This window comes from Taudactylus pleione, unplaced genomic scaffold, assembly GCF_031769625.1.
Source record: "Taudactylus pleione unplaced genomic scaffold, aTauple2 ptg000473l, whole genome shotgun sequence".
NCBI classification, from domain to species: Eukaryota; Metazoa; Chordata; class Amphibia; order Anura; family Myobatrachidae; genus Taudactylus; species Taudactylus pleione.
This window is the reverse complement of record NW_028284875.1, coordinates 7,279,638-7,423,816: the sequence shown is the minus strand read 5'-3', so window position 1 is coordinate 7,423,816 and position 144,179 is coordinate 7,279,638. Positions and strand designations below refer to the sequence as shown.

The 144,179-nt window shown below is 34.8% G+C and overlaps 33 non-coding genes across 33 annotated transcripts; all 33 read right to left on the bottom strand.

Annotated features, from left to right (window-relative positions):
- Positions 1 to 30,952: 30,952 nt before the first annotated feature.
- On the bottom strand, positions 30,953 to 31,025 carry TRNAR-CCU (transfer RNA arginine (anticodon CCU)). The gene has a single exon. It is a non-coding gene; the product is annotated as a tRNA-Arg (tRNA).
- Positions 31,026 to 31,412: 387 nt separating this feature from the next.
- TRNAI-UAU (transfer RNA isoleucine (anticodon UAU)) lies at positions 31,413 to 31,505 on the bottom strand. The gene is given in 2 exon segments: positions 31,413 to 31,448; positions 31,468 to 31,505. It is a non-coding gene; the product is annotated as a tRNA-Ile (tRNA).
- Positions 31,506 to 34,399: 2,894 nt separating this feature from the next.
- On the bottom strand, positions 34,400 to 34,492 carry TRNAI-UAU (transfer RNA isoleucine (anticodon UAU)). The gene is given in 2 exon segments: positions 34,400 to 34,435; positions 34,455 to 34,492. It is a non-coding gene; the product is annotated as a tRNA-Ile (tRNA).
- A 2,894-nt stretch (positions 34,493 to 37,386) lies between these two features.
- Positions 37,387 to 37,479, bottom strand: TRNAI-UAU (transfer RNA isoleucine (anticodon UAU)). The gene is given in 2 exon segments: positions 37,387 to 37,422; positions 37,442 to 37,479. It is a non-coding gene; the product is annotated as a tRNA-Ile (tRNA).
- Positions 37,480 to 38,887: 1,408 nt separating this feature from the next.
- Positions 38,888 to 38,980, bottom strand: TRNAI-UAU (transfer RNA isoleucine (anticodon UAU)). Its single transcript is given in 2 exon segments — positions 38,888 to 38,923; positions 38,943 to 38,980. It is a non-coding gene; the product is annotated as a tRNA-Ile (tRNA).
- Positions 38,981 to 43,916: 4,936 nt separating this feature from the next.
- Positions 43,917 to 43,989, bottom strand: TRNAR-CCU (transfer RNA arginine (anticodon CCU)). The gene has a single exon. It is a non-coding gene; the product is annotated as a tRNA-Arg (tRNA).
- A 387-nt stretch (positions 43,990 to 44,376) lies between these two features.
- On the bottom strand, positions 44,377 to 44,469 carry TRNAI-UAU (transfer RNA isoleucine (anticodon UAU)). Its single transcript is given in 2 exon segments — positions 44,377 to 44,412; positions 44,432 to 44,469. It is a non-coding gene; the product is annotated as a tRNA-Ile (tRNA).
- Positions 44,470 to 47,363: 2,894 nt separating this feature from the next.
- Positions 47,364 to 47,456, bottom strand: TRNAI-UAU (transfer RNA isoleucine (anticodon UAU)). The gene is given in 2 exon segments: positions 47,364 to 47,399; positions 47,419 to 47,456. It is a non-coding gene; the product is annotated as a tRNA-Ile (tRNA).
- Positions 47,457 to 52,851: 5,395 nt separating this feature from the next.
- Positions 52,852 to 52,944, bottom strand: TRNAI-UAU (transfer RNA isoleucine (anticodon UAU)). The gene is given in 2 exon segments: positions 52,852 to 52,887; positions 52,907 to 52,944. It is a non-coding gene; the product is annotated as a tRNA-Ile (tRNA).
- Positions 52,945 to 54,352: 1,408 nt separating this feature from the next.
- On the bottom strand, positions 54,353 to 54,445 carry TRNAI-UAU (transfer RNA isoleucine (anticodon UAU)). The gene is given in 2 exon segments: positions 54,353 to 54,388; positions 54,408 to 54,445. It is a non-coding gene; the product is annotated as a tRNA-Ile (tRNA).
- Positions 54,446 to 59,382: 4,937 nt separating this feature from the next.
- Positions 59,383 to 59,455, bottom strand: TRNAR-CCU (transfer RNA arginine (anticodon CCU)). The gene has a single exon. It is a non-coding gene; the product is annotated as a tRNA-Arg (tRNA).
- A 387-nt stretch (positions 59,456 to 59,842) lies between these two features.
- TRNAI-UAU (transfer RNA isoleucine (anticodon UAU)) lies at positions 59,843 to 59,935 on the bottom strand. Its single transcript is given in 2 exon segments — positions 59,843 to 59,878; positions 59,898 to 59,935. It is a non-coding gene; the product is annotated as a tRNA-Ile (tRNA).
- Positions 59,936 to 61,337: 1,402 nt separating this feature from the next.
- Positions 61,338 to 61,430, bottom strand: TRNAI-UAU (transfer RNA isoleucine (anticodon UAU)). Its single transcript is given in 2 exon segments — positions 61,338 to 61,373; positions 61,393 to 61,430. It is a non-coding gene; the product is annotated as a tRNA-Ile (tRNA).
- Positions 61,431 to 66,350: 4,920 nt separating this feature from the next.
- On the bottom strand, positions 66,351 to 66,423 carry TRNAR-CCU (transfer RNA arginine (anticodon CCU)). The gene has a single exon. It is a non-coding gene; the product is annotated as a tRNA-Arg (tRNA).
- A 387-nt stretch (positions 66,424 to 66,810) lies between these two features.
- On the bottom strand, positions 66,811 to 66,903 carry TRNAI-UAU (transfer RNA isoleucine (anticodon UAU)). The gene is given in 2 exon segments: positions 66,811 to 66,846; positions 66,866 to 66,903. It is a non-coding gene; the product is annotated as a tRNA-Ile (tRNA).
- A 4,944-nt stretch (positions 66,904 to 71,847) lies between these two features.
- Positions 71,848 to 71,920, bottom strand: TRNAR-CCU (transfer RNA arginine (anticodon CCU)). Its single transcript has one exon. It is a non-coding gene; the product is annotated as a tRNA-Arg (tRNA).
- Positions 71,921 to 72,307: 387 nt separating this feature from the next.
- TRNAI-UAU (transfer RNA isoleucine (anticodon UAU)) lies at positions 72,308 to 72,400 on the bottom strand. The gene is given in 2 exon segments: positions 72,308 to 72,343; positions 72,363 to 72,400. It is a non-coding gene; the product is annotated as a tRNA-Ile (tRNA).
- Positions 72,401 to 75,277: 2,877 nt separating this feature from the next.
- On the bottom strand, positions 75,278 to 75,370 carry TRNAI-UAU (transfer RNA isoleucine (anticodon UAU)). The gene is given in 2 exon segments: positions 75,278 to 75,313; positions 75,333 to 75,370. It is a non-coding gene; the product is annotated as a tRNA-Ile (tRNA).
- An 8,905-nt stretch (positions 75,371 to 84,275) lies between these two features.
- TRNAR-CCU (transfer RNA arginine (anticodon CCU)) lies at positions 84,276 to 84,348 on the bottom strand. The gene has a single exon. It is a non-coding gene; the product is annotated as a tRNA-Arg (tRNA).
- Positions 84,349 to 84,735: 387 nt separating this feature from the next.
- Positions 84,736 to 84,828, bottom strand: TRNAI-UAU (transfer RNA isoleucine (anticodon UAU)). Its single transcript is given in 2 exon segments — positions 84,736 to 84,771; positions 84,791 to 84,828. It is a non-coding gene; the product is annotated as a tRNA-Ile (tRNA).
- A 4,944-nt stretch (positions 84,829 to 89,772) lies between these two features.
- On the bottom strand, positions 89,773 to 89,845 carry TRNAR-CCU (transfer RNA arginine (anticodon CCU)). Its single transcript has one exon. It is a non-coding gene; the product is annotated as a tRNA-Arg (tRNA).
- A 387-nt stretch (positions 89,846 to 90,232) lies between these two features.
- TRNAI-UAU (transfer RNA isoleucine (anticodon UAU)) lies at positions 90,233 to 90,325 on the bottom strand. Its single transcript is given in 2 exon segments — positions 90,233 to 90,268; positions 90,288 to 90,325. It is a non-coding gene; the product is annotated as a tRNA-Ile (tRNA).
- A 2,435-nt stretch (positions 90,326 to 92,760) lies between these two features.
- TRNAR-CCU (transfer RNA arginine (anticodon CCU)) lies at positions 92,761 to 92,833 on the bottom strand. Its single transcript has one exon. It is a non-coding gene; the product is annotated as a tRNA-Arg (tRNA).
- A 387-nt stretch (positions 92,834 to 93,220) lies between these two features.
- Positions 93,221 to 93,313, bottom strand: TRNAI-UAU (transfer RNA isoleucine (anticodon UAU)). The gene is given in 2 exon segments: positions 93,221 to 93,256; positions 93,276 to 93,313. It is a non-coding gene; the product is annotated as a tRNA-Ile (tRNA).
- A 2,877-nt stretch (positions 93,314 to 96,190) lies between these two features.
- On the bottom strand, positions 96,191 to 96,283 carry TRNAI-UAU (transfer RNA isoleucine (anticodon UAU)). The gene is given in 2 exon segments: positions 96,191 to 96,226; positions 96,246 to 96,283. It is a non-coding gene; the product is annotated as a tRNA-Ile (tRNA).
- A 1,409-nt stretch (positions 96,284 to 97,692) lies between these two features.
- On the bottom strand, positions 97,693 to 97,785 carry TRNAI-UAU (transfer RNA isoleucine (anticodon UAU)). Its single transcript is given in 2 exon segments — positions 97,693 to 97,728; positions 97,748 to 97,785. It is a non-coding gene; the product is annotated as a tRNA-Ile (tRNA).
- A 6,863-nt stretch (positions 97,786 to 104,648) lies between these two features.
- On the bottom strand, positions 104,649 to 104,741 carry TRNAI-UAU (transfer RNA isoleucine (anticodon UAU)). Its single transcript is given in 2 exon segments — positions 104,649 to 104,684; positions 104,704 to 104,741. It is a non-coding gene; the product is annotated as a tRNA-Ile (tRNA).
- Positions 104,742 to 115,132: 10,391 nt separating this feature from the next.
- Positions 115,133 to 115,205, bottom strand: TRNAR-CCU (transfer RNA arginine (anticodon CCU)). The gene has a single exon. It is a non-coding gene; the product is annotated as a tRNA-Arg (tRNA).
- A 1,889-nt stretch (positions 115,206 to 117,094) lies between these two features.
- Positions 117,095 to 117,187, bottom strand: TRNAI-UAU (transfer RNA isoleucine (anticodon UAU)). Its single transcript is given in 2 exon segments — positions 117,095 to 117,130; positions 117,150 to 117,187. It is a non-coding gene; the product is annotated as a tRNA-Ile (tRNA).
- Positions 117,188 to 119,594: 2,407 nt separating this feature from the next.
- On the bottom strand, positions 119,595 to 119,687 carry TRNAI-UAU (transfer RNA isoleucine (anticodon UAU)). The gene is given in 2 exon segments: positions 119,595 to 119,630; positions 119,650 to 119,687. It is a non-coding gene; the product is annotated as a tRNA-Ile (tRNA).
- An 8,384-nt stretch (positions 119,688 to 128,071) lies between these two features.
- On the bottom strand, positions 128,072 to 128,164 carry TRNAI-UAU (transfer RNA isoleucine (anticodon UAU)). Its single transcript is given in 2 exon segments — positions 128,072 to 128,107; positions 128,127 to 128,164. It is a non-coding gene; the product is annotated as a tRNA-Ile (tRNA).
- Positions 128,165 to 129,573: 1,409 nt separating this feature from the next.
- TRNAI-UAU (transfer RNA isoleucine (anticodon UAU)) lies at positions 129,574 to 129,666 on the bottom strand. The gene is given in 2 exon segments: positions 129,574 to 129,609; positions 129,629 to 129,666. It is a non-coding gene; the product is annotated as a tRNA-Ile (tRNA).
- An 11,885-nt stretch (positions 129,667 to 141,551) lies between these two features.
- TRNAI-UAU (transfer RNA isoleucine (anticodon UAU)) lies at positions 141,552 to 141,644 on the bottom strand. The gene is given in 2 exon segments: positions 141,552 to 141,587; positions 141,607 to 141,644. It is a non-coding gene; the product is annotated as a tRNA-Ile (tRNA).
- Between the last annotated feature and the right edge of the window lie 2,535 nt (positions 141,645 to 144,179).

Here is a 144,179-nt window from a genome sequence, read left to right as displayed (position 1 = left end):
CTTTTAATGCTATTGGGTGTATTATGCATTACTAAAGTTAATAGATGGAAATCAATATGCAAAAAATATACCAGTCAAAGGAATTTAACCCATGGCTACCACACTCTTGAATTGTAGATCCTTTACACCAGCCAATTTAACCACCTGCTCTACTTTGAAAAATATTGAAAATTGTCATAATTTTAAACCAATATGCTGCAATATTCAATGAATGAAAAAGGAAATAATCTATGAGTTTTCAGTATTAAGTTAATTAAATCACATGACTATTAATGTTGTAAGGTGTATTATGCATTACAAAAGTAAATGGATGGAAAGCAATATGCAAATAAAATGTTAGTCAAAGGACTTGAACCAATGACTACCACAGTCTTGAACTGTTGATTTTTAGCACCAGCCAATTGAGCCACGTGCTCTACCTATAGAAATTAGGAAAATGATTATAGTTTTGAACCACTATACTGCAATATGAGGTTTTAGTATTAAGTTCATTCAGTCACGTTACTATTAATGTTGTAAGGTGTATTATGCATTACAAAAGTAAATAGATGGAAAGCAATATGCAAAAAATATACCAATAAAAGGAATTGAAACCGTGACTAGCACACTCAGGAGCTGTAGATATAAAACCAGCCAATTGAGCCACCTGCTCTACCTAGGAGAAGAAGGCAAATTGTCTTAGTTTTGAACCATTATGATGCAATATTCAATTAACTGAAAATTAAACAATCTATTAGGTTTTAGTATCAAGTCCATTGAAACACTTGACTACTATGGTTGTAAGGTGTTCTATGCATTACATAAGTGAAAATACACAATACGAAAAACAAATCAGTTATAGAAATTGAACCCATGACTACCACACTCTGGAGCTGTAGAACATGTACACTAGCCCTTTGAGCCACCTGGTGTACTTAGATGTAAAAGGTATTTTGTTATAGTTTTGAATTATTATGCAGCATTATTTAATGAACTAAATAGGAAATAATCTGTGAGGTTTCAGTATTAAGTTCATTGAATCACAAGACTATTATTGTTGTAAGGTGTATTATGCATTACAAAGTAAATAGATGGAAAGCAATATTCAAAAAACATATCAGTCAAAGGACTTCAACATGTGACCGCCACTCTCTTGAGCTGTAGATTCTGTGCACCAGCCAATTGAGCCACATCCTCTACGTAGAAAAAACAACAATTGTCCTAGTGTTGAACCATTATGCTGCAATATTCAATTAACTAAAAAGGATACAATCTATGAGGTTTCAGTATCAAGTCTATTGAAACACATGACTAAGGCTGTTGTATGGTGTTCTATGCATTACAAAGTTGAAAATACAAAAAGCAATATGCACAAATCAGTGATAGGATAGAATCCGTGACTGCCTCACTCTTGAGATATAGAACCTGTGCAATAGCCCATTTACCACCTGCTCTACATAGATATATGAAACATTGGCCTTGATTCAGACCCACTTGCGAGCGGCTGTCGATGGTCTGCACTGTGCATGCGCATGACGGAGGGAGCTCCGTCGTGCGCATGCGCGAGACGCGATGAGCGAAGGACTTTCCTTCGCTCATAGTGTCTGATCAAAGTGGGTGTGCTGTCGATGTTGATTGACAGCATGCCCCCTTTGGTGGGCGTGCCGGGGGCGTGCCTGCCAGACGGAGGTGTTCCCAAGGGAACGTCTACCATCAGAAGCCGGCCCCACTGACATCACTAGTGATGTCAGTGGGAGTGATTTTTGCTCTGATAGAGCCAAAATCACTCCTGGCCTTGCGGTTGAGAAACTCAACCGCAGGCTTCTGCTCACAGTGGCGATGGTCACGATGGTCAAGACCATCGCGACCATCATCCTGCACGCTCGTATATGCTGTGGGTGGTGACCCACAGCTATACGAGCGTCCAGGAGGATGCTCCATATTTATGGAGGTGGGCCCTGATTCAGAGTGAGCGCTCTGGTCAGAGCGTCTGGCTCTGAATCAGGGCCATTGTGCCATAGTTTTGAACCATTATGCTGCAATATTCAATGAGCTAAAATGGAAACAATCTATGAGGTATTAGTATCAAGTCCATTGAAACACTTGACTACTACTGTTGTAAGATGTTCTATGCATTACATAAGTGAAAATACACACAGCTATATGCAAAAAACAAAACAGTTATTTGAATTGAACCAATGACTGTCTTATTCTGGAGATATAAATACTGTGCACTAGCCTGTTGAGCCACATGCTCTTCTTTGAATTATGTGGCATTTTGTCATAGTTTTGAATCATTATGCTGCATTATTCAATGAACTAAAAACAAAAAATTCTATGAGGGTTCAGTATTAAGTTTAATTAATCATCATGACTATTAATTTTGTAAGCGGTAGTATGCATTACAAAAGTAAATAGATGGAAAGTAAAATGTAAAAAACATACCAGACAAAAGAATTGAACCTATGACTACCACACTCTGAAGCTGTAGTTCCTGTGCACTAGCCCATTCAGCCACCTGCTCTACTTTAAAAAAATAAAATTGTCATAGTTTTGAACCAATATTCTGCAATACTCATTGAACAAAAAAATAAATAATCTATGAGGTTTCAGTATTAAGTTCATTGAATCACATTACTATTAATGCTGTAAGATATATTATGCATTACAAAGTAAATAGATGTAAAGCAACATGTAGAAAACATACCAGTAAAAGGAATTGAACCCTTGACTAGCATACTTCGGAGGTGTAAATCCCATGCACCAGCCAATTGAGCCACCTTCTCTACCTAAAAAGAGAGGGCAAATTGTCATAGTTTTGAACCATTATGCCACAATATTCATTGATCTAAAAAGCAAACAATGTAAGATTTTTTAGTATCAAGTCCATTGAAACACTTGACTAACCAGCCCCGGACTTGCCAGCCAGTCCTGGTTCCTAAAATTACAGGGAACAAAATGTGTAGGAATCAACAGTAATTTAAGTAATTTAAGAACCAGCACCAGGCAGCAGGGCGTATCCCTTTATTGGGGGGGTCCCCAACTCCCCAGGGATCCCTGGCCTCAGTTGACTAGCGGTCAGGGCTGATGCTGCGGCTGGGGGTCCTGGTGAAAGGGCACCCCTGGCTGTGGCATCAGTCCCCTGCTAGAAAGGGTCCAGAGCTGGTTTTAAATATAAGGGGAACCTCACGCAAATTTTTTCTCCCTATATTTAAAACCAGGTCTGGCTCAGCTGCCTGGTGCTGGTTCTTAAATTACTGTGGAACCCTACACATTTTGTTCCCTGTAATTTTAAGAACCTGGACTGGCTGGCAAGTCCGGGGCTGGTTAGGCTTTAGGGGTGGGGCCCTATGTCATTTTTTTCACAAAATTTTAACCCGTTTTTAGAACACAAGCAGATTACACATATCTCACTGATATGTGCAGGCTGCTTGCTCGGGAGAGTTTTGCAGAGAGAAGACACTGCAATCTTGGGTGAGTAATCTCCTGCAAAACCTGCTACTCAGGGAAGAAATCTCATTCTGCTTTACCATTGGCTATCTCACTCTCAGCTAAACTCACTTCTTGATAAATTTGAGAGTCTCAGAAGCCTCAAATCACATGAGTGAAGTTAGAGTTGAAAAAAAAGGAAACTCTCCCATACTTGACTCTTAGTAAATTTACCCCCTAGTGTTGTAAGGTGTTTTATGCATTACAATAGTGAAAATACACAAAGCAATAAACAAATCAGTCATATGAATTGAAACCTTGACAGCCACATTCTGGAGAAATAGAACATGTGCACTAGACCATTGAGCCACCTGTTCTACTTAGGGATTTGCAGCATTTTATCATAATTTTGAGCCACTATGCTGCAATGTTCAATGAAATAAAAACAAAATAATATATGAGGTTTCAGTAAAATGTTCATTGAATCATGTGACTAATAATGTTGTAAACAGTATTATGTATTACAAAAGTGAACAGATGGAAAGCAATATGCAAAAAACATACCAGTAAAAGGTATGGAGCCTGCGACTTCAACACTCTGGAGTTGAAAATACTGTGTATTTGCACAGTGAGCCACCTGTATTACTTAAAAGAAGGAGGAAAGCTTTAAAAGGCGACACTATATAACTACCATCAGAGATGCTCATACTCAGGTACTGCTTACTAAAACCACTGACATTACTAAAAAATTTCAGGAATATTTAACAAGACTATACACGGCAAATGACTTTGATCCTGCCCTGTTGAATAAAATACTAGATGAAGCAGCACTACCGTGCTTAACACCCCTACAACGTGAAGAATTAGAAAGTGACATTACAGAAATGGAAATATCCACTGCAATCTCGACAATACATTTAAATAAATCTCCGGGACCTGACGGTTACTCAGCAGAATATTATAAATTCTACAACACAAGATTGTTCCATCGCTATGTGCTCTTTTTGGCAAAATTAGGGAAAATAACTCTTACTACCCCAGTTTTAACCAAGCATACACAACTTTAATACCAAAACCTAATAAAGACTTGACTTTAATGTCATCATATCGCCCAATTACATTATTGAATATTGATTTTAAATTACTAGCCAAAATATTGGAGGATCGCCTCCAAAAATTTTTTGCCACTTTTCTCACATAACATCAACTAGGTTTTACAAAAGGAAGACATTCTGTAAAAGGTATACGTACTGCAATAGCAGCGGTAATGATGGCCAATCTACAACCTGAAACCTCATCTATGCTCCTGAGTCTTGATGTCACCAAGGCCTTTGATATGGTTTCATAGCCCTACTTATATGTAATCCTTGACAGACGAGGTTTTGGACCAACATTCCAATCACTCATTTTCTACACACAACCAACTACTTCATTGTTAATTAATGGAACCAGGGGAGAAGTAATTACCATGACCAGGGGCACTAGACAGGGTTGCCCTCTATCACCCATGCTTTTTAATTTGGCATTAGATCCTATGTTGAGAATTTTGCAAAACTGGACACAATTTAAGGGACTCACTGTTGGCACAGAGACTGTAAAAATGTCGGCATTTGCAGATGATGTCCTCGGAGAATACTTAACCAATTGATAGGGTGAATAGTGGAAATTGGATCAGTGTCGGGTTTCGAGGTAAATTTTGAAAAATCAAAGGCACTTTATTTAAAGAAGGGATGTGCAAGGTCGGCTTGGTTTAGAGAAATTCCTATTGAATGGACAACTAAATCTATCACATATCTAGGGATTCAATTACCTAAATATCTGAATAATTTATACACCATAAACATGAAACATATTCTGCATAGTATCAGGAATGACATAGACAGATGGAAACATCTTAACATCTCTTATTTGGGTCGAGCTAATTTAGTAAAGATGATCCTATTTCCAAGGCTCCTTTACCCCCTTCAATCTCTTCCCATCCTATTAACTAAAAAAGATACATCTGAAATAGAAAAAATGATGCGCACGTTTATATGGAAAGTGGAAGGGCAAGGATTGGTATGGTGAGACTTCAACAACACAAATGAAATGGCGGCAACAATATGCCGAATGTCAATGCTTATAGTCATGCTGCACACCTTCGTTACTTAAGGGATTGGATTCACAATAAAAGCCAATATGCCAACACAACTTTAGAAGCAACATTCCTGGGGAACATTAATATCATATGTTTTTTACACCTACATGATGAGGATATTCCAGAAACAATTCAAGTTAATCCTTTGTTGATGACTAGCAGAAAACTATGGCATATTCTACGTCACAAATACATATTAAATCCATATTTCTCTTTTACATCTTCTACTCATACATAACCCAGATTTTCATCATGGGAACGCTGGACATCCCTTCACTTTATGGCATAGACAAGGTTTCACCTCAATCCGACAGTTTATGGATAGTGTCTCAAGAAAACCTTTAACACTGGCCCAAGCAGGAAACAAATATCCTATAGTTAATACATCACCCTTACCCTACCTCCAAGCCCAACATTATATAGTTAAGCTTTCTAAAACAAATGACTATAACAATGATTTAGATGATTTGCTTATGGCAGAAAATCCTCAAAGGAAAGCAATTTCGCAACACTACTCATTTTTACATACTCCATTAAACGATGACACTCTGTGCAATGGAAAGAATATTTTCCTTCTTTGTCCATAGACCACTTTTTATGCTCATTCGAGCAATCGACCAAGTTAGTGCCAGCAACATCTTACACGGAACTCTTTTTAAATGTGTTACACAGAACCTACCTCACCCCTCATCGTAGATATGCAATGGGATTGCTAGAAACCTCTAATTGTCTTTTTTGTGGAACACCAGATGCAGAATTAATGCACTGTCTATGGAGTTGTCCAATAGTATGAGGTTTTTGGGTGGTGGTGGGGAACTATGTCAATAGACATTTGGTGAATTGCCTACCATTAACCCTTGAATGGGCAAATATTTGGTATCACACCTAAAGAAACCAAAGTACCAAAAGGTGTAAAAAAATTGTTAATTATTATATCAGCAGTAGAAAACAAATGCATTTTGCAAATATGGCTACAGGCTACAGCACCTACCTTAACTATGTTCAAGGGAAAACTTTTTCATATTTTCCGAATGGAGTGGTTGGAAGCCTCATTGCAAAAAGAAAGGTTTACGGAAAACTTGTTTGCTACTTGGCATTAAAAGAACAAATAGGGAAATGTTTTAAAAACACACTTTGGTATGAAACATCAGGTCAATTAATAAGGAGTTATGAGACGATTCCAAGGACCCGGGCTCACACAACGTATTTATATTGCTTTGTATATAATTTTGCAGTAATATGCTGATGACAACTTTTGTGGATCAAATATGTCAAATTTATGTTATTGTTTCTGTACAAACTATGTATGCCTGTGCACTATTTGTATTGTTATAGTTATGTTTATAACTTTTATACTTCAATAAAGAAATTTAAAAAAAAAAAAAAAAGGAGGAAACTTTTAATAGTTTTGAACAATTATGATGCAATATTCAATGAATTAAATAGGAAACAATCTATAAGGTTTTACTATAAAGTCCATTGAATCACTTGACTACTACTGTTGTAAGTTGTTCTATGCATTATATAAGTAAAAATACACAAACAACAAATCAGTCATTGGAATCAAACCTGTGACTGCCTCAGTCGGGAAATATAGAGCCTGTGCACTAGTGCATTGAGGCACTTGCTCTACTTAGACTTGCAAGCCATTTCGTCATAGTTTTGAACCATTATGCTTCATTTTTCAATTATCTAAAAAGGAAATAATCTATTAAGTTTCAGTATTAAGTTCATTGAATCACATGACTATTAATGTAGTAAGGTGTGTTATGCTTTACAAAAGTAAAGAGATGGAAAGCAGTATGCAAAACACATAACAGTCTAAGGATTTTAACCAATGACTACCAAACTCATGAGCTGTAGGTCCTGTGCACCAGCCAATTGAGCCATATGCTCTACCTAGGAAAGAAGTCAAATTGTCCTACTTTTGAACCATTATGCTGCAATATTCAATGAACTAAAAATTAAAAAAATCTATGAGGTTTTAATATCAAGTCCATTCAAACACTTGACAACTACTGTTGTAAGGTATTATATGCATTACATAAGTGACAATACACAAAGCAATATGCCAAAATCAAATCAGCCATAGGTGTCCACATTCTAAAGCTATAGAATAGGTGTTCTAGCCCATTGAGCCACCTGCTCTAGTTAGCAAAAGAAGAAAAAATTTCTTAGTTTTAAACAAATATGCTGCATTATTCAATGAACTAAAAAGGAAATATTCTAAGAGGTTTCAGTATTAAGTTCATTGAATCATCGTGAATATTAATGTTGTAAGGTGTACAATAGTGAATAGATGGACTGCAGTATGCAAAAAACATACCGTCCAATAGAATTGAGCCCGTAACTCGCACACTCCAGAGCTTTAAACTGGTGCACTAGCTCATTAAGCCACCTGCTATACCTAGAAAAAGAAGAAAAATTGTCATAGTTTTGAACCATTATGCTTCAATATTCAATTAACTAAATATAAATATTCTATGAGGTTTTAGTATTAAGTTCATTGTATCACATGACTATTAATGTTATAAGGTGTATTATGCATTAGAAAAGTAAATAGATAGAAAGCAATATGCAAAAAACATATTAGCCATAGGACTTAAAAAGGTGACTACCACACTCTTGAGCTGTAGTTCCTGTGCATCAGCCAATTGAGCCATATGCTCTACCTAGGAAAGAAGGCAAATTGTCTTACTTTTGAACCATTATACTCCAATATTCAATAATTCCAGTCAAAGGAATTGAACCTATAACTACCACACTTTGGAGCTGTAAAACTGGTGTACTAACCCATTAAGCCACCTGCTCTACCTAGAAAGTAAGGAAAATTGCCATAGTTTTGAAACATTATGCTGCAATATTCAATGAACTAAAAACAAAACAATCTATGAGGTTTCAATATCAAGTCCATTGAAAGACCTGACTAGTACTTTTTATGGTGTTTTATGCATTACATAAGTAAAACTACACAAACTATATGCAAAAAAAACAAAACAGTTATAGGATTTGAACCTGTGACTGCCTCATTCTAGAGATATAGATCATGTGCACTGGATTGTTAAGTCACCTGCTCTACTTGGGCAAGTGGGACATTTTGTCATAGTATTGAACCATTATGCTGCAAGATTCAATAAACTAAAAAGGATAAAATCTATGAGGTTTTAGTATCAAGTACATTGAAACACTTGACTACTACTGTTGTAAGATGTTCTATGCATTACTTAAGGGAAAATACACAAAGAAATATGCAAAAAAACAAATCACTCATAGGAATTGATCCTTTGACTTTGACCTTTTTGAGATATAGAATATGTGAACTAGCCCTTTGAGCCACCTGGTTTACCGGAGCCACTGAGACATTTTGTCATAGTTTAGGACCATTATGCTGCAATATTTAATGAATTAGAAACAAAATAATTTGTTAGGTTTCAGTATTAAGTTCTTTGAATCTCATTACTATTAATGTTGCAAGGTGTATTATGCTTTACAAAAGTAAAGAGATGGAAAGCAGTATGCAAAACACATAACAGTCTAAGGATTTTAACCAATGACTACCACACTCTGGAGCTGTAGATCTTGTGCACCAGCCAATTGAGCCATCGGCTCTACCAAAAAAAAGAAGGAAAATTGTCAAGGTTTTGAACCATTATGCTGCAATATTCAATGATGTAAAAAGGAAACAATCTATGAGGTTTTAATATCAAGTACATTTAAACACTTGACTACTACTGTTTCAAAGTGTTCTATGCATTACAGAAGTGAAAATACAGATTTCTATTCTATTTTTTTGCTCATAGTGCTGTATTCTGGCCTCCCTGGCATGGCAAGTCATTAAGCTTTATAGCATATACTGCACGTTATGTCGTGGCATGGCGTACTGTCTGCCCTGACAGACTACATGCCATGCAGTACACAGTTTAACCTCTACGTGGTGAATGCTCCACGGATGAAGACTACAGTACTGAATACAATGCTGTTGCAGTGCAAGGTGATCTGTGAGAGGCTGACCAATCACATTCAGCCAGTGTAAACAGTCAATCGTGCTTAAAATGTTCACTTTAGTCAAGTCTTCAGTGAACTGCTATAGACAATATATTGTAGTCACTACATGGTGTAAAGAAGCTTGGTCATAAAGACAAACCATTGCTCCACACTTTCCTCACCCCTTCATCTCCATATTATGACATCCAGCTTCATTAGACTATAAACCACTATTGACATTGTAATTATTCCCTGGTGTAAAGGCACACACATCACATCAAATACATGACAGGTGCATATCTCAATATGGCTGGTGGTTGTGGCTGAGTGATTTAGGTGAGCTCCTGGCAGAGTGGGTATGCCAGATTCAAGACTGGGAAGGGGGCAATGGCATTTTGGACATCAATATTATTTTTCTTTCTTTTTGTTTTCCATAAATCTTTACTGCAGGATGAAAAATAAATCACTTGGTGTGTGAGTTCTGTCATTTATAAAAATACATACAGGTTTGTATCTGTGTTGGTCAGATGATGCAAACCCAGCATTATATACAAAGACGGAGAAATTATTCTATATTCTTAAGGAACTATACTGAACTCAATACATTGCTCTTAACTTCCCCCCACCGGGCATTTCTGCTATACAGTAGACATTGTATTGTACACATTACAGGACCATCCATATGATGCTTGGGAAGTTTTTTCCCCTCAACTCCCCTATGGCATACTCACAGTATGGGATGGGGGGTGCTCTAGTGTGCACACCCTAATAGTAATGAAAGGTGCTATCATGCTGAGATTTTAAAGTAATATCTAGGGCTACCATCAGAAATTGTGGGGCCCAGGACTGACAAAATGGTCAGGGCCCCCCCTCAATATCCCTCAACCCCCCTTCTCCCACCCCCCCATCCACAAGCCCCCTACCACCACCAACCCCACACCCCCCTCATAGTGTCATCAGTCATTAGTATAATATATTTTGAGTGCTGGTATCTTCTTCTGAAATATATATATATATATATATATATATATATATAATGTAAGATATAACATTATATGGATGGCACTTGGGATAAATATAGCCCAGGTGACATCTATACTATTAAGCAATACATAGCAGGGAATGGTTGGCGGTAATCATGGCATATATAAAATACAACCTATCTAGTTCATTTTAGTCTTTATAGAGTTTTGTCAGGAAGTGAAATGTTGAACTAGATAGGTTGTTTTTTATATGTGCCATGAGTGCCACCCCAAATATTCCCTGCCGTGAGTGTGTATAAATATATATATATAGACATATACATACACACACATACATATAGTATACACATTATATACATATATAAACATATAAGCATATATATATATATATGTATATACATACATACATACATACATACATACATACATACATAAACACACACACATATATATATATATGTACATATATACATACATAGGTACATATATACATACATAAACACATTCAAAGTAATAGACCCTGGTGCCTTTAATTTAATACATTTTGATTGATAACAAAACTAAGTGCACCACTGTGTGTCTTACTTACCATACCTTATTCATCTGTTAAGATTATCCCTTTTGAACACAGAAGAGCTGCACTGCACAGCACGTTTCTCCTCTGCAGATCATCCTCTGTGTGCCTCTTCTTCCCTGCAGCCTTTGCGCTGGCCGGCCAATCACTGAAAGCCTCAGGCTGCTACATTGCTTTCTATTGGACGGCTGCCAGCATCCCTGCAGTGCACTGCGGCGCCGTGATGACGGCAGTCAGGTCTGTGTGGTACTGTAAGTTAGCTGGTGCGCTGGCTGGCGGGGCCCTCTCAGAGGGGGGGGCGCGGAGGTACTTGCCCCCAGAGTTTCCCCTGTATTCAGCCATGCGGCTGAGTAATAAGTGACTTACTGGTCACTTTTTATTGTGCGGCGGGGGGATAGCACTGGACACGGGCAGCCGAGTGATAGGCAGACGGGTGGGCCCCCCAAGTGTCCGGGCCCAGGACTAAAAGCCCGGCAGTCCCCCCCTGATGGCGTCCCTGGTAATATCACAAGAAAATAAATTGCAGATGCACTATTCGATCATTACAGTTTAAATTTAAATGTATTTTGTAATCAAACATAATTTCAGAGGTAGTTAGCATATCAGTGGCCAATGAAACGGGCCTGCTCACCAGCGTCCAGGTCACCTCATTGAGCAGGTCCCTAATGCTCTGGGGTTCACATCTGGGGGCAGGGCACCCCAAAAGAGGCCCCTGCCAAAGACCTCCCCAGGGCATCACTCGAAAATAAGGATGACAGTGAAGTGTTATAAAGTATCAGGTGTGTGAAGGTAGCTAATAAGTGTTGGAAATAATAATAAAGGTCAAAAATATATGTGAAAAATGAAATGAATAATAAACAAACATAAAGAGTGATAAAAAGTGAGTATGTGTATTAAGTGGTGATGCCCTGAAGAGGCCCAGCTAGAACAGCTCAGGGGGCCCCACTCCCAAACGCTCACCCCTAATAAACTAACACTATATAAATAGGAATTACTTTGATTTATGCCTGTTACCTGGTGCAGTAAACTGTATTACTCTTCTTTTCTTTTTAAGAATGCCTATATCTCTCCTTTACTCTACTGTATCTCTTGTACCCTATTAACATTATTGATGGTCTATAGTAGTGCACCCCTAACAGTGCATGTTTTCCAGATTTCCTACTTGGTGCGCAGGTGTATTTATTACTGGCTGATACATGTTCAAAGATCCACAGGTGGCATTACATATTTCCTTTATGATAGTGAGAAGAACATGCAGCACTAGTAACATTCTATTATATTACTATTTCTATTGGGGTGAGGGCCGTGTAGGTGTTTTTTTAGACAACCGGAACCAAACCTTCCCCCTTTGTTTGCTTATGACAGTATATATGTACTGGGATTTATGGTTTGTGGAAATACTTGTACTGTACAGGACTGTACTACAGGAGGGTTTTTTTAATCCCAATTTTTTGTGTTTATTTTTTTACACAGGACACAACCCCAAACATGCTAGCTCCATAGCAGGCATTGCAACTGTACTTTTCTTTGTTTTGTACTTCTATAACTCCAAATGATGTAATAATGTAACATACTATGGCCTGTATTCAATTTGAGCCGAGCCATGATAATTTAATGTGGCCCGGACTTAACGCTGCCTTTGCCTGATTTGCAGGCATTAAAGTATCGCGTGCGTGCCTGCGTATCTCAGTATGCAATTTGAAAGTAGGCGAAAATGAGACCCGGCTATACTTGGATCGGCTGGAATTTTCAGTAAATAATCCTAGGAACCCGGGTTTTTAAATAGCCGCAGCAGGTGTTTTTTTCCCGACTTTGAAGAAGTGATGCAGAAGAGCACTTAGCTTATTTTTTTCGTTTTTAAAAATGGTCCCATCAAATTTGGGGTACATGAAAATGGGTACTAGCATATTTTTAAGTCCCAAAATATATTTTTTTTAAATTCTGCAAAAATGCACCTGCCACGGCTATTTGAAAGCCTGACTTCCTTCAGGAGTTAAAAATGGGGATACCCATAGTGATCCCCCATGTCTACACATGTTTAGGGGGTTCCCTGGAATATTTGCTGAAAATTCCCATTGTGTTGTACCTGTAAAAAAAAAAGTAAACATTTTTTTTTAAAAATGACATAGCCCCCCCCCAAAAGCCAAACCAGCCCCAGGCTTGCCAGCCAGTGGTGGTTTCTAAAAATATGGGGAACAAAATGTGTAGGGTTCCACCATATTTTAGAAACCAACCCAAGGCTGCAGGGACCAGTTCTAGTTTTAAATATAGGGGTAAAAAAACATGGGGATCCCCCTATATTTAAGACCAGCACCAGACCCAACCGACTGGGGTGTAATGTCACAGCCCGGAGACCCAATCACCGGGGCTCCAGGTCCAAAGCATTAGCACCCCAAATTGTTCAGTGCAAGCCGGTGATCTCAGGGGAGTTGGGGACCCCCAAAGAAGGCCCCCCCTCCTGAGCACCACAGGCTTATGCTGAAGCCCTGGGCTCTTCCCCATGCCCCTCATTTGGTGGGTATGGAGGTAATGGGGGGCCAAATAATGTAAATCTATTGTGCTTTACAGTGGAACTACAAGTCCCAGCATGCCTGCCATTTTGCACTTATGGAACAACAAGTGCCAGCAGACAGGCGGCACCTGTAACTTCACTGTAAAATAAATAGTTAAAAAAAGACAAAACACACACTGTGACAGTATAACTTTATTACACACACCAACCCATTCACACATACTTACCTATACCAGATGTGTCTGTCCCCTTGTTCAGTAGAATATCCTAAATGAATGGCTCTGCAAAGAAAAATTCATACTCACCTATATCCTGGCACTGGTCTCCACAGTAATCCAGAAACTTGGCAAAACAAAAAAATGAGTTTACATGACCCACGCAACAGCTATCAGTATGTGTGTTGGTTGCCACACATACTGATAGCTCCCAAATGCCAGCTGACGGAACATGCATGGAGCTGGCACGTCCCGAGAGCCAATCAGTGGCTGTGCTGACTGTAGAGCAGCTGCTGATTGGCTCCAGTCAGGGGCGCCGAGATGGGGGGAGTGGGTACAGATTACTGGGGCCCGGGCTTCCTGAGGGGCCTGGCGGGGGCCCGGGTCCGGCACCACTCCCCCTCCCTCACAGCAGCCCAGCACACAGCGTGTGCTGAGCTGCAGTGGAGACTGCTCGTGGCTGCTGAGCAGCAGCCACAACAGTCTCCTATGCCTGTGGGGGGGAGCGATCACACTGATTGTGCCCCCCCTGGCTTTGAGCAGGGCTGAGGAGTCACAGAGCGCCCCCTTCCCCAGCGCCCCCCTCCCCATAATTTTCTGTTTTTCCGGGAAGGGGGAGTGGCCATGCCTCCCTGCGATTAGGCCACGCCCCCTATTACCGCGGCTGTCAGCGGGCCTGGCTCCGGCTACTGACAGTTCCCACATGGCGTGACTGTATCATGTATAGTATTATCGATCCAAAAATTATCTTCTACTGTATTTTCAGTACCGTCACAAAATACTTAGTGGTAGGGCTATTGTGTGGCATTTTTTTACCCTGATGGTTGAAATGTGTGTGTGTATTTAATGGGGGGTGGGTATTATGTGGTTATTGTTCCCTGTCATTGTCTTTTACTGTAGGATTTGTTTTCAAACCTTTTTGTAGACAAACTTATGTATATTTCACCACAGTGCAGTGATGGGACCACCTTCAGGTGGCTGAGGAAAGACTACCAGCCCCTGGCAGCCAGTAAGTACAGTACTGTACTCATGTTACATGTTACTCATATTATATACAAATATGACACGACTTACAGTACACATTTCTGTCCCAGTCAAAGGGGACCTATATTCACAATGTTTTGCCCATAACTATTGATGCTCTGCTTATCCAAAAATAACTTTATGTGCCAGTGATTATGAAATTATGATTATTATTAAAATTTTCAGCAAAAAAATAAATGTACTGTATGAGGAATTTAGCTGTTTTTGCATCCACTACAACAACTTGCATACTGTATACTGTATGTGCAATGTCTACACACAACTGAAATTGATACACGATAATATACAGTTTTTCAAGTATCACACAATATACAGTTACTGTACTACAATCTTTTAGCTGCATAAATATGCAAAAATATTACCGTGTATCATGGAATGAACCATTAGTTATTTTTTGTTTTCACAGACTGAGATCTGCTCCCTGAGGAGGCGATGTCATTAAATGGTAATAATTAGTACTGGTATGGACAAACTAGTGTACTGACTGTAATTTTCTTAATTTTACAATATTTTTTGTTTTCTTTTACACACAGAAGAAGACCCATTGGACACTGAGGAGCAGCAGAAGTAGTGGCATTTTGGTAAATATAGTAATATAAACAATAATAGAAAATAATATATTTTACTGTACATCACTGTGTTGTAATGTTATTGCAATGTAAATTGTTTTTCCCAAAACAGATAGACTACGGGGCTTCTGTAAAATCATGCAAAGCGCAGGCTGTGGGTGAATTGCAGTATGATAAGTACTGTACAGTATGCTCATATTTTACTATGTCAATGATTAACAAGGCTAAACCAGGTTGGTTTGGCCATGTACTGTACTGTAAATGATTTCTGCTTTAGAAACTAACAACCTACAGTACCCACTGGTATTGCTATACAGCCTCCATCTAATAGGCTGTTAAATAAGATCCTACATCTCCAATGAACCGAGTATGTCCAGTGGTCATGAGGCCAACAGGGGCCAAGATCTGACATCCAGCGAGGTACAGTAAATCTTATTAATATACTATAGTATTCTGTACTTACAGTATTTACCTTACAGATTATTGTATACTTTACTTTACAGATTATTGCTACTGTAACATCTCATATATCTTCACACACTCCTACATAACCTCACCTCCCACAATTTCATTACCTAAAGTACTCTATTGATGGTTCACCTACTTTATATCCTCTCACTCCCAAGTACACTGTCCTCCATTTACAGTATCCTTGAGTCCTCCCGCTCCTTCAAACCACACATTCAGTACTGTAGTGTGTCATGGCTGCTGACACTTGAGACACCTGGGAGGAGGCAGGCCTACTAGGCACAATAAACTGGGGTAGCTTTAGGAATGACCTTTTCATAAAATCTCGATAGCACAGAATAAAAGTAAATAGAATTTTTTCACAGGAGAAATATAATAGCAATGTCTCACATAAAGTCTCAACAACACTGAGGTTCACATAAGCAATAACGAGTATAGGAGAAAACCCCCCATATAGTCTTTAACCCAGAAAAGTTAATATGGTAGGGAACCCTGAGTCCAGTATGAGGCTAACACCTCAGGATGGCATAGAGGAGCTTCACCTGGGTGGAACCCTGTAGTGATGGAGATCCGGAGCAGAGTGAGCCCTGTGATGCAGTGACAGATGGAGCAGGGTTGAGCCCTGTGATGTGGTGAAAGACGGAGCAGGGTTGAGCTCTGTGATGTGATGAGGTCAGAGCAGGGTTGAGCCCTGTGATGCGATGAGGTCGGAGCAGGGTTGAGCCCTGTGATGCAGTGATGTCGGAGCAGGGTTGAGTCCTGTGATGCGGAGGTTGAAGCAGGGTTGAGCCCTGTGAAGCGGTGTGGTTCTGGAACAGGGTTGAGACCTGCGGTGTACCTAGTATCCAGAGCAGGGTTGAGCCCTGCAATGCAATGAAGGTTGAAGCAGGGTTGAGCCCTGTGAAGTGGTGTGGTTCTGGAACAGGGTTGAGCCCTGCGGTGTGACTAGAATCCAGAATGGGGTTGAGCCCCGCGATGCAGTGATAACTGTAACGGTGCAGTTGACAACTGTAATGAAGATGGGTTCAATGTCCACAGGAGTGAGAGGCAACAGGCAAAGTAAATCGTGCAGCAAAAGGTGAAACCACAGCAATGGAGCAAAATCAATACTTAGGCAATGGCTATGCTGAGCTCTGCAGTGCGGCTGGTAACTGGCATCAGAAGTTTAGCTGGAACATGAGTGGAGATATAGCAAAGTCCATAGCAAAGTCCATAGCAACCCACAGGCACAGCAGGGATCTGGCAGGAGTCCAAGAAAGACCTGAAAGTAATGTTGCACAGACACTGAGACACAGTTAGTAACAGGCTTTATACTAGAGGTCTGTGATCCATAGGAAGTTCAGAACATGTGACCCAAATGGAATCAGGTTTGAAATAATGAGCAATCTAGGAATCCCACAACCTGACAACACCTTGGAAACAGATGATCACTTTAACTCTCTATTCCCTGTATGTGAAGAATGTCAGCAAGCAGGATAGGTCCTCCATTGACCACAAAGGAACTTTGGAAAAAGTTATCTATCTTTATGTACTGAAATAGTTGCAGTCCTGACAGTACCCCCCCTTTTTGGGTGGTCTCCGAACACCCACCAGCTTTTAAAGGGAATTTAGCATGAAAATTACGTATCTACTTAGGAGCATGGACATCAGAGTCTTTAATCCAAAATCTCTACTCCAGGCCATAACCCTTCCAGTCTACAAGGTATTGTAATTGATTTTGATGCTTACATGAATCCAGGATCTTATCGATCTCAAACTCCACAGTTGTTATGGGAGGTACTTTAGGCAAGCTGTCTTGAAATTGATTAAGAATCAATGGTCTAAACAAGGAGACACGAAAGGAGTTAGGTACACGCATAGTTGGAGGTGACTGTAACTTACATGCCACCGGGTTGATAATTTTTATAATATGAAAAGGGTATTTAGGAACAGCCGAACATTTTATATCAGCAAAGACCTTATAATTATGAGAGGCTTTCCTAAGACACTTATGTACCTGTCTCCAAATTCCAGAAAAATGTTGGAGGGTAGCTTTGGCTGCTGGAACGTCCACTGTAGGAATTGATGGAAGCTCAGGAACTCGAGGATGCCAACCAGAATTGGTGAAAAAAGGACTTACACCTGTAGCAGACGAATAATGAAAGTTATGAACAAACTCAGCCCAAGGCAAGAAATCCATCCAATCATCTTGAGAAGAAGAAATATACTGTGAGGGTCTGGGTTTGTTGTGGACCCGGGGTGGTGACAGGAGCAGATACAGAAGCAGATTTAAATAAAAAGGTGGAGTTCTTAAGTGATTTAGCAGATATGGGAATGGCAAAAGAAAAAGTCCAGGTTTAGCACTAAAGTGCACTTGATAACTGTGGTGAAGCAAATGGGAGAATGTCCAGTTAGTGACAGGCAGGAAATGTCCAGTATGCAGGTTTGGTGAGCTGTAACGAAGTGCAGGCAGAGGTAATGAAGTCCAGGTGGGAGTTAGAGTGTGAGGCAAGGTGCAGGGAAACAGCAGGTTCGGGTACTCAGGAAGGGGAAAGGTAAATGGAGGGTGCAGGGTGAGTCCAGCAGGTTTGGAGCAGGCAAGGTAACAGGCTAGTAGCACTTCCAGGCAGACAGGTAAGGCACAGTTACCCTCTCTCAGCCACAGCTGAGAAACACATTGCACTGGCAAAGAATGAAGGCTCTGGACCTTCCTAAATACCAGGTGTCGTGTTGTGACTGGCTGGAAAGAGCACATGACCCACCAGGATTGAACAGCTTAAATCACATGACCTGAGGCAAGATGGCGGCACCCATGCCAAACGGAACGGAAACACCACCATGCCTCACCGACAATGTGCCCACACAGAACCATGTGCAGCCAATGCCCCTCACCAAACACCAGCACCGCTGCTAGAGACCCCTTGCCACAATGACCTCACAGGTAATACCTGTTGACCACCATGCCGAGAAACCCTGGCCGTGACATATACATTCTCAAGAAGGTCTCCAAATCCTGGTTCACTCTTTCAGTTTGTCCATTTGACCGAGGGTGATATGCAGAAGAAAACTGTAATTTAATTTGCAATGATGAACGTAAAGACCTCAAAAACAGAGCAACAAACTGGACACCCCGATCAGACACTATCTCAGAAGGAAGTCCATGAAGATGAAATATCTCTTTGATAAATATTTGTGCTAATTTAGGGGCTGATGGAATTCGAGCCAAAGGACAAAAATGAGCCATCTTGGTAAAACGATCCACCACTTCCCAAATAACTGTACACCCCCTAGACTCAGGAAGATCTGTAATAAAATCCATGGAAAGATGGGTCCATGGTTGGGTGGGAATGGGTAGTGGATGGAGAGGATCAACTGGAGACTGCCGGGAGTACTTATGTTGTACAGACTCAGAACAAAAACGTATAAACTCTTGAACATCTTTTTTCATGGAAGACCACCAATAGGAACGTTGGAAAAATGAATACATTTTATGAACCCCTGGATGTCCAGAGAAACGAGAATTATGAGCCCAGGAAAGAAGTTTACCTCGTAACTCTGGTGCCAGAAATATCTTCCCAGAAGGAAGATCAGAAGAGATGGAAATTGAAGAAAAAGCCAGAGGGTTTATTATAGGGTACTTGTGATCCTCATTTTGTTCTTTCTCTTCCAATATTGAGCGTGAAAGTGCATCTGCCTTTTTATTCAATGAACCTGGACGATACCTGAGGACAAAATCAAAATGAGAAAAAAAGAGTGCCCAACGAGCTTGTTGTGGGTTCAGACAATGGGCAGTTTTCAAATACAACAAATTTTTATGGTCTGTAAAAATAGTAATAGGGTGCTTTGCGCCTTCTAATAAATATCTCCATTCCTCCAAAGCTAACTCAATAGCTAACAACTCTTGGTCCCCGATGGAGTAATTACTATTAGCACTAGAAAATTTTTGTGAAAAGAATCCACAAGATACTGTTCTCCCATCTGCAGCCACTTGAGACAAAATAGCCCCAACTCCATAAGTGGAGGCATCCACTTCTAGCATAAATGGCTTCTCAACATCAGGTTGAACTAGAATGGGGCTGCGGAAAATGCATCTTTGAGAGTCTGAAAAGCATCCAATGTCTCTGGGAACCACACTTTGGGATTAGCCCCTTTTTTTGTCATAGCAGTAATTGGAGCTACAATCTTTGAAAACACTTTGATAAACTTTCTGTAATGATTGGCAAAGCCTATAAATCTCTGAATAGACGTTAATGATGTGGGCAAAACCCAATCTTGAATAGCCTTTAACTTCTCAGGGTCCATCTGAAGTTCAGAACCGGAAATGATATACCCCAAAAAGGGTATCACTGTGACTTCAAAAACACACTTGGAGATCTTACCATAAAGTTTATTAGCTCGAAGACGACTTAATACCTCTTTAACATGGGTACGATGATCAGAAAGATACCTGGAAAAAATCTAAATATCATCAAGATAAACAATAACAAACTGATAAAGTATGTCTCAGAAAATTTCATTCACAAACTCCTGGTACACCGTAGGAGCATTACATAAACCAAAAGGCATGACAAGTTTTCCACTCATCACCCTCTTTAACTCTGATAAGTTGTAAGCTCCTTTTAGATCAAGTTTACTAAACAGTCGAGACCCCTTAACTCTGTCAAACAATTCTGTAATGAGAGGCAAAGGATATTTATTTTTTACCGTGATTTCATTTAGACCTCTAAAGTCAATAAATGGACGTATACCACCACCTTTTTTCTTTACAAAAATGAAGAAGGCCTGATAAACCCCTTTCTTAGGTTATCTTGCACATATTTCGACATGGATTGAGTCTCAGGAACAGAGAGAGGGTATACTCGACCTTTGGGTGGCATCTTACCAGGAATAAGTTCAATAGGACAAACCCAGGGACGATGCGGTGGAAGTTCGTCTGCCACCTGCTCAGAAAAGACATCAGCAAATGCATGATAAGGCTATGGGAGAGAAGGTGGAACATCTACTTTCACTTCAGCCAATTGTACCACAGGAATCAAACAATTTAATTTGCATTTAGAACTCCAAGAAAGAATTTGAGAACAAGTCCAATCAATATGAGGATTATGAAGAGTTAACCATGGTAAACCAAGAACTATATCATACATAGAAATAGGTAATACAAAAAACTCTAAACTTTCATCATGCAAAGCTCCTACCCTCAACTTCATAGACTTTGTTTGATGCGCAACATATCCATTAGAAATTCTAGTCCCATTAACTGCAGAAAGGGAAAAAGAACGGGTTAATTTGACAACAGGAATTTTTAATTTCTGAACCAAAGACAATGAAATAAAATTGCCAGCTGCTCCAGAATCTAGCAATGCAGAAAACTCTTGACACGAAGAACCAAAATCAGGAATGCTCACAGAAATGAAACAATCCTTTTTGGGGGAAACTTTAGAAAGTACCCCTAGTTTGACTTCCCCTCCATCAACTAGGGACAATCGTTTTCCCGTCCTTATTGGACATTTAGCCAAGAAATGTTCTGAGGATGCACAATACAGGCACAAATTAGAACGCCTCCTACGTTGCTTCTCAGCTTCAGACAATTTAGCTTTATTAATTTGCATAGGCTCATCAGATGTACTATGAAAAGAGCAATACTGGGGTAGAGAACTTTTAGAACACTCAGAGTGACTCCTCTGAACCCCTCATTCTTGCATATGCAGATCAATTTTAATAGTCAATGAGATTAACTCACAAACTGTGTCACACAGTGACGCTAAGGATTAAAAGTACTTTCCAAATTCTTTAACACAATGATGTCCTGTAGTCCATTCCTACTGGACTTCAGTCTCTCAGATGATATAGGAAGTATAGCTGAAATTTCTTCCATATACTTGGTATCTCAAAAAAGAGGAGGATAAAGAGACTAATAGTGCAATATTGTCAAAAATTTATCACACATTTATTAATACACAACACACTCACATTTAAATATAAAAAAAGCTGCATATATCACCAAATGGTGAGTTCTTTAATGGTCCACAGGATAAAGGTGTCGCCGGGATCCCCCTTAGGTGTTAGTCATTTTGGGTCTTCCACGACATGTCCCGGAAACCTTAAGGTATCTGACGGACGTCTTTCATCGGGAAGCTTATGTTATGAGGTTTCAACAAGTAAGAGATTGACGTTAGCAATGTCCATAACAATTCTCGGCACAGTGTCCTTGCACATGAAACAGTGCTTCTGCAGAATAATACAGTAGAAACTCTGATATTAAATTGCAATTAAAACTTAATAGGTATGTTTTGGTATATATGGATTTCATGCAATACCATTAAGACAGTCACCTGCATTGAAAAAAGCATAACTTATACAATGAGAATGAGCAACAAAGGATCATGCATCCTAAATGGGACTTGAAGCCACTGTCCCAGGTGATAGTAAAATTATCCAGAAACTAATCCACAATTTCACTAGGATAAATGTCTGCTTTTAGATACTGGGCCATAATTTTGCAAGCTGAACGGTACCGGATTGTTAAGCAGATAAAAGTTTCTGGTGGAGCCATTTGTGCAGTCTCAAGAAAGAATAAAAGGAACATCTCCAATAATTATATGGATGAAATAAAGACTATCACCCCATATGGGACTTGAACCAGGAATCCACAGCTTATGAGGCCAGTGCCTTATCCATTAGGCCACTGGGGCTTAGTAATATCATTGTGTGAAACTGATTTTTTCATTAGTATAATCATTAATTGTTGCGATATAGGAAAGCCGATTATTTGTGTTCTTTGCTTTACAAATCCCAGCATGAAATGTGATTGTACTATCCAGCCCTAATAGTGTGGACCCTCATGTTACATTGCAGCAAAACAGATTGATGCAACTCTTTTACCAATAAAGAGGTAGTCTTTTGCATTCCATTTTGTTGACTAACTAAAGTAATGTTTACAGTGCATATGAACCAAAGCAGCTGTGTGTACTGGCACCTTAAAAACAGTCATGTTTGTGGGGTTTTTTCTGCCTTCATATCAGGATGTTCAGGTAGCAGATGATAATCATTAACTGATGACATTAGAAAAAAAATTACATTTGCTCCAGGTGAGGCTTGAACTCACAACCTCGGCATTGCTCAACAGATACTGTCTTATAAGTACCGCGCGCAGACCGATTGCCCCACAGGAGCACATGGTCAAAGCGCATTATTTTTAGTTGAGTGATTTTAGCATCGAGTTGACTAAGTAAATTAACTTGGTTTATTAATTTTAAATTAGTTACTTTTTAAATCCACTAAACTACTGCACCCAATACTAAAGCACCTAATAAAAGTAATATTCTAATCATAAGGTAATCAATTATATTGTGCATTTGTGTTATTGCCCAGTTTTATGTATCCATAGGTGTATATTGCAATGAATTTTTGCCATTGTTGTACAGTTCAATATTATCAAAATTGTAAAATAATTCCTGTTTATTTATCTTAAATATTATTTGCTATAGATATTTGTAAATTTAATGTTGCATAGGGAAAATATACACTATAATACCAAAAAGTGCAGTATCTTTAATTAAAAATAAGTTAAATCTCACTTGTGCTCTATATTTAAAGGTAAACATTGATTTTTTGGTCTGTAGCACCTATATTGTCAGTAAAGTGAGTGTCCAAAGAAATATAAAAAGCAGAAAATTACCCTTTTGATGACAAGGATGAATTGACTTCAAGAAACCCATCAGCAATTGCAATAGACATTGTTATTTTGAAGCCACTCTGATATTAAATTGCAATTAAAACTTAATAGGTATGTTTTGGTATATATGGAATTTCTGCAATACCATTAAGACAGTCACCTGCATTGAAAAAAAGCATAACTTCTAGAATGAGAATGAGCAACAAAGGAACATGCATCCTAGATGGGACTTTAAGCCACTGTCCCAGGTGATAGTAAACTTTTCAGGAATCTAATCCACAATGTCATTATGATAAATGTCTGCTTTTAGATACTGGGCCATAATTTTGCAAGCTGAACAGTACCGGATTGTTAAGCAGATAAAAGTTTCTGGTGGAGCCATTTGTGCAGAATGAAGCAAGAATAAAAGGAACATCTTCAAAATTATTTTAATTAAATAAATCCTATCACTCCAGATGGGACTTGAACCCACAATCCCTGGCTTATCCATTAGGCCACTGGGGCTTAGTAACATCTTTGTGTGAAACTGATTTTTTCATTAGTATAATCATTAATTGTTGCGATATAGGAAAGCCATTTATTTGTGTTCTTTGCTTTACAAATCCCAGCATGAAATGTGATTGTACTAACCAGACCTAATAGTGTGGACCCTCATGTTACATTGCAGCAAAACAGATTGATGCAACTCTTTTACCAATAAATAGGTAGTCTTTTGCATTCCATTTTGTTGACTAACTAAAGTAATGTTTACAGTGCATATGAACCAAAGCAGCTGTGTGTACTGGTACCTTAAAAACAGTCATGTTTGTGTTTTTTTTCTGCCTTCATATCAGGATGTTCAGGTAGCAGATGATAATCAATAACTGATGACATTAGTAAAAAAATTACATTTGCTCCAGGAGAGGCTTGAACTCACAACCTCGGCATTGCTCAACAGACACTGCCTTATAAGTACCGCGCGCTGACCGATAGCGCCACAGGAGCGCATGGTCAAAGTGCATTATTTTTAGTTGAGTGATTTTAGCATCGAGTTGACTAAGTAAATTAACTTGGTTTATTAATTTTAAATTAGTTACTTTTTAAATCCACTAAACTACTGCACCCAATACTAAAGTACCTAATAAAAGTAATATTCTAATCATAAGGTAATCAATTATATTGTGCATTTGTGTTATTGAACAGTTTTATGTATCCATAGGTGTATATTGCAATGAATTCATGCCATTGTTGTACAGTACAATATTATCAAAATTGTAAAATAATTCCTGTTTATTTATCTTAAATAATATTTGGTATAGATATATGTAACTTTAATGTTGCATAGGGAAAATATACACTATAATACCAAAAAGTGCAGTATCTTTAATTAAAAATAAGTTAAATCTCAGTTGTGCTCTATATTTAAAGGTAAACATTGTTTTTTTGGTCTGTAGCACCTAAATTGTCAGTAAAGTCAGTGTCCAAAGAAATATAAAAGGCAGAAAATTACCCTTTTGATGACATGGATGAAAGGACTTCAAGAAACCCATCAGCAATTGCAATAGAAATTGTTATTTTGTAGCCACTCTGATATTAAATTACAATTAAAACTTAATAGGTATGTTTTGGTATATATGGATTTTCTGCAATACCATTAAGACAGTCACCTGCATTGAAAAAAAGCATAACTTCTAGAATGAGAATGAGCAACAAAGGAACATGCATCCTAGATGGGACTTTAAGCCACTGTCCCAGGTGATAGTAAACTTTTCAGGAAACTAATCCACAATGTCATTAGGATGAATGTCTGCTTTTAGATACTGGGCCATAATTTTGCAAGCTGAACAGTACCTGATTGTTAAGCAGATAAAAGTTTCTGGTGGAGCCATTTGAGCAGTATGAAGCAAGAATAAAAGGAACATCTTCAAAATCATTTTAATGAAATAAACCCTATCACCCAAGATCCCACAATCCCTGGCTTAGGAGGCCAGTGCCTTATCCATTAGGCCACTGGGGCTTAGTATCGTCTTTGTGTGAAACTGAGTTTTTCATTAGTATAATCATTAATTGTTGCGATATAGGAAAGCCATTTATTTGTGTTCTTTGCTTTACAAATCCCAGCATGAAATGTGATTGTACTAACCAGACCAAATAGTGACTTCAGTCTCTCAGATGATATAGGAAGTATAGCTGAAATTTCTTCCATATACTTGGTATCTCAAAAAAGAGGAGGATAAAGAGACTAATAGTGCAATATTGTCAAAAATTTATCACACATTTATTAATACACAACACACTCACATTTAAATATAAAAAAAGCTGCATATATCACCAAATGGTGAGTTCTTTAATGGTCCACAGGATAAAGGTGTCGCCGGGATCCCCCTTAGGTGTTAGTCATTTTGGGTCTTCCACGACATGTCCCGGAAACCTTAAGGTATCTGACGGACGTCTTTCATCGGGAAGCTTATGTTATGAGGTTTCAACAAGTAAGAGATTGACGTTAGCAATGTCCATAACAATTCTCGGCACAGTGTCCTTGCACATGAAACAGTGCTTCTGCAGAATAATACAGTAGAAACTCTGATATTAAATTGCAATTAAAACTTAATAGGTATGTTTTGGTATATATGGATTTCATGCAATACCATTAAGACAGTCACCTGCATTGAAAAAAGCATAACTTATACAATGAGAATGAGCAACAAAGGATCATGCATCCTAAATGGGACTTGAAGCCACTGTCCCAGGTGATAGTAAAATTATCCGGAAACTAATCCACAATTTCACTAGGATAAATGTCTGCTTTTAGATACTGGGCCATAATTTTGCAAGCTGAACAGTACCGGATTGTTAAGCAGATAAAAGTTTCTGGTGGAGCCATTTGTGCAGTCTCAAGAAAGAATAAAAGGAACATCTCCAATAATTATATGGATGAAATAAAGACTATCACCCCATATGGGACTTTGACCAGGAATCCACAGCTTATGAGGCCAGTGCCTTATCCATTAGGCCACTGGGGCTTAGTAATATCATTGTGTGAAACTGATTTTTTCATTAGTATAATCATTAATTGTTGCGATATAGGAAAGCCGATTATTTGTGTTCTTTGCTTTACAAATCCCAGCATGAAATGTGATTGTACTATCCAGCCCTAATAGTGTGGACCCTCATGTTACATTGCAGCAAAACAGATTGATGCAACTCTTTTACCAATAAAGAGGTAGTCTTTTGCATTCCATTTTGTTGACTAACTAAAGTAATGTTTACAGTGCATATGAACCAAAGCAGCTGTCTGTACTGGTACCTTAAAAACAGTCATGTTTGTGGGTTTTTTTCTGCCTTCATATCAGGATGTTCAGGTAGCAGATGATAATCATTAACTGATGACATTAGAAAAAAAATTACATTTGCTCCAGGTGAGGCTTGCACTCACAACCTCGGCATTGCTCAACAGATACTGTCTTATAAGTACCGCGCGCAGACCGATTGCCCCACAGGAGCACATGGTCAAAGAGCATTATTTTTAGTTGAGTGATTTTAGCATCGAGTTGACTAAGTAAATTAACTTGGTTTATTAATTTTAAATTAGTTACTTTTTAAATCCACTAAACTACTGCACCCAATACTAAAGCACCTAATAAAAGTAATATTCTAATCATAAGGTAATCAATTATATTGTGCATTTGTGTTATTGCCCAGTTTTATGTATCCATAGGTGTATATTGCAATGAATTTTTGCCATTGTTGTACAGTTCAATATTATCAAAATTGTAAAATAATTCCTGTTTATTTATCTTAAATATTATTTGCTATAGATATTTGTAAATTTAATGTTGCATAGGGAAAATATACACTATAATACCAAAAAGTGCAGTATCTTTAATTAAAAATAAGTTAAATCTCACTTGTGCTCTATATTTAAAGGTAAACATTGATTTTTTGGTCTGTAGCACCTATATTGTCAGTAAAGTGAGTGTCCAAAGAAATATAAAAAGCAGAAAATTACCCTTTTGATGACAAGGATGAATTGACTTCAAGAAACCCATCAGCAATTGCAATAGACATTGTTATTTTGAAGCCACTCTGATATTAAATTGCAATTAAAACTTAATAGGTATGTTTTGGTATATATGGAATTTCTGCAATACCATTAAGACAGTCACCTGCATTGAAAAAAAGCATAACTTCTAGAATGAGAATGAGCAACAAAGGAACATGCATCCTAGATGGGACTTTAAGCCACTGTCCCAGGTGATAGTAAACTTTTCAGGAATCTAATCCACAATGTCATTATGATAAATGTCTGCTTTTAGATACTGGGCCATAATTTTGCAAGCTGAACAGTACCGGATTGTTAAGCAGATAAAAGTTTCTGGTGGAGCCATTTGTGCAGAATGAAGCAAGAATAAAAGGAACATCTTCAAAATTATTTTAATTAAATAAATCCTATCACTCCAGATGGGACTTGAACCCACAAACCCTGGCTTATCCATTAGGCCACTGGGGCTTAGTAACATCTTTGTGTGAAACTGATTTTTTCATTAGTATAATCATTAATTGTTGCGATATAGGAAAGCCATTTATTTGTGTTCTTTGCTTTACAAATCCCAGCATGAAATGTGATTGTACTAACCAGACCTAATAGTGTGGACCCTCATGTTACATTGCAGCAAAACAGATTGATGCAACTCTTTTACCAATAAATAGGTAGTCTTTTGCATTCCATTTTGTTGACTAACTAAAGTAATGTTTACAGTGCATATGAACCAAAGCAGCTGTGTGTACTGGTACCTTAAAAACAGTCATGTTTGTGTTTTTTTTCTGCCTTCATATCAGGATGTTCAGGTAGCAGATGATAATCAATAACTGATGACATTAGTAAAAAAATTACATTTGCTCCAGGAGAGGCTTGAACTCACAACCTCGGCATTGCTCAACAGACACTGCCTTATAAGTACCGCGCGCTGACCGATAGCGCCACAGGAGCGCATGGTCAAAGTGCATTATTTTTAGTTGAGTGATTTTAGCATCGAGTTGACTAAGTAAATTAACTTGGTTTATTAATTTTAAATTAGTTACTTTTTAAATCCACTAAACTACTGCACCCAATACTAAAGTACCTAATAAAAGTAATATTCTAATCATAAGGTAATCAATTATATTGTGCATTTGTGTTATTGAACAGTTTTATGTATCCATAGGTGTATATTGCAATGAATTCATGCCATTGTTGTACAGTACAATATTATCAAAATTGTAAAATAATTCCTGTTTATTTATCTTAAATAATATTTGGTATAGATATATGTAACTTTAATGTTGCATAGGGAAAATATACACTATAATACCAAAAAGTGCAGTATCTTTAATTAAAAATAAGTTAAATCTCACTTGTGCTCTATATTTAAAGGTAAACATTGATTTTTTGGTCTGTAGCACCTATATTGTCAGTAAAGTGAGTGTCCAAAGAAATATAAAAAGCAGAAAATTACCCTTTTGATGACAAGGATGAATTGACTTCAAGAAACCCATCAGCAATTGCAATAGACATTGTTATTTTGAAGCCACTCTGATATTAAATTGCAATTAAAACTTAATAGGTATGTTTTGGTATATATGGAATTTCTGCAATACCATTAAGACAGTCACCTGCATTGAAAAAAAGCATAACTTCTAGAATGAGAATGAGCAACAAAGGAACATGCATCCTAGATGGGACTTTAAGCCACTGTCCCAGGTGATAGTAAACTTTTCAGGAATCTAATCCACAATGTCATTATGATAAATGTCTGCTTTTAGATACTGGGCCATAATTTTGCAAGCTGAACAGTACCGGATTGTTAAGCAGATAAAAGTTTCTGGTGGAGCCATTTGTGCAGAATGAAGCAAGAATAAAAGGAACATCTTCAAAATTATTTTAATTAAATAAATCCTATCACTCCAGATGGGACTTGAACCCACAAACCCTGGCTTATCCATTAGGCCACTGGGGCTTAGTAACATCTTTGTGTGAAACTGATTTTTTCATTAGTATAATCATTAATTGTTGCGATATAGGAAAGCCATTTATTTGTGTTCTTTGCTTTACAAATCCCAGCATGAAATGTGATTGTACTAACCAGACCTAATAGTGTGGACCCTCATGTTACATTGCAGCAAAACAGATTGATGCAACTCTTTTACCAATAAATAGGTAGTCTTTTGCATTCCATTTTGTTGACTAACTAAAGTAATGTTTACAGTGCATATGAACCAAAGCAGCTGTGTGTACTGGTACCTTAAAAACAGTCATGTTTGTGTTTTTTTTCTGCCTTCATATCAGGATGTTCAGGTAGCAGATGATAATCAATAACTGATGACATTAGTAAAAAAATTACATTTGCTCCAGGAGAGGCTTGAACTCACAACCTCGGCATTGCTCAACAGACACTGCCTTATAAGTACCGCGCGCTGACCGATAGCGCCACAGGAGCGCATGGTCAAAGTGCATTATTTTTAGTTGAGTGATTTTAGCATCGAGTTGACTAAGTAAATTAACTTGGTTTATTAATTTTAAATTAGTTACTTTTTAAATCCACTAAACTACTGCACCCAATACTAAAGTACCTAATAAAAGTAATATTCTAATCATAAGGTAATCAATTATATTGTGCATTTGTGTTATTGAACAGTTTTATGTATCCATAGGTGTATATTGCAATGAATTCATGCCATTGTTGTACAGTACAATATTATCAAAATTGTAAAATAATTCCTGTTTATTTATCTTAAATAATATTTGGTATAGATATATGTAACTTTAATGTTGCATAGGGAAAATATACACTATAATACCAAAAAGTGCAGTATCTTTAATTAAAAATAAGTTAAATCTCAGTTGTGCTCTATATTTAAAGGTAAACATTGTTTTTTTGGTCTGTAGCACCTAAATTGTCAGTAAAGTCAGTGTCCAAAGAAATATAAAAGGCAGAAAATTACCCTTTTGATGACATGGATGAAAGGACTTCAAGAAACCCATCAGCAATTGCAATAGAAATTGTTATTTTGTAGCCACTCTGATATTAAATTGTAATTAAAACTTAATAGGTATGTTTTGGTATATATGGATTTTCTGCAATACCATTAAGACAGTCACCTGCATTGAAAAAAAGCATAACTTCTAGAATGAGAATGAGCAACAAAGGAACATGCATCCTAGATGGGACTTTAAGCCACTGTCCCAGGTGATAGTAAACTTTTCAGGAAACTAATCCACAATGTCATTAGGATGAATGTCTGCTTTTAGATACTGGGCCATAATTTTGCAAGCTGAACAGTACCTGATTGTTAAGCAGATAAAAGTTTCTGGTGGAGCCATTTGAGCAGTATGAAGCAAGAATAAAAGGAACATCTTCAAAATCATTTTAATGAAATAAATCCTATCACCCAAGATGGGACTTGAACCCACAATCCCTGGCTTAGGAGGCCAGTGCCTTATCCATTAGGCCACTGGGGCTTAGTATCGTCTTTGTGTGAAACTGAGTTTTTCATTAGTATAATAATTAATTGTTGCGATATAGGAAAGCCATTTATTTGTGTTCTTTGCTTTACAAATCCCAGCATGAAATGTGATTGTACTAACCAGACCAAATAGTGTGGACCCTCATGTTACATTGCAGCAAAACAGATTGATGCAACTCTTTTACCAATAAATAGGTAGTCTTTTGCATTCCATTTTGTTGACTAACTAAAGTAATGTTTACAGTGCATATGAACCAAAGCAGCTGTGTGTACTGGTACCTTAAAAACAGTCATGTTTGTGTTTTTTTTCTGCCTTCATATCAGGATGTTCAGGTAGCAGATGATAATCAATAACTGATGACATTAGTAAAAAAATTACATTTGCTCCAGGTGAGGCTTGAACTCACAACCTCGGCATTGCTCAACAGACACTGCCTTATAAGTACCGCGCGCTGACCGATAGCGCCACAGGAGCGCATGGTCAAATTGCATTATTTTTAGTTGAGTGATTTTAGCATCGAGTTGACTAAGTAAATTAACTTGGTTTATTAATTTTAAATTAGTTACTTTTTAAATCCACTAAACTACTGCACCCAATACTAAAGTACCTAATAAAAGTTATATTCTAATCATAAGGTAATCAATTATATTGTGCATTTGTGTTATTGCCCAGTTTTATGTATCCATAGGTGTATATTGCAATGAATTTTTGCCATTGTTGTTCAGTTCAATATTATCAAAATTGTAAAATAATTCCTGTTTATTTATCTTAAATATTATTTGCTATAGATATTTGTAAATTTAATGTTGCATAGGGAAAATATACACTATAATACCAAAAAGTGCAGTATCTTTAATTAAAAATAAGTTAAATCTCACTTGTGCTCTATATTTAAAGGTAAACATTGATTTTTTGGTCTGTAGCACCTATATTGTCAGTAAAGTGAGTGTCCAAAGAAATATAAAAAGCAGAAAATTACCCTTTTGATGACAAGGATGAATTGACTTCAAGAAACCCATCAGCAATTGCAATAGACATTGTTATTTTGAAGCCACTCTGATATTAAATTGCAATTAAAACTTAATAGGTATGTTTTGGTATATATGGAATTTCTGCAATACCATTAAGACAGTCACCTGCATTGAAAAAAAGCATAACTTCTAGAATGAGAATGAGCAACAAAGGAACATGCATCCTAGATGGGACTTTAAGCCACTGTCCCAGGTGATAGTAAACTTTTCAGGAATCTAATCCACAATGTCATTATGATAAATGTCTGCTTTTAGATACTGGGCCATAATTTTGCAAGCTGAACAGTACCGGATTATTAAGCAGATAAAAGTTTCTGGTGGAGCCATTTGTGCAGAATGAAGCAAGAATAAAAGGAACATCTTCAAAATTATTTTAATTAAATAAATCCTATCACTCCAGATGGGACTTGAACCCACAAACCCTGGCTTATCCATTAGGCCACTGGGGCTTAGTAACATCTTTGTGTGAAACTGATTTTTTCATTAGTATAATCATTAATTGTTGCGATATAGGAAAGCCATTTATTTGTGTTCTTTGCTTTACAAATCCCAGCATGAAATGTGATTGTACTAACCAGACCAAATAGTGTGGACCCTCATGTTACATTGCAGCAAAACAGGTTGATGAAACTCTTTTACCAATAAATAGGTAGTCTTTTGCATTCCATTTTGTTGACTAACTAAAGTAATGTTTACAGTGCATATGAACCAAAGCAGCTGTGTGTACTGGTACCTTAAAAACAGTCATGTTTGTGTTTTTTTTCTGCCTTCATATCAGGATGTTCAGGTAGCAGATGATAATCAATAACTGATGACATTAGTAAAAAAATTACATTTGCTCCAGGTGAGGCTTGAACTCACAACCTCGGCATTGCTCAACAGACACTGCCTTATAAGCACCGCGCGCTGACCGATAGCGCCACAGGAGCGCATGGTCAAAGTGCATTATTTTTAGTTGAGTGATTTTAGCATCGAGTTGACTAAGTAAATTAACTTGGTTTATTAATTTTAAATTAGTTACTTTTTAAATCCACTAAACTACTGCACCCAATACTAAAGTACCTAATAAAAGTAATATTCTAATCATAAGGTAATCAATTATATTGTGCATTTGTGTTATTGCCCAGTTTTATGTATCCATAGGTGTATATTGCAATGAATTCATGCCATTGTTGTACAGTTCAATATTATCAAAATTGTAAAATAATTCCTGTTTATTTATCTTAAATAATATTTGGTATAGATATATGTAACTTTAATGTTGCATAGGGAAAATATACACTATAATACCAAAAAATGCAGTATCTTTAAATAAAAATAAGTTAAATCTCACTTGTGCTCTATATTTAAAGGTAAACATTGTTTTTTTGTCTGTAGCACCTAAATTGTCAATAAAGTCAGTGTCCAAAGAAATATAAAAGGCAGAAAATTACCCTTTTGATGACATGGATGAAAGGACTTCAAGAAACCCATCAGCAATTGCAATAGAAATTGTTATTTTGTAGCCACTCTGATATTAAATTGCAATTAAAACTTAATAGGTATGTTTTGGTATATATGAATTTTCTGCAATACCATTAAGACAGTCACCTGCATTGAAAAAAAGCATAACTTCTAGAATGAGAATGAGCAACAAAGGAACATGCATCCTAGATGGGACTTTAAGCCACTGTCCCAGGTGATAGTAAACTTTTCAGGAAACTAATCCACAATGTCATTAGGATGAATGTCTGCTTTTAGATACTGGGCCATAATTTTGCAAGCTGAACAGTACCTGATTGTTAAGCAGATAAAAGTTTCTGGTGGAGCCATTTGAGCAGTATGAAGCAAGAATAAAAGGAACATCTTCAAAATCATTTTAATGAAATAAATCCTATCACCCAAGATGGGACTTGAAGCCACAATCCCTGGCTTAGGAGGCCAGTGCCTTATCCATTAGGCCACTGGGGCTTAGTATCGTCTTTGTGTGAAACTGAGTTTTTCATTAGTATAATCATTAATTGTTGCGATATAGGAAAGCCATTTATTTGTGTTCTTTGCTTTACAAATCCCAGCATGAAATGTGATTGTACTAACCAGACCAAATAGTGTGGACCCTCATGTTACATTGCAGCAAAACAGATTGATGCAACTCTTTTACCAATAAATAGGTAGTCTTTTGCATTCCATTTTGTTGACTAACTAAAGTAATGTTTACAGTGCATATGAACCAAAGCAGCTGTGTGTACTGGTACCTTAAAAACAGTCATGTTTGTGTTTTTTTTCTGCCTTCATATCAGGATGTTCAGGTAGCAGATGATAATCAATAACTGATGACATTAGTAAAAAAATTACATTTGCTCCAGGTGAGGCTTGAACTCACAACCTCGGCATTGCTCAACAGACACTGCCTTATAAGTACCGCGCGCTGACCGATAGCGCCACAGGAGCGCATGGTCAAATTGCATTATTTTTAGTTGAGTGATTTTAGCATCGAGTTGACTAAGTAAATTAACTTGGTTTATTAATTTTAAATTAGTTACTTTTTAAATCCACTAAACTACTGCACCCAATACTAAAGTACCTAATAAAAGTTATATTCTAATCATAAGGTAATCAATTATATTGTGCATTTGTGTTATTGCCCAGTTTTATGTATCCATAGGTGTATATTGCAATGAATTTTTGCCATTGTTGTTCAGTTCAATATTATCAAAATTGTAAAATAATTCCTGTTTATTTATCTTAAATATTATTTGCTATAGATATTTGTAAATTTAATGTTGCATAGGGAAAATATACACTATAATACCAAAAAGTGCAGTATCTTTAATTAAAAATAAGTTAAATCTCACTTGTGCTCTATATTTAAAGGTAAACATTGATTTTTTGGTCTGTAGCACCTATATTGTCAGTAAAGTGAGTGTCCAAAGAAATATAAAAAGCAGAAAATTACCCTTTTGATGACAAGGATGAATTGACTTCAAGAAACCCATCAGCAATTGCAATAGACATTGTTATTTTGAAGCCACTCTGATATTAAATTGCAATTAAAACTTAATAGGTATGTTTTGGTATATATGGAATTTCTGCAATACCATTAAGACAGTCACCTGCATTGAAAAAAAGCATAACTTCTAGAATGAGAATGAGCAACAAAGGAACATGCATCCTAGATGGGACTTTAAGCCACTGTCCCAGGTGATAGTAAACTTTTCAGGAATCTAATCCACAATGTCATTATGATAAATGTCTGCTTTTAGATACTGGGCCATAATTTTGCAAGCTGAACAGTACCGGATTATTAAGCAGATAAAAGTTTCTGGTGGAGCCATTTGTGCAGAATGAAGCAAGAATAAAAGGAACATCTTCAAAATTATTTTAATTAAATAAATCCTATCACTCCAGATGGGACTTGAACCCACAAACCCTGGCTTATCCATTAGGCCACTGGGGCTTAGTAACATCTTTGTGTGAAACTGATTTTTTCATTAGTATAATCATTAATTGTTGCGATATAGGAAAGCCATTTATTTGTGTTCTTTGCTTTACAAATCCCAGCATGAAATGTGATTGTACTAACCAGACCAAATAGTGTGGACCCTCATGTTACATTGCAGCAAAACAGGTTGATGAAACTCTTTTACCAATAAATAGGTAGTCTTTTGCATTCCATTTTGTTGACTAACTAAAGTAATGTTTACAGTGCATATGAACCAAAGCAGCTGTGTGTACTGGTACCTTAAAAACAGTCATGTTTGTGTTTTTTTTCTGCCTTCATATCAGGATGTTCAGGTAGCAGATGATAATCAATAACTGATGACATTAGTAAAAAAATTACATTTGCTCCAGGTGAGGCTTGAACTCACAACCTCGGCATTGCTCAACAGACACTGCCTTATAAGCACCGCGCGCTGACCGATAGCGCCACAGGAGCGCATGGTCAAAGTGCATTATTTTTAGTTGAGTGATTTTAGCATCGAGTTGACTAAGTAAATTAACTTGGTTTATTAATTTTAAATTAGTTACTTTTTAAATCCACTAAACTACTGCACCCAATACTAAAGTACCTAATAAAAGTAATATTCTAATCATAAGGTAATCAATTATATTGTGCATTTGTGTTATTGCCCAGTTTTATGTATCCATAGGTGTATATTGCAATGAATTCATGCCATTGTTGTACAGTTCAATATTATCAAAATTGTAAAATAATTCCTGTTTATTTATCTTAAATAATATTTGGTATAGATATATGTAACTTTAATGTTGCATAGGGAAAATATACACTATAATACCAAAAAATGCAGTATCTTTAAATAAAAATAAGTTAAATCTCACTTGTGCTCTATATTTAAAGGTAAACATTGTTTTTTTGTCTGTAGCACCTAAATTGTCAATAAAGTCAGTGTCCAAAGAAATATAAAAGGCAGAAAATTACCCTTTTGATGACATGGATGAAAGGACTTCAAGAAACCCATCAGCAATTGCAATAGAAATTGTTATTTTGTAGCCACTCTGATATTAAATTGCAATTAAAACTTAATAGGTATGTTTTGGTATATATGAATTTTCTGCAATACCATTAAGACAGTCACCTGCATTGAAAAAAAGCATAACTTCTAGAATGAGAATGAGCAACAAAGGAACATGCATCCTAGATGGGACTTTAAGCCACTGTCCCAGGTGATAGTAAACTTTTCAGGAAACTAATCCACAATGTCATTAGGATGAATGTCTGCTTTTAGATACTGGGCCATAATTTTGCAAGCTGAACAGTACCTGATTGTTAAGCAGATAAAAGTTTCTGGTGGAGCCATTTGAGCAGTATGAAGCAAGAATAAAAGGAACATCTTCAAAATCATTTTAATGAAATAAATCCTATCACCCAAGATGGGACTTGAAGCCACAATCCCTGGCTTAGGAGGCCAGTGCCTTATCCATTAGGCCACTGGGGCTTAGTATCGTCTTTGTGTGAAACTGAGTTTTTCATTAGTATAATCATTAATTGTTGCGATATAGGAAAGCCATTTATTTGTGTTCTTTGCTTTACAAATCCCAGCATGAAATGTGATTGTACTAACCAGACCAAATAGTGTGGACCCTCATGTTACATTGCAGCAAAACAGATTGATGCAACTCTTTTACCAATAAATAGGTAGTCTTTTGCATTCCATTTTGTTGACTAACTAAAGTAATGTTTACAGTGCATATGAACCAAAGCAGCTGTGTGTACTGGTACCTTAAAAACAGTCATGTTTGTGTTTTTTTTCTGCCTTCATATCAGGATGTTCAGGTAGCAGATGATAATCAATAACTGATGACATTAGTAAAAAAATTACATTTGCTCCAGGTGAGGCTTGAACTCACAACCTCGGCATTGCTCAACAGACACTGCCTTATAAGTACCGCGCGCTGACCGATAGCGCCACAGGAGCGCATGGTCAAAGTGCATTATTTTTAGTTGAGTTATTTTAGCATCGAGTTGACTAAGTAAATTAACTTGGTTTATTAATTTTAAATTAGTTACTTTTTAAATCCACTAAACTACTGCACCCAATACTAAAGTACCTAATAAAAGTAATATTCTAATCATAAGGTAATCAATTATATTGTGCATTTGTGTTATTGCCCAGTTTTATGTATCCATAGGTGTATATTGCAATGAATTCATGCCATTGTTGTACAGTTCAATATTATCAAAATTGTAAAATAATTCCTGTTTATTTATCTTAAATAATATTTGGTATAGATATATGTAACTTTAATGTTGCATAGGGAAAATATACACTATATTACCAAAAAATGCAGTATCTTTAAATAAAAATAAGTTAAATCTCACTTGTGCTCTATATTTAAAGGTAAACATTGTTTTTTTGTCTGTAGCACCTAAATTGTCAATAAAGTCAGTGTCCAAAGAAATATAAAAGGCAGAAAATTACCCTTTTGATGACATGGATGAAAGGACTTCAAGAAACCCATCAGCAATTGCAATAGAAATTGTTATTTTGTAGCCACTCTGATATTAAATTGCAATTAAAACTTAATAGGTATGTTTTGGTATATATGAATTTTCTGCAATACCATTAAGACAGTCACCTGCATTGAAAAAAAGCATAACTTCTAGAATGAGAATGAGCAACAAAGGAACATGCATCCTAGATGGGACTTTAAGCCACTGTCCCAGGTGATAGTAAACTTTTCAGGAAACTAATCCACAATGTCATTAGGATGAATGTCTGCTTTTAGATACTGGGCCATAATTTTGCAAGCTGAACAGTACCTGATTGTTAAGCAGATAAAAGTTTCTGGTGGAGCCATTTGAGCAGTATGAAGCAAGAATAAAAGGAACATCTTCAAAATCATTTTAATGAAATAAATCCTATCACCCAAGATGGGACTTGAAGCCACAATCCCTGGCTTAGGAGGCCAGTGCCTTAACCATTAGGCCACTGGGGCTTAGTATCGTCTTTGTGTGAAACTGAGTTTTTCATTAGTATAATCATTAATTGTTGCGATATAGGAAAGCCATTTATTTGTGTTCTTTGCTTTACAAATCCCAGCATGAAATGTGATTGTACTAACCAGACCAAATAGTGTGGACCCTCATGTTACATTGCAGCAAAACAGATTGATGCAACTCTTTTACCAATAAATAGGTAGTCTTTTGCATTCCATTTTGTTGACTAACTAAAGTAATGTTTACAGTGCATATGAACCAAAGCAGCTGTGTGTACTGGTACCTTAAAAACAGTCATGTTTGTGTTTTTTTTCTGCCTTCATATCAGGATGTTCAGGTAGCAGATGATAATCAATAACTGATGACATTAGTAAAAAAATTACATTTGCTCCAGGTGAGGCTTGAACTCACAACCTCGGCATTGCTCAACAGACACTGCCTTATAAGTACCGCGCGCTGACCGATAGCGCCACAGGAGCGCATGGTCAAAGTGCATTATTTTTAGTTGAGTGATTTTAGCATCGAGTTGACTAAGTAAATTAACTTGGTTTATTAATTTTAAATTAGTTACTTTTTAAATCCACTAAACTACTGCACCCAATACTAAAGTACCTAATAAAAGTAATATTCTAATCATAAGGTAATCAATTATATTGTGCATTTGTGTTATTGCCCAGTTTTATGTATCCATAGGTGTATATTGCAATGAATTCATGCCATTGTTGTACAGTTCAATATTATCAAAATTGTAAAATAATTCCTGTTTATTTATCTTAAATAATATTTGGTATAGATATATGTAACTTTAATGTTGCATAGGGAAAATATACACTATATTACCAAAAAATGCAGTATCTTTAAATAAAAATAAGTTAAATCTCACTTGTGCTCTATATTTAAAGGTAAACATTGTTTTTTTGTCTGTAGCACCTAAATTGTCAATAAAGTCAGTGTCCAAAGAAATATAAAAGGCAGAAAATTACCCTTTTGAAGACAAGGATGAAAGAACTTCAAGAAACCCATCAGCAATTGCAATAGACATTGTTATTTTGTAGCCACTCTGATATAAAATTGCAATTAAAACTTAATAGGTATGTTTTGGTATATATGGATTTTCTGCAATACCATTAAGACAGTCACCTGCATTGAAAAAAATCATAACTTCTAGCATGAGAATGAGCAACAAAGGAACATGCATCCTAGATGGGACTTGAAGCCACTGTCCCAGGTGATAGTAAACTCTTCAGGAAACTAATCCACAATGTCATTAGGATGAATGTCTGCTTTTAGATACTGGGCCATAATTTTGCAAGCTGAAAAGTACCGGATTGTTAAGCAGATAAAAGTTTCTGGTTGAGCCATTTGTGCAGTATGAAGCAAGAATAAAAGGAACATCTCCAAAATTATTTTAATGAAATAAAGTCCCAAATGGGACTTGAACCCACAATCCCTGTCTTCGGAGGCCAGTGCCTTATCTATTAGGCCAGTGGGGCTTAGTAACATCTTTCTATGAAACTGATTTTTCCATTAGTATAATCATTAATTGTTGCGATATAGGAAAGCCATTTATTTGTGTTCTTTGCTTTACAAATCCCAGCATGAAATGTGATTGTACTAACCAGACCAAATAGTGACTTCAGTCTCTCAGATGATATAGGAAGTATAGCTGAAATTTCTTCCATATACTTGGTATCTCAAAAAAGAGGAGGATAAAGAGACTAATAGTGCAATATTGTCAAAAATTTATCACACATTTATTAATACACAACACACTCACATTTAAATATAAAAAAAGCTGCATATATCACCAAATGGTGAGTTCTTTAATGGTCCACAGGATAAAGGTGTCGCCGGGATCCCCCTTAGGTGTTAGTCATTTTGGGTCTTCCACGACATGTCCCGGAAACCTTAAGGTATCTGACGGACGTCTTTCATCGGGAAGCTTATGTTATGAGGTTTCAACAAGTAAGAGATTGACGTTAGCAATGTCCATAACAATTCTCGGCACAGTGTCCTTGCACATGAAACAGTGCTTCTGCAGAATAATACAGTAGAAACTCTGATATTAAATTGCAATTAAAACTTAATAGGTATGTTTTGGTATATATGGATTTCATGCAATACCATTAAGACAGTCACCTGCATTGAAAAAAGCATAACTTATACAATGAGAATGAGCAACAAAGGATCATGCATCCTAAATGGGACTTGAAGCCACTGTCCCAGGTGATAGTAAAATTATCCGGAAACTAATCCACAATTTCACTAGGATAAATGTCTGCTTTTAGATACTGGGCCATAATTTTGCAAGCTGAACAGTACCGGATTGTTAAGCAGATAAAAGTTTCTGGTGGAGCCATTTGTGCAGTCTCAAGAAAGAATAAAAGGAACATCTCCAATAATTATATGGATGAAATAAAGACTATCACCCCATATGGGACTTTGACCAGGAATCCACAGCTTATGAGGCCAGTGCCTTATCCATTAGGCCACTGGGGCTTAGTATTGTCTTTGTGTGAAACTGATTTTTTCATTAGTATAATCATTAATTGTTGCGATATAGGAAAGCCGATTATTTGTGTTCTTTGCTTTACAAATCCCAGCATGAAATGTGATTGTACTATCCAGCCCTAATAGTGTGGACCCTCATGTTACATTGCAGCAAAACAGATTGATGCAACTCTTTTACCAATAAAGAGGTAGTCTTTTGCATTCCATTTTGTTGACTAACTAAAGTAATGTTTACAGTGCATATGAACCAAAGCAGCTGTCTGTACTGGTACCTTAAAAACAGTCATGTTTGTGGGTTTTTTTCTGCCTTCATATCAGGATGTTCAGGTAGCAGATGATAATCATTAACTGATGACATTAGAAAAAAAATTACATTTGCTCCAGGTGAGGCTTGAACTCACAACCTCGGCATTGCTCAACAGATACTGTCTTATAAGTACCGCGCGCAGACCGATTGCCCCACAGGAGCACATGGTCAAAGAGCATTATTTTTAGTTGAGTGATTTTAGCATCGAGTTGACTAAGTAAATTAACTTGGTTTATTAATTTTAAATTAGTTACTTTTTAAATCCACTAAACTACTGCACCCAATACTAAAGCACCTAATAAAAGTAATATTCTAATCATAAGGTAATCAATTATATTGTGCATTTGTGTTATTGCCCAGTTTTATGTATCCATAGGTGTATATTGCAATGAATTTTTGCCATTGTTGTACAGTTCAATATTATCAAAATTGTAAAATAATTCCTGTTTATTTATCTTAAATATTATTTGCTATAGATATTTGTAAATTTAATGTTGCATAGGGAAAATATACACTATAATACCAAAAAGTGCAGTATCTTTAATTAAAAATAAGTTAAATCTCACTTGTGCTCTATATTTAAAGGTAAACATTGATTTTTTGGTCTGTAGCACCTATATTGTCAGTAAAGTGAGTGTCCAAAGAAATATAAAAAGCAGAAAATTACCCTTTTGATGACAAGGATGAATTGACTTCAAGAAACCCATCAGCAATTGCAATAGACATTGTTATTTTGAAGCCACTCTGATATTAAATTGCAATTAAAACTTAATAGGTATGTTTTGGTATATATGGAATTTCTGCAATACCATTAAGACAGTCACCTGCATTGAAAAAAAGCATAACTTCTAGAATGAGAATGAGCAACAAAGGAACATGCATCCTAGATGGGACTTTAAGCCACTGTCCCAGGTGATAGTAAACTTTTCAGGAATCTAATCCACAATGTCATTATGATAAATGTCTGCTTTTAGATACTGGGCCATAATTTTGCAAGCTGAACAGTACCGGATTGTTAAGCAGATAAAAGTTTCTGGTGGAGCCATTTGTGCAGAATGAAGCAAGAATAAAAGGAACATCTTCAAAATTATTTTAATTAAATAAATCCTATCACTCCAGATGGGACTTGAACCCACAAACCCTGGCTTATCCATTAGGCCACTGGGGCTTAGTAACATCTTTGTGTGAAACTGATTTTTTCATTAGTATAATCATTAATTGTTGCGATATAGGAAAGCCATTTATTTGTGTTCTTTGCTTTACAAATCCCAGCATGAAATGTGATTGTACTAACCAGACCTAATAGTGTGGACCCTCATGTTACATTGCAGCAAAACAGATTGATGCAACTCTTTTACCAATAAATAGGTAGTCTTTTGCATTCCATTTTGTTGACTAACTAAAGTAATGTTTACAGTGCATATGAACCAAAGCAGCTGTGTGTACTGGTACCTTAAAAACAGTCATGTTTGTGTTTTTTTTCTGCCTTCATATCAGGATGTTCAGGTAGCAGATGATAATCAATAACTGATGACATTAGTAAAAAAATTACATTTGCTCCAGGAGAGGCTTGAACTCACAACCTCGGCATTGCTCAACAGACACTGCCTTATAAGTACCGCGCGCTGACCGATAGCGCCACAGGAGCGCATGGTCAAAGTGCATTATTTTTAGTTGAGTGATTTTAGCATCGAGTTGACTAAGTAAATTAACTTGGTTTATTAATTTTAAATTAGTTACTTTTTAAATCCACTAAACTACTGCACCCAATACTAAAGTACCTAATAAAAGTAATATTCTAATCATAAGGTAATCAATTATATTGTGCATTTGTGTTATTGAACAGTTTTATGTATCCATAGGTGTATATTGCAATGAATTCATGCCATTGTTGTACAGTACAATATTATCAAAATTGTAAAATAATTCCTGTTTATTTATCTTAAATAATATTTGGTATAGATATATGTAACTTTAATGTTGCATAGGGAAAATATACACTATAATACCAAAAAGTGCAGTATCTTTAATTAAAAATAAGTTAAATCTCAGTTGTGCTCTATATTTAAAGGTAAACATTGTTTTTTTGGTCTGTAGCACCTAAATTGTCAGTAAAGTCAGTGTCCAAAGAAATATAAAAGGCAGAAAATTACCCTTTTGATGACATGGATGAAAGGACTTCAAGAAACCCATCAGCAATTGCAATAGAAATTGTTATTTTGTAGCCACTCTGATATTAAATTGTAATTAAAACTTAATAGGTATGTTTTGGTATATATGGATTTTCTGCAATACCATTAAGACAGTCACCTGCATTGAAAAAAAGCATAACTTCTAGAATGAGAATGAGCAACAAAGGAACATGCATCCTAGATGGGACTTTAAGCCACTGTCCCAGGTGATAGTAAACTTTTCAGGAAACTAATCCACAATGTCATTAGGATGAATGTCTGCTTTTAGATACTGGGCCATAATTTTGCAAGCTGAACAGTACCTGATTGTTAAGCAGATAAAAGTTTCTGGTGGAGCCATTTGAGCAGTATGAAGCAAGAATAAAAGGAATATCTTCAAAATCATTTTAATGAAATAAATCCTATCACCCAAGATGGGACTTGAACCCACAATCCCTGGCTTAGGAGGCCAGTGCCTTATCCATTAGGCCACTGGGGCTTAGTATCGTCTTTGTGTGAAACTGAGTTTTTCATTAGTATAATCATTAATTGTTGCGATATAGGAAAGCCATTTATTTGTGTTCTTTGCTTTACAAATCCCAGCATGAAATGTGATTGTACTAACCAGACCAAATAGTGTGGACCCTCATGTTACATTGCAGCAAAACAGATTGATGCAACTCTTTTACCAATAAATAGGTAGTCTTTTGCATTCCATTTTGTTGACTAACTAAAGTAATGTTTACAGTGCATATGAACCAAAGCAGCTGTGTGTACTGGTACCTTAAAAACAGTCATGTTTGTGTTTTTTTTCTGCCTTCATATCAGGATGTTCAGGTAGCAGATGATAATCAATAACTGATGACATTAGTAAAAAAATTACATTTGCTCCAGGTGAGGCTTGAACTCACAACCTCGGCATTGCTCAACAGACACTGCCTTATAAGTACCGCGCGCTGACCGATAGCGCCACAGGAGCGCATGGTCAAATTGCATTATTTTTAGTTGAGTGATTTTAGCATCGAGTTGACTAAGTAAATTAACTTGGTTTATTAATTTTAAATTAGTTACTTTTTAAATCCACTAAACTACTGCACCCAATACTAAAGCACCTAATAAAAGTAATATTCTAATCATAAGGTAATCAATTATATTGTGCATTTGTGTTATTGCCCAGTTTTATGTATCCATAGGTGTATATTGCAATGAATTTTTGCCATTGTTGTTCAGTTCAATATTATCAAAATTGTAAAATAATTCCTGTTTATTTATCTTAAATATTTTTTGCTATAGATATTTGTAAATTTAATGTTGCATAGGGAAAATATACACTATAATACCAAAAAGTGCAGTATCTTTAATTAAAAATAAGTTAAATCTCACTTGTGCTCTATATTTAAAGGTAAACATTGATTTTTTGGTCTGTAGCACCTATATTGTCAGTAAAGTGAGTGTCCAAAGAAATATAAAAAGCAGAAAATTACCCTTTTGATGACAAGGATGAATTGACTTCAAGAAACCCATCAGCAATTGCAATAGACATTGTTATTTTGAAGCCACTCTGATATTAAATTGCAATTAAAACTTAATAGGTATGTTTTGGTATATATGGAATTTCTGCAATACCATTAAGACAGTCACCTGCATTGAAAAAAAGCATAACTTCTAGAATGAGAATGAGCAACAAAGGAACATGCATCCTAGATGGGACTTTAAGCCACTGTCCCAGGTGATAGTAAACTTTTCAGGAATCTAATCCACAATGTCATTATGATAAATGTCTGCTTTTAGATACTGGGCCATAATTTTGCAAGCTGAACAGTACCGGATTATTAAGCAGATAAAAGTTTCTGGTGGAGCCATTTGTGCAGAATGAAGCAAGAATAAAAGGAACATCTTCAAAATTATTTTAATTAAATAAATCCTATCACTCCAGATGGGACTTGAACCCACAAACCCTGGCTTATCCATTAGGCCACTGGGGCTTAGTAACATCTTTGTGTGAAACTGATTTTTTCATTAGTATAATCATTAATTGTTGCGATATAGGAAAGCCATTTATTTGTGTTCTTTGCTTTACAAATCCCAGCATGAAATGTGATTGTACTAACCAGACCAAATAGTGTGGACCCTCATGTTACATTGCAGCAAAACAGGTTGATGAAACTCTTTTACCAATAAATAGGTAGTCTTTTGCATTCCATTTTGTTGACTAACTAAAGTAATGTTTACAGTGCATATGAACCAAAGCAGCTGTGTGTACTGGTACCTTAAAAACAGTCATGTTTGTGTTTTTTTTCTGCCTTCATATCAGGATGTTCAGGTAGCAGATGATAATCAATAACTGATGACATTAGTAAAAAAATTACATTTGCTCCAGGTGAGGCTTGAACTCACAACCTCGGCATTGCTCAACAGACACTGCCTTATAAGCACCGCGCGCTGACCGATAGCGCCACAGGAGCGCATGGTCAAAGTGCATTATTTTTAGTTGAGTGATTTTAGCATCGAGTTGACTAAGTAAATTAACTTGGTTTATTAATTTTAAATTAGTTACTTTTTAAATCCACTAAACTACTGCACCCAATACTAAAGTACCTAATAAAAGTAATATTCTAATCATAAGGTAATCAATTATATTGTGCATTTGTGTTATTGCCCAGTTTTATGTATCCATAGGTGTATATTGCAATGAATTCATGCCATTGTTGTACAGTTCAATATTATCAAAATTGTAAAATAATTCCTGTTTATTTATCTTAAATAATATTTGGTATAGATATATGTAACTTTAATGTTGCATAGGGAAAATATACACTATAATACCAAAAAATGCAGTATCTTTAAATAAAAATAAGTTAAATCTCACTTGTGCTCTATATTTAAAGGTAAACATTGTTTTTTTGTCTGTAGCACCTAAATTGTCAATCAAGTCAGTGTCCAAAGAAATATAAAAGGCAGAAAATTACCCTTTTGATGACATGGATGAAAGGACTTCAAGAAACCCATCAGCAATTGCAATAGAAATTGTTATTTTGTAGCCACTCTGATATTAAATTGCAATTAAAACTTAATAGGTATGTTTTGGTATATATGAATTTTCTGCAATACCATTAAGACAGTCACCTGCATTGAAAAAAAGCATAACTTCTAGAATGAGAATGAGCAACAAAGGAACATGCATCCTAGATGGGACTTTAAGCCACTGTCCCAGGTGATAGTAAACTTTTCAGGAAACTAATCCACAATGTCATTAGGATGAATGTCTGCTTTTAGATACTGGGCCATAATTTTGCAAGCTGAACAGTACCTGATTGTTAAGCAGATAAAAGTTTCTGGTGGAGCCATTTGAGCAGTATGAAGCAAGAATAAAAGGAACATCTTCAAAATCATTTTAATGAAATAAATCCTATCACCCAAGATGGGACTTGAAGCCACAATCCCTGGCTTAGGAGGCCAGTGCCTTATCCATTAGGCCACTGGGGCTTAGTATCGTCTTTGTGTGAAACTGAGTTTTTCATTAGTATAATCATTAATTGTTGCGATATAGGAAAGCCATTTATTTGTGTTCTTTGCTTTACAAATCCCAGCATGAAATGTGATTGTACTAACCAGACCAAATAGTGTGGACCCTCATGTTACATTGCAGCAAAACAGATTGATGCAACTCTTTTACCAATAAATAGGTAGTCTTTTGCATTCCATTTTGTTGACTAACTAAAGTAATGTTTACAGTGCATATGAACCAAAGCAGCTGTGTGTACTGGTACCTTAAAAACAGTCATGTTTGTGTTTTTTTTCTGCCTTCATATCAGGATGTTCAGGTAGCAGATGATAATCAATAACTGATGACATTAGTAAAAAAATTACATTTGCTCCAGGTGAGGCTTGAACTCACAACCTCGGCATTGCTCAACAGACACTGCCTTATAAGTACCGCGCGCTGACCGATAGCGCCACAGGAGCGCATGGTCAAAGTGCATTATTTTTAGTTGAGTTATTTTAGCATCGAGTTGACTAAGTAAATTAACTTGGTTTATTAATTTTAAATTAGTTACTTTTTAAATCCACTAAACTACTGCACCCAATACTAAAGTACCTAATAAAAGTAATATTCTAATCATAAGGTAATCAATTATATTGTGCATTTGTGTTATTGCCCAGTTTTATGTATCCATAGGTGTATATTGCAATGAATTCATGCCATTGTTGTACAGTTCAATATTATCAAAATTGTTAAATAATTCCTGTTTATTTATCTTAAATAATATTTGGTATAGATATATGTAACTTTAATGTTGCATAGGGAAAATATACACTATATTACCAAAAAATGCAGTATCTTTAAATAAAAATAAGTTAAATCTCACTTGTGCTCTATATTTAAAGGTAAACATTGTTTTTTTGTCTGTAGCACCTAAATTGTCAATAAAGTCAGTGTCCAAAGAAATATAAAAGGCAGAAAATTACCCTTTTGATGACATGGATGAAAGGACTTCAAGAAACCCATCAGCAATTGCAATAGAAATTGTTATTTTGTAGCCACTCTGATATTAAATTGCAATTAAAACTTAATAGGTATGTTTTGGTATATATGAATTTTCTGCAATACCATTAAGACAGTCACCTGCATTGAAAAAAAGCATAACTTCTAGAATGAGAATGAGCAACAAAGGAACATGCATCCTAGATGGGACTTTAAGCCACTGTCCCAGGTGATAGTAAACTTTTCAGGAAACTAATCCACAATGTCATTAGGATGAATGTCTGCTTTTAGATACTGGGCCATAATTTTGCAAGCTGAACAGTACCTGATTGTTAAGCAGATAAAAGTTTCTGGTGGAGCCATTTGAGCAGTATGAAGCAAGAATAAAAGGAACATCTTCAAAATCATTTTAATGAAATAAATCCTATCACCCAAGATGGGACTTGAAGCCACAATCCCTGGCTTAGGAGGCCAGTGCCTTAACCATTAGGCCACTGGGGCTTAGTATCGTCTTTGTGTGAAACTGAGTTTTTCATTAGTATAATCATTAATTGTTGCGATATAGGAAAGCCATTTATTTGTGTTCTTTGCTTTACAAATCCCAGCATGAAATGTGATTGTACTAACCAGACCAAATAGTGTGGACCCTCATGTTACATTGCAGCAAAACAGATTGATGCAACTCTTTTACCAATAAATAGGTAGTCTTTTGCATTCCATTTTGTTGACTAACTAAAGTAATGTTTACAGTGCATATGAACCAAAGCAGCTGTGTGTACTGGTACCTTAAAAACAGTCATGTTTGTGTTTTTTTTCTGCCTTCATATCAGGATGTTCAGGTAGCAGATGATAATCAATAACTGATGACATTAGTAAAAAAATTACATTTGCACCAGGTGAGGCTTGAACTCACAACCTCGGCATTGCTCAACAGACACTGCCTTATAAGCACCGCGCGCTGACCGATAGCGCCACAGGAGCGCATGGTCAAAGTGCATTATTTTTAGTTGAGTGATTTTAGCATCGAGTTGACTAAGTAAATTAACTTGGTTTATTAATTTTAAATTAGTTACTTTTTAAATCCACTAAACTACTGCACCCAATACTAAAGTACCTAATAAAAGTAATATTCTAATCATAAGGTAATCAATTATATTGTGCATTTGTGTTATTGCCCAGTTTTATGTATCCATAGGTGTATATTGCAATGAATTCATGCCATTGTTGTACAGTTCAATATTATCAAAATTGTAAAATAATTCCTGTTTATTTATCTTAAATAATATTTGGTATAGATATATGTAACTTTAATGTTGCATAGGGAAAATATACACTATATTACCAAAAAATGCAGTATCTTTAAATAAAAATAAGTTAAATCTCACTTGTGCTCTATATTTAAAGGTAAACATTGTTTTTTTGTCTGTAGCACCTAAATTGTCAATAAAGTCAGTGTCCAAAGAAATATAAAAGGCAGAAAATTACCCTTTTGAAGACAAGGATGAAAGAACTTCAAGAAACCCATCAGCAATTGCAATAGACATTGTTATTTTGTAGCCACTCTGATATAAAATTGCAATTAAAACTTAATAGGTATGTTTTGGTATATATGGATTTTCTGCAATACCATTAAGACAGTCACCTGCATTGAAAAAAATCATAACTTCTAGCATGAGAATGAGCAACAAAGGAACATGCATCCTAGATGGGACTTGAAGCCACTGTCCCAGGTGATAGTAAACTCTTCAGGAAACTAATCCACAATGTCATTAGGATGAATGTCTGCTTTTAGATACTGGGCCATAATTTTGCAAGCTGAAAAGTACCGGATTGTTAAGCAGATAAAAGTTTCTGGTTGAGCCATTTGTGCAGTATGAAGCAAGAATAAAAGGAACATCTCCAAAATTATTTTAATGAAATAAAGTCCCAAATGGGACTTGAACCCACAATCCCTGTCTTCGGAGGCCAGTGCCTTATCTATTAGGCCAGTGGGGCTTAGTAACATCTTTCTATGAAACTGATTTTTCCATTAGTATAATCATTAATTGTTGCGATATAGGAAAGCCATTTATTTGTGTTCTTTGCTTTACAAATCCCAGCATGAAATGTGATTGTACTAACCAGACCAAATAGTGACTTCAGTCTCTCAGATGATATAGGAAGTATAGCTGAAATTTCTTCCATATACTTGGTATCTCAAAAAAGAGGAGGATAAAGAGACTAATAGTGCAATATTGTCAAAAATTTATCACACATTTATTAATACACAACACACTCACATTTAAATATAAAAAAAGCTGCATATATCACCAAATGGTGAGTTCTTTAATGGTCCACAGGATAAAGGTGTCGCCGGGATCCCCCTTAGGTGTTAGTCATTTTGGGTCTTCCACGACATGTCCCGGAAACCTTAAGGTATCTGACGGACGTCTTTCATCGGGAAGCTTATGTTATGAGGTTTCAACAAGTAAGAGATTGACGTTAGCAATGTCCATAACAATTCTCGGCACAGTGTCCTTGCACATGAAACAGTGCTTCTGCAGAATAATACAGTAGAAACTCTGATATTAAATTGCAATTAAAACTTAATAGGTATGTTTTGGTATATATGGATTTCATGCAATACCATTAAGACAGTCACCTGCATTGAAAAAAGCATAACTTATACAATGAGAATGAGCAACAAAGGATCATGCATCCTAAATGGGACTTGAAGCCACTGTCCCAGGTGATAGTAAAATTATCCGGAAACTAATCCACAATTTCACTAGGATAAATGTCTGCTTTTAGATACTGGGCCATAATTTTGCAAACTGAACAGTACCGGATTGTTAAGCAGATAAAAGTTTCTGGTGGAGCCATTTGTGCAGTCTCAAGAAAGAATAAAAGGAACATCTCCAATAATTATATGGATGAAATAAAGACTATCACCCCATATGGGACTTTGACCAGGAATCCACAGCTTATGAGGCCAGTGCCTTATCCATTAGGCCACTGGGGCTTAGTATCGTCTTTGTGTGAAACTGATTTTTTCATTAGTATAATCATTAATTGTTGCGATATAGGAAAGCCGATTATTTGTGTTCTTTGCTTTACAAATCCCAGCATGAAATGTGATTGTACTATCCAGCCCTAATAGTGTGGACCCTCATGTTACATTGCAGCAAAACAGATTGATGCAACTCTTTTACCAATAAAGAGGTAGTCTTTTGCATTCCATTTTGTTGACTAACTAAAGTAATGTTTACAGTGCATATGAACCAAAGCAGCTGTCTGTACTGGTACCTTAAAAACAGTCATGTTTGTGGGTTTTTTTCTGCCTTCATATCAGGATGTTCAGGTAGCAGATGATAATCATTAACTGATGACATTAGAAAAAAAATTACATTTGCTCCAGGTGAGGCTTGAACTCACAACCTCGGCATTGCTCAACAGATACTGTCTTATAAGTACCGCGCGCAGACCGATTGCCCCACAGGAGCACATGGTCAAAGAGCATTATTTTTAGTTGAGTGATTTTAGCATCGAGTTGACTAAGTAAATTAACTTGGTTTATTAATTTTAAATTAGTTACTTTTTAAATCCACTAAACTACTGCACCCAATACTAAAGCACCTAATAAAAGTAATATTCTAATCATAAGGTAATCAATTATATTGTGCATTTGTGTTATTGCCCAGTTTTATGTATCCATAGGTGTATATTGCAATGAATTTTTGCCATTGTTGTACAGTTCAATATTATCAAAATTGTAAAATAATTCCTGTTTATTTATCTTAAATATTATTTGCTATAGATATTTGTAAATTTAATGTTGCATAGGGAAAATATACACTATAATACCAAAAAGTGCAGTATCTTTAATTAAAAATAAGTTAAATCTCACTTGTGCTCTATATTTAAAGGTAAACATTGATTTTTTGGTCTGTAGCACCTATATTGTCAGTAAAGTGAGTGTCCAAAGAAATATAAAAAGCAGAAAATTACCCTTTTGATGACAAGGATGAATTGACTTCAAGAAACCCATCAGCAATTGCAATAGACATTGTTATTTTGAAGCCACTCTGATATTAAATTGCAATTAAAACTTAATAGGTATGTTTTGGTATATATGGAATTTCTGCAATACCATTAAGACAGTCACCTGCATTGAAAAAAAGCATAACTTCTAGAATGAGAATGAGCAACAAAGGAACATGCATCCTAGATGGGACTTTAAGCCACTGTCCCAGGTGATAGTAAACTTTTCAGGAATCTAATCCACAATGTCATTATGATAAATGTCTGCTTTTAGATACTGGGCCATAATTTTGCAAGCTGAACAGTACCGGATTGTTAAGCAGATAAAAGTTTCTGGTGGAGCCATTTGTGCAGAATGAAGCAAGAATAAAAGGAACATCTTCAAAATTATTTTAATTAAATAAATCCTATCACTCCAGATGGGACTTGAACCCACAAACCCTGGCTTATCCATTAGGCCACTGGGGCTTAGTAACATCTTTGTGTGAAACTGATTTTTTCATTAGTATAATCATTAATTGTTGCGATATAGGAAAGCCATTTATTTGTGTTCTTTGCTTTACAAATCCCAGCATGAAATGTGATTGTACTAACCAGACCAAATAGTGTGGACCCTCATGTTACATTGCAGCAAAACAGATTGATGCAACTCTTTTACCAATAAATAGGTAGTCTTTTGCATTCCATTTTGTTGACTAACTAAAGTAATGTTTACAGTGCATATGAACCAAAGCAGCTGTGTGTACTGGTACCTTAAAAACAGTCATGTTTGTGTTTTTTTTCTGCCTTCATATCAGGATGTTCAGGTAGCAGATGATAATCAATAACTGATGACATTAGTAAAAAAATTACATTTGCTCCAGGTGAGGCTTGAACTCACAACCTCGGCATTGCTCAACAGACACTGCCTTATAAGTACCGCGCGCTGACCGATAGCGCCACAGGAGCGCATGGTCAAAGTGCATTATTTTTAGTTGAGTGATTTTAGCATCGAGTTGACTAAGTAAATTAACTTGGTTTATTAATTTTAAATTAGTTACTTTTTAAATCCACTAAACTACTGCACCCAATACTAAAGTACCTAATAAAAGTAATATTCTAATCATAAGGTAATCAATTATATTGTGCATTTGTGTTATTGCCCAGTTTTATGTATTCATAGGTGTATATTGCAATGAATTCATGCCATTGTTGTACAGTTCAATATTATCAAAATTGTAAAATAATTCCTGTTTATTTATCTTAAATAATATTTGGTATAGATATATGTAACTTTAATGTTGCATAGGGAAAATATACACTATATTACCAAAAAATGCAGTATCTTTAAATAAAAATAAGTTAAATCTCACTTGTGCTCTATATTTAAAGGTAAACATTGTTTTTTTGTCTGTAGCACCTAAATTGTCAATAAAGTCAGTGTCCAAAGAAATATAAAAGGCAGAAAATTACCCTTTTGATGACATGGATGAAAGGACTTCAAGAAACCCATCAGCAATTGCAATAGAAATTGTTATTTTGTAGCCACTCTGATATTAAATTGCAATTAAAACTTAATAGGTATGTTTTGGTATATATGAATTTTCTGCAATACCATTAAGACAGTCACCTGCATTGAAAAAAAGCATAACTTCTAGAATGAGAATGAGCAACAAAGGAACATGCATCCTAGATGGGACTTTAAGCCACTGTCCCAGGTGATAGTAAACTTTTCAGGAAACTAATCCACAATGTCATTAGGATGAATGTCTGCTTTTAGATACTGGGCCATAATTTTGCAAGCTGAACAGTACCTGATTGTTAAGCAGATAAAAGTTTCTGGTGGAGCCATTTGAGCAGTATGAAGCAAGAATAAAAGGAACATCTTCAAAATCATTTTAATGAAATAAATCCTATCACCCAAGATGGGACTTGAAGCCACAATCCCTGGCTTAGGAGGCCAGTGCCTTAACCATTAGGCCACTGGGGCTTAGTATCGTCTTTGTGTGAAACTGAGTTTTTCATTAGTATAATCATTAATTGTTGCGATATAGGAAAGCCATTTATTTGTGTTCTTTGCTTTACAAATCCCAGCATGAAATGTGATTGTACTAACCAGACCAAATAGTGTGGACCCTCATGTTACATTGCAGCAAAACAGATTGATGCAACTCTTTTACCAATAAATAGGTAGTCTTTTGCATTCCATTTTGTTGACTAACTAAAGTAATGTTTACAGTGCATATGAACCAAAGCAGCTGTGTGTACTGGTACCTTAAAAACAGTCATGTTTGTGTTTTTTTTCTGCCTTCATATCAGGATGTTCAGGTAGCAGATGATAATCAATAACTGATGACATTAGTAAAAAAATTACATTTGCTCCAGGTGAGGCTTGAACTCACAACCTCGGCATTGCTCAACAGACACTGCCTTATAAGTACCGCGCGCTGACCGATAGCGCCACAGGAGCGCATGGTCAAAGTGCATTATTTTTAGTTGAGTGATTTTAGCATCGAGTTGACTAAGTAAATTAACTTGGTTTATTAATTTTAAATTAGTTACTTTTTAAATCCACTAAACTACTGCACCCAATACTAAAGTACCTAATAAAAGTAATATTCTAATCATAAGGTAATCAATTATATTGTGCATTTGTGTTATTGCCCAGTTTTATGTATCCATAGGTGTATATTGCAATGAATTCATGCCATTGTTGTACAGTTCAATATTATCAAAATTGTAAAATAATTCCTGTTTATTTATCTTAAATAATATTTGGTATAGATATATGTAACTGTAATGTTGCATAGGGAAAATATACACTATATTACCAAAAAATGCAGTATCTTTAAATAAAAATAAGTTAAATCTCACTTGTGCTCTATATTTAAAGGTAAACATTGTTTTTTTGTCTGTAGCACCTAAATTGTCAATAAAGTCAGTGTCCAAAGAAATATAAAAGGCAGAAAATTACCCTTTTGAAGACAAGGATGAAAGAACTTCAAGAAACCCATCAGCAATTGCAATAGACATTGTTATTTTGTAGCCACTCTGATATAAAATTGCAATTAAAACTTAATAGGTATGTTTTGGTATATATGGATTTTCTGCAATACCATTAAGACAGTCACCTGCATTGAAAAAAATCATAACTTCTAGCATGAGAATGAGCAACAAAGGAACATGCATCCTAGATGGGACTTGAAGCCACTGTCCCAGGTGATAGTAAACTCTTCAGGAAACTAATCCACAATGTCATTAGGATGAATGTCTGCTTTTAGATACTGGGCCATAATTTTGCAAGCTGAAAAGTACCGGATTGTTAAGCAGATAAAAGTTTCTGGTTGAGCCATTTGTGCAGTATGAAGCAAGAATAAAAGGAACATCTCCAAAATTATTTTAATGAAATAAAGTCCCAAATGGGACTTGAACCCACAATCCCTGTCTTCGGAGGCCAGTGCCTTATCTATTAGGCCAGTGGGGCTTAGTAACATCTTTCTATGAAACTGATTTTTCCATTAGTATAATCATTAATTGTTGCGATATAGGAAAGCCATTTATTTGTGTTCTTTGCTTTACAAATCCCAGCATGAAATGTGATTGTACTAACCAGACCAAATAGTGACTTCAGTCTCTCAGATGATATAGGAAGTATAGCTGAAATTTCTTCCATATACTTGGTATCTCAAAAAAGAGGAGGATAAAGAGACTAATAGTGCAATATTGTCAAAAATTTATCACACATTTATTAATACACAACACACTCACATTTAAATATAAAAAAAGCTGCATATATCACCAAATGGTGAGTTCTTTAATGGTCCACAGGATAAAGGTGTCGCCGGGATCCCCCTTAGGTGTTAGTCATTTTGGGTCTTCCACGACATGTCCCGGAAACCTTAAGGTATCTGACGGACGTCTTTCATCGGGAAGCTTATGTTATGAGGTTTCAACAAGTAAGAGATTGACGTTAGCAATGTCCATAACAATTCTCGGCACAGTGTCCTTGCACATGAAACAGTGCTTCTGCAGAATAATACAGTAGAAACTCTGATATTAAATTGCAATTAAAACTTAATAGGTATGTTTTGGTATATATGGATTTCATGCAATACCATTAAGACAGTCACCTGCATTGAAAAAAGCATAACTTATACAATGAGAATGAGCAACAAAGGATCATGCATCCTAAATGGGACTTGAAGCCACTGTCCCAGGTGATAGTAAAATTATCCGGAAACTAATCCACAATTTCACTAGGATAAATGTCTGCTTTTAGATACTGGGCCATAATTTTGCAAGCTGAACAGGACCGGATTGTTAAGCAGATAAAAGTTTCTGGTGGAGCCATTTGTGCAGTCTCAAGCAAGAATAAAAGGAACATCTCCAATAATTATATGGATGAAATAAAGACTATCACCCCATATGGGACTTGAACCAGGAATCCACAGCTTATGAGGCCAGTGCCTTATCCATTAGGCCACTGGGGCTTAGTAATATCATTGTGTGAAACTGATTTTTTCATTAGTATAATCATTAATTGTTGCGATATAGGAAAGCCGATTATTTGTGTTCTTTGCTTTACAAATCCCAGCATGAAATGTGATTGTACTATCCAGACCTAATAGTGTGGACCCTCATGTTACATTGCAGCAAAACAGATTGATGCAACTCTTTTACCAATAAAGAGGTAGTCTTTTGCATTCCATTTTGTTGACTAACTAAAGTAATGTTTACAGTGCATATGAACCAAAGCAGCTGTGTGTACTGGTACCTTAAAAACAGTCATGTTTGTGGGTTTTTTTCTGCCTTCATATCAGGATGTTCAGGTAGCAGATGATAATCATTAACTGATGACATTAGAAAAAAAATTACATTTGCTCCAGGTGAGGCTTGAACTCACAACCTCGGCATTGCTCAACAGATACTGTCTTATAAGTACCGCGCGCAGACCGATTGCCCCACAGGAGCACATGGTCAAAGCGCATTATTTTTAGTTGAGTGATTTTAGCATCGAGTTGACTAAGTAAATTAACTTGGTTTATTAATTTTAAATTAGTTACTTTTTAAATCCACTAAACTACTGCACCCAATACTAAAGCACCTAATAAAAGTAATATTCTAATCATAAGGTAATCAATTATATTGTGCATTTGTGTTATTGCCCAGTTTTATGTATCCATAGGTGTATATTGCAATGAATTTTTGCCATTGTTGTACAGTTCAATATTATCAAAATTGTAAAATAATTCCTGTTTATTTATCTTAAATATTATTTGCTATAGATATTTGTAAATTTAATGTTGCATAGGGAAAATATACACTATAATACCAAAAAGTGCAGTATCTTTAATTAAAAATAAGTTAAATCTCACTTGTGCTCTATATTTAAAGGTAAACATTGATTTTTTGGTCTGTAGCACCTATATTGTCAGTAAAGTGAGTGTCCAAAGAAATATAAAAAGCAGAAAATTACCCTTTTGATGACAAGGATGAATTGACTTCAAGAAACCCATCAGCAATTGCAATAGACATTGTTATTTTGAAGCCACTCTGATATTAAATTGCAATTAAAACTTAATAGGTATGTTTTGGTATATATGGAATTTCTGCAATACCATTAAGACAGTCACCTGCATTGAAAAAAAGCATAACTTCTAGAATGAGAATGAGCAACAAAGGAACATGCATCCTAGATGGGACTTTAAGCCACTGTCCCAGGTGATAGTAAACTTTTCAGGAATCTAATCCACAATGTCATTATGATAAATGTCTGCTTTTAGATACTGGGCCATAATTTTGCAAGCTGAACAGTACCGGATTGTTAAGCAGATAAAAGTTTCTGGTGGAGCCATTTGTGCAGAATGAAGCAAGAATAAAAGGAACATCTTCAAAATTATTTTAATTAAATAAATCCTATCACTCCAGATGGGACTTGAACCCACAAACCCTGGCTTATCCATTAGGCCACTGGGGCTTAGTAACATCTTTGTGTGAAACTGATTTTTTCATTAGTATAATCATTAATTGTTGTGATATAGGAAAGCCATTTATTTGTGTTCTTTGCTTTACAAATCCCAGCATGAAATGTGATTGTACTAACCAGACCTAATAGTGTGGACCCTCATGTTACATTGCAGCAAAACAGATTGATGCAACTCTTTTACCAATAAATAGGTAGTCTTTTGCATTCCATTTTGTTGACTAACTAAAGTAATGTTTACAGTGCATATGAACCAAAGCAGCTGTGTGTACTGGTACCTTAAAAACAGTCATGTTTGTGTTTTTTTTCTGCCTTCATATCAGGATGTTCAGGTAGCAGATGATAATCAATAACTGATGACATTAGTAAAAAAATTACATTTGCTCCAGGAGAGGCTTGAACTCACAACCTCGGCATTGCTCAACAGACACTGCCTTATAAGTACCGCGCGCTGACCGATAGCGCCACAGGAGCGCATAGTCAAAGTGCATTATTTTTAGTTGAGTGATTTTAGCATCGAGTTGACTAAGTAAATTAACTTGGTTTATTAATTTTAAATTAGTTACTTTTTAAATCCACTAAACTACTGCACCCAATACTAAAGTACCTAATAAAAGTAATATTCTAATCATAAGGTAATCAATTATATTGTGCATTTGTGTTATTGAACAGTTTTATGTATCCATAGGTGTATATTGCAATGAATTCATGCCATTGTTGTACAGTACAATATTATCAAAATTGTAAAATAATTCCTGTTTATTTATCTTAAATAATATTTGGTATAGATATATGTAACTTTAATGTTGCATAGGGAAAATATACACTATAATACCAAAAAGTGCAGTATCTTTAATTAAAAATAAGTTAAATCTCAGTTGTGCTCTATATTTAAAGGTAAACATTGTTTTTTTTGGTCTGTAGCACCTAAATTGTCAGTAAAGTCAGTGTCCAAAGAAATATAAAAGGCAGAAAATTACCCTTTTGATGACATGGATGAAAGGACTTCAAGAAACCCATCAGCAATTGCAATAGAAATTGTTATTTTGTAGCCACTCTGATATTAAATTGCAATTAAAACTTAATAGGTATGTTTTGGTATATATGGATTTTCTGCAATACCATTAAGACAGTCACCTGCATTGAAAAAAAGCATAACTTCTAGAATGAGAATGAGCAACAAAGGAACATGCATCCTAGATGGGACTTTAAGCCACTGTCCCAGGTGATAGTAAACTTTTCAGGAAACTAATCCACAATGTCATTAGGATGAATGTCTGCTTTTAGATACTGGGCCATAATTTTGCAAGCTGAACAGTACCTGATTGTTAAGCAGATAAAAGTTTCTGGTGGAGCCATTTGAGCAGTATGAAGCAAGAATAAAAGGAACATCTTCAAAATCATTTTAATGAAATAAATCCTATCACCCAAGATGGGACTTGAACCCACAATCCCTGGCTTAGGAGGCCAGTGCCTTATCCATTAGGCCACTGGGGCTTAGTATCGTCTTTGTGTGAAACTGAGTTTTTCATTAGTATAATCATTAATTGTTGCGATATAGGAAAGCCATTTATTTGTGTTCTTTGCTTTACAAATCCCAGCATGAAATGTGATTGTACTAACCAGACCAAATAGTGTGGACCCTCATGTTACATTGCAGCAAAACAGATTGATGCAACTCTTTTACCAATAAATAGGTAGTCTTTTGCATTCCATTTTGTTGACTAACTAAAGTAATGTTTACAGTGCATATGAACCAAAGCAGCTGTGTGTACTGGTACCTTAAAAACAGTCATGTTTGTGTTTTTTTTCTGCCTTCATATCAGGATGTTCAGGTAGCAGATGATAATCAATAACTGATGACATTAGTAAAAAAATTACATTTGCTCCAGGTGAGGCTTGAACTCACAACCTCGGCATTGCTCAACAGACACTGCCTCATAAGTACCGCGCGCTGACCGATAGCGCCACAGGAGCGCATGGTCAAAGTGCATTATTTTTAGTTGAGTGATTTTAGCATCGAGTTGACTAAGTAAATTAACTTGGTTTATTAATTTTAAATTAGTTACTTTTTAAATCAACTAAACTACTGCACCCAATACTAAAGTACCTAATAAAAGTAATATTCTAATCATAAGGTAATCAATTATATTGTGCATTTGTGTTATTGCCCAGTTTTATGTATCCATAGGTGTATATTGCAATGAATTCATGCCGTTGTTGTATAGTTCAATATTATCAAAATTGTAAAATAATTCCTGTTTATTTATCTTAAATAATATTTGCTATAGATATTTGTAACTTTAATGTTGCATAGGGAAAATATACACTATAATACCAAAAAGTGCAGAATCTTTAATTAAAAATAAGTTAAATCTCACTTGTGCTCTATATTTAAAGGTAAACATTGTTTTTTTGGTCTGTAGCACCTAAATTGTCAGTAAAGTCAGTGTCCAAAGAAATATAAAAGGCAGAAAATTACCCTTTTGATAACATGGATGAAAGGACTTCAAGAAACCCATCAGCAATTGCAATAGAAATTGTTATTTTGTAGCCACTCTGATATTAAATTGCAATTAAAACTTAATAGGTATGTTTTGGTATATATGGATTTTCTGCAATACCATTAAGACAGTCACCTGCATTGAAAAAAAGCATAACTTCTAGGATGAGAATGAGCAACAAAGGAACATGCATCCTAGATGGGACTTTAAGCCACTGTCCCAGGTGATAGTAAACTTTTCAGGAAACTAATCCACAATGTCATTAGGATGAATGTCTGCTTTTAGATACTGGGCCATAATTTTGCAAGCTGAACAGTACCTGATTGTTAAGCAGATAAAAGTTTCTGGTGGAGCCATTTGAGCAGTATGAAGCAAGAATAAAAGGAACATCTTCAAAATCATTTTAATGAAATAAATCCTATCACCCAAGATGGGACTTGAAGCCACAATCCCTGGCTTAGGAGGCCAGTGCCTTATCCATTAGGCCACTGGGGCTTAGTATCGTCTTTGTGTGAAACTGAGTTTTTCATTAGTATAATCATTAATTGTTGCGATATAGGAAAGCCATTTATTTGTGTTCTTTGCTTTACAAATCCCAGCATGAAATGTGATTGTACTAACCAGACCAAATAGTGTGGACCCTCATGTTACATTGCAGCAAAACAGATTGATGCAACTCTTTTACCAATAAATAGGTAGTCTTTTGCATTCCATTTTGTTGACTAACTAAAGTAATGTTTACAGTGCATATGAACCAAAGCAGCTGTGTGTACTGGTACCTTAAAAACAGTCATGTTTGTGTTTTTTTTCTGCCTTCATATCAGGATGTTCAGGTAGCAGATGATAATCAATAACATTAGTAAAAAAATTACATTTGCTCCAGGTGAGGCTTGAACTCACAACCTCGGCATTGCTCAACAGACACTGCCTTATAAGTACCGCGCGCTGACCGATAGCGCCACAGGAGCTCATGGTCAAAGTGCATTATTTTTAGTTGAGTGATTTTAGCATCGAGTTGACTAAGTAAATTAACTTGGTTTATTAATTTTAAATTAGTTACTTTTTAAATCCACTAAACTACTGCACCCAATACTAAAGTACCTAATAAAAGTAATATTCTAATCATAAGGTAATCAATTATATTGTGCATTTGTGTTATTGCCCAGTTTTATGTATCCATAGGTGTATATTGCAATGAATTCATGCCATTGTTGTAAAATAATTCCTGTTTATTTATCTTAAATAATATTTGCTATAGATATTTGTAACTTTAATGTTGCATAGGGAAAATATACACTATAATACCAAAAAGTGCAGAATCTTTAATTAAAAATAAGTTAAATCTCACTTGTGCTCTATATTTAAAGGTAAACATTGTTTTTTTGGTCTGTAGCACCTAAATTGTCAGTAAAGTCAGTGTCCAAAGAAATATAAAAGGCAGAAAATTACCCTTTTGATAACATGGATGATAGGACTTCAAGAAACCCATCAGCAATTGCAATAGAAATTGTTATTTTGTAGCCACTCTGATATAAAATTGCAATTAAAACTTAATAGGTATGTTTTGGTATATATGGATTTTCTGCAATACCATTAAGACAGTCACCTGCATTGAAAAAAAGCATAACTTCTAGAATGAGAATGAGCAACAAAGGAACATGCATCCTAGATGGGACTTTAAGCCACTGTCCCAGGTGATAGTAAACTTTTCAGGAAACTAATCCACAATGTCATTAGGATGAATGTCTGCTTTTAGATACTGGGCCATAATTTTGCAAGCTGAACAGTACCTGATTGTTAAGCAGATAAAAGTTTCTGGTGGAGCCATTTGAGCAGTATGAAGCAAGAATAAAAGGAACATCTTCAAAATCATTTTAATGAAATAAATCCTATCACCCAAGATGGGACTTGAAGCCACAATCCCTGGCTTAGGAGGCCAGTGCCTTATCCATTAGGCCACTGGGGCTTAGTATCGTCTTTGTGTGAAACTGAGTTTTTCATTAGTATAATCATTAATTGTTGCGATATAGGAAAGCCATTTATTTGTGTTCTTTGCTTTACAAATCCCAGCATGAAATGTGATTGTACTAACCAGACCAAATAGTGACTTCAGTCTCTCAGATGATATAGGAAGTATAGCTGAAATTTCTTCCATATACTTGGTATCTCAAAAAAGAGGAGGATAAAGAGACTAATAGTGCAATATTGTCAAAAATTTATCACACATTTATTAATACACAACACACTCACATTTAAATATAAAAAAAGCTGCATATATCACCAAATGGTGAGTTCTTTAATGGTCCACAGGATAAAGGTGTCGCCGGGATCCCCCTTAGGTGTTAGTCATTTTGGGTCTTCCACGACATGTCCCGGAAACCTTAAGGTATCTGACGGACGTCTTTCATCGGGAAGCTTATGTTATGAGGTTTCAACAAGTAAGAGATTGACGTTAGCAATGTCCATAACAATTCTCGGCACAGTGTCCTTGCACATGAAACAGTGCTTCTGCAGAATAATACAGTAGAAACTCTGATATTAAATTGCAATTAAAACTTAATAGGTATGTTTTGGTATATATGGATTTCATGCAATACCATTAAGACAGTCACCTGCATTGAAAAAAGCATAACTTATACAATGAGAATGAGCAACAAAGGATCATGCATCCTAAATGGGACTTGAAGCCACTGTCCCAGGTGATAGTAAAATTATCCGGAAACTAATCCACAATTTCACTAGGATAAATGTCTGCTTTTAGATACTGGGCCATAATTTTGCAAGCTGAACAGGACCGGATTGTTAAGCAGATAAAAGTTTCTGGTGGAGCCATTTGTGCAGTCTCAAGCAAGAATAAAAGGAACATCTCCAATAATTATATGGATGAAATAAAGACTATCACCCCATATGGGACTTGAACCAGGAATCCACAGCTTATGAGGCCAGTGCCTTATCCATTATTCCACTGGGGCTTAGTAATATCATTGTGTGAAACTGATTTTTTCATTAGTATAATCATTAATTGTTGCGATATAGGAAAGCCGATTATTTGTGTTCTTTGCTTTACAAATCCCAGCATGAAATGTGATTGTACTATCCAGACCTAATAGTGTGGACCCTCATGTTACATTGCAGCAAAACAGATTGATGCAACTCTTTTACCAATAAAGAGGTAGTCTTTTGCATTCCATTTTGTTGACTAACTAAAGTAATGTTTACAGTGCATATGAACCAAAGCAGCTGTGTGTACTGGTACCTTAAAAACAGTCATGTTTGTGGGTTTTTTTCTGCCTTCATATCAGGATGTTCAGGTAGCAGATGATAATCATTAACTGATGACATTAGAAAAAAAATTACATTTGCTCCAGGTGAGGCTTGAACTCACAACCTCGGCATTGCTCAACAGATACTGTCTTATAAGTACCGCGCGCAGACCGATTGCCCCACAGAAGCACATGGTCAAAGCGCATTATTTTTAGTTGAGTGATTTTAGCATCGAGTTGACTAAGTAAATTAACTTGGTTTATTAATTTTAAATTAGTTACTTTTTAAATCCACTAAACTACTGCACCCAATACTAAAGCACCTAATAAAAGTAATATTCTAATCATAAGGTAATCAATTATATTGTGCATTTGTGTTATTGCCCAGTTTTATGTATCCATAGGTGTATATTGCAATGAATTTTTGCCATTGTTGTACAGTTCAATATTATCAAAATTGTAAAATAATTCCTGTTTATTTATCTTAAATATTATTTGCTATAGATATTTGTAAATTTAATGTTGCATAGGGAAAATATACACTATAATACCAAAAAGTGCAGTATCTTTAATTAAAAATAAGTTAAATCTCACTTGTGCTCTATATTTAAAGGTAAACATTGATTTTTTGGTCTGTAGCACCTATATTGTCAGTAAAGTGAGTGTCCAAAGAAATATAAAAAGCAGAAAATTACCCTTTTGATGACAAGGATGAATTGACTTCAAGAAACCCATCAGCAATTGCAATAGACATTGTTATTTTGAAGCCACTCTGATATTAAATTGCAATTAAAACTTAATAGGTATGTTTTGGTATATATGGATTTTCTGCAATACCATTAAGACAGTCACCTGCATTGAAAAAAAGCATAACTTCTAGAATGAGAATGAGCAACAAAGGAACATGCATCCTAGATGGGACTTTAAGCCACTGTCCCAGGTGATAGTAAACTTTTCAGGAATCTAATCCACAATGTCATTATGATAAATGTCTGCTTTTAGATACTGGGCCATAATTTTGCAAGCTGAACAGTACCGTATTGTTAAGCAGATAAAAGTTTCTGGTGGAGCCATTTGTGCAGAATGAAGCAAGAATAAAAGGAACATCTTCAAAATTATTTTAATTAAATAAATCCTATCACTCCAGATGGGACTTGAACCCACAAACCCTGGCTTATCCATTAGGCCACTGGGGCTTAGTAACATCTTTGTGTGAAACTGATTTTTTCATTAGTATAATCATTAATTGTTGCGATATAGGAAAGCCATTTATTTGTGTTCTTTGCTTTACAAATCCCAGCATGAAATGTGATTGTACTAACCAGACCTAATAGTGTGGACCCTCATGTTACATTGCAGCAAAACAGATTGATGCAACTCTTTTACCAATAAATAGGTAGTCTTTTGCATTCCATTTTGTTGACTAACTAAAGTAATGTTTACAGTGCATATGAACCAAAGCAGCTGTGTGTACTGGTACCTTAAAAACAGTCATGTTTGTGTTTTTTTTCTGCCTTCATATCAGGATGTTCAGGTAGCAGATGATAATCAATAACTGATGACATTAGTAAAAAAATTACATTTGCTCCAGGAGAGGCTTGAACTCACAACCTCGGCATTGCTCAACAGACACTGCCTTATAAGTACCGCGCGCTGACCGATAGCGCCACAGGAGCGCATGGTCAAAGTGCATTATTTTTAGTTGAGTGATTTTAGCATCGAGTTGACTAAGTAAATTAACTTGGTTTATTAATTTTAAATTAGTTACTTTTTAAATCCACTAAACTACTGCACCCAATACTAAAGTACCTAATAAAAGTAATATTCTAATCATAAGGTAATCAATTATATTGTGCATTTGTGTTATTGAACAGTTTTATGTATCCATAGGTGTATATTGCAATGAATTCATGCCATTGTTGTACAGTACAATATTATCAAAATTGTAAAATAATTCCTGTTTATTTATCTTAAATAATATTTGGTATAGATATATGTAACTTTAATGTTGCATAGGGAAAATATACACTATAATACCAAAAAGTGCAGTATCTTTAATTAAAAATAAGTTAAATCTCAGTTGTGCTCTATATTTAAAGGTAAACATTGTTTTTTTGGTCTGTAGCACCTAAATTGTCAGTAAAGTCAGTGTCCAAAGAAATATAAAAGGCAGAAAATTACCCTTTTGATGACATGGATGAAAGGACTTCAAGAAACCCATCAGCAATTGCAATAGAAATTGTTATTTTGTAGCCACTCTGATATTAAATTGCAATTAAAACTTAATAGGTATGTTTTGGTATATATGGATTTTCTGCAATACCATTAAGACAGTCACCTGCATTGAAAAAAAGCATAACTTCTAGAATGAGAATGAGCAACAAAGGAACATGCATCCTAGATGGGACTTTAAGCCACTGTCCCAGGTGATAGTAAACTTTTCAGGAAACTAATCCACAATGTCATTAGGATGAATGTCTGCTTTTAGATACTGGGCCATAATTTTGCAAGCTGAACAGTACCTGATTGTTAAGCAGATAAAAGTTTCTGGTGGAGCCATTTGAGCAGTATGAAGCAAGAATAAAAGGAACATCTTCAAAATCATTTTAATGAAATAAATCCTATCACCCAAGATGGGACTTGAACCCACAATCCCTGGCTTAGGAGGCCAGTGCCTTATCCATTAGGCCACTGGGGCTTAGTATCGTCTTTGTGTGAAACTGAGTTTTTCATTAGTATAATCATTAATTGTTGCGATATAGGAAAGCCATTTATTTGTGTTCTTTGCTTTACAAATCCCAGCATGAAATGTGATTGTACTAACCAGACCAAAAAGTGTGGACCCTCATGTTACATTGCAGCAAAACAGATTGATGCAACTCTTTTACCAATAAATAGGTAGTCTTTTGCATTCCATTTTGTTGACTAACTAAAGTAATGTTTACAGTGCATATGAACCAAAGCAGCTGTGTGTACTGGTACCTTAAAAACAGTCATGTTTGTGTTTTTTTTCTGCCTTCATATCAGGTTGTTCAGGTAGCAGATGATAATCAATAACTGATGACATTAGTAAAAAAATTACATTTGCTCCAGGTGAGGCTTGAACTCACAACCTCGGCATTGCTCAACAGACACTGCCTCATAAGTACCGCGCGCTGACCGATAGCGCCACAGGAGCGCATGGTCAAAGTGCATTATTTTTAGTTGAGTGATTTTAGCATCGAGTTGACTAAGTAAATTAACTTGGTTTATTAATTTTAAATTAGTTACTTTTTAAATCAACTAAACTACTGCACCCAATACTAAAGTACCTAATAAAAGTAATATTCTAATCATAAGGTAATCAATTATATTGTGCATTTGTGTTATTGCCCAGTTTTATGTATCCATAGGTGTATATTGCAATGAATTCATGCCATTGTTGTATAGTTCAATATTATCAAAATTGTAAAATAATTCCTGTTTATTTATCTTAAATAATATTTGCTATAGATATTTGTAACTTTAATGTTGCATAGGGAAAATATACACTATAATACCAAAAAGTGCAGAATCTTTAATTAAAAATAAGTTAAATCTCACTTGTGCTCTATATTTAAAGGTAAACATTGTTTTTTTGGTCTGTAGCACCTAAATTGTCAGTAAAGTCAGTGTCCAAAGAAATATAAAAGGCAGAAAATTACCCTTTTGATAACATGGATGAAAGGACTTCAAGAAACCCATCAGCAATTGCAATAGAAATTGTTATTTTGTAGCCACTCTGATATAAAATTGCAATTAAAACTTAATAGGTATGTTTTGGTATATATGGATTTTCTGCAATACCATTAAGACAGTCACCTGCATTGAAAAAAAGCATAACTTCTAGAATGAGAATGAGCAACAAAGGAACATGCATCCTAGATGGGACTTTAAGCCACTGTCCCAGGTGATAGTAAACTTTTCAGGAAACTAATCCACAATGTCATTAGGATGAATGTCTGCTTTTAGATACTGGGCCATAATTTTGCAAGCTGAACAGTACCTGATTGTTAAGCAGATAAAAGTTTCTGGTGGAGCCATTTGAGCAGTATGAAGCAAGAATAAAAGGAACATCTTCAAAATCATTTTAATGAAATAAATCCTATCACCCAAGATGGGACTTGAAGCCACAATCCCTGGCTTAGGAGGCCAGTGCCTTATCCATTAGGCCACTGGGGCTTAGTATCGTCTTTGTGTGAAACTGAGTTTTTCATTAGTATAATCATTAATTGTTGCGATATAGGAAAGCCATTTATTTGTGTTCTTTGCTTTACAAATCCCAGCATGAAATGTGATTGTACTAACCAGACCAAATAGTGACTTCAGTCTCTCAGATGATATAGGAAGTATAGCTGAAATTTCTTCCATATACTTGGTATCTCAAAAAAGAGGAGGATAAAGAGACTAATAGTGCAATATTGTCAAAAATTTATCACACATTTATTAATACACAACACACTCACATTTAAATATAAAAAAAGCTGCATATATCACCAAATGGTGAGTTCTTTAATGGTCCACAGGATAAAGGTGTCGCCGGGATCCCCCTTAGGTGTTAGTCATTTTGGGTCTTCCACGACATGTCCCGGAAACCTTAAGGTATCTGACGGACGTCTTTCATCGGGAAGCTTATGTTATGAGGTTTCAACAAGTAAGAGATTGACGTTAGCAATGTCCATAACAATTCTCGGCACAGTGTCCTTGCACATGAAACAGTGCTTCTGCAGAATAATACAGTAGAAACTCTGATATTAAATTGCAATTAAAACTTAATAGGTATGTTTTGGTATATATGGATTTCATGCAATACCATTAAGACAGTCACCTGCATTGAAAAAAGCATAACTTATACAATGAGAATGAGCAACAAAGGATCATGCATCCTAAATGGGACTTGAAGCCACTGTCCCAGGTGATAGTAAAATTATCCGGAAACTAATCCACAATTTCACTAGGATAAATGTCTGCTTTTAGATACTGGGCCATAATTTTGCAAGCTGAACAGGACCGGAATGTTAAGCAGATAAAAGTTTCTGGTGGAGCCATTTGTGCAGTCTCAAGCAAGAATAAAAGGAACATCTCCAATAATTATATGGATGAAATAAAGACTATCACCCCATATGGGACTTGAACCAGGAATCCACAGCTTATGAGGCCAGTGCCTTATCCATTAGGCCACTGGGGCTTAGTAATATCATTGTGTGAAACTGATTTTTTCATTAGTATAATCATTAATTGTTGCGATATAGGAAAGCCGATTATTTGTGTTCTTTGCTTTACAAATCCCAGCATGAAATGTGATTGTACTATCCAGACCTAATAGTGTGGACCCTCATGTTACATTGCAGCAAAACAGATTGATGCAACTCTTTTACCAATAAAGAGGTAGTCTTTTGCATTCCATTTTGTTGACTAACTAAAGTAATGTTTACAGTGCATATGAACCAAAGCAGCTGTGTGTACTGGTACCTTAAAAACAGTCATGTTTGTGGGTTTTTTTCTGCCTTCATATCAGGATGTTCAGGTAGCAGATGATAATCATTAACTGATGACATTAGAAAAAAAATTACATTTGCTCCAGGTGAGGCTTGAACTCACAACCTCGGCATTGCTCAACAGATACTGTCTTATAAGTACCGCGCGCAGACCGATTGCCCCACAGAAGCACATGGTCAAAGCGCATTATTTTTAGTTGAGTGATTTTAGCATCGAGTTGACTAAGTAAATTAACTTGGTTTATTAATTTTAAATTAGTTACTTTTTAAATCCACTAAACTACTGCACCCAATACTAAAGCACCTAATAAAAGTAATATTCTAATCATAAGGTAATCAATTATATTGTGCATTTGTGTTATTGCCCAGTTTTATGTATCCATAGGTGTATATTGCAATGAATTTTTGCCATTGTTGTACAGTTCAATATTATCAAAATTGTAAAATAATTCCTGTTTATTTATCTTAAATATTATTTGCTATAGATATTTGTAAATTTAATGTTGCATAGGGAAAATATACACTATAATACCAAAAAGTGCAGTATCTTTAATTAAAAATAAGTTAAATCTCACTTGTGCTCTATATTTAAAGGTAAACATTGATTTTTTGGTCTGTAGCACCTATATTGTCAGTAAAGTGAGTGTCCAAAGAAATATAAAAAGCAGAAAATTACCCTTTTGATGACAAGGATGAATTGACTTCAAGAAACCCATCAGCAATTGCAATAGACATTGTTATTTTGAAGCCACTCTGATATTAAATTGCAATTAAAACTTAATAGGTATGTTTTGGTATATATGGAATTTCTGCAATACCATTAAGACAGTCACCTGCATTGAAAAAAAGCATAACTTCTAGAATGAGAATGAGCAACAAAGGAACATGCATCCTAGATGGGACTTTAAGCCACTGTCCCAGGTGATAGTAAACTTTTCAGGAATCTAATCCACAATGTCATTATGATAAATGTCTGCTTTTAGATACTGGGCCATAATTTTGCAAGCTGAACAGTACCGTATTGTTAAGCAGATAAAAGTTTCTGGTGGAGCCATTTGTGCAGAATGAAGCAAGAATAAAAGGAACATCTTCAAAATTATTTTAATTAAATAAATCCTATCACTCCAGATGGGACTTGAACCCACAAACCCTGGCTTATCCATTAGGCCACTGGGGCTTAGTAACATCTTTGTGTGAAACTGATTTTTTCATTAGTATAATCATTAATTGTTGCGATATAGGAAAGCCATTTATTTGTGTTCTTTGCTTTACAAATCCCAGCATGAAATGTGATTGTACTAACCAGACCTAATAGTGTGGACCCTCATGTTACATTGCAGCAAAACAGATTGATGCAACTCTTTTACCAATAAATAGGTAGTCTTTTGCATTCCATTTTGTTGACTAACTAAAGTAATGTTTACAGTGCATATGAACCAAAGCAGCTGTGTGTACTGGTACCTTAAAAACAGTCATGTTTGTGTTTTTTTTCTGCCTTCATATCAGGATGTTCAGGTAGCAGATGATAATCAATAACTGATGACATTAGTAAAAAAATTACATTTGCTCCAGGAGAGGCTTGAACTCACAACCTCGGCATTGCTCAACAGACACTGCCTTATAAGTACCGCGCGCTGACCGATAGCGCCACAGGAGCGCATGGTCAAAGTGCATTATTTTTAGTTGAGTGATTTTAGCATCGAGTTGACTAAGTAAATTAACTTGGTTTATTAATTTTAAATTAGTTACTTTTTAAATCCACTAAACTACTGCACCCAATACTAAAGTACCTAATAAAAGTAATATTCTAATCATAAGGTAATCAATTATATTGTGCATTTGTGTTATTGAACAGTTTTATGTACCCATAGGTGTATATTGCAATGAATTCATGCCATTGTTGTACAGTACAATATTATCAAAATTGTAAAATAATTCCTGTTTATTTATCTTAAATAATATTTGGTATAGATATATGTAACTTTAATGTTGCATAGGGAAAATATACACTATAATACCAAAAAGTGCAGTATCTTTAATTAAAAATAAGTTAAATCTCAGTTGTGCTCTATATTTAAAGGTAAACATTGTTTTTTTGGTCTGTAGCACCTAAATTGTCAGTAAAGTCAGTGTCCAAAGAAATATAAAAGGCAGAAAATTACCCTTTTGATGACATGGATGAAAGGACTTCAAGAAACCCATCAGCAATTGCAATAGAAATTGTTATTTTGTAGCCACTCTGATATTAAATTGCAATTAAAACTTAATAGGTATGTTTTGGTATATATGGATTTTCTGCAATACCATTAAGACAGTCACCTGCATTGAAAAAAAGCATAACTTCTAGAATGAGAATGAGCAACAAAGGAACATGCATCCTAGATGGGACTTTAAGCCACTGTCCCAGGTGATAGTAAACTTTTCAGGAAACTAATCCACAATGTCATTAGGATGAATGTCTGCTTTTAGATACTGGGCCATAATTTTGCAAGCTGAACAGTACCTGATTGTTAAGCAGATAAAAGTTTCTGGTGGAGCCATTTGAGCAGTATGAAGCAAGAATAAAAGGAACATCTTCAAAATCATTTTAATGAAATAAATCCTATCACCCAAGATGGGACTTGAACCCACAATCCCTGGCTTAGGAGGCCAGTGCCTTATCCATTAGGCCACTGGGGCTTAGTATCGTCTTTGTGTGAAACTGAGTTTTTCATTAGTATAATCATTAATTGTTGCGATATAGGAAAGCCATTTATTTGTGTTCTTTGCTTTACAAATCCCAGCATGAAATGTGATTGTACTAACCAGACCAAATAGTGTGGACCCTCATGTTACATTGCAGCAAAACAGATTGATGCAACTCTTTTACCAATAAATAGGTAGTCTTTTGCATTCCATTTTGTTGACTAACTAAAGTAATGTTTACAGTGCATATGAACCAAAGCAGCTGTGTGTACTGGTACCTTAAAAACAGTCATGTTTGTGTTTTTTTTCTGCCTTCATATCAGGATGTTCAGGTAGCAGATGATAATCAATAACTGATGACATTAGTAAAAAAATTACATTTGCTCCAGGTGAGGCTTGAACTCACAACCTCGGCATTGCTCAACAGACACTGCCTCATAAGTACCGCGCGCTGACCGATAGCGCCACAGGAGCGCATGGTCAAAGTGCATTATTTTTAGTTGAGTGATTTTAGCATCGAGTTGACTAAGTAAATTAACTTGGTTTATTAATTTTAAATTAGTTACTTTTTAAATCCACTAAACTACTGCACCCAATACTAAAGCACCTAATAAAAGTAATATTCTAATCATAAGGTAATCAATTATATTGTGCATTTGTGTTATTGCCCAGTTTTATGTATCCATAGGTGTATATTGCAATGAATTTTTGCCATTGTTGTACAGTTCAATATTATCAAAATTGTAAAATAATTCCTGTTTATTTATCTTAAATATTATTTGCTATAGATATTTGTAAATTTAATGTTGCATAGGGAAAATATACACTATAATACCAAAAAGTGCAGTATCTTTAATTAAAAATAAGTTAAATCTCACTTGTGCTCTATATTTAAAGGTAAACATTGATTTTTTGGTCTGTAGCACCTATATTGTCAGTAAAGTGAGTGTCCAAAGAAATATAAAAAGCAGAAAATTACCCTTTTGATGACAAGGATGAATTGACTTCAAGAAACCCATCAGCAATTGCAATAGACATTGTTATTTTGAAGCCACTCTGATATTAAATTGCAATTAAAACTTAATAGGTATGTTTTGGTATATATGGAATTTCTGCAATACCATTAAGACAGTCACCTGCATTGAAAAAAAGCATAACTTCTAGAATGAGAATGAGCAACAAAGGAACATGCATCCTAGATGGGACTTTAAGCCACTGTCCCAGGTGATAGTAAACTTTTCAGGAATCTAATCCACAATGTCATTATGATAAATGTCTGCTTTTAGATACTGGGCCATAATTTTGCAAGCTGAACAGTACCGTATTGTTAAGCAGATAAAAGTTTCTGGTGGAGCCATTTGTGCAGAATGAAGCAAGAATAAAAGGAACATCTTCAAAATTATTTTAATTAAATAAATCCTATCACTCCAGATGGGACTTGAACCCACAAACCCTGGCTTATCCATTAGGCCACTGGGGCTTAGTAACATCTTTGTGTGAAACTGATTTTTTCATTAGTATAATCATTAATTGTTGCGATATAGGAAAGCCATTTATTTGTGTTCTTTGCTTTACAAATCCCAGCATGAAATGTGATTGTACTAACCAGACCTAATAGTGTGGACCCTCATGTTACATTGCAGCAAAACAGATTGATGCAACTCTTTTACCAATAAATAGGTAGTCTTTTGCATTCCATTTTGTTGACTAACTAAAGTAATGTTTACAGTGCATATGAACCAAAGCAGCTGTGTGTACTGGTACCTTAAAAACAGTCATGTTTGTGTTTTTTTTCTGCCTTCATATCAGGATGTTCAGGTAGCAGATGATAATCAATAACTGATGACATTAGTAAAAAAATTACATTTGCTCCAGGAGAGGCTTGAACTCACAACCTCGGCATTGCTCAACAGACACTGCCTTATAAGTACCGCGCGCTGACCGATAGCGCCACAGGAGCGCATGGTCAAAGTGCATTATTTTTAGTTGAGTGATTTTAGCATCGAGTTGACTAAGTAAATTAACTTGGTTTATTAATTTTAAATTAGTTACTTTTTAAATCCACTAAACTACTGCACCCAATACTAAAGTACCTAATAAAAGTAATATTCTAATCATAAGGTAATCAATTATATTGTGCATTTGTGTTATTGAACAGTTTTATGTATCCATAGGTGTATATTGCAATGAATTCATGCCATTGTTGTACAGTACAATATTATCAAAATTGTAAAATAATTCCTGTTTATTTATCTTAAATAATATTTGGTATAGATATATGTAACTTTAATGTTGCATAGGGAAAATATACACTATAATACCAAAAAGTGCAGTATCTTTAATTAAAAATAAGTTAAATCTCAGTTGTGCTCTATATTTAAAGGTAAACATTGTTTTTTTGGTCTGTAGCACCTAAATTGTCAGTAAAGTCAGTGTCCAAAGAAATATAAAAGGCAGAAAATTACCCTTTTGATGACATGGATGAAAGGACTTCAAGAAACCCATCAGCAATTGCAATAGAAATTGTTATTTTGTAGCCACTCTGATATTAAATTGCAATTAAAACTTAATAGGTATGTTTTGGTATATATGGATTTTCTGCAATACCATTAAGACAGTCACCTGCATTGAAAAAAAGCATAACTTCTAGAATGAGAATGAGCAACAAAGGAACATGCATCCTAGATGGGACTTTAAGCCACTGTCCCAGGTGATAGTAAACTTTTCAGGAAACTAATCCACAATGTCATTAGGATGAATGTCTGCTTTTAGATACTGGGCCATAATTTTGCAAGCTGAACAGTACCTGATTGTTAAGCAGATAAAAGTTTCTGGTGGAGCCATTTGAGCAGTATGAAGCAAGAATAAAAGGAACATCTTCAAAATCATTTTAATGAAATAAATCCTATCACCCAAGATGGGACTTGAACCCACAATCCCTGGCTTAGGAGGCCAGTGCCTTATCCATTAGGCCACTGGTGTGAAACTGAGTTTTTCATTAGTATAATCATTAATTGTTGCGATATAGGAAAGCCATTTATTTGTGTTCTTTGCTTTACAAATCCCAGCATGAAATGTGATTGTACTAACCAGACCAAATAGTGTGGACCCTCATGTTACATTGCAGCAAAACAGATTGATGCAACTCTTTTACCAATAAATAGGTAGTCTTTTGCATTCCATTTTGTTGACTAACTAAAGTAATGTTTACAGTGCATATGAACCAAAGCAGCTGTGTGTACTGGTACCTTAAAAACAGTCATGTTTGTGTTTTTTTTCTGCCTTCATATCAGGATGTTCAGGTAGCAGATGATAATCAATAACTGATGACATTAGTAAAAAAATTACATTTGCTCCAGGTGAGGCTTGAACTCACAACCTCGGCATTGCTCAACAGACACTGCCTCATAAGTACCGCGCGCTGACCGATAGCGCCACAGGAGCGCATGGTCAAAGTGCATTATTTTTAGTTGAGTGATTTTAGCATCGAGTTGACTAAGTAAATTAACTTGGTTTATTAATTTTAAATTAGTTACTTTTTAAATCAACTAAACTACTGCACCCAATACTAAAGTACCTAATAAAAGTAATATTCTAATCATAAGGTAATCAATTATATTGTGCATTTGTGTTATTGCCCAGTTTTATGTATCCATAGGTGTATATTGCAATGAATTCATGCCATTGTTGTATAGTTCAATATTATCAAAATTGTAAAATAATTCCTGTTTATTTATCTTAAATAATATTTGCTATAGATATTTGTAACTTTAATGTTGCATAGGGAAAATATACACTATAATACCAAAAAGTGCAGAATCTTTAATTAAAAATAAGTTAAATCTCACTTGTGCTCTATATTTAAAGGTAAACATTGTTTTTTTGGTCTGTAGCACCTAAATTGTCAGTAAAGTCAGTGTCCAAAGAAATATAAAAGGCATAAAATTACCCTTTTGATAACATGGATGAAAGGACTTCAAGAAACCCATCAGCAATTGCAATAGAAATTGTTATTTTGTAGCCACTCTGATATTAAATTGCAATTAAAACTTAATAGGTATGTTTTGGTATATATGGATTTTCTGCAATACCATTAAGACAGTCACCTGCATTGAAAAAAAGCATAACTTCTAGGATGAGAATGAGCAACAAAGGAACATGCATCCTAGATGGGACTTTAAGCCACTGTCCCAGGTGATAGTAAACTTTTCAGGAAACTAATCCACAATGTCATTAGGATGAATGTCTGCTTTTAGATACTGGGCCATAATTTTGCAAGCTGAACAGTACCTGATTGTTAAGCAGATAAAAGTTTCTGGTGGAGCCATTTGAGCAGTATGAAGCAAGAATAAAAGGAACATCTTCAAAATCATTTTAATGAAATAAATCCTATCACCCAAGATGGGACTTGAAGCCACAATCCCTGGCTTAGGAGGCCAGTGCCTTATCCATTAGGCCACTGGGGCTTAGTATCGTCTTTGTGTGAAACTGAGTTTTTCATTAGTATAATCATTAATTGTTGCGATATAGGAAAGCCATTTATTTGTGTTCTTTGCTTTACAAATCCCAGCATGAAATGTGATTGTACTAACCAGACCAAATAGTGTGGACCCTCATGTTACATTGCAGCAAAACAGATTGATGCAACTCTTTTACCAATAAATAGGTAGTCTTTTGCATTCCATTTTGTTGACTAACTAAAGTAATGTTTACAGTGCATATGAACCAAAGCAGCTGTGTGTACTGGTACCTTAAAAACAGTCATGTTTGTGTTTTTTTTCTGCCTTCATATCAGGATGTTCAGGTAGCAGATGATAATCAATAACTGATGACATTAGTAAAAAAATTACATTTGCTCCAGGTGAGGCTTGAACTCACAACCTCGGCATTGCTCAACAGACACTGCCTTATAAGTACCGCGCGCTGACCGATAGTGCCACAGGAGCGCATGGTCAAAGTGCATTATTTTTAGTTGAGTGATTTTAGCATCGAGTTGACTAAGTAAATTAACTTGGTTTATTAATTTTAAATTAGTTACTTTTTAAATCCACTAAACTACTGCACCCAATACTAAAGTACCTAATAAAAGTAATATTCTAATCATAAGGTAATCAATTATATTGTGCATTTGTGTTATTGCCCAGTTTTATGTATCCATAGGTGTATATTGCAATGAATTCATGCCATTGTTGTACAGTTCAATATTATCAAAATTGTAAAATAATTCCTGTTTATTTATCTTAAATAATATTTGGTATAGATATATGTAACTTTAATGTTGCATAGGGAAAATATACACTATATTACCAAAAAATGCAGTATCTTTAAATAAAAATAAGTTAAATCTCACTTGTGCTCTATATTTAAAGGTAAACATTGTTTTTTTGTCTGTAGCACCTAAATTGTCAATAAAGTCAGTGTCCAAAGAAATATAAAAGGCAGAAAATTACCCTTTTGAAGACAAGGATGAAAGAACTTCAAGAAACCCATCAGCAATTGCAATAGACATTGTTATTTTGTAGCCACTCTGATATAAAATTGCAATTAAAACTTAATAGGTATGTTTTGGTATATATGGATTTTCTGCAATACCATTAAGACAGTCACCTGCATTGAAAAAAATCATAACTTCTAGCATGAGAATGAGCAACAAAGGAACATGCATCCTAGATGGGACTTGAAGCCACTGTCCCAGGTGATAGTAAACTCTTCAGGAAACTAATCCACAATGTCATTAGGATGAATGTCTGCTTTTAGATACTGGGCCATAATTTTGCAAGCTGAAAAGTACCAGATTGTTAAGCAGATAAAAGTTTCTGGTTGAGCCATTTGTGCAGTATGAAGCAAGAATAAAAGGAACATCTCCAAAATTATTTTAATGAAATAAAGTCCCAAATGGGACTTGAACCCACAATCCCTGTCTTTGGAGGCCAGTGCCTTATCTATTAGGCCAGTGGGGCTTAGTAACATCTTTCTATGAAACTGATTTTTCCATTAGTATAATCATTAATTGTTGCGATATAGGAAAGCCATTTATTTGTGTTCTTTGCTTTACAAATCCCAGCATGAAATGTGATTGTACTAACCAGACCAAATAGTGACTTCAGTCTCTCAGATGATATAGGAAGTATAGCTGAAATTTCTTCCATATACTTGGTATCTCAAAAAAGAGGAGGATAAAGAGACTAATAGTGCAATATTGTCAAAAATTTATCACACATTTATTAATACACAACACACTCAAATTTAAATATAAAAAAAGCTGCATATATCACCAAATGGTGAGTTCTTTAATGGTCCACAGGATAAAGGTGTCGCCGGGATCCCCCTTAGGTGTTAGTCATTTTGGGTCTTCCACGACATGTCCCGGAAACCTTAAGGTATCTGACGGACGTCTTTCATCGGGAAGCTTATGTTATGAGGTTTCAACAAGTAAGAGATTGACGTTAGCAATGTCCATAACAATTCTCGGCACAGTGTCCTTGCACATGAAACAGTGCTTCTGCAGAATAATACAGTAGAAACTCTGATATTAAATTGCAATTAAAACTTAATAGGTATGTTTTGGTATATATGGATTTCATGCAATACCATTAAGACAGTCACCTGCATTGAAAAAAGCATAACTTATACAATGAGAATGAGCAACAAAGGATCATGCATCCTAAATGGGACTTGAAGCCACTGTCCCAGGTGATAGTAAAATTATCCGGAAACTAATCCACAATTTCACTAGGATAAATGTCTGCTTTTAGATACTGGGCCATAATTTTGCAAGCTGAACAGTACCGGATTGTTAAGCAGATAAAAGTTTCTGGTGGAGCCATTTGTGCAGAATGAAGCAAGAATAAAAGGAACATCTTCAAAATTATTTTAATTAAATAAATCCTATCACTCCAGATGGGACTTGAACCCACAAACCCTGGCTTATCCATTAGGCCACTGGGGCTTAGTAACATCTTTGTGTGAAACTGATTTTTTCATTAGTATAATCATTAATTGTTGCGATATAGGAAAGCCATTTATTTGTGTTCTTTGCTTTACAAATCCCAGCATGAAATGTGATTGTACTAACCAGACCTAATAGTGTGGACCCTCATGTTACATTGCAGCAAAACAGATTGATGCAACTCTTTTACCAATAAATAGGTAGTCTTTTGCATTCCATTTTGTTGACTAACTAAAGTAATGTTTACAGTGCATATGAACCAAAGCAGCTGTGTGTACTGGTACCTTAAAAACAGTCATGTTTGTGGGTTTTTTTCTGCCTTCATATCAGGATGTTCAGGTAGCAGATGATAATCATTAACTGATGACATTAGAAAAAAAATTACATTTGCTCCAGGTGAGGCTTGAACTCACAACCTCGGCATTGCTCAACAGATACTGTCTTATAAGTACCGCGCGCAGACCGATTGCCCCACAGGAGCACATGGTCAAAGCGCATTATTTTTAGTTGAGTGATTTTAGCATCGAGTTGACTAAGTAAATTAACTTGGTTTATTAATTTTAAATTAGTTACTTTTTAAATCCACTAAACTACTGCACCCAATACTAAAGCACCTAATAAAAGTAATATTCTAATCATAAGGTAATCAATTATATTGTGCATTTGTGTTATTGCCCAGTTTTATGTATCCATAGGTGTATATTGCAATGAATTTTTGCCATTGTTGTACAGTTCAATATTATCAAAATTGTAAAATAATTCCTGTTTATTTATCTTAAATATTATTTGCTATAGATATTTGTAAATTTAATGTTGCATAGGGAAAATATACACTATAATACCAAAAAGTGCAGTATCTTTAATTAAAAATAAGTTAAATCTCACTTGTGCTCTATATTTAAAGGTAAACATTGATTTTTTGGTCTGTAGCACCTATATTGTCAGTAAAGTGAGTGTCCAAAGAAATATAAAAAGCAGAAAATTACCCTTTTGATGACAAGGATGAATTGACTTCAAGAAACCCATCAGCAATTGCAATAGACATTGTTATTTTGAAGCCACTCTGATATTAAATTGCAATTAAAACTTAATAGGTATGTTTTGGTATATATGGAATTTCTGCAATACCATTAAGACAGTCACCTGCATTGAAAAAAAGCATAACTTCTAGAATGAGAATGAGCAACAAAGGAACATGCATCCTAGATGGGACTTTAAGCCACTGTCCCAGGTGATAGTAAACTTTTCAGGAATCTAATCCACAATGTCATTATGATAAATGTCTGCTTTTAGATACTGGGCCATAATTTTGCAAGCTGAACAGTACCGGATTGTTAAGCAGATAAAAGTTTCTGGTGGAGCCATTTGTGCAGAATGAAGCAAGAATAAAAGGAACATCTTCAAAATTATTTTAATTAAATAAATCCTATCACTCCAGATGGGACTTGAACCCACAAACCCTGGCTTATCCATTAGGCCACTGGGGCTTAGTAACATCTTTGTGTGAAACTGATTTTTTCATTAGTATAATCATTAATTGTTGCGATATAGGAAAGCCATTTATTTGTGTTCTTTGCTTTACAAATCCCAGCATGAAATGTGATTGTACTAACCAGACCTAATAGTGTGGACCCTCATGTTACATTGCAGCAAAACAGATTGATGCAACTCTTTTACCAATAAATAGGTAGTCTTTTGCATTCCATTTTGTTGACTAACTAAAGTAATGTTTACAGTGCATATGAACCAAAGCAGCTGTGTGTACTGGTACCTTAAAAACAGTCATGTTTGTGTTTTTTTTCTGCCTTCATATCAGGATGTTCAGGTAGCAGATGATAATCAATAACTGATGACATTAGTAAAAAAATTACATTTGCTCCAGGAGAGGCTTGAACTCACAACCTCGGCATTGCTCAACAGACACTGCCTTATAAGTACCGCGCGCTGACCGATAGCGCCACAGGAGCGCATGGTCAAAGTGCATTATTTTTAGTTGAGTGATTTTAGCATCGAGTTGACTAAGTAAATTAACTTGGTTTATTAATTTTAAATTAGTTACTTTTTAAATCCACTAAACTACTGCACCCAATACTAAAGTACCTAATAAAAGTAATATTCTAATCATAAGGTAATCAATTATATTGTGCATTTGTGTTATTGAACAGTTTTATGTATCCATAGGTGTATATTGCAATGAATTCATGCCATTGTTGTACAGTACAATATTATCAAAATTGTAAAATAATTCCTGTTTATTTATCTTAAATAATATTTGGTATAGATATATGTAACTTTAATGTTGCATAGGGAAAATATACACTATAATACCAAAAAGTGCAGTATCTTTAAATAAAAATAAGTTAAATCTCACTTGTGCTCTATATTTAAAGGTAAACATTGTTTTTTTGTCTGTAGCACCTAAATTGTCAATAAAGTCAGTGTCCAAAGAAATATAAAAGGCAGAAAATTACCCTTTTGAAGACAAGGATGAAAGAACTTCAAGAAACCCATCAGCAATTGCAATAGACATTGTTATTTTGTAGCCACTCTGATATAAAATTGCAATTAAAACTTAATAGGTATGTTTTGGTATATATGGATTTTCTGCAATACCATTAAGACAGTCACCTGCATTGAAAAAAATCATAACTTCTAGCATGAGAATGAGCAACAAAGGAACATGCATCCTAGATGGGACTTGAAGCCACTGTCCCAGGTGATAGTAAACTCTTCAGGAAACTAATCCACAATGTCATTAGGATGAATGTCTGCTTTTAGATACTGGGCCATAATTTTGCAAGCTGAAAAGTACCAGATTGTTAAGCAGATAAAAGTTTCTGGTTGAGCCATTTGTGCAGTATGAAGCAAGAATAAAAGGAACATCTCCAAAATTATTTTAATGAAATAAAGTCCCAAATGGGACTTGAACCCACAATCCCTGTCTTTGGAGGCCAGTGCCTTATCTATTAGGCCAGTGGGGCTTAGTAACATCTTTCTATGAAACTGATTTTTCCATTAGTATAATCATTAATTGTTGCGATATAGGAAAGCCATTTATTTGTGTTCTTTGCTTTACAAATCCCAGCATGAAATGTGATTGTACTAACCAGACCAAATAGTGACTTCAGTCTCTCAGATGATATAGGAAGTATAGCTGAAATTTCTTCCATATACTTGGTATCTCAAAAAAGAGGAGGATAAAGAGACTAATAGTGCAATATTGTCAAAAATTTATCACACATTTATTAATACACAACACACTCAAATTTAAATATAAAAAAAGCTGCATATATCACCAAATGGTGAGTTCTTTAATGGTCCACAGGATAAAGGTGTCGCCGGGATCCCCCTTAGGTGTTAGTCATTTTGGGTCTTCCACGACATGTCCCGGAAACCTTAAGGTATCTGACGGACGTCTTTCATCGGGAAGCTTATGTTATGAGGTTTCAACAAGTAAGAGATTGACGTTAGCAATGTCCATAACAATTCTCGGCACAGTGTCCTTGCACATGAAACAGTGCTTCTGCAGAATAATACAGTAGAAACTCTGATATTAAATTGCAATTAAAACTTAATAGGTATGTTTTGGTATATATGGATTTCATGCAATACCATTAAGACAGTCACCTGCATTGAAAAAAGCATAACTTATACAATGAGAATGAGCAACAAAGGATCATGCATCCTAAATGGGACTTGAAGCCACTGTCCCAGGTGATAGTAAAATTATCCGGAAACTAATCCACAATTTCACTAGGATAAATGTCTGCTTTTAGATACTGGGCCATAATTTTGCAAGCTGAACAGTACCGGATTGTTAAGCAGATAAAAGTTTCTGGTGGAGCCATTTGTGCAGAATGAAGCAAGAATAAAAGGAACATCTTCAAAATTATTTTAATTAAATAAATCCTATCACTCCAGATGGGACTTGAACCCACAAACCCTGGCTTATCCATTAGGCCACTGGGGCTTAGTAACATCTTTGTGTGAAACTGATTTTTTCATTAGTATAATCATTAATTGTTGCGATATAGGAAAGCCATTTATTTGTGTTCTTTGCTTTACAAATCCCAGCATGAAATGTGATTGTACTAACCAGACCTAATAGTGTGGACCCTCATGTTACATTGCAGCAAAACAGATTGATGCAACTCTTTTACCAATAAATAGGTAGTCTTTTGCATTCCATTTTGTTGACTAACTAAAGTAATGTTTACAGTGCATATGAACCAAAGCAGCTGTGTGTACTGGTACCTTAAAAACAGTCATGTTTGTGGGTTTTTTTCTGCCTTCATATCAGGATGTTCAGGTAGCAGATGATAATCATTAACTGATGACATTAGAAAAAAAATTACATTTGCTCCAGGTGAGGCTTGAACTCACAACCTCGGCATTGCTCAACAGATACTGTCTTATAAGTACCGCGCGCAGACCGATTGCCCCACAGGAGCACATGGTCAAAGCGCATTATTTTTAGTTGAGTGATTTTAGCATCGAGTTGACTAAGTAAATTAACTTGGTTTATTAATTTTAAATTAGTTACTTTTTAAATCCACTAAACTACTGCACCCAATACTAAAGCACCTAATAAAAGTAATATTCTAATCATAAGGTAATCAATTATATTGTGCATTTGTGTTATTGCCCAGTTTTATGTATCCATAGGTGTATATTGCAATGAATTTTTGCCATTGTTGTACAGTTCAATATTATCAAAATTGTAAAATAATTCCTGTTTATTTATCTTAAATATTATTTGCTATAGATATTTGTAAATTTAATGTTGCATAGGGAAAATATACACTATAATACCAAAAAGTGCAGTATCTTTAATTAAAAATAAGTTAAATCTCAGTTGTGCTCTATATTTAAAGGTAAACATTGTTTTTTTGGTCTGTAGCACCTAAATTGTCAGTAAAGTCAGTGTCCAAAGAAATATAAAAGGCAGAAAATTACCCTTTTGATGACATGGATGAAAGGACTTCAAGAAACCCATCAGCAATTGCAATAGAAATTGTTATTTTGTAGCCACTCTGATATTAAATTGCAATTAAAACTTAATAGGTATGTTTTGGTATATATGGATTTTCTGCAATACCATTAAGACAGTCACCTGCATTGAAAAAAAGCATAACTTCTAGAATGAGAATGAGCAACAAAGGAACATGCATCCTAGATGGGACTTTAAGCCACTGTCCCAGGTGATAGTAAACTTTTCAGGAAACTAATCCACAATGTCATTAGGATGAATGTCTGCTTTTAGATACTGGGCCATAATTTTGCAAGCTGAACAGTACCTGATTGTTAAGCAGATAAAAGTTTCTGGTGGAGCCATTTGAGCAGTATGAAGCAAGAATAAAAGGAACATCTTCAAAATCATTTTAATGAAATAAATCCTATCACCCAAGATGGGACTTGAACCCACAATCCCTGGCTTAGGAGGCCAGTGCCTTATCCATTAGGCCACTGGGGCTTAGTATCGTCTTTGTGTGAAACTGAGTTTTTCATTAGTATAATCATTAATTGTTGCGATATAGGAAAGCCATTTATTTGTGTTCTTTGCTTTACAAATCCCAGCATGAAATGTGATTGTACTAACCAGACCAAAAAGTGTGGACCCTCATGTTACATTGCAGCAAAACAGATTGATGCAACTCTTTTACCAATAAATAGGTAGTCTTTTGCATTCCATTTTGTTGACTAACTAAAGTAATGTTTACAGTGCATATGAACCAAAGCAGCTGTGTGTACTGGTACCTTAAAAACAGTCATGTTTGTGTTTTTTTTCTGCCTTCATATCAGGTTGTTCAGGTAGCAGATGATAATCAATAACTGATGACATTAGTAAAAAAATTACATTTGCTCCAGGTGAGGCTTGAACTCACAACCTCGGCATTGCTCAACAGACACTGCCTCATAAGTACCGCGCGCTGACCGATAGCGCCACAGGAGCGCATGGTCAAAGTGCATTATTTTTAGTTGAGTGATTTTAGCATCGAGTTGACTAAGTAAATTAACTTGGTTTATTAATTTTAAATTAGTTACTTTTTAAATCAACTAAACTACTGCACCCAATACTAAAGTACCTAATAAAAGTAATATTCTAATCATAAGGTAATCAATTATATTGTGCATTTGTGTTATTGCCCAGTTTTATGTATCCATAGGTGTATATTGCAATGAATTCATGCCATTGTTGTATAGTTCAATATTATCAAAATTGTAAAATAATTCCTGTTTATTTATCTTAAATAATATTTGCTATAGATATTTGTAACTTTAATGTTGCATAGGGAAAATATACACTATAATACCAAAAAGTGCAGAATCTTTAATTAAAAATAAGTTAAATCTCACTTGTGCTCTATATTTAAAGGTAAACATTGTTTTTTTGGTCTGTAGCACCTAAATTGTCAGTAAAGTCAGTGTCCAAAGAAATATAAAAGGCAGAAAATTACCCTTTTGATAACATGGATGAAAGGACTTCAAGAAACCCATCAGCAATTGCAATAGAAATTGTTATTTTGTAGCCACTCTGATATAAAATTGCAATTAAAACTTAATAGGTATGTTTTGGTATATATGGATTTTCTGCAATACCATTAAGACAGTCACCTGCATTGAAAAAAAGCATAACTTCTAGAATGAGAATGAGCAACAAAGGAACATGCATCCTAGATGGGACTTTAAGCCACTGTCCCAGGTGATAGTAAACTTTTCAGGAAACTAATCCACAATGTCATTAGGATGAATGTCTGCTTTTAGATACTGGGCCATAATTTTGCAAGCTGAACAGTACCTGATTGTTAAGCAGATAAAAGTTTCTGGTGGAGCCATTTGAGCAGTATGAAGCAAGAATAAAAGGAACATCTTCAAAATCATTTTAATGAAATAAATCCTATCACCCAAGATGGGACTTGAAGCCACAATCCCTGGCTTAGGAGGCCAGTGCCTTATCCATTAGGCCACTGGGGCTTAGTATCGTCTTTGTGTGAAACTGAGTTTTTCATTAGTATAATCATTAATTGTTGCGATATAGGAAAGCCATTTATTTGTGTTCTTTGCTTTACAAATCCCAGCATGAAATGTGATTGTACTAACCAGACCAAATAGTGACTTCAGTCTCTCAGATGATATAGGAAGTATAGCTGAAATTTCTTCCATATACTTGGTATCTCAAAAAAGAGGAGGATAAAGAGACTAATAGTGCAATATTGTCAAAAATTTATCACACATTTATTAATACACAACACACTCACATTTAAATATAAAAAAAGCTGCATATATCACCAAATGGTGAGTTCTTTAATGGTCCACAGGATAAAGGTGTCGCCGGGATCCCCCTTAGGTGTTAGTCATTTTGGGTCTTCCACGACATGTCCCGGAAACCTTAAGGTATCTGACGGACGTCTTTCATCGGGAAGCTTATGTTATGAGGTTTCAACAAGTAAGAGATTGACGTTAGCAATGTCCATAACAATTCTCGGCACAGTGTCCTTGCACATGAAACAGTGCTTCTGCAGAATAATACAGTAGAAACTCTGATATTAAATTGCAATTAAAACTTAATAGGTATGTTTTGGTATATATGGATTTCATGCAATACCATTAAGACAGTCACCTGCATTGAAAAAAGCATAACTTATACAATGAGAATGAGCAACAAAGGATCATGCATCCTAAATGGGACTTGAAGCCACTGTCCCAGGTGATAGTAAAATTATCCGGAAACTAATCCACAATTTCACTAGGATAAATGTCTGCTTTTAGATACTGGGCCATAATTTTGCAAGCTGAACAGGACCGGAATGTTAAGCAGATAAAAGTTTCTGGTGGAGCCATTTGTGCAGTCTCAAGCAAGAATAAAAGGAACATCTCCAATAATTATATGGATGAAATAAAGACTATCACCCCATATGGGACTTGAACCAGGAATCCACAGCTTATGAGGCCAGTGCCTTATCCATTAGGCCACTGGGGCTTAGTAATATCATTGTGTGAAACTGATTTTTTCATTAGTATAATCATTAATTGTTGCGATATAGGAAAGCCGATTATTTGTGTTCTTTGCTTTACAAATCCCAGCATGAAATGTGATTGTACTATCCAGACCTAATAGTGTGGACCCTCATGTTACATTGCAGCAAAACAGATTGATGCAACTCTTTTACCAATAAAGAGGTAGTCTTTTGCATTCCATTTTGTTGACTAACTAAAGTAATGTTTACAGTGCATATGAACCAAAGCAGCTGTGTGTACTGGTACCTTAAAAACAGTCATGTTTGTGGGTTTTTTTCTGCCTTCATATCAGGATGTTCAGGTAGCAGATGATAATCATTAACTGATGACATTAGAAAAAAAATTACATTTGCTCCAGGTGAGGCTTGAACTCACAACCTCGGCATTGCTCAACAGATACTGTCTTATAAGTACCGCGCGCAGACCGATTGCCCCACAGAAGCACATGGTCAAAGCGCATTATTTTTAGTTGAGTGATTTTAGCATCGAGTTGACTAAGTAAATTAACTTGGTTTATTAATTTTAAATTAGTTACTTTTTAAATCCACTAAACTACTGCACCCAATACTAAAGCACCTAATAAAAGTAATATTCTAATCATAAGGTAATCAATTATATTGTGCATTTGTGTTATTGCCCAGTTTTATGTATCCATAGGTGTATATTGCAATGAATTTTTGCCATTGTTGTACAGTTCAATATTATCAAAATTGTAAAATAATTCCTGTTTATTTATCTTAAATATTATTTGCTATAGATATTTGTAAATTTAATGTTGCATAGGGAAAATATACACTATAATACCAAAAAGTGCAGTATCTTTAATTAAAAATAAGTTAAATCTCACTTGTGCTCTATATTTAAAGGTAAACATTGATTTTTTGGTCTGTAGCACCTATATTGTCAGTAAAGTGAGTGTCCAAAGAAATATAAAAAGCAGAAAATTACCCTTTTGATGACAAGGATGAATTGACTTCAAGAAACCCATCAGCAATTGCAATAGACATTGTTATTTTGAAGCCACTCTGATATTAAATTGCAATTAAAACTTAATAGGTATGTTTTGGTATATATGGAATTTCTGCAATACCATTAAGACAGTCACCTGCATTGAAAAAAAGCATAACTTCTAGAATGAGAATGAGCAACAAAGGAACATGCATCCTAGATGGGACTTTAAGCCACTGTCCCAGGTGATAGTAAACTTTTCAGGAATCTAATCCACAATGTCATTATGATAAATGTCTGCTTTTAGATACTGGGCCATAATTTTGCAAGCTGAACAGTACCGTATTGTTAAGCAGATAAAAGTTTCTGGTGGAGCCATTTGTGCAGAATGAAGCAAGAATAAAAGGAACATCTTCAAAATTATTTTAATTAAATAAATCCTATCACTCCAGATGGGACTTGAACCCACAAACCCTGGCTTATCCATTAGGCCACTGGGGCTTAGTAACATCTTTGTGTGAAACTGATTTTTTCATTAGTATAATCATTAATTGTTGCGATATAGGAAAGCCATTTATTTGTGTTCTTTGCTTTACAAATCCCAGCATGAAATGTGATTGTACTAACCAGACCTAATAGTGTGGACCCTCATGTTACATTGCAGCAAAACAGATTGATGCAACTCTTTTACCAATAAATAGGTAGTCTTTTGCATTCCATTTTGTTGACTAACTAAAGTAATGTTTACAGTGCATATGAACCAAAGCAGCTGTGTGTACTGGTACCTTAAAAACAGTCATGTTTGTGTTTTTTTTCTGCCTTCATATCAGGATGTTCAGGTAGCAGATGATAATCAATAACTGATGACATTAGTAAAAAAATTACATTTGCTCCAGGAGAGGCTTGAACTCACAACCTCGGCATTGCTCAACAGACACTGCCTTATAAGTACCGCGCGCTGACCGATAGCGCCACAGGAGCGCATGGTCAAAGTGCATTATTTTTAGTTGAGTGATTTTAGCATCGAGTTGACTAAGTAAATTAACTTGGTTTATTAATTTTAAATTAGTTACTTTTTAAATCCACTAAACTACTGCACCCAATACTAAAGTACCTAATAAAAGTAATATTCTAATCATAAGGTAATCAATTATATTGTGCATTTGTGTTATTGAACAGTTTTATGTACCCATAGGTGTATATTGCAATGAATTCATGCCATTGTTGTACAGTACAATATTATCAAAATTGTAAAATAATTCCTGTTTATTTATCTTAAATAATATTTGGTATAGATATATGTAACTTTAATGTTGCATAGGGAAAATATACACTATAATACCAAAAAGTGCAGTATCTTTAATTAAAAATAAGTTAAATCTCAGTTGTGCTCTATATTTAAAGGTAAACATTGTTTTTTTGGTCTGTAGCACCTAAATTGTCAGTAAAGTCAGTGTCCAAAGAAATATAAAAGGCAGAAAATTACCCTTTTGATGACATGGATGAAAGGACTTCAAGAAACCCATCAGCAATTGCAATAGAAATTGTTATTTTGTAGCCACTCTGATATTAAATTGCAATTAAAACTTAATAGGTATGTTTTGGTATATATGGATTTTCTGCAATACCATTAAGACAGTCACCTGCATTGAAAAAAAGCATAACTTCTAGAATGAGAATGAGCAACAAAGGAACATGCATCCTAGATGGGACTTTAAGCCACTGTCCCAGGTGATAGTAAACTTTTCAGGAAACTAATCCACAATGTCATTAGGATGAATGTCTGCTTTTAGATACTGGGCCATAATTTTGCAAGCTGAACAGTACCTGATTGTTAAGCAGATAAAAGTTTCTGGTGGAGCCATTTGAGCAGTATGAAGCAAGAATAAAAGGAACATCTTCAAAATCATTTTAATGAAATAAATCCTATCACCCAAGATGGGACTTGAACCCACAATCCCTGGCTTAGGAGGCCAGTGCCTTATCCATTAGGCCACTGGGGCTTAGTATCGTCTTTGTGTGAAACTGAGTTTTTCATTAGTATAATCATTAATTGTTGCGATATAGGAAAGCCATTTATTTGTGTTCTTTGCTTTACAAATCCCAGCATGAAATGTGATTGTACTAACCAGACCAAATAGTGTGGACCCTCATGTTACATTGCAGCAAAACAGATTGATGCAACTCTTTTACCAATAAATAGGTAGTCTTTTGCATTCCATTTTGTTGACTAACTAAAGTAATGTTTACAGTGCATATGAACCAAAGCAGCTGTGTGTACTGGTACCTTAAAAACAGTCATGTTTGTGTTTTTTTTCTGCCTTCATATCAGGATGTTCAGGTAGCAGATGATAATCAATAACTGATGACATTAGTAAAAAAATTACATTTGCTCCAGGTGAGGCTTGAACTCACAACCTCGGCATTGCTCAACAGACACTGCCTCATAAGTACCGCGCGCTGACCGATAGCGCCACAGGAGCGCATGGTCAAAGTGCATTATTTTTAGTTGAGTGATTTTAGCATCGAGTTGACTAAGTAAATTAACTTGGTTTATTAATTTTAAATTAGTTACTTTTTAAATCCACTAAACTACTGCACCCAATACTAAAGCACCTAATAAAAGTAATATTCTAATCATAAGGTAATCAATTATATTGTGCATTTGTGTTATTGCCCAGTTTTATGTATCCATAGGTGTATATTGCAATGAATTTTTGCCATTGTTGTACAGTTCAATATTATCAAAATTGTAAAATAATTCCTGTTTATTTATCTTAAATATTATTTGCTATAGATATTTGTAAATTTAATGTTGCATAGGGAAAATATACACTATAATACCAAAAAGTGCAGTATCTTTAATTAAAAATAAGTTAAATCTCACTTGTGCTCTATATTTAAAGGTAAACATTGATTTTTTGGTCTGTAGCACCTATATTGTCAGTAAAGTGAGTGTCCAAAGAAATATAAAAAGCAGAAAATTACCCTTTTGATGACAAGGATGAATTGACTTCAAGAAACCCATCAGCAATTGCAATAGACATTGTTATTTTGAAGCCACTCTGATATTAAATTGCAATTAAAACTTAATAGGTATGTTTTGGTATATATGGAATTTCTGCAATACCATTAAGACAGTCACCTGCATTGAAAAAAAGCATAACTTCTAGAATGAGAATGAGCAACAAAGGAACATGCATCCTAGATGGGACTTTAAGCCACTGTCCCAGGTGATAGTAAACTTTTCAGGAATCTAATCCACAATGTCATTATGATAAATGTCTGCTTTTAGATACTGGGCCATAATTTTGCAAGCTGAACAGTACCGTATTGTTAAGCAGATAAAAGTTTCTGGTGGAGCCATTTGTGCAGAATGAAGCAAGAATAAAAGGAACATCTTCAAAATTATTTTAATTAAATAAATCCTATCACTCCAGATGGGACTTGAACCCACAAACCCTGGCTTATCCATTAGGCCACTGGGGCTTAGTAACATCTTTGTGTGAAACTGATTTTTTCATTAGTATAATCATTAATTGTTGCGATATAGGAAAGCCATTTATTTGTGTTCTTTGCTTTACAAATCCCAGCATGAAATGTGATTGTACTAACCAGACCTAATAGTGTGGACCCTCATGTTACATTGCAGCAAAACAGATTGATGCAACTCTTTTACCAATAAATAGGTAGTCTTTTGCATTCCATTTTGTTGACTAACTAAAGTAATGTTTACAGTGCATATGAACCAAAGCAGCTGTGTGTACTGGTACCTTAAAAACAGTCATGTTTGTGTTTTTTTTCTGCCTTCATATCAGGATGTTCAGGTAGCAGATGATAATCAATAACTGATGACATTAGTAAAAAAATTACATTTGCTCCAGGAGAGGCTTGAACTCACAACCTCGGCATTGCTCAACAGACACTGCCTTATAAGTACCGCGCGCTGACCGATAGCGCCACAGGAGCGCATGGTCAAAGTGCATTATTTTTAGTTGAGTGATTTTAGCATCGAGTTGACTAAGTAAATTAACTTGGTTTATTAATTTTAAATTAGTTACTTTTTAAATCCACTAAACTACTGCACCCAATACTAAAGTACCTAATAAAAGTAATATTCTAATCATAAGGTAATCAATTATATTGTGCATTTGTGTTATTGAACAGTTTTATGTATCCATAGGTGTATATTGCAATGAATTCATGCCATTGTTGTACAGTACAATATTATCAAAATTGTAAAATAATTCCTGTTTATTTATCTTAAATAATATTTGGTATAGATATATGTAACTTTAATGTTGCATAGGGAAAATATACACTATAATACCAAAAAGTGCAGTATCTTTAATTAAAAATAAGTTAAATCTCAGTTGTGCTCTATATTTAAAGGTAAACATTGTTTTTTTGGTCTGTAGCACCTAAATTGTCAGTAAAGTCAGTGTCCAAAGAAATATAAAAGGCAGAAAATTACCCTTTTGATGACATGGATGAAAGGACTTCAAGAAACCCATCAGCAATTGCAATAGAAATTGTTATTTTGTAGCCACTCTGATATTAAATTGCAATTAAAACTTAATAGGTATGTTTTGGTATATATGGATTTTCTGCAATACCATTAAGACAGTCACCTGCATTGAAAAAAAGCATAACTTCTAGAATGAGAATGAGCAACAAAGGAACATGCATCCTAGATGGGACTTTAAGCCACTGTCCCAGGTGATAGTAAACTTTTCAGGAAACTAATCCACAATGTCATTAGGATGAATGTCTGCTTTTAGATACTGGGCCATAATTTTGCAAGCTGAACAGTACCTGATTGTTAAGCAGATAAAAGTTTCTGGTGGAGCCATTTGAGCAGTATGAAGCAAGAATAAAAGGAACATCTTCAAAATCATTTTAATGAAATAAATCCTATCACCCAAGATGGGACTTGAACCCACAATCCCTGGCTTAGGAGGCCAGTGCCTTATCCATTAGGCCACTGGGGCTTAGTATCGTCTTTGTGTGAAACTGAGTTTTTCATTAGTATAATCATTAATTGTTGCGATATAGGAAAGCCATTTATTTGTGTTCTTTGCTTTACAAATCCCAGCATGAAATGTGATTGTACTAACCAGACCAAATAGTGTGGACCCTCATGTTACATTGCAGCAAAACAGATTGATGCAACTCTTTTACCAATAAATAGGTAGTCTTTTGCATTCCATTTTGTTGACTAACTAAAGTAATGTTTACAGTGCATATGAACCAAAGCAGCTGTGTGTACTGGTACCTTAAAAACAGTCATGTTTGTGTTTTTTTTCTGCCTTCATATCAGGATGTTCAGGTAGCAGATGATAATCAATAACTGATGACATTAGTAAAAAAATTACATTTGCTCCAGGTGAGGCTTGAACTCACAACCTCGGCATTGCTCAACAGACACTGCCTCATAAGTACCGCGCGCTGACCGATAGCGCCACAGGAGCGCATGGTCAAAGTGCATTATTTTTAGTTGAGTGATTTTAGCATCGAGTTGACTAAGTAAATTAACTTGGTTTATTAATTTTAAATTAGTTACTTTTTAAATCCACTAAACTACTGCACCCAATACTAAAGCACCTAATAAAAGTAATATTCTAATCATAAGGTAATCAATTATATTGTGCATTTGTGTTATTGCCCAGTTTTATGTATCCATAGGTGTATATTGCAATGAATTTTTGCCATTGTTGTACAGTTCAATATTATCAAAATTGTAAAATAATTCCTGTTTATTTATCTTAAATATTATTTGCTATAGATATTTGTAAATTTAATGTTGCATAGGGAAAATATACACTATAATACCAAAAAGTGCAGTATCTTTAATTAAAAATAAGTTAAATCTCACTTGTGCTCTATATTTAAAGGTAAACATTGATTTTTTGGTCTGTAGCACCTATATTGTCAGTAAAGTGAGTGTCCAAAGAAATATAAAAAGCAGAAAATTACCCTTTTGATGACAAGGATGAATTGACTTCAAGAAACCCATCAGCAATTGCAATAGACATTGTTATTTTGAAGCCACTCTGATATTAAATTGCAATTAAAACTTAATAGGTATGTTTTGGTATATATGGAATTTCTGCAATACCATTAAGACAGTCACCTGCATTGAAAAAAAGCATAACTTCTAGAATGAGAATGAGCAACAAAGGAACATGCATCCTAGATGGGACTTTAAGCCACTGTCCCAGGTGATAGTAAACTTTTCAGGAATCTAATCCACAATGTCATTATGATAAATGTCTGCTTTTAGATACTGGGCCATAATTTTGCAAGCTGAACAGTACCGTATTGTTAAGCAGATAAAAGTTTCTGGTGGAGCCATTTGTGCAGAATGAAGCAAGAATAAAAGGAACATCTTCAAAATTATTTTAATTAAATAAATCCTATCACTCCAGATGGGACTTGAACCCACAAACCCTGGCTTATCCATTAGGCCACTGGGGCTTAGTAACATCTTTGTGTGAAACTGATTTTTTCATTAGTATAATCATTAATTGTTGCGATATAGGAAAGCCATTTATTTGTGTTCTTTGCTTTACAAATCCCAGCATGAAATGTGATTGTACTAACCAGACCTAATAGTGTGGACCCTCATGTTACATTGCAGCAAAACAGATTGATGCAACTCTTTTACCAATAAATAGGTAGTCTTTTGCATTCCATTTTGTTGACTAACTAAAGTAATGTTTACAGTGCATATGAACCAAAGCAGCTGTGTGTACTGGTACCTTAAAAACAGTCATGTTTGTGTTTTTTTTCTGCCTTCATATCAGGATGTTCAGGTAGCAGATGATAATCAATAACTGATGACATTAGTAAAAAAATTACATTTGCTCCAGGAGAGGCTTGAACTCACAACCTCGGCATTGCTCAACAGACACTGCCTTATAAGTACCGCGCGCTGACCGATAGCGCCACAGGAGCGCATGGTCAAAGTGCATTATTTTTAGTTGAGTGATTTTAGCATCGAGTTGACTAAGTAAATTAACTTGGTTTATTAATTTTAAATTAGTTACTTTTTAAATCCACTAAACTACTGCACCCAATACTAAAGTACCTAATAAAAGTAATATTCTAATCATAAGGTAATCAATTATATTGTGCATTTGTGTTATTGAACAGTTTTATGTATCCATAGGTGTATATTGCAATGAATTCATGCCATTGTTGTACAGTACAATATTATCAAAATTGTAAAATAATTCCTGTTTATTTATCTTAAATAATATTTGGTATAGATATATGTAACTTTAATGTTGCATAGGGAAAATATACACTATAATACCAAAAAGTGCAGTATCTTTAATTAAAAATAAGTTAAATCTCAGTTGTGCTCTATATTTAAAGGTAAACATTGTTTTTTTGGTCTGTAGCACCTAAATTGTCAGTAAAGTCAGTGTCCAAAGAAATATAAAAGGCAGAAAATTACCCTTTTGATGACATGGATGAAAGGACTTCAAGAAACCCATCAGCAATTGCAATAGAAATTGTTATTTTGTAGCCACTCTGATATTAAATTGCAATTAAAACTTAATAGGTATGTTTTGGTATATATGGATTTTCTGCAATACCATTAAGACAGTCACCTGCATTGAAAAAAAGCATAACTTCTAGAATGAGAATGAGCAACAAAGGAACATGCATCCTAGATGGGACTTTAAGCCACTGTCCCAGGTGATAGTAAACTTTTCAGGAAACTAATCCACAATGTCATTAGGATGAATGTCTGCTTTTAGATACTGGGCCATAATTTTGCAAGCTGAACAGTACCTGATTGTTAAGCAGATAAAAGTTTCTGGTGGAGCCATTTGAGCAGTATGAAGCAAGAATAAAAGGAACATCTTCAAAATCATTTTAATGAAATAAATCCTATCACCCAAGATGGGACTTGAACCCACAATCCCTGGCTTAGGAGGCCAGTGCCTTATCCATTAGGCCACTGGTGTGAAACTGAGTTTTTCATTAGTATAATCATTAATTGTTGCGATATAGGAAAGCCATTTATTTGTGTTCTTTGCTTTACAAATCCCAGCATGAAATGTGATTGTACTAACCAGACCAAATAGTGTGGACCCTCATGTTACATTGCAGCAAAACAGATTGATGCAACTCTTTTACCAATAAATAGGTAGTCTTTTGCATTCCATTTTGTTGACTAACTAAAGTAATGTTTACAGTGCATATGAACCAAAGCAGCTGTGTGTACTGGTACCTTAAAAACAGTCATGTTTGTGTTTTTTTTCTGCCTTCATATCAGGATGTTCAGGTAGCAGATGATAATCAATAACTGATGACATTAGTAAAAAAATTACATTTGCTCCAGGTGAGGCTTGAACTCACAACCTCGGCATTGCTCAACAGACACTGCCTCATAAGTACCGCGCGCTGACCGATAGCGCCACAGGAGCGCATGGTCAAAGTGCATTATTTTTAGTTGAGTGATTTTAGCATCGAGTTGACTAAGTAAATTAACTTGGTTTATTAATTTTAAATTAGTTACTTTTTAAATCAACTAAACTACTGCACCCAATACTAAAGTACCTAATAAAAGTAATATTCTAATCATAAGGTAATCAATTATATTGTGCATTTGTGTTATTGCCCAGTTTTATGTATCCATAGGTGTATATTGCAATGAATTCATGCCATTGTTGTATAGTTCAATATTATCAAAATTGTAAAATAATTCCTGTTTATTTATCTTAAATAATATTTGCTATAGATATTTGTAACTTTAATGTTGCATAGGGAAAATATACACTATAATACCAAAAAGTGCAGAATCTTTAATTAAAAATAAGTTAAATCTCACTTGTGCTCTATATTTAAAGGTAAACATTGTTTTTTTGGTCTGTAGCACCTAAATTGTCAGTAAAGTCAGTGTCCAAAGAAATATAAAAGGCATAAAATTACCCTTTTGATAACATGGATGAAAGGACTTCAAGAAACCCATCAGCAATTGCAATAGAAATTGTTATTTTGTAGCCACTCTGATATTAAATTGCAATTAAAACTTAATAGGTATGTTTTGGTATATATGGATTTTCTGCAATACCATTAAGACAGTCACCTGCATTGAAAAAAAGCATAACTTCTAGGATGAGAATGAGCAACAAAGGAACATGCATCCTAGATGGGACTTTAAGCCACTGTCCCAGGTGATAGTAAACTTTTCAGGAAACTAATCCACAATGTCATTAGGATGAATGTCTGCTTTTAGATACTGGGCCATAATTTTGCAAGCTGAACAGTACCTGATTGTTAAGCAGATAAAAGTTTCTGGTGGAGCCATTTGAGCAGTATGAAGCAAGAATAAAAGGAACATCTTCAAAATCATTTTAATGAAATAAATCCTATCACCCAAGATGGGACTTGAAGCCACAATCCCTGGCTTAGGAGGCCAGTGCCTTATCCATTAGGCCACTGGGGCTTAGTATCGTCTTTGTGTGAAACTGAGTTTTTCATTAGTATAATCATTAATTGTTGCGATATAGGAAAGCCATTTATTTGTGTTCTTTGCTTTACAAATCCCAGCATGAAATGTGATTGTACTAACCAGACCAAATAGTGTGGACCCTCATGTTACATTGCAGCAAAACAGATTGATGCAACTCTTTTACCAATAAATAGGTAGTCTTTTGCATTCCATTTTGTTGACTAACTAAAGTAATGTTTACAGTGCATATGAACCAAAGCAGCTGTGTGTACTGGTACCTTAAAAACAGTCATGTTTGTGTTTTTTTTCTGCCTTCATATCAGGATGTTCAGGTAGCAGATGATAATCAATAACTGATGACATTAGTAAAAAAATTACATTTGCTCCAGGTGAGGCTTGAACTCACAACCTCGGCATTGCTCAACAGACACTGCCTCATAAGTACCGCGCGCTGACCGATAGCGCCACAGGAGCGCATGGTCAAAGTGCATTATTTTTAGTTGAGTGATTTTAGCATCGAGTTGACTAAGTAAATTAACTTGGTTTATTAATTTTAAATTAGTTACTTTTTAAATCAACTAAACTACTGCACCCAATACTAAAGTACCTAATAAAAGTAATATTCTAATCATAAGGTAATCAATTATATTGTGCATTTGTGTTATTGCCCAGTTTTATGTATCCATAGGTGTATATTGCAATGAATTCATGCCATTGTTGTATAGTTCAATATTATCAAAATTGTAAAATAATTCCTGTTTATTTATCTTAAATAATATTTGCTATAGATATTTGTAACTTTAATGTTGCATAGGGAAAATATACACTATAATACCAAAAAGTGCAGAATCTTTAATTAAAAATAAGTTAAATCTCACTTGTGCTCTATATTTAAAGGTAAACATTGTTTTTTTGGTCTGTAGCACCTAAATTGTCAGTAAAGTCAGTGTCCAAAGAAATATAAAAGGCATAAAATTACCCTTTTGATAACATGGATGAAAGGACTTCAAGAAACCCATCAGCAATTGCAATAGAAATTGTTATTTTGTAGCCACTCTGATATTAAATTGCAATTAAAACTTAATAGGTATGTTTTGGTATATATGGATTTTCTGCAATACCATTAAGACAGTCACCTGCATTGAAAAAAAGCATAACTTCTAGGATGAGAATGAGCAACAAAGGAACATGCATCCTAGATGGGACTTTAAGCCACTGTCCCAGGTGATAGTAAACTTTTCAGGAAACTAATCCACAATGTCATTAGGATGAATGTCTGCTTTTAGATACTGGGCCATAATTTTGCAAGCTGAACAGTACCTGATTGTTAAGCAGATAAAAGTTTCTGGTGGAGCCATTTGAGCAGTATGAAGCAAGAATAAAAGGAACATCTTCAAAATCATTTTAATGAAATAAATCCTATCACCCAAGATGGGACTTGAAGCCACAATCCCTGGCTTAGGAGGCCAGTGCCTTATCCATTAGGCCACTGGGGCTTAGTATCGTCTTTGTGTGAAACTGAGTTTTTCATTAGTATAATCATTAATTGTTGCGATATAGGAAAGCCATTTATTTGTGTTCTTTGCTTTACAAATCCCAGCATGAAATGTGATTGTACTAACCAGACCAAATAGTGTGGACCCTCATGTTACATTGCAGCAAAACAGATTGATGCAACTCTTTTACCAATAAATAGGTAGTCTTTTGCATTCCATTTTGTTGACTAACTAAAGTAATGTTTACAGTGCATATGAACCAAAGCAGCTGTGTGTACTGGTACCTTAAAAACAGTCATGTTTGTGTTTTTTTTCTGCCTTCATATCAGGATGTTCAGGTAGCAGATGATAATCAATAACTGATGACATTAGTAAAAAAATTACATTTGCTCCAGGTGAGGCTTGAACTCACAACCTCGGCATTGCTCAACAGACACTGCCTTATAAGTACCGCGCGCTGACCGATAGTGCCACAGGAGCGCATGGTCAAAGTGCATTATTTTTAGTTGAGTGATTTTAGCATCGAGTTGACTAAGTAAATTAACTTGGTTTATTAATTTTAAATTAGTTACTTTTTAAATCCACTAAACTACTGCACCCAATACTAAAGTACCTAATAAAAGTAATATTCTAATCATAAGGTAATCAATTATATTGTGCATTTGTGTTATTGCCCAGTTTTATGTATCCATAGGTGTATATTGCAATGAATTCATGCCATTGTTGTACAGTTCAATATTATCAAAATTGTAAAATAATTCCTGTTTATTTATCTTAAATAATATTTGGTATAGATATATGTAACTTTAATGTTGCATAGGGAAAATATACACTATATTACCAAAAAATGCAGTATCTTTAAATAAAAATAAGTTAAATCTCACTTGTGCTCTATATTTAAAGGTAAACATTGTTTTTTTGTCTGTAGCACCTAAATTGTCAATAAAGTCAGTGTCCAAAGAAATATAAAAGGCAGAAAATTACCCTTTTGAAGACAAGGATGAAAGAACTTCAAGAAACCCATCAGCAATTGCAATAGACATTGTTATTTTGTAGCCACTCTGATATAAAATTGCAATTAAAACTTAATAGGTATGTTTTGGTATATATGGATTTTCTGCAATACCATTAAGACAGTCACCTGCATTGAAAAAAATCATAACTTCTAGCATGAGAATGAGCAACAAAGGAACATGCATCCTAGATGGGACTTGAAGCCACTGTCCCAGGTGATAGTAAACTCTTCAGGAAACTAATCCACAATGTCATTAGGATGAATGTCTGCTTTTAGATACTGGGCCATAATTTTGCAAGCTGAAAAGTACCAGATTGTTAAGCAGATAAAAGTTTCTGGTTGAGCCATTTGTGCAGTATGAAGCAAGAATAAAAGGAACATCTCCAAAATTATTTTAATGAAATAAAGTCCCAAATGGGACTTGAACCCACAATCCCTGTCTTTGGAGGCCAGTGCCTTATCTATTAGGCCAGTGGGGCTTAGTAACATCTTTCTATGAAACTGATTTTTCCATTAGTATAATCATTAATTGTTGCGATATAGGAAAGCCATTTATTTGTGTTCTTTGCTTTACAAATCCCAGCATGAAATGTGATTGTACTAACCAGACCAAATAGTGACTTCAGTCTCTCAGATGATATAGGAAGTATAGCTGAAATTTCTTCCATATACTTGGTATCTCAAAAAAGAGGAGGATAAAGAGACTAATAGTGCAATATTGTCAAAAATTTATCACACATTTATTAATACACAACACACTCAAATTTAAATATAAAAAAAGCTGCATATATCACCAAATGGTGAGTTCTTTAATGGTCCACAGGATAAAGGTGTCGCCGGGATCCCCCTTAGGTGTTAGTCATTTTGGGTCTTCCACGACATGTCCCGGAAACCTTAAGGTATCTGACGGACGTCTTTCATCGGGAAGCTTATGTTATGAGGTTTCAACAAGTAAGAGATTGACGTTAGCAATGTCCATAACAATTCTCGGCACAGTGTCCTTGCACATGAAACAGTGCTTCTGCAGAATAATACAGTAGAAACTCTGATATTAAATTGCAATTAAAACTTAATAGGTATGTTTTGGTATATATGGATTTCATGCAATACCATTAAGACAGTCACCTGCATTGAAAAAAGCATAACTTATACAATGAGAATGAGCAACAAAGGATCATGCATCCTAAATGGGACTTGAAGCCACTGTCCCAGGTGATAGTAAAATTATCCGGAAACTAATCCACAATTTCACTAGGATAAATGTCTGCTTTTAGATACTGGGCCATAATTTTGCAAGCTGAACAGTACCGGATTGTTAAGCAGATAAAAGTTTCTGGTGGAGCCATTTGTGCAGAATGAAGCAAGAATAAAAGGAACATCTTCAAAATTATTTTAATTAAATAAATCCTATCACTCCAGATGGGACTTGAACCCACAAACCCTGGCTTATCCATTAGGCCACTGGGGCTTAGTAACATCTTTGTGTGAAACTGATTTTTTCATTAGTATAATCATTAATTGTTGCGATATAGGAAAGCCATTTATTTGTGTTCTTTGCTTTACAAATCCCAGCATGAAATGTGATTGTACTAACCAGACCTAATAGTGTGGACCCTCATGTTACATTGCAGCAAAACAGATTGATGCAACTCTTTTACCAATAAATAGGTAGTCTTTTGCATTCCATTTTGTTGACTAACTAAAGTAATGTTTACAGTGCATATGAACCAAAGCAGCTGTGTGTACTGGTACCTTAAAAACAGTCATGTTTGTGGGTTTTTTTCTGCCTTCATATCAGGATGTTCAGGTAGCAGATGATAATCATTAACTGATGACATTAGAAAAAAAATTACATTTGCTCCAGGTGAGGCTTGAACTCACAACCTCGGCATTGCTCAACAGATACTGTCTTATAAGTACCGCGCGCAGACCGATTGCCCCACAGGAGCACATGGTCAAAGCGCATTATTTTTAGTTGAGTGATTTTAGCATCGAGTTGACTAAGTAAATTAACTTGGTTTATTAATTTTAAATTAGTTACTTTTTAAATCCACTAAACTACTGCACCCAATACTAAAGCACCTAATAAAAGTAATATTCTAATCATAAGGTAATCAATTATATTGTGCATTTGTGTTATTGCCCAGTTTTATGTATCCATAGGTGTATATTGCAATGAATTTTTGCCATTGTTGTACAGTTCAATATTATCAAAATTGTAAAATAATTCCTGTTTATTTATCTTAAATATTATTTGCTATAGATATTTGTAAATTTAATGTTGCATAGGGAAAATATACACTATAATACCAAAAAGTGCAGTATCTTTAATTAAAAATAAGTTAAATCTCACTTGTGCTCTATATTTAAAGGTAAACATTGATTTTTTGGTCTGTAGCACCTATATTGTCAGTAAAGTGAGTGTCCAAAGAAATATAAAAAGCAGAAAATTACCCTTTTGATGACAAGGATGAATTGACTTCAAGAAACCCATCAGCAATTGCAATAGACATTGTTATTTTGAAGCCACTCTGATATTAAATTGCAATTAAAACTTAATAGGTATGTTTTGGTATATATGGAATTTCTGCAATACCATTAAGACAGTCACCTGCATTGAAAAAAAGCATAACTTCTAGAATGAGAATGAGCAACAAAGGAACATGCATCCTAGATGGGACTTTAAGCCACTGTCCCAGGTGATAGTAAACTTTTCAGGAATCTAATCCACAATGTCATTATGATAAATGTCTGCTTTTAGATACTGGGCCATAATTTTGCAAGCTGAACAGTACCGTATTGTTAAGCAGATAAAAGTTTCTGGTGGAGCCATTTGTGCAGAATGAAGCAAGAATAAAAGGAACATCTTCAAAATTATTTTAATTAAATAAATCCTATCACTCCAGATGGGACTTGAACCCACAAACCCTGGCTTATCCATTAGGCCACTGGGGCTTAGTAACATCTTTGTGTGAAACTGATTTTTTCATTAGTATAATCATTAATTGTTGCGATATAGGAAAGCCATTTATTTGTGTTCTTTGCTTTACAAATCCCAGCATGAAATGTGATTGTACTAACCAGACCTAATAGTGTGGACCCTCATGTTACATTGCAGCAAAACAGATTGATGCAACTCTTTTACCAATAAATAGGTAGTCTTTTGCATTCCATTTTGTTGACTAACTAAAGTAATGTTTACAGTGCATATGAACCAAAGCAGCTGTGTGTACTGGTACCTTAAAAACAGTCATGTTTGTGTTTTTTTTCTGCCTTCATATCAGGATGTTCAGGTAGCAGATGATAATCAATAACTGATGACATTAGTAAAAAAATTACATTTGCTCCAGGAGAGGCTTGAACTCACAACCTCGGCATTGCTCAACAGACACTGCCTTATAAGTACCGCGCGCTGACCGATAGCGCCACAGGAGCGCATGGTCAAAGTGCATTATTTTTAGTTGAGTGATTTTAGCATCGAGTTGACTAAGTAAATTAACTTGGTTTATTAATTTTAAATTAGTTACTTTTTAAATCCACTAAACTACTGCACCCAATACTAAAGTACCTAATAAAAGTAATATTCTAATCATAAGGTAATCAATTATATTGTGCATTTGTGTTATTGAACAGTTTTATGTATCCATAGGTGTATATTGCAATGAATTCATGCCATTGTTGTACAGTACAATATTATCAAAATTGTAAAATAATTCCTGTTTATTTATCTTAAATAATATTTGGTATAGATATATGTAACTTTAATGTTGCATAGGGAAAATATACACTATAATACCAAAAAGTGCAGTATCTTTAATTAAAAATAAGTTAAATCTCAGTTGTGCTCTATATTTAAAGGTAAACATTGTTTTTTTGGTCTGTAGCACCTAAATTGTCAGTAAAGTCAGTGTCCAAAGAAATATAAAAGGCAGAAAATTACCCTTTTGATGACATGGATGAAAGGACTTCAAGAAACCCATCAGCAATTGCAATAGAAATTGTTATTTTGTAGCCACTCTGATATTAAATTGCAATTAAAACTTAATAGGTATGTTTTGGTATATATGGATTTTCTGCAATACCATTAAGACAGTCACCTGCATTGAAAAAAAGCATAACTTCTAGAATGAGAATGAGCAACAAAGGAACATGCATCCTAGATGGGACTTTAAGCCACTGTCCCAGGTGATAGTAAACTTTTCAGGAAACTAATCCACAATGTCATTAGGATGAATGTCTGCTTTTAGATACTGGGCCATAATTTTGCAAGCTGAACAGTACCTGATTGTTAAGCAGATAAAAGTTTCTGGTGGAGCCATTTGAGCAGTATGAAGCAAGAATAAAAGGAACATCTTCAAAATCATTTTAATGAAATAAATCCTATCACCCAAGATGGGACTTGAACCCACAATCCCTGGCTTAGGAGGCCAGTGCCTTATCCATTAGGCCACTGGTGTGAAACTGAGTTTTTCATTAGTATAATCATTAATTGTTGCGATATAGGAAAGCCATTTATTTGTGTTCTTTGCTTTACAAATCCCAGCATGAAATGTGATTGTACTAACCAGACCAAATAGTGTGGACCCTCATGTTACATTGCAGCAAAACAGATTGATGCAACTCTTTTACCAATAAATAGGTAGTCTTTTGCATTCCATTTTGTTGACTAACTAAAGTAATGTTTACAGTGCATATGAACCAAAGCAGCTGTGTGTACTGGTACCTTAAAAACAGTCATGTTTGTGTTTTTTTTCTGCCTTCATATCAGGATGTTCAGGTAGCAGATGATAATCAATAACTGATGACATTAGTAAAAAAATTACATTTGCTCCAGGTGAGGCTTGAACTCACAACCTCGGCATTGCTCAACAGACACTGCCTCATAAGTACCGCGCGCTGACCGATAGCGCCACAGGAGCGCATGGTCAAAGTGCATTATTTTTAGTTGAGTGATTTTAGCATCGAGTTGACTAAGTAAATTAACTTGGTTTATTAATTTTAAATTAGTTACTTTTTAAATCAACTAAACTACTGCACCCAATACTAAAGTACCTAATAAAAGTAATATTCTAATCATAAGGTAATCAATTATATTGTGCATTTGTGTTATTGCCCAGTTTTATGTATCCATAGGTGTATATTGCAATGAATTCATGCCATTGTTGTATAGTTCAATATTATCAAAATTGTAAAATAATTCCTGTTTATTTATCTTAAATAATATTTGCTATAGATATTTGTAACTTTAATGTTGCATAGGGAAAATATACACTATAATACCAAAAAGTGCAGAATCTTTAATTAAAAATAAGTTAAATCTCACTTGTGCTCTATATTTAAAGGTAAACATTGTTTTTTTGGTCTGTAGCACCTAAATTGTCAGTAAAGTCAGTGTCCAAAGAAATATAAAAGGCATAAAATTACCCTTTTGATAACATGGATGAAAGGACTTCAAGAAACCCATCAGCAATTGCAATAGAAATTGTTATTTTGTAGCCACTCTGATATTAAATTGCAATTAAAACTTAATAGGTATGTTTTGGTATATATGGATTTTCTGCAATACCATTAAGACAGTCACCTGCATTGAAAAAAAGCATAACTTCTAGGATGAGAATGAGCAACAAAGGAACATGCATCCTAGATGGGACTTTAAGCCACTGTCCCAGGTGATAGTAAACTTTTCAGGAAACTAATCCACAATGTCATTAGGATGAATGTCTGCTTTTAGATACTGGGCCATAATTTTGCAAGCTGAACAGTACCTGATTGTTAAGCAGATAAAAGTTTCTGGTGGAGCCATTTGAGCAGTATGAAGCAAGAATAAAAGGAACATCTTCAAAATCATTTTAATGAAATAAATCCTATCACCCAAGATGGGACTTGAAGCCACAATCCCTGGCTTAGGAGGCCAGTGCCTTATCCATTAGGCCACTGGGGCTTAGTATCGTCTTTGTGTGAAACTGAGTTTTTCATTAGTATAATCATTAATTGTTGCGATATAGGAAAGCCATTTATTTGTGTTCTTTGCTTTACAAATCCCAGCATGAAATGTGATTGTACTAACCAGACCAAATAGTGTGGACCCTCATGTTACATTGCAGCAAAACAGATTGATGCAACTCTTTTACCAATAAATAGGTAGTCTTTTGCATTCCATTTTGTTGACTAACTAAAGTAATGTTTACAGTGCATATGAACCAAAGCAGCTGTGTGTACTGGTACCTTAAAAACAGTCATGTTTGTGTTTTTTTTCTGCCTTCATATCAGGATGTTCAGGTAGCAGATGATAATCAATAACTGATGACATTAGTAAAAAAATTACATTTGCTCCAGGTGAGGCTTGAACTCACAACCTCGGCATTGCTCAACAGACACTGCCTTATAAGTACCGCGCGCTGACCGATAGTGCCACAGGAGCGCATGGTCAAAGTGCATTATTTTTAGTTGAGTGATTTTAGCATCGAGTTGACTAAGTAAATTAACTTGGTTTATTAATTTTAAATTAGTTACTTTTTAAATCCACTAAACTACTGCACCCAATACTAAAGTACCTAATAAAAGTAATATTCTAATCATAAGGTAATCAATTATATTGTGCATTTGTGTTATTGCCCAGTTTTATGTATCCATAGGTGTATATTGCAATGAATTCATGCCATTGTTGTACAGTTCAATATTATCAAAATTGTAAAATAATTCCTGTTTATTTATCTTAAATAATATTTGGTATAGATATATGTAACTTTAATGTTGCATAGGGAAAATATACACTATATTACCAAAAAATGCAGTATCTTTAAATAAAAATAAGTTAAATCTCACTTGTGCTCTATATTTAAAGGTAAACATTGTTTTTTTGTCTGTAGCACCTAAATTGTCAATAAAGTCAGTGTCCAAAGAAATATAAAAGGCAGAAAATTACCCTTTTGAAGACAAGGATGAAAGAACTTCAAGAAACCCATCAGCAATTGCAATAGACATTGTTATTTTGTAGCCACTCTGATATAAAATTGCAATTAAAACTTAATAGGTATGTTTTGGTATATATGGATTTTCTGCAATACCATTAAGACAGTCACCTGCATTGAAAAAAATCATAACTTCTAGCATGAGAATGAGCAACAAAGGAACATGCATCCTAGATGGGACTTGAAGCCACTGTCCCAGGTGATAGTAAACTCTTCAGGAAACTAATCCACAATGTCATTAGGATGAATGTCTGCTTTTAGATACTGGGCCATAATTTTGCAAGCTGAAAAGTACCAGATTGTTAAGCAGATAAAAGTTTCTGGTTGAGCCATTTGTGCAGTATGAAGCAAGAATAAAAGGAACATCTCCAAAATTATTTTAATGAAATAAAGTCCCAAATGGGACTTGAACCCACAATCCCTGTCTTTGGAGGCCAGTGCCTTATCTATTAGGCCAGTGGGGCTTAGTAACATCTTTCTATGAAACTGATTTTTCCATTAGTATAATCATTAATTGTTGCGATATAGGAAAGCCATTTATTTGTGTTCTTTGCTTTACAAATCCCAGCATGAAATGTGATTGTACTAACCAGACCAAATAGTGACTTCAGTCTCTCAGATGATATAGGAAGTATAGCTGAAATTTCTTCCATATACTTGGTATCTCAAAAAAGAGGAGGATAAAGAGACTAATAGTGCAATATTGTCAAAAATTTATCACACATTTATTAATACACAACACACTCAAATTTAAATATAAAAAAAGCTGCATATATCACCAAATGGTGAGTTCTTTAATGGTCCACAGGATAAAGGTGTCGCCGGGATCCCCCTTAGGTGTTAGTCATTTTGGGTCTTCCACGACATGTCCCGGAAACCTTAAGGTATCTGACGGACGTCTTTCATCGGGAAGCTTATGTTATGAGGTTTCAACAAGTAAGAGATTGACGTTAGCAATGTCCATAACAATTCTCGGCACAGTGTCCTTGCACATGAAACAGTGCTTCTGCAGAATAATACAGTAGAAACTCTGATATTAAATTGCAATTAAAACTTAATAGGTATGTTTTGGTATATATGGATTTCATGCAATACCATTAAGACAGTCACCTGCATTGAAAAAAGCATAACTTATACAATGAGAATGAGCAACAAAGGATCATGCATCCTAAATGGGACTTGAAGCCACTGTCCCAGGTGATAGTAAAATTATCCGGAAACTAATCCACAATTTCACTAGGATAAATGTCTGCTTTTAGATACTGGGCCATAATTTTGCAAGCTGAACAGTACCGGATTGTTAAGCAGATAAAAGTTTCTGGTGGAGCCATTTGTGCAGAATGAAGCAAGAATAAAAGGAACATCTTCAAAATTATTTTAATTAAATAAATCCTATCACTCCAGATGGGACTTGAACCCACAAACCCTGGCTTATCCATTAGGCCACTGGGGCTTAGTAACATCTTTGTGTGAAACTGATTTTTTCATTAGTATAATCATTAATTGTTGCGATATAGGAAAGCCATTTATTTGTGTTCTTTGCTTTACAAATCCCAGCATGAAATGTGATTGTACTAACCAGACCTAATAGTGTGGACCCTCATGTTACATTGCAGCAAAACAGATTGATGCAACTCTTTTACCAATAAATAGGTAGTCTTTTGCATTCCATTTTGTTGACTAACTAAAGTAATGTTTACAGTGCATATGAACCAAAGCAGCTGTGTGTACTGGTACCTTAAAAACAGTCATGTTTGTGGGTTTTTTTCTGCCTTCATATCAGGATGTTCAGGTAGCAGATGATAATCATTAACTGATGACATTAGAAAAAAAATTACATTTGCTCCAGGTGAGGCTTGAACTCACAACCTCGGCATTGCTCAACAGATACTGTCTTATAAGTACCGCGCGCAGACCGATTGCCCCACAGGAGCACATGGTCAAAGCGCATTATTTTTAGTTGAGTGATTTTAGCATCGAGTTGACTAAGTAAATTAACTTGGTTTATTAATTTTAAATTAGTTACTTTTTAAATCCACTAAACTACTGCACCCAATACTAAAGCACCTAATAAAAGTAATATTCTAATCATAAGGTAATCAATTATATTGTGCATTTGTGTTATTGCCCAGTTTTATGTATCCATAGGTGTATATTGCAATGAATTTTTGCCATTGTTGTACAGTTCAATATTATCAAAATTGTAAAATAATTCCTGTTTATTTATCTTAAATATTATTTGCTATAGATATTTGTAAATTTAATGTTGCATAGGGAAAATATACACTATAATACCAAAAAGTGCAGTATCTTTAATTAAAAATAAGTTAAATCTCACTTGTGCTCTATATTTAAAGGTAAACATTGATTTTTTGGTCTGTAGCACCTATATTGTCAGTAAAGTGAGTGTCCAAAGAAATATAAAAAGCAGAAAATTACCCTTTTGATGACAAGGATGAATTGACTTCAAGAAACCCATCAGCAATTGCAATAGACATTGTTATTTTGAAGCCACTCTGATATTAAATTGCAATTAAAACTTAATAGGTATGTTTTGGTATATATGGAATTTCTGCAATACCATTAAGACAGTCACCTGCATTGAAAAAAAGCATAACTTCTAGAATGAGAATGAGCAACAAAGGAACATGCATCCTAGATGGGACTTTAAGCCACTGTCCCAGGTGATAGTAAACTTTTCAGGAATCTAATCCACAATGTCATTATGATAAATGTCTGCTTTTAGATACTGGGCCATAATTTTGCAAGCTGAACAGTACCGGATTGTTAAGCAGATAAAAGTTTCTGGTGGAGCCATTTGTGCAGAATGAAGCAAGAATAAAAGGAACATCTTCAAAATTATTTTAATTAAATAAATCCTATCACTCCAGATGGGACTTGAACCCACAAACCCTGGCTTATCCATTAGGCCACTGGGGCTTAGTAACATCTTTGTGTGAAACTGATTTTTTCATTAGTATAATCATTAATTGTTGCGATATAGGAAAGCCATTTATTTGTGTTCTTTGCTTTACAAATCCCAGCATGAAATGTGATTGTACTAACCAGACCTAATAGTGTGGACCCTCATGTTACATTGCAGCAAAACAGATTGATGCAACTCTTTTACCAATAAATAGGTAGTCTTTTGCATTCCATTTTGTTGACTAACTAAAGTAATGTTTACAGTGCATATGAACCAAAGCAGCTGTGTGTACTGGTACCTTAAAAACAGTCATGTTTGTGTTTTTTTTCTGCCTTCATATCAGGATGTTCAGGTAGCAGATGATAATCAATAACTGATGACATTAGTAAAAAAATTACATTTGCTCCAGGAGAGGCTTGAACTCACAACCTCGGCATTGCTCAACAGACACTGCCTTATAAGTACCGCGCGCTGACCGATAGCGCCACAGGAGCGCATGGTCAAAGTGCATTATTTTTAGTTGAGTGATTTTAGCATCGAGTTGACTAAGTAAATTAACTTGGTTTATTAATTTTAAATTAGTTACTTTTTAAATCCACTAAACTACTGCACCCAATACTAAAGTACCTAATAAAAGTAATATTCTAATCATAAGGTAATCAATTATATTGTGCATTTGTGTTATTGAACAGTTTTATGTATCCATAGGTGTATATTGCAATGAATTCATGCCATTGTTGTACAGTACAATATTATCAAAATTGTAAAATAATTCCTGTTTATTTATCTTAAATAATATTTGGTATAGATATATGTAACTTTAATGTTGCATAGGGAAAATATACACTATAATACCAAAAAGTGCAGTATCTTTAAATAAAAATAAGTTAAATCTCACTTGTGCTCTATATTTAAAGGTAAACATTGTTTTTTTGTCTGTAGCACCTAAATTGTCAATAAAGTCAGTGTCCAAAGAAATATAAAAGGCAGAAAATTACCCTTTTGAAGACAAGGATGAAAGAACTTCAAGAAACCCATCAGCAATTGCAATAGACATTGTTATTTTGTAGCCACTCTGATATAAAATTGCAATTAAAACTTAATAGGTATGTTTTGGTATATATGGATTTTCTGCAATACCATTAAGACAGTCACCTGCATTGAAAAAAATCATAACTTCTAGCATGAGAATGAGCAACAAAGGAACATGCATCCTAGATGGGACTTGAAGCCACTGTCCCAGGTGATAGTAAACTCTTCAGGAAACTAATCCACAATGTCATTAGGATGAATGTCTGCTTTTAGATACTGGGCCATAATTTTGCAAGCTGAAAAGTACCAGATTGTTAAGCAGATAAAAGTTTCTGGTTGAGCCATTTGTGCAGTATGAAGCAAGAATAAAAGGAACATCTCCAAAATTATTTTAATGAAATAAAGTCCCAAATGGGACTTGAACCCACAATCCCTGTCTTTGGAGGCCAGTGCCTTATCTATTAGGCCAGTGGGGCTTAGTAACATCTTTCTATGAAACTGATTTTTCCATTAGTATAATCATTAATTGTTGCGATATAGGAAAGCCATTTATTTGTGTTCTTTGCTTTACAAATCCCAGCATGAAATGTGATTGTACTAACCAGACCAAATAGTGACTTCAGTCTCTCAGATGATATAGGAAGTATAGCTGAAATTTCTTCCATATACTTGGTATCTCAAAAAAGAGGAGGATAAAGAGACTAATAGTGCAATATTGTCAAAAATTTATCACACATTTATTAATACACAACACACTCAAATTTAAATATAAAAAAAGCTGCATATATCACCAAATGGTGAGTTCTTTAATGGTCCACAGGATAAAGGTGTCGCCGGGATCCCCCTTAGGTGTTAGTCATTTTGGGTCTTCCACGACATGTCCCGGAAACCTTAAGGTATCTGACGGACGTCTTTCATCGGGAAGCTTATGTTATGAGGTTTCAACAAGTAAGAGATTGACGTTAGCAATGTCCATAACAATTCTCGGCACAGTGTCCTTGCACATGAAACAGTGCTTCTGCAGAATAATACAGTAGAAACTCTGATATTAAATTGCAATTAAAACTTAATAGGTATGTTTTGGTATATATGGATTTCATGCAATACCATTAAGACAGTCACCTGCATTGAAAAAAGCATAACTTATACAATGAGAATGAGCAACAAAGGATCATGCATCCTAAATGGGACTTGAAGCCACTGTCCCAGGTGATAGTAAAATTATCCGGAAACTAATCCACAATTTCACTAGGATAAATGTCTGCTTTTAGATACTGGGCCATAATTTTGCAAGCTGAACAGTACCGGATTGTTAAGCAGATAAAAGTTTCTGGTGGAGCCATTTGTGCAGAATGAAGCAAGAATAAAAGGAACATCTTCAAAATTATTTTAATTAAATAAATCCTATCACTCCAGATGGGACTTGAACCCACAAACCCTGGCTTATCCATTAGGCCACTGGGGCTTAGTAACATCTTTGTGTGAAACTGATTTTTTCATTAGTATAATCATTAATTGTTGCGATATAGGAAAGCCATTTATTTGTGTTCTTTGCTTTACAAATCCCAGCATGAAATGTGATTGTACTAACCAGACCTAATAGTGTGGACCCTCATGTTACATTGCAGCAAAACAGATTGATGCAACTCTTTTACCAATAAATAGGTAGTCTTTTGCATTCCATTTTGTTGACTAACTAAAGTAATGTTTACAGTGCATATGAACCAAAGCAGCTGTGTGTACTGGTACCTTAAAAACAGTCATGTTTGTGGGTTTTTTTCTGCCTTCATATCAGGATGTTCAGGTAGCAGATGATAATCATTAACTGATGACATTAGAAAAAAAATTACATTTGCTCCAGGTGAGGCTTGAACTCACAACCTCGGCATTGCTCAACAGATACTGTCTTATAAGTACCGCGCGCAGACCGATTGCCCCACAGGAGCACATGGTCAAAGCGCATTATTTTTAGTTGAGTGATTTTAGCATCGAGTTGACTAAGTAAATTAACTTGGTTTATTAATTTTAAATTAGTTACTTTTTAAATCCACTAAACTACTGCACCCAATACTAAAGCACCTAATAAAAGTAATATTCTAATCATAAGGTAATCAATTATATTGTGCATTTGTGTTATTGCCCAGTTTTATGTATCCATAGGTGTATATTGCAATGAATTTTTGCCATTGTTGTACAGTTCAATATTATCAAAATTGTAAAATAATTCCTGTTTATTTATCTTAAATATTATTTGCTATAGATATTTGTAAATTTAATGTTGCATAGGGAAAATATACACTATAATACCAAAAAGTGCAGTATCTTTAATTAAAAATAAGTTAAATCTCACTTGTGCTCTATATTTAAAGGTAAACATTGATTTTTTGGTCTGTAGCACCTATATTGTCAGTAAAGTGAGTGTCCAAAGAAATATAAAAAGCAGAAAATTACCCTTTTGATGACAAGGATGAATTGACTTCAAGAAACCCATCAGCAATTGCAATAGACATTGTTATTTTGAAGCCACTCTGATATTAAATTGCAATTAAAACTTAATAGGTATGTTTTGGTATATATGGAATTTCTGCAATACCATTAAGACAGTCACCTGCATTGAAAAAAAGCATAACTTCTAGAATGAGAATGAGCAACAAAGGAACATGCATCCTAGATGGGACTTTAAGCCACTGTCCCAGGTGATAGTAAACTTTTCAGGAATCTAATCCACAATGTCATTATGATAAATGTCTGCTTTTAGATACTGGGCCATAATTTTGCAAGCTGAACAGTACCGGATTGTTAAGCAGATAAAAGTTTCTGGTGGAGCCATTTGTGCAGAATGAAGCAAGAATAAAAGGAACATCTTCAAAATTATTTTAATTAAATAAATCCTATCACTCCAGATGGGACTTGAACCCACAAACCCTGGCTTATCCATTAGGCCACTGGGGCTTAGTAACATCTTTGTGTGAAACTGATTTTTTCATTAGTATAATCATTAATTGTTGCGATATAGGAAAGCCATTTATTTGTGTTCTTTGCTTTACAAATCCCAGCATGAAATGTGATTGTACTAACCAGACCTAATAGTGTGGACCCTCATGTTACATTGCAGCAAAACAGATTGATGCAACTCTTTTACCAATAAATAGGTAGTCTTTTGCATTCCATTTTGTTGACTAACTAAAGTAATGTTTACAGTGCATATGAACCAAAGCAGCTGTGTGTACTGGTACCTTAAAAACAGTCATGTTTGTGTTTTTTTTCTGCCTTCATATCAGGATGTTCAGGTAGCAGATGATAATCAATAACTGATGACATTAGTAAAAAAATTACATTTGCTCCAGGAGAGGCTTGAACTCACAACCTCGGCATTGCTCAACAGACACTGCCTTATAAGTACCGCGCGCTGACCGATAGCGCCACAGGAGCGCATGGTCAAAGTGCATTATTTTTAGTTGAGTGATTTTAGCATCGAGTTGACTAAGTAAATTAACTTGGTTTATTAATTTTAAATTAGTTACTTTTTAAATCCACTAAACTACTGCACCCAATACTAAAGTACCTAATAAAAGTAATATTCTAATCATAAGGTAATCAATTATATTGTGCATTTGTGTTATTGAACAGTTTTATGTATCCATAGGTGTATATTGCAATGAATTCATGCCATTGTTGTACAGTACAATATTATCAAAATTGTAAAATAATTCCTGTTTATTTATCTTAAATAATATTTGGTATAGATATATGTAACTTTAATGTTGCATAGGGAAAATATACACTATAATACCAAAAAGTGCAGTATCTTTAATTAAAAATAAGTTAAATCTCAGTTGTGCTCTATATTTAAAGGTAAACATTGTTTTTTTGGTCTGTAGCACCTAAATTGTCAGTAAAGTCAGTGTCCAAAGAAATATAAAAGGCAGAAAATTACCCTTTTGATGACATGGATGAAAGGACTTCAAGAAACCCATCAGCAATTGCAATAGAAATTGTTATTTTGTAGCCACTCTGATATTAAATTGCAATTAAAACTTAATAGGTATGTTTTGGTATATATGGATTTTCTGCAATACCATTAAGACAGTCACCTGCATTGAAAAAAAGCATAACTTCTAGAATGAGAATGAGCAACAAAGGAACATGCATCCTAGATGGGACTTTAAGCCACTGTCCCAGGTGATAGTAAACTTTTCAGGAAACTAATCCACAATGTCATTAGGATGAATGTCTGCTTTTAGATACTGGGCCACAATTTTGCAAGCTGAACAGTACCTGATTGTTAAGCAGATAAAAGTTTCTGGTGGAGCCATTTGAGCAGTATGAAGCAAGAATAAAAGGAACATCTTCAAAATCATTTTAATGAAATAAATCCTATCACCCAAGATGGGACTTGAACCCACAATCCCTGGCTTAGGAGGCCAGTGCCTTATCCATTAGGCCACTGGGGCTTAGTATCGTCTTTGTGTGAAACTGAGTTTTTCATTAGTATAATCATTAATTGTTGCGATATAGGAAAGCCATTTATTTGTGTTCTTTGCTTTACAAATCCCAGCATGAAATGTGATTGTACTAACCAGACCAAATAGTGTGGACCCTCATGTTACATTGCAGCAAAACAGATTGATGCAACTCTTTTACCAATAAATAGGTAGTCTTTTGCATTCCATTTTGTTGACTAACTAAAGTAATGTTTACAGTGCATATGAACCAAAGCAGCTGTGTGTACTGGTACCTTAAAAACAGTCATGTTTGTGTTTTTTTTCTGCCTTCATATCAGGATGTTCAGGTAGCAGATGATAATCAATAACTGATGACATTAGTAAAAAAATTACATTTGCTTCAGGTGAGGCTTGAACTCACAACCTCGGCATTGCTCAACAGACACTGCCTCATAAGTACCGCGCGCTGACCGATAGCGCCACAGGAGCGCATGGTCAAAGTGCATTATTTTTAGTTGAGTGATTTTAGCATCGAGTTGACTAAGTAAATTAACTTGGTTTATTAATTTTAAATTAGTTACTTTTTAAATCAACTAAACTACTGCACCCAATACTAAAGTACCTAATAAAAGTAATATTCTAATCATAAGGTAATCAATTATATTGTGCATTTGTGTTATTGCCCAGTTTTATGTATCCATAGGTGTATATTGCAATGAATTCATGCCATTGTTGTATAGTTCAATATTATCAAAATTGTAAAATAATTCCTGTTTATTTATCTTAAATAATATTTGCTATAGATATTTGTAACTTTAATGTTGCATAGGGAAAATATACACTATAATACCAAAAAGTGCAGAATCTTTAATTAAAAATAAGTTAAATCTCACTTGTGCTCTATATTTAAAGGTAAACATTGTTTTTTTGGTCTGTAGCACCTAAATTGTCAGTAAAGTCAGTGTCCAAAGAAATATAAAAGGCAGAAAATTACCCTTTTGATAACATGGATGAAAGGACTTCAAGAAACCCATCAGCAATTGCAATAGAAATTGTTATTTTGTAGCCACTCTGATATTAAATTGCAATTAAAACTTAATAGGTATGTTTTGGTATATATGGATTTTCTGCAATACCATTAAGACAGTCACCTGCATTGAAAAAAAGCATAACTTCTAGGATGAGAATGAGCAACAAAGGAACATGCATCCTAGATGGGACTTTAAGCCACTGTCCCAGGTGATAGTAAACTTTTCAGGAAACTAATCCACAATGTCATTAGGATGAATGTCTGCTTTTAGATACTGGGCCATAATTTTGCAAGCTGAACAGTACCTGATTGTTAAGCAGATAAAAGTTTCTGGTGGAGCCATTTGAGCAGTATGAAGCAAGAATAAAAGGAACATCTTCAAAATCATTTTAATGAAATAAATCCTATCACCCAAGATGGGACTTGAAGCCACAATCCCTGGCTTAGGAGGCCAGTGCCTTATCCATTAGGCCACTGGGGCTTAGTATCGTCTTTGTGTGAAACTGAGTTTTTCATTAGTATAATCATTAATTGTTGCGATATAGGAAAGCCATTTATTTGTGTTCTTTGCTTTACAAATCCCAGCATGAAATGTGATTGTACTAACCAGACCAAATAGTGTGGACCCTCATGTTACATTGCAGCAAAACAGATTGATGCAACTCTTTTACCAATAAATAGGTAGTCTTTTGCATTCCATTTTGTTGACTAACTAAAGTAATGTTTACAGTGCATATGAACCAAAGCAGCTGTGTGTACTGGTACCTTAAAAACAGTCATGTTTGTGTTTTTTTTCTGCCTTCATATCAGGATGTTCAGGTAGCAGATGATAATCAATAACTGATGACATTAGTAAAAAAATTACATTTGCTCCAGGTGAGGCTTGAACTCACAACCTCGGCATTGCTCAACAGACACTGCCTTATAAGTACCGCGCGCTGACCGATAGCGCCACAGGAGCGCATGGTCAAAGTGCATTATTTTTAGTTGAGTGATTTTAGCATCGAGTTGACTAAGTAAATTAACTTGGTTTATTAATTTTAAATTAGTTACTTTTTAAATCCACTAAACTACTGCACCCAATACTAAAGTACCTAATAAAAGTAATATTCTAATCATAAGGTAATCAATTATATTGTGCATTTGTGTTATTGCCCAGTTTTATGTATCCATAGGTGTATATTGCAATGAATTCATGCCATTGTTGTACAGTTCAATATTATCAAAATTGTAAAATAATTCCTGTTTATTTATCTTAAATAATATTTGGTATAGATATATGTAACTTTAATGTTGCATAGGGAAAATATACACTATATTACCAAAAAATGCAGTATCTTTAAATAAAAATAAGTTAAATCTCACTTGTGCTCTATATTTAAAGGTAAACATTGTTTTTTTGTCTGTAGCACCTAAATTGTCAATAAAGTCAGTGTCCAAAGAAATATAAAAGGCAGAAAATTACCCTTTTGAAGACAAGGATGAAAGAACTTCAAGAAACCCATCAGCAATTGCAATAGACATTGTTATTTTGTAGCCACTCTGATATAAAATTGCAATTAAAACTTAATAGGTATGTTTTGGTATATATGGATTTTCTGCAATACCATTAAGACAGTCACCTGCATTGAAAAAAATCATAACTTCTAGCATGAGAATGAGCAACAAAGGAACATGCATCCTAGATGGGACTTGAAGCCACTGTCCCAGGTGATAGTAAACTCTTCAGGAAACTAATCCACAATGTCATTAGGATGAATGTCTGCTTTTAGATACTGGGCCATAATTTTGCAAGCTGAAAAGTACCGGATTGTTAAGCAGATAAAAGTTTCTGGTTGAGCCATTTGTGCAGTATGAAGCAAGAATAAAAGGAACATCTCCAAAATTATTTTAATGAAATAAAGTCCCAAATGGGACTTGAACCCACAATCCCTGTCTTCGGAGGCCAGGGCCTTATCTATTAGGCCAGTGGGGCTTAGTAACATCTTTCTATGAAACTGATTTTTCCATTAGTATAATCATTAATTGTTGCGATATAGGAAAGCCATTTATTTGTGTTCTTTGCTTTACAAATCCCAGCATGAAATGTGATTGTACTAACCAGACCAAATAGTGACTTCAGTCTCTCAGATGATATAGGAAGTATAGCTGAAATTTCTTCCATATACTTGGTATCTCAAAAAAGAGGAGGATAAAGAGACTAATAGTGCAATATTGTCAAAAATTTATCACACATTTATTAATACACAACACACTCACATTTAAATATAAAAAAAGCTGCATATATCACCAAATGGTGAGTTCTTTAATGGTCCACAGGATAAAGGTGTCGCCGGGATCCCCCTTAGGTGTTAGTCATTTTGGGTCTTCCACGACATGTCCCGGAAACCTTAAGGTATCTGACGGACGTCTTTCATCGGGAAGCTTATGTTATGAGGTTTCAACAAGTAAGAGATTGACGTTAGCAATGTCCATAACAATTCTCGGCACAGTGTCCTTGCACATGAAACAGTGCTTCTGCAGAATAATACAGTAGAAACTCTGATATTAAATTGCAATTAAAACTTAATAGGTATGTTTTGGTATATATGGATTTCATGCAATACCATTAAGACAGTCACCTGCATTGAAAAAAGCATAACTTATACAATGAGAATGAGCAACAAAGGATCATGCATCCTAAATGGGACTTGAAGCCACTGTCCCAGGTGATAGTAAAATTATCCGGAAACTAATCCACAATTTCACTAGGATAAATGTCTGCTTTTAGATACTGGGCCATAATTTTGCAAGCTGAACAGGACCGGATTGTTAAGCAGATAAAAGTTTCTGGTGGAGCCATTTGTGCAGTCTCAAGCAAGAATAAAAGGAACATCTCCAATAATTATATGGATGAAATAAAGACTATCACCCCATATGGGACTTGAACCAGGAATCCACAGCTTATGAGGCCAGTGCCTTATCCATTAGGCCACTGGGGCTTAGTAATATCATTGTGTGAAACTGATTTTTTCATTAGTATAATCATTAATTGTTGCGATATAGGAAAGCCGATTATTTGTGTTCTTTGCTTTACAAATCCCAGCATGAAATGTGATTGTACTATCCAGACCTAATAGTGTGGACCCTCATGTTACATTGCAGCAAAACAGATTGATGCAACTCTTTTACCAATAAAGAGGTAGTCTTTTGCATTCCATTTTGTTGACTAACTAAAGTAATGTTTACAGTGCATATGAACCAAAGCAGCTGTGTGTACTGGTACCTTAAAAACAGTCATGTTTGTGTTTTTTTTCTGCCTTCATATCAGGATGTTCAGGTAGCAGATGATAATCAATAACTGATGACATTAGTAAAAAAATTACATTTGCTCCAGGTGAGGCTTGAACTCACAACCTCGGCATTGCTCAACAGACACTGCCTCATAAGTACCGCGCGCTGACCGATAGCGCCACAGGAGCGCATGGTCAAAGTGCATTATTTTTAGTTGAGTGATTTTAGCATCGAGTTGACTAAGTAAATTAACTTGGTTTATTAATTTTAAATTAGTTACTTTTTAAATCAACTAAACTACTGCACCCAATACTAAAGTACCTAATAAAAGTAATATTCTAATCATAAGGTAATCAATTATATTGTGCATTTGTGTTATTGCCCAGTTTTATGTATCCATAGGTGTATATTGCAATGAATTCATGCCATTGTTGTATAGTTCAATATTATCAAAATTGTAAAATAATTCCTGTTTATTTATCTTAAATAATATTTGCTATAGATATTTGTAACTTTAATGTTGCATAGGGAAAATATACACTATAATACCAAAAAGTGCAGAATCTTTAATTAAAAATAAGTTAAATCTCACTTGTGCTCTATATTTAAAGGTAAACATTGTTTTTTTGGTCTGTAGCACCTAAATTGTCAGTAAAGTCAGTGTCCAAAGAAATATAAAAGGCAGAAAATTACCCTTTTGATAACATGGATGAAAGGACTTCAAGAAACCCATCAGCAATTGCAATAGAAATTGTTATTTTGTAGCCACTCTGATATTAAATTGCAATTAAAACTTAATAGGTATGTTTTGGTATATATGGATTTTCTGCAATACCATTAAGACAGTCACCTGCATTGAAAAAAAGCATAACTTCTAGGATGAGAATGAGCAACAAAGGAACATGCATCCTAGATGGGACTTTAAGCCACTGTCCCAGGTGATAGTAAACTTTTCAGGAAACTAATCCACAATGTCATTAGGATGAATGTCTGCTTTTAGATACTGGGCCATAATTTTGCAAGCTGAACAGTACCGGATTGTTAAGCAGATAAAAGTTTCTGGTGGAGCCATTTGTGCAGTATGAAGCAAGAATAAAAGGAACATCTCCAAAATCACTTTAATGAAATAAATCCTATCACCCAAGATGGGACTTGAACCCACAATCCCTGTTTTAGGAGGCCAGTGCCTTATCTATTAGGCCACTGGGACTTAGCAACATCTTTGTATGAAACTGATTTTTTCATTAGTATAATCATCAATTGTTGCGATATAGGAAAGCCGTTTATTTGTGTTATTTGCTTTACAAATCCCAGCATGAAATGTGATTGTACTATCCAGCCCTAATAGTGTGGACCCTCATGTTACATTGCAGCAAAACAGATTGATGCAACTCTTTTACCAATAAATAGGTAGTCTTTTGCATTCCATTTTGTTGACTAACTAAAGTAATGTTTACAGTGCATATGAACCAAAGCAGCTGTGTGTACTGGTACCTTAAAAACAGTCATGTTTGTGTTTTTTTTCTGCCTTCATATCAGGATGTTCAGGTAGCAGATGATAATCAATAACTGATGACATTAGTAAAAAAATTACATTTGCTCCAGGTGAGGCTTGAACTCACAACCTCGGCATTGCTCAACAGACACTGCCTTATAAGTACCGCGCGCTGATCGATAGCGCCACAGGAGCGCATGGTCAAAGTGCATTATTTTTAGTTGAGTGATTTTAGCATCGAGTTGACTAAGTAAATTAACTTGGTTTATTAATTTTAAATTAGTTACTTTTTAAATCCACTAAACTACTGCACCCAATACTAAAGTACCTAATAAAAGTAATATTCTAATCATAAGGTAATCAATTATATTGTGCATTTGTGTTATTGCCCAGTTTTATGTATCCATAGGTGTATATTGCAATGAATTCATGCCATTGTTGTACAGTTCAATATTATCAAAATTGTAAAATAATTCCTGTTTATTTATCTTATATTAATATTTGGTATAGACATATGTAACTTTAATGTTGCATAGGGAAAATATACACTATACTACCAAAAAATGCAGTATCTTTAAATAAAAATAAGTTAAATCTCACTTGTGCTCTATATTTAAAGGTAAACATTGTTTTTTTGTCTGTAGCACCTAAATTGTCAATAAAGTCAGTGTCCAAAGAAATATAAAAAGCAGAAAATTACCCTTTTGAAGACAAGGATGAAAGAACTTCAAGAAACCCATCAGCAATTGCAATAGACATTGTTATTTTGTAGCCACTCTGATATAAAATTGCAATTAAAACTTAATAGGTATGTTTTGGTATATATGGATTTTCTGCAATACCATTAAGACAGTCACCTGCATTGAAAAAAATCATAACTTCTAGCATGAGAATGAGCAACAAAGGAACATGCATCCTAGATGGGACTTGAAGCCACTGTCCCAGGTGATAGTAAACTTAACTGGAAACTAATCCACAATGTCATTAGGATAAATGTCTGCTTTTAGATACTGGGCCATAATTTTGCAAGCTGAACAGTACCGGATTGTTAAGCAGATAAAAGTTTCTGGTGGAGCCATTTGTGCAGTATGAAGCAAGAATAAAAGGAACATCTCCAAAATCATTTTAATGAAATAAATCCTATCACCCAAGATGGGACTTGAACCCACAAACCCTGGCTTAGGAGCCCAGTGCCTTATCCATTAGGCCACTGGGGCTTAGCATCGTCTTTGTGTGAAACTGAGTTTTTCATTAGTATAATCATTAATTGTTGCGATATAGGAAAGCCATTTATTTGTGTTCTTTGCTTTACAAATCCCAGCATGAAATGTGATTGTACTAACCAGACCAAATAGTGTGGACCCTCATGTTACATTGCAGCAAAACAGATTGATGCAACTCTTTTACCAATAAAGAGGTAGTCTTTTACATTCCATTTTGTTGACTAACTAAAGTAATGTTTACAGTGCATATGAACCAAAGCAGCTGTGTGTACTGGTACCTTAAAAACAGTCATGTTTGTGTTTTTTTTCTGCCTTCATATCAGGATGTTCAGGTAGCAGATGATAATCAATAACTGATGACATTAGTAAAAAAATTACATTTGCTCCAGGTGAGGCTTGAACTCACAACCTTGGCATTGCTCAACAGACACTGCCTTATAAGTACCGTGCGCTGACCGATAGCGCCACAGGAGCGCATGGTCAAAGTGCATTATTTTTAGTTGAGTGATTTTAGCATTGAGTTGACTAAGTAAATTAACTTGGTTTATTAATTTTAAATTAGTTACTTTTTAAATTCACTAAACTACTGCACCCAATACTAAAGTACCTAATAAAAGTAATATTCTAATCATAAGGTAATCAATTATATTGTGCATTTGTGTTATTGCCCAGTTTTATGTATCCATAGGTGTATATTGCAATGAATTCATGCCATTGTTGTAAAATAATTCCTGTTTATTTATCTTAAATAATATTTGCTATAGATATTTGTAACTTTAATGTTGCATAGGGAAAATATACACTATAATACCAAAAAGTGCAGAATCTTTAATTAAAAATAAGTTAAATCTCACTTGTGCTCTATATTTAAAGGTAAACATTGTTTTTTTGGTCTGTAGCACCTAAATTGTCAGTAAAGTCAGTGTCCAAAGAAATATAAAAGGCAGAAAATTACCCTTTTGATAACATGGATGAAAGGACTTCAAGAAACCCATCAGCAATTGCAATAGAAATTGTTATTTTGTAGCCACTCTGATATAAAATTGCAATTAAAACTTAATAGGTATGTTTTGGTATATATGGATTTTCTGCAATACCATTAAGACAGTCACCTGCATTGAAAAAAAGCATAACTTCTAGAATGAGAATGAGCAACAAAGGAACATGCATCCTAGATGGGACTTTAAGCCACTGTCCCAGGTGATAGTAAACTTTTCAGGAAACTAATCCACAATGTCATTAGGATGAATGTCTGCTTTTAGATACTGGGCCATAATTTTGCAAGCTGAACAGTACCTGATTGTTAAGCAGATAAAAGTTTCTGGTGGAGCCATTTGAGCAGTATGAAGCAAGAATAAAAGGAACATCTTCAAAATCATTTTAATGAAATAAATCCTATCACCCAAGATGGGACTTGAAGCCACAATCCCTGGCTTAGGAGGCCAGTGCCTTATCCATTAGGCCACTGGGGCTTAGTATCGTCTTTGTGTGAAACTGAGTTTTTCATTAGTATAATCATTAATTGTTGCGATATAGGAAAGCCATTTATTTGTGTTCTTTGCTTTACAAATCCCAGCATGAAATGTGATTGTACTAACCAGACCAAATAGTGACTTCAGTCTCTCAGATGATATAGGAAGTATAGCTGAAATTTCTTCCATATACTTGGTATCTCAAAAAAGAGGAGGATAAAGAGACTAATAGTGCAGTATTGTCAAAAATTTATCACACATTTATTAATACACAACACACTCACATTTAAATATAAAAAAAGCTGCATATATCACCAAATGGTGAGTTCTTTAATGGTCCACAGGATAAAGGTGTCGCCGGGATCCCCCTTAGGTGTTAGTCATTTTGGGTCTTCCACGACATGTCCCGGAAACCTTAAGGTATCTGACGGACGTCTTTCATCGGGAAGCTTATGTTATGAGGTTTCAACAAGTAAGAGATTGACGTTAGCAATGTCCATAACAATTCTCGGCACAGTGTCCTTGCACATGAAACAGTGCTTCTGCAGAATAATACAGTAGAAACTCTGATATTAAATTGCAATTAAAACTTAATAGGTATGTTTTGGTATATATGGATTTCATGCAATACCATTAAGACAGTCACCTGCATTGAAAAAAGCATAACTTATACAATGAGAATGAGCAACAAAGGATCATGCATCCTAAATGGGACTTGAAGCCACTGTCCCAGGTGATAGTAAAATTATCCGGAAACTAATCCACAATTTCACTAGGATAAATGTCTGCTTTTAGATACTGGGCCATAATTTTGCAAGCTGAACAGGACCGGATTGTTAAGCAGATAAAAGTTTCTGGTGGAGCCATTTGTGCAGTCTCAAGCAAGAATAAAAGGAACATCTCCAATAATTATATGGATGAAATAAAGAATATCACCCCATATGGGACTTGAACCAGGAATCCACAGCTTATGAGGCCAGTGCCTTATCCATTAGGCCACTGGGGCTTAGTAATATCATTGTGTGAAACTGATTTTTTCATTAGTATAATCATTAATTGTTGCGATATAGGAAAGCCGATTATTTGTGTTCTTTGCTTTACAAATCCCAGCATGAAATGTGATTGTACTATCCAGACCTAATAGTGTGGACCCTCATGTTACATTGCAGCAAAACAGATTGATGCAACTCTTTTACCAATAAAGAGGTAGTCTTTTGCATTCCATTTTGTTGACTAACTAAAGTAATGTTTACAGTGCATATGAACCAAAGCAGCTGTGTGTACTGGTACCTTAAAAACAGTCATGTTTGTGGGTTTTTTTCTGCCTTCATATCAGGATGTTCAGGTAGCAGATGATAATCATTAACTGATGACATTAGAAAAAAAATTACATTTGCTCCAGGTGAGGCTTGAACTCACAACCTCGGCATTGCTCAACAGATACTGTCTTATAAGTACCGCGCGCAGACCGATTGCCCCACAGAAGCACATGGTCAAAGCGCATTATTTTTAGTTGAGTGATTTTAGCATCGAGTTGACTAAGTAAATTAACTTGGTTTATTAATTTTAAATTAGTTACTTTTTAAATCCACTAAACTACTGCACCCAATACTAAAGCACCTAATAAAAGTAATATTCTAATCATAAGGTAATCAATTATATTGTGCATTTGTGTTATTGCCCAGTTTTATGTATCCATAGGTGTATATTGCAATGAATTTTTGCCATTGTTGTACAGTTCAATATTATCAAAATTGTAAAATAATTCCTGTTTATTTATCTTAAATATTATTTGCTATAGATATTTGTAAATTTAATGTTGCATAGGGAAAATATACACTATAATACCAAAAAGTGCAGTATCTTTAATTAAAAATAAGTTAAATCTCACTTGTGCTCTATATTTAAAGGTAAACATTGATTTTTTGGTCTGTAGCACCTATATTGTCAGTAAAGTGAGTGTCCAAAGAAATATAAAAAGCAGAAAATTACCCTTTTGATGACAAGGATGAATTGACTTCAAGAAACCCATCAGCAATTGCAATAGACATTGTTATTTTGAAGCCACTCTGATATTAAATTGCAATTAAAACTTAATAGGTATGTTTTGGTATATATGGAATTTCTGCAATACCATTAAGACAGTCACCTGCATTGAAAAAAAGCATAACTTCTAGAATGAGAATGAGCAACAAAGGAACATGCATCCTAGATGGGACTTTAAGCCACTGTCCCAGGTGATAGTAAACTTTTCAGGAATCTAATCCACAATGTCATTATGATAAATGTCTGCTTTTAGATACTGGGCCATAATTTTGCAAGCTGAACAGTACCGGATTGTTAAGCAGATAAAAGTTTCTGGTGGAGCCATTTGTGCAGAATGAAGCAAGAATAAAAGGAACATCTTCAAAATTATTTTAATTAAATAAATCCTATCACTCCAGATGGGACTTGAACCCACAAACCCTGGCTTATCCATTAGGCCACTGGGGCTTAGTAACATCTTTGTGTGAAACTGATTTTTTCATTAGTATAATCATTAATTGTTGCGATATAGGAAAGCCATTTATTTGTGTTCTTTGCTTTACAAATCCCAGCATGAAATGTGATTGTACTAACCAGACCTAATAGTGTGGACCCTCATGTTGCATTGCAGCAAAACAGATTGATGCAACTCTTTTACCAATAAATAGGTAGTCTTTTGCATTCCATTTTGTTCACTAACTAAAGTAATGTTTACAGTGCATATGAACCAAAGCAGCTGTGTGTACTGGTACCTTAAAAACAGTCATGTTTGTGTTTTTTTTCTGCCTTCATATCAGGATGTTCAGGTAGCAGATGATAATCAATAACTGATGACATTAGTAAAAAAATTACATTTGCTCCAGGAGAGGCTTGAACTCACAACCTCGGCATTGCTCAACAGACACTGTCTTATAAGTACCGCGCGCTGACCGATAGCGCCACAGGAGCGCATGGTCAAAGTGCATTATTTTTAGTTGAGTGATTTTAGCATCGAGTTGACTAAGTAAATTAACTTGGTTTATTAATTTTAAATTAGTTACTTTTTAAATCCACTAAACTACTGCACCCAATACTAAAGTACCTAATAAAAGTAATATTCTAATCATAAGGTAATCAATTATATTGTGCATTTGTGTTATTGAACAGTTTTATGTATCCATAGGTGTATATTGCAATGAATTCATGCCATTGTTGTACAGTACAATATTATCAAAATTGTAAAATAATTCCTGTTTATTTATCTTAAATAATATTTGGTATAGATATATGTAACTTTAATGTTGCATAGGGAAAATATACACTATAATACCAAAAAGTGCAGTATCTTTAATTAAAAATAAGTTAAATCTCAGTTGTGCTCTATATTTAAAGGTAAACATTGTTTTTTTGGTCTGTAGCACCTAAATTGTCAGTAAAGTCAGTGTCCAAAGAAATATAAAAGGCAGAAAATTACCCTTTTGATGACATGGATGAAAGGACTTCAAGAAACCCATCAGCAATTGCAATAGAAATTGTTATTTTGTAGCCACTCTGATATTAAATTGCAATTAAAACTTAATAGGTATGTTTTGGTATATATGGATTTTCTGCAATACCATTAAGACAGTCACCTGCATTGAAAAAAAGCATAACTTCTAGAATGAGAATGAGCAACAAAGGAACATGCATCCTAGATGGGACTTTAAGCCACTGTCCCAGGTGATAGTAAACTTTTCAGGAAACTAATCCACAATGTCATTAGGATGAATGTCTGCTTTTAGATACTGGGCCATAATTTTGCAAGCTGAACAGTACCTGATTGTTAAGCAGATAAAAGTTTCTGGTGGAGCCATTTGAGCAGTATGAAGCAAGAATAAAAGGAACATCTTCAAAATCATTTTAATGAAATAAATCCTATCACCCAAGATGGGACTTGAAGCCACAATCCCTGGCTTAGGAGGCCAGTGCCTTATCCATTAGGCCACTGGGGCTTAGTATCGTCTTTGTGTGAAACTGAGTTTTTCATTAGTATAATCATTAATTGTTGCGATATAGGAAAGCCATTTATTTGTGTTCTTTGCTTTACAAATCCCAGCATGAAATGTGATTGTACTAACCAGACCAAATAGTGTGGACCCTCATGTTACATTGCAGCAAAACAGATTGATGCAACTCTTTTACCAATAAATAGGTAGTCTTTTGCATTCCATTTTGTTGACTAACTAAAGTAATGTTTACAGTGCATATGAACCAAAGCAGCTGTGTGTACTGGTACCTTAAAAACAGTCATGTTTGTGTTTTTTTTCTGCCTTCATATCAGGATGTTCAGGTAGCAGATGATAATCAATAACTGATGACATTAGTAAAAAAATTACATTTGCTCCAGGTGAGGCTTGAACTCACAACCTCGGCATTGCTCAACAGACACTGCCTCATAAGTACCGCGCGCTGACCGATAGCGCCACAGGAGCGCATGGTCAAAGTGCATTATTTTCAGTTGAGTGATTTTAGCATCGAGTTGACTAAGTAAATTAACTTGGTTTATTAATTTTAAATTAGTTACTTTTTAAATCAACTAAACTACTGCACCCAATACTAAAGTACCTAATAAAAGTAATATTCTAATCATAAGGTAATCAATTATATTGTGCATTTGTGTTATTGCCCAGTTTTATGTATCCATAGGTGTATATTGCAATGAATTCATGCCATTGTTGTATAGTTCAATATTATCAAAATTGTAAAATAATTCCTGTTTATTTATCTTAAATAATATTTGCTATAGATATTTGTAACTTTAATGTTGCATAGGGAAAATATACACTATAATACCAAAAAGTGCAGAATCTTTAATTAAAAATAAGTTAAATCTCACTTGTGCTCTATATTTAAAGGTAAACATTGTTTTTTTGGTCTGTAGCACCTAAATTGTCAGTAAAGTCAGTGTCCAAAGAAATATAAAAGGCAGAAAATTACCCTTTTGATAACATGGATGAAAGGACTTCAAGAAACCCATCAGCAATTGCAATAGAAATTGTTATTTTGTAGCCACTCTGATATTAAATTGCAATTAAAACTTAATAGGTATGTTTTGGTATATATGGATTTTCTGCAATACCATTAAGACAGTCACCTGCATTGAAAAAAAGCATAACTTCTAGGATGAGAATGAGCAACAAAGGAACATGCATCCTAGATGGGACTTTAAGCCACTGTCCCAGGTGATAGTAAACTTTTCAGGAAACTAATCCACAATGTCATTAGGATGAATGTCTGCTTTTAGATACTGGGCCATAATTTTGCAAGCTGAACAGTACCGGATTGTTAAGCAGATAAAAGTTTCTGGTGGAGCCATTTGAGCAGTATGAAGCAAGAATAAAAGGAACATCTTCAAAATCATTTTAATGAAATAAATCCTATCACCCAAGATGGGACTTGAAGCCACAATCCCTGGCTTAGGAGGCCAGTGCCTTATCCATTAGGCCACTGGGGCTTAGTATCGTCTTTGTGTGAAACTGAGTTTTTCATTAGTATAATCATTAATTGTTGCGATATAGGAAAGCCATTTATTTGTGTTCTTTGCTTTACAAATCCCAGCATGAAATGTGATTGTACTAACCAGACCAAATAGTGTGGACCCTCATGTTACATTGCAGCAAAACAGATTGATGCAACTCTTTTACCAATAAATAGGTAGTCTTTTGCATTCCATTTTGTTGACTAACTAAAGTAATGTTTACAGTGCATATGAACCAAAGCAGCTGTGTGTACTGGTACCTTAAAAACAGTCATGTTTGTGTTTTTTTTCTGCCTTCATATCAGGATGTTCAGGTAGCAGATGATAATCAATAACTGATGACATTAGTAAAAAAATTACATTTGCTCCAGGTGAGGATTGAACTCACAACCTCGGCATTGCTCAACAGACACTGCCTCATAAGTACCGCGCGCTGACCGATAGCGCCACAGGAGCGCATGGTCAAAGTGCATTATTTTCAGTTGAGTGATTTTAGCATCGAGTTGACTAAGTAAATTAACTTGGTTTATTAATTTTAAATTAGTTACTTTTTAAATCAACTAAACTACTGCACCCAATACTAAAGTACCTAATAAAAGTAATATTCTAATCATAAGGTAATCAATTATATTGTGCATTTGTGTTATTGCCCAGTTTTATGTATCCATAGGTGTATATTGCAATGAATTCATGCCATTGTTGTATAGTTCAATATTATCAAAATTGTAAAATAATTCCTGTTTATTTATCTTAAATAATATTTGCTATAGATATTTGTAACTTTAATGTTGCATAGGGAAAATATACACTATAATACCAAAAAGTGCAGAATCTTTAATTAAAAATAAGTTAAATCTCACTTGTGCTCTATATTTAAAGGTAAACATTGTTTTTTTGGTCTGTAGCACCTAAATTGTCAGTAAAGTCAGTGTCCAAAGAAATATAAAAGGCAGAAAATTACCCTTTTGATAACATGGATGAAAGGACTTCAAGAAACCCATCAGCAATTGCAATAGAAATTGTTATTTTGTAGCCACTCTGATATTAAATTGCAATTAAAACTTAATAGGTATGTTTTGGTATATATGGATTTTCTGCAATACCATTAAGACAGTCACCTGCATTGAAAAAAAGCATAACTTCTAGGATGAGAATGAGCAACAAAGGAACATGCATCCTAGATGGGACTTTAAGCCACTGTCCCAGGTGATAGTAAACTTTTCAGGAAACTAATCCACAATGTCATTAGGATGAATGTCTGCTTTTAGATACTGGGCCATAATTTTGCAAGCTGAACAGTACCGGATTGTTAAGCAGATAAAAGTTTCTGGTGGAGCCATTTGTGCAGTATGAAGCAAGAATAAAAGGAACATCTCCAAAATCACTTTAATGAAATAAATCCTATCACCCAAGATGGGACTTGAACCCACAATCCCTGTTTTAGGAGGCCAGTGCCTTATCTATTAGGCCACTGGGACTTAGCAACATCTTTGTATGAAACTGATTTTTTCATTAGTATAATCATCAATTGTTGCGATATAGGAAAGCCGTTTATTTGTGTTATTTGTTTTACAAATCCCAGCATGAAATGTGATTGTACTATCCAGCCCTAATAGTGTGGACCCTCATGTTACATTGCAGCAAAACAGATTGATGCAACTCTTTTACCAATAAAGAGGTAGTCTTTTGCATTCCTTTTTGTTGACTAACTAAAGTAATGTTTACAGTGCATATGAACCAAAGCAGCTGTGTGTACTGGTACCTTAAAAACAGTCATGTTTGTGTTTTTTTTCTGCCTTCATATCAGGATGTTCAGGTAGCAGATGATAATCAATAACTGATGACATTAGTAAAAAAATTACATTTGCTCCAGGTGAGGCTTGAACTCACAACCTCGGCATTGCTCAACAGACACTGCCTTATAAGTACCGCGCGCTGATCGATAGCGCCACAGGAGCGCATGGTCAAAGTGCATTATTTTTAGTTGAGTGATTTTAGCATCGAGTTGACTAAGTAAATTAACTTGGTTTATTAATTTTAAATTAGTTACTTTTTAAATCCACTAAACTACTGCACCCAATACTAAAGTACCTAATAAAAGTAATATTCTAATCATAAGGTAATCAATTATATTGTGCATTTGTGTTATTGCCCAGTTTTATGTATCCATAGGTGTATATTGCAATGAATTCATGCCATTGTTGTACAGTTCAATATTATCAAAATTGTAAAATAATTCCTGTTTATTTATCTTACATTAATATTTGGTATAGATATATGTAACTTTAATGTTGCATAAGGAAAATATACACTATATTACCAAAAAATGCAGTATCTTTAAATAAAAATAAGTTAAATCTCACTTGTGCTCTATATTTAAAGGTAAACATTGTTTTTTTGTCTGTAGCACCTAAATTGTCAATAAAGTCAGTGTCCAAAGAAATATAAAAAGCAGAAAATTACCCTTTTGAAGACAAGGATGAAAGAACTTCAAGAAACCCATCAGCAATTGCAATAGACATTGTTATTTTGTAGCCACTCTGATATTAAATTGCAATTAAAACTTAATAGGTATGTTTTGGTATATATGGATTTTCTGCAATACCATTAAGACAGTCACCTGCATTGAAAAAAATCATAACTTCTAGCATGAGAATGAGCAACAAAGGAACATGCATCCTAGATGGGACTTGAAGCCACTGTCCCAGGTGATAGTAAACTTAACTGGAAACTAATCCACAATGTCATTAGGATAAATGTCTGCTTTTAGATACTGGGCCATAATTTTGCAAGCTGAACAGTACCGGATTGTTAAGCAGATAAAAGATTCTGGTGGAGCCATTTGTGCAGTATGAAGCAAGAATAAAAGGAACATCTCCAAAATCATTTTAATGAAATAAATCCTATCACCCAAGATGGGACTTGAACCCACAAACCCTGGCTTAGGAGCCCAGTGCCTTATCCATTAGGCCACTGGGGCTTAGTATCGTCTTTGTGTGAAACTGAGTTTTTCATTAGTATAATCATTAATTGTTGCGATATAGGAAAGCCATTTATTTGTGTTCTTTGCTTTACAAATCCCAGCATGAAATGTGATTGTACTAACCAGACCAAATAGTGTGGACCCTCATGTTACATTGCAGCAAAACAGATTGATGCAACTCTTTTACCAATAAATAGGTAGTCTTTTGCATTCCATTTTGTTGACTAACTAAAGTAATGTTTACAGTGCATATGAACCAAAGCAGCTGTGTGTACTGGTACCTTAAAAACAGTCATGTTTGTGTTTTTTTTCTGCCTTCATATCAGGATGTTCAGGTAGCAGATGATAATCAATAACTGATGACATTAGTAAAAAAATTACATTTGCTCCAGGTGAGGCTTGAACTCACAACCTCGGCATTGCTCAACAGACACTGCCTCATAAGTACCGCACGCTGAACGATAGCGCCACAGGAGCGCATGGTCAAAGTGCATTATTTTCAGTTGAGTGATTTTAGCATCGAGTTGACTAAGTAAATTAACTTGGTTTATTAATTTTAAATTAGTTACTTTTTAAATCAACTAAACTACTGCACCCAATACTAAAGTACCTAATAAAAGTAATATTCTAATCATAAGGTAATCAATTATATTGTGCATTTGTGTTATTGCCCAGTTTTATGTATCCATAGGTGTATATTGCAATGAATTCATGCCATTGTTGTATAGTTCAATATTATCAAAATTGTAAAATAATTCCTGTTTATTTATCTTAAATAATATTTGCTATAGATATTTGTAACTTTAATGTTGCATAGGGAAAATATACACTATAATACCAAAAAGTGCAGAATCTTTAATTAAAAATAAGTTAAATCTCACTTGTGCTCTATATTTAAAGGTAAACATTGTTTTTTTGGTCTGTAGCACCTAAATTGTCAGTAAAGTCAGTGTCCAAAGAAATATAAAAGGCAGAAAATTACCCTTTTGATAACATGGATGAAAGGACTTCAAGAAACCCATCAGCAATTGCAATAGAAATTGTTATTTTGTAGCCACTCTGATATTAAATTGCAATTAAAACTTAATAGGTATGTTTTGGTATATATGGATTTTCTGCAATACCATTAAGACAGTCACCTGCATTGAAAAAAAGCATAACTTCTAGGATGAGAATGAGCAACAAAGGAACATGCATCCTAGATGGGACTTTAAGCCACTGTCCCAGGTGATAGTAAACTTTTCAGGAAACTAATCCACAATGTCATTAGGATGAATGTCTGCTTTTAGATACTGGGCCATAATTTTGCAAGCTGAACAGTACCGGATTGTTAAGCAGATAAAAGTTTCTGGTGGAGCCATTTGTGCAGTATGAAGCAAGAATAAAAGGAACATCTCCAAAATCACTTTAATGAAATAAATCCTATCACCCAAGATGGGACTTGAACCCACAATCCCTGTTTTAGGAGGCCAGTGCCTTATCTATTAGGCCACTGGGACTTAGCAACATCTTTGTATGAAACTGATTTTTTCATTAGTATAATCATCAATTGTTGCGATATAGGAAAGCCGTTTATTTGTGTTATTTGTTTTACAAATCCCAGCATGAAATGTGATTGTACTATCCAGCCCTAATAGTGTGGACCCTCATGTTACATTGCAGCAAAACAGATTGATGCAACTCTTTTACCAATAAAGAGGTAGTCTTTTGCATTCCATTTTGTTGACTAACTAAAGTAATGTTTACAGTGCATATGAACCAAAGCAGCTGTGTGTACTGGTACCTTAAAAACAGTCATGTTTGTGTTTTTTTTCTGCCTTCATATCAGGATGTTCAGGTAGCAGATGATAATCAATAACTGATGACATTAGTAAAAAAATTACATTTGCTCCAGGTGAGGCTTGAACTCACAACCTCGGCATTGCTCAACAGACACTGCCTTATAAGTACCGCGCGCTGATCGATAGCGCCACAGGAGCGCATGGTCAAAGTGCATTATTTTTAGTTGAGTGATTTTAGCATCGAGTTGACTAAGTAAATTAACTTGGTTTATTAATTTTAAATTAGTTACTTTTTAAATCCACTAAACTACTGCACCCAATACTAAAGTACCTAATAAAAGTAATATTCTAATCATAAGGTAATCAATTATATTGTGCATTTGTGTTATTGCCCAGTTTTATGTATCCATAGGTGTATATTGCAATGAATTCATGCCATTGTTGTATAGTTCAATATTATCAAAATTGTAAAATAATTCCTGTTTATTTATCTTAAATAATATTTGCTATAGATATTTGTAACTTTAATGTTGCATAGGGAAAATATACACTATAATACCAAAAAGTGCAGAATCTTTAATTAAAAATAAGTTAAATCTCACTTGTGCTCTATATTTAAAGGTAAACATTGTTTTTTTGGTCTGTAGCACCTAAATTGTCAGTAAAGTCAGTGTCCAAAGAAATATAAAAGGCAGAAAATTACCCTTTTGATAACATGGATGAAAGGACTTCAAGAAACCCATCAGCAATTGCAATAGAAATTGTTATTTTGTAGCCACTCTGATATTAAATTGCAATTAAAACTTAATAGGTATGTTTTGGTATATATGGATTTTCTGCAATACCATTAAGACAGTCACCTGCATTGAAAAAAAGCATAACTTCTAGGATGAGAATGAGCAACAAAGGAACATGCATCCTAGATGGGACTTTAAGCCACTGTCCCAGGTGATAGTAAACTTTTCAGGAAACTAATCCACAATGTCATTAGGATGAATGTCTGCTTTTAGATACTGGGCCATAATTTTGCAAGCTGAACAGTACCGGATTGTTAAGCAGATAAAAGTTTCTGGTGGAGCCATTTGTGCAGTATGAAGCAAGAATAAAAGGAACATCTCCAAAATCACTTTAATGAAATAAATCCTATCACCCAAGATGGGACTTGAACCCACAATCCCTGTTTTAGGAGGCCAGTGCCTTATCTATTAGGCCATTGGGACTTAGCAACATCTTTGTATGAAACTGATTTTTTCATTAGTATAATCATCAATTGTTGCGATATAGGAAAGCCGTTTATTTGTGTTATTTGCTTTACAAATCCCAGCATGAAATGTGATTGTACTATCCAGCCCTAATAGTGTGGACCCTCATGTTACATTGCAGCAAAACAGATTGATGCAACTCTTTTACCAATAAAGAGGTAGTCTTTTGCATTCCATTTTGTTGACTAACTAAAGTAATGTTTACAGTGCATATGAACCAAAGCAGCTGTGTGTACTGGTACCTTAAAAACAGTCATGTTTGTGTTTTTTTTCTGCCTTCATATCAGGATGTTCAGGTAGCAGATGATAATCAATAACTGATGACATTAGTAAAAAAATTACATTTGCTCCAGGTGAGGCTTGAACTCACAACCTCGGCATTGCTCAACAGACACTGCCTTATAAGTACCGCGCGCTGATCGATAGCGCCACAGGAGCGCATGGTCAAAGTGCATTATTTTTAGTTGAGTGATTTTAGCATCGAGTTGACTAAGTAAATTAACTTGGTTTATTAATTTTAAATTAGTTACTTTTTAAATCCACTAAACTACTGCACCCAATACTAAAGTACCTAATAAAAGTAATATTCTAATCATAAGGTAATCAATTATATTGTGCATTTGTGTTATTGCCCAGTTTTATGTATCCATAGGTGTATATTGCAATGAATTCATGCCATTGTTGTACAGTTCAATATTATCAAAATTGTAAAATAATTCCTGTTTATTTATCTTATATTAATATTTGGTATAGATATATGTAACTTTAATGTTGCATAGGGAAAATATACACTATATTACCAAAAAATGCAGTATCTTTAAATAAAAATAAGTTAAATCTCACTTGTGCTCTATATTTAAAGGTAAACATTGTTTTTTTGTCTGTAGCACCTAAATTGTCAATAAAGTCAGTGTCCAAAGAAATATAAAAAGCAGAAAATTACCCTTTTGAAGACAAGGATGAAAGAACTTCAAGAAACCCATCAGCAATTGCAATAGACATTGTTATTTTGTAGCCACTCTGATATAAAATTGCAATTAAAATTTAATAGGTATGTTTTGGTATATATGGATTTTCTGCAATACCATTAAGACAGTCACCTGCATTGAAAAAAATCATAACTTCTAGCATGAGAATGAGCAACAAAGGAACATGCATCCTAGATGGGACTTGAAGCCACTGTCCCAGGTGATAGTAAACTTAACTGGAAACTAATCCACAATGTCATTAGGATAAATGTCTGCTTTTAGATACTGGGCCATAATTTTGCAAGCTGAAAAGTACCGGATTGTTAAGCAGATAAAAGTTTCTGGTGGAGCCATTTGTGCAGTATGAAGCAAGAATAAAAGGAACATCTCCAAAATCATTTTAATGAAATAAATCCTATCACCCAAGATGGGACTTGAACCCACAAACCCTGGCTTAGGAGCCCAGTGCCTTATCCATTAGGCCACTGGGGCTTAGCATCGTCTTTGTGTGAAACTGAGTTTTTCATTAGTATAATCATTAATTGTTGCGATATAGGAAAGCCATTTATTTGTGTTCTTTGCTTTACAAATCCCAGCATGAAATGTGATTGTACTAACCAGACCAAATTGTGTGGACCCTCATGTTACATTGCAGCAAAACAGATTGATGCAACTCTTTTACCAATAAAGAGGTAGTCTTTTGCATTCCATTTTGTTGACTAACTAAAGTAATGTTTACAGTGCATATGAACCAAAGCAGCTGTGTGTACTGGTACCTTAAAAACAGTCATGTTTGTGTTTTTTTTCTGCCTTCATATCAGGATGTTCAGGTAGCAGATGATAATCAATAACTGATGACATTAGTAAAAAAATTACATTTGCTCCAGGTGAGGCTTGAACTCACAACCTTGGCATTGCTCAACAGACACTGCCTTATAAGTACCGTGCGCTGACCGATAGCGCCACAGGAGCGCATGGTCAAAGTGCATTATTTTTAGTTGAGTGATTTTAGCATTGAGTTGACTAAGTAAATTAACTTGGTTTATTAATTTTAAATTAGTTACTTTTTAAATTCACTAAACTACTGCACCCAATACTAAAGTACCTAATAAAAGTAATATTCTAATCATAAGGTAATCAATTATATTGTGCATTTGTGTTATTGCCCAGTTTTATGTATCCATAGGTGTATATTGCAATGAATTCATGCCATTGTTGTAAAATAATTCCTGTTTATTTATCTTAAATAATATTTGCTATAGATATTTGTAACTTTAATGTTGCATAGGGAAAATATACACTATAATACCAAAAAGTGCAGAATCTTTAATTAAAAATAAGTTAAATCTCACTTGTGCTCTATATTTAAAGGTAAACATTGTTTTTTTGGTCTGTAGCACCTAAATTGTCAGTAAAGTCAGTGTCCAAAGAAATATAAAAGGCAGAAAATTACCCTTTTGATAACATGGATGAAAGGACTTCAAGAAACCCATCAGCAATTGCAATAGAAATTGTTATTTTGTAGCCACTCTGATATAAAATTGCAATTAAAACTTAATAGGTATGTTTTGGTATATATGGATTTTCTGCAATACCATTAAGACAGTCACCTGCATTGAAAAAAATCATAACTTCTAGCATGAGAATGAGCAACAAAGGAACATGCATCCTAGATGGGACTTGAAGCCACTGTCCCAGGTGATAGTAAACTTATCTGGAAACTAATCCACAATGTCATTAGGATAAATGTCTGCTTTTAGATACTGGGCCATAATTTTGCAAGCTGAAAAGTACCGGATTGTTAAGCAGATAAAAGTTTCTGGTGGAGCCATTTGTGCAGTATGAAGCAAGAATAAAAGGAACATCTCCAAAATTATTTTAATGAAATAAAGTCCCAAATGGGACTTGAACCCACAATCCCTGTCTTAGGAGGCCAGTGCCTTATCTATTAGGCCACTGGGGCTTAGTAACATCTTTTTATGAAACTGATTTTTTCATTAGTATAATCATTAATTGTTGCGATATAGGAAAGCCGTTTATTTGTGTTATTTGCTTTACAAATCCCAGCATGAAATGTGATTGTACTATCCAGCCCTAATAGTGTGGACCCTCATGGTACATTGCAGCAAAACAGATTGATGCAACTCTTTTACCAATAAAGAGGTAGTCTTTTGCATTCCATTTTGTTGACTAACTAAAGTAATGTTTACAGTGCATATGAACCAAAGCAGCTGTGTGTACTGATACCTTAAAAACAGTCATGTTTGTGTTTTTTTTTCTGCCTTCATATCAGGATGTTCAGGTAGCAGATGATAATCATTTACTGATGACATTAGAAAAAAAATTACATTTGCTCCAGGTTAGGCTTGAACTCACAACCTCAGCATTGCTCAACAGATACTGTCTTATAAGTACTGCACACACACCAACTGCGCCACAGGAGCACGTGGTCAAAATGCTTTATTTTTAGTTGAGCGATTTTAGCATCGAGTTGACTAAGTAAATTAACTTGGTTTATTAATTTTAAATTAGTTACTTTTTAAATCAACTAAACTACTGCACCCAATACTAAAGTACCTAATAAAAGTAATATTCTAATCATAAGGTAATCAATTATATTGTGCATTTGTGTTATTGCCCAGTTTTATGTATCCATAAGTGTATATTGCAATGAATTCATGCCATTGTTGTATAGTTCAATATTATCAAAATTGTAAAATAATTCCTGTTTATTTATCTTAAATAATATTTGCTATAGATATTTGTAACTTTAATGTTGCATAGGGAAAATATACACTATAATACCAAAAAGTGCAGAATCTTTAATTAAAAATAAGTTAAATCTCACTTGTGCTCTATATTTAAAGGTAAACATTGTTTTTTTGGTCTGTAGCACCTAAATTGTCAGTAAAGTCAGTGTCCAAAGAAATATAAAAGGCAGAAAATTACCCTTTTGATAACATGGATGAAAGGACTTCAAGAAACCCATCAGCAATTGCAATAGAAATTGTTATTTTGTAGCCACTCTGATATTAAATTGCAATTAAAACTTAATAGGTATGTTTTGGTATATATGGATTTTCTGCAATACCATTAAGACAGTCACCTGCATTGGAAAAAAGCATAACTTCTAGGATGAGAATGAGCAACAAAGGAACATGCATCCTAGATGGGACTTGAAGCCACTGTCCCAGGTGATAGTAAACTTATCTGGAAACTAATCCACAATGTCATTAGGATAAATGTCTGCTTTTAGATACTGGGCCATAATTTTGCAAGCTGAACAGTACCGGATTGTTAAGCAGATAAAAGTTTCTGGTGGAGCCATTTGTGCAGTATGAAGCAAGAATAAAAGGAACATCTCCAAAATTATTTTAATGAAATAAAGTCCCAAATGGGACTTGAACCCACAATCCCTGTCTTAGGAGGCCAGTGCCTTATCTATTAGACCACTGGGGCTTAACAACATCTTTGTATGAAACTAATTTTTTCATTAGTATAATCATCAATTGTTGCGATATAGGAAAGCCGTTTATTTGTGTTATTTGCTTTACAAATCCCAGCATGAAATGTGATTATACTATCCAGCCCTAATAGTGTGGACCCTCATGTTACATTGCAGCAAAACAGATTGATGCAACTCTTTTACCAATAAAGAGGTAGTCTTTTGCATTCCATTTTGTTGACTAACTAAAGTAATGTTTACAGTGCATATGAACCAAAGCAGCTGTGTGTACTGATACCTTAAAAACAGTCATGTTTGTGTCTTTTTTCTGCCTTCATATCAGGATGTTCAGGTAGCAGATGTTAATCATTTACTGATGACATTAGAAAAAAAAATTACATTTGCTCCAGGTTAGGCTTGAACTCACAACCTCAGCATTGCTCAACAGATACTGTCTTATAAGTACTGCGCACACACCAACTGCGCCACAGGAGCACATGGTCAAAATGCATTATTTTTAGTTGAGCGATTTTAGCATCGAGTTGACTAAGTAAATTAACTTGGTTTATTAATTTTAAATTAGTTACTTTTTAAATCAACTAAACTACTGCACCCAATACTAAAGTACCTAATAAAAGTAATATTCTAATCATAAGGTAATCAATTATATTGTGCATTTGTGTTATTGCCCAGTTTTATGTATCCATAGGTGTATATTGCAATGAATTCATGCCATTGTTGTATAGTTCAATATTATCAAAATTGTAAAATAATTCCTGTTTATTTATCTTAAATAATATTTGCTATAGATATTTGTAACTTTAATGTTGCATAGGGAAAATATACACTATAATACCAAAAAGTGCAGAATCTTTAAATAAAAATAAGTGAAATCTCACTTGTGCTCTATATTTAAAGGTAAACATTGTTTTTTTGTCTGTAGCACCTAAATTGTCAATAAAGTCAGTGTCCAAAGAAATATAAAAAGCAGAAAATTACCCTTTTGAAGACAAGGATGAAAGAACTTCAAGAAACCCATCAGCAATTGCAATAGACATTGTTATTTTGTAGCCACTCTGATATAAAATTGCAATTAAAACTTAATAGGTATGTTTTGGTATATATGGATTTTCTGCAATACCATTAAGACAGTCACCTGCATTGAAAAAAATCATAACTTCTTGCATGAGAATGTGCAACAAAGGAACATGCATCCTAGATGGGACTTGAAGCCACTGTCCCAGGTGATAGTAAACTTAACTGGAAACTAATCCACAATGTCATTAGGATAAATGTCTGCTTTTAGATACTGGGCCATAATTTTGCAAGCTGAACAGTACCGGATTGTTAAGCAGATAAAAGTTTTTGGTGGAGCCATTTGTGCAGTATGAAGCAAGAATAAAAGGAAAATCTCCAAAATCATTTTAATGAAATAAATCCTATCACCCAAGATGGGACTTGAACCCACAATCCCTGTCTTAGGAGGCCAGTGCCTTATCCATTAGGCCACTGGGGCTTAGTATTGTCTTTGTGTGAAACTGAGTTTTTCATTAGTATAATCATTAATTGTTGCGATATAGGAAAGCCATTTATTTGTGTTCTTTGCTTTACAAATCCCAGCATGAAATGTGATTGTACTAACCAGACCAAATAGTGTGGACCCTCATGTTACATTGCAGCAAAACAGATTGATGCAACTCTTTTACCAATAAATAGGTAGTCTTTTGCATTCCATTTTGTTGACTAACTAAAGTAATGTTTACAGTGCATATGAACCAAAGCAGCTGTGTGTACTGGTACCTTAAAAACAGTCATGTTTGTGTTTTTTTTTGCCTTCATATCAGGATGTTCAGGTAGCAGATGATAATCAATAACTGATGACATTAGTAAAAAAATTATATTTGCTCCAGGTGAGGCTTGAACTCACAACCTCGGCATTGCTCAACAGACACTGCCTTATAAGTACCGCGCGCTGACCGATAGCGCCACAGGAGCGCATGGTCAAAGTGCATTATTTTTAGTTGAGTGATTTTAGCATCGAGTTGACTAAGTAAATTAACTTGGTTTATTAATTTTAAATTAGTTACTTTTTAAATCCACTAAACTACTGCACCCAATACTAAAGTACCTAATAAAAGTAATATTCTAATCATAAGGTAATCAATTATATTGTGCATTTGTGTTATTGCCCAGTTTTATGTATCCATAGGTGTATATTGCAATGAATTCATGCCATTGTTGTACAGTTCAATATTATCAAAATTGTAAAATAATTCCTGTTTATTTATCTTAAATAATATTTGGTATAGATATATGTAACTTTAATGTTGCATAGGGAAAATATACACTATATTACCAAAAAATGCAGTATCTTTAAATAAAAATAAGTGAAATCTCACTTGTGCTCTATATTTAAAGGTAAACATTGTTTTTTTGTCTGTAGCACCTAAATTGTCAATAAAGTCAGTGTCCAAAGAAATATAAAAAGCAGAAAATTACCCTTTTGAAGACAAGGATGAAAGAACTTCAAGAAACCCATCAGCAATTGCAATAGACATTGTTATTTTGTAGCCACTCTGATATAAAATTGCAATTAAAACTTAATAGGTATGTTTTGGTATATATGGATTTTCTGCAATACCATTAAGACAGTCACCTGCATTGAAATAATTCATAACTTCTAGCATGAGAATGTGCAACAATGGAACATGCATCCTAGATGGGACTTGAAGCCACTGTCCCAGGTGATAGTAAACTTAACTGGAAACTAATCCACAATGTCATTAGGATAAATGTCTGCTTTTAGATACTGGGCCATAATTTTGCAAGCTGAACAGTACCGGATTGTTAAGCAGATAAAAGTTTCTGGTGGAGGCATTTGTGCAGTATGAAGCAAGAATAAAAGGAACATCTCCAAAATTATTTTAATGAAATAAAGTCCCAAATGGGACTTGAACCCACAATCCCTGTCTTAGGAGGCCAGTGCCTTATCTATTAGGCCACTGGGGCTTAGTAACATCTTTTTATGAAACTGATTTTTTCATTAGTATAATCATTAATTGTTGCGATATAGGAAAGCCGTTTATTTGTGTTATTTGCTTTACAAATCCCAGCATGAAATGTGATTGTACTATCCAGCCCTAATAGTGTGGACCCTCATGGTACATTGCAGCAAAACAGATTGATGCAACTCTTTTACCAATAAAGAGGTAGTCTTTTGCATTCCATTTTGTTGACTAACTAAAGTAATGTTTACAGTGCATATGAACCAAAGCAGCTGTGTGTACTGATACCTTAAAAACAGTCATGTTTGTGTTTTTTTTTCTGCCTTCATATCAGGATGTTCAGGTAGCAGATGATAATCATTTACTGATGACATTAGAAAAAAAATTACATTTGCTCCAGGTTAGGCTTGAACTCACAACCTCAGCATTGCTCAACAGATACTGTCTTATAAGTACTGCGCACACACCAACTGCGCCACAGGAGCACGTGGTCAAAATGCTTTATTTTTAGTTGAGCGATTTTAGCATCGAGTTGACTAAGTAAATTAACTTGGTTTATTAATTTTAAATTAGTTACTTTTTAAATCAACTAAACTACTGCACCCAATACTAAAGTACCTAATAAAAGTAATATTCTAATCATAAGGTAATCAATTATATTGTGCATTTGTGTTATTGCCCAGTTTTATGTATCCATAGGTGTATATTGCAATGAATTCATGCCATTGTTGTATAGTTCAATATTATCAAAATTGTAAAATAATTCCTGTTTATTTATCTTAAATAATATTTGCTATAGATATTTGTAACTTTAATGTTGCATAGGGAAAATATACACTATAATACCAAAAAGTGCAGAATCTTTAATTAAAAATAAGTTAAATCTCACTTGTGCTCTATATTTAAAGGTAAACATTGTTTTTTTGGTCTGTAGCACCTAAATTGTCAGTAAAGTCAGTGTCCAAAGAAATATAAAAGGCAGAAAATTACCCTTTTGATAACATGGATGAAAGGACTTCAAGAAACCCATCAGCAATTGCAATAGAAATTGTTATTTTGTAGCTACTCTGATATAAAATTGCAATTAAAACTTAATAGGTATGTTTTGGTATATATGGATTTTCTGCAATACCATTAAGACAGTCACCTGCATTGAAAAAAATCATAACTTCTAGCATGAGAATGAGCAACAAAGGAACATGCATCCTAGATGGGACTTGAAGCCACTGTCCCAGGTGATAGTAAACTTATCTGGAAACTAATCCACAATGTCATTAGGATAAATGTCTGCTTTTAGATACTGGGCCATAATTTTGCAAGCTGAAAAGTACCGGATTGTTAAGCAGATAAAAGTTTCTGGTGGAGCCATTTGTGCAGTATGAAGCAAGAATAAAAGGAACATCTCCAAAATTATTTTAATGAAATAAAGTCCCAAATGGGACTTGAACCCACAATCCCTGTCTTAGGAGGCCAGTGCCTTATCTATTAGGCCACTGGGGCTTAGCAACATCTTTGTATGAAACTG